Source organism: Folsomia candida, unplaced genomic scaffold (assembly GCF_002217175.1).
Source record: "Folsomia candida strain VU population unplaced genomic scaffold, ASM221717v1 Fcan01_Sc006, whole genome shotgun sequence".
In the NCBI taxonomy this organism is placed as follows: Eukaryota; Metazoa; Arthropoda; class Collembola; order Entomobryomorpha; family Isotomidae; genus Folsomia; species Folsomia candida.
In genome coordinates, this window is record NW_019091198.1 from 2,979,599 (window position 1) to 3,089,729 (window position 110,131).

General features: G+C 38.7%; 4 protein-coding genes across 5 annotated transcripts; 2 read left to right on the forward strand and 2 right to left on the reverse strand.

Annotated features, from left to right (window-relative positions):
* Window positions 1-3,657: 3,657 nt before the first annotated feature.
* LOC110850929 lies at window positions 3,658-95,735 on the reverse strand. Of its 2 annotated transcripts, none has more exons than XM_035852938.1 (14): window positions 95,120-95,735; window positions 94,828-94,964; window positions 81,885-82,346; window positions 29,486-29,633; window positions 25,178-25,266; window positions 23,658-24,044; window positions 22,083-22,409; window positions 17,732-18,489; window positions 17,445-17,597; window positions 16,981-17,115; window positions 16,171-16,692; window positions 11,779-11,928; window positions 11,457-11,664; window positions 3,658-5,375 (listed from the first exon to the last, which is right to left on the reverse strand). In XM_035852938.1, the coding sequence occupies exons 3-14, from the start codon at window positions 81,949-81,951 to the stop codon at window positions 4,780-4,782; spliced, it is 3,540 nt and encodes a 1,179-aa protein (XP_035708831.1). In that variant the 5' UTR covers window positions 81,952-82,346; window positions 94,828-94,964; window positions 95,120-95,735; the 3' UTR covers window positions 3,658-4,779. The 2 variants fall into 2 exon arrangements, with proteins under 2 accessions (XP_035708831.1, XP_035708830.1); XM_035852937.1 differs by having other exon boundaries at window positions 3,658-5,378.
* Window positions 95,736-100,379: 4,644 nt separating this feature from the next.
* LOC110850601 (UDP-xylose and UDP-N-acetylglucosamine transporter) lies at window positions 100,380-103,160 on the forward strand. The gene is made up of 8 exons (XM_022098039.2): window positions 100,380-100,746; window positions 100,844-100,957; window positions 101,047-101,149; window positions 101,225-101,359; window positions 101,434-101,491; window positions 101,568-101,677; window positions 101,756-101,901; window positions 101,997-103,160. Exons 1-8 carry the CDS (start codon window positions 100,670-100,672, stop codon window positions 102,232-102,234), a joined length of 981 nt encoding a protein of 326 aa, XP_021953731.1. The 5' UTR covers window positions 100,380-100,669; the 3' UTR covers window positions 102,235-103,160.
* Window positions 103,161-103,293: 133 nt separating this feature from the next.
* Window positions 103,294-105,719, forward strand: LOC110850600 (AP-1 complex subunit mu-1). Its single transcript, XM_022098038.2, has 8 exons — window positions 103,294-103,674; window positions 103,753-103,977; window positions 104,078-104,208; window positions 104,284-104,428; window positions 104,514-104,704; window positions 104,801-104,879; window positions 104,962-105,318; window positions 105,391-105,719. The coding sequence occupies exons 1-8, from the start codon at window positions 103,633-103,635 to the stop codon at window positions 105,487-105,489; spliced, it is 1,269 nt and encodes a 422-aa protein (XP_021953730.1). The 5' UTR covers window positions 103,294-103,632; the 3' UTR covers window positions 105,490-105,719.
* A 95-nt stretch (window positions 105,720-105,814) lies between these two features.
* On the reverse strand, window positions 105,815-107,319 carry LOC110850602 (MICOS complex subunit Mic19). The gene is made up of 6 exons (XM_022098040.2): window positions 107,161-107,319; window positions 106,915-107,050; window positions 106,743-106,809; window positions 106,438-106,649; window positions 106,161-106,364; window positions 105,815-106,072 (listed from the first exon to the last, which is right to left on the reverse strand). Exons 2-6 carry the CDS (start codon window positions 106,978-106,980, stop codon window positions 106,055-106,057), a joined length of 567 nt encoding a protein of 188 aa, XP_021953732.1. The 5' UTR covers window positions 106,981-107,050; window positions 107,161-107,319; the 3' UTR covers window positions 105,815-106,054.
* Window positions 107,320-110,131: the final 2,812 nt, after the last annotated feature.

Below are 110,131 nucleotides of genomic sequence, written 5' to 3' on the forward strand. Positions count from 1 at the left end.
AAGGTTTTTTTTTACTTTGAGTGAAAGCAACACAATTATTGCTGCAAAATTCTCTTCGGACGAGAAAAGTATGTAGTAACGTAATGAAGGCTCTTATCGCATCTGTGCAAATTGCAATCAAGAGTGACCATGAACATTGGGAGTTGCATGATGGTTGTTTTGATGTGTCTTGGTTGAGTGGACACTTGTCTGGCTGGCTTTCTCCCCTCTGGCCAGAGGTTAATAAATACACGGACATCCGAGAATGGGAGAAATAAAAGGAATGCAACCGGGAGGGAGGAAGGTTGGAAGTAATGAACGAAGCAAAATGAATTATGACCAAAGTTTGATGCTAGAAAGCAATTAAGAACACACATGTGATAATGATGGATGACCTGGACACTGAACCTGAACAAATGTAATGGACCCGCAGCCAATATCAAATCGGATTATGTGTGACAAGGAAAAGAGGTTGCATTCTAGGTTTTGCAGTTTTTTTCAGAAAAAGCTAAAATATTAGTGATTTTATTATTGCTAATATTTTATTACGGATGAAAATTGGCAATTAGAGAGTACGTATTGAAATTTAGAAAAATAAGACATGTTTTTTTATATCGGATGTGTAATGTAATCGTGAGACGTATGTACAGCCAATCCATCATCTTACTAAATGCTGTCCTGTTTATTACAGTAAGCTGTCCTGATTATAACCGCACTGTAGTTCTTAACCCTTTCATACTTCGAACTAATTCGTACTTGATTTAATTACTGGTGTGACTGACCGGCCAGAAGTTGTACATTATCGACCAATCCGGTAGAAAGTCAAGCAGCATCCTGCCGCGACAGAAATTTTCTACAATGACATGACCATAAGACCGATAATACGGGAGGACGGGACCCCTCTTTAGAAAACAGTAAAAATTATTTAAGATTATGACAGATTATTTAAGATTAAAATTATTTAAGATTATCAGGAACCATAAAAATGCCATAATTATTTTGAGGAATTTAGCTGACTAAAATTTATTAAAGTCAGTTGCATGAGACACAAACAGTGTAGTAAGTAAAATTTGTTACTACACTTTGTGAAGGAATTTCGACACCCGCGGCCAATGCATCTCTAAATCTCTATTGTTCAAGTATTTTCCATATTCATGAATTTATGTCACTGCGATGCAATGTACAAATACATCACAAACACTGATATACATCATTATTAACATATTCTTATACGTGCTTACCAGAGTTTATTACATTATTACATAACTGATCAGTAAAAGCATTCCATCTCCGCCTAGAACTTTTCAAAGTTGTAAAGCTGTAATTCAACTTCACAACTTGCGATGCAGACAGACGGTTGTTAATAATTTAATTTCAGATTTCAAGCAAGTTGCGTAAGATTCAAGATTGGGTTTTCCCTTTGATAGGGCAGCGCTATATTTAGTTCGACTTTCTAAGAGAAAATATGAATACTTCATAATAATGCAGGCACCAAGTAACTCTACGAACGGACACTTCTACCAGTTCTATAGCACTGGAATAAGAATGGGATATTTTATTAACTTGAATATCTCGTCACAAGCATAAACCACAAACAGCAATCCATGTTCCAACTGCTTGTCAACGTCCCTCCGTCATTATTCGTACACTGTATTGCTGCTGAAATATTGACACAGTGAGATTAAAGAGACCTAATCATAATTGCATTAGTGATGGTGGTCTCGATGGTGAGGAAATAGTGCTGGTCGTGGCGAGAGTAAGGTTGCTGGAGGAAGAAGAAGTAGTGTTGACAGGTGCAATTTCTCATAAGATATTTCATTTCATACTTTGTACTCACCTTGGTCTTTCCGGCAGAAACACATTTCTCGAACAACAATGCATAGGAGGAGAAATGACATGGAGTGTAGAAAAGTGGATGGAATGTCGGTCGCCTCCTTTACAAATCAGTGAGCCTCCTCTCTGTGAGCCACTCCGCATTTCATCAAGCCAAACCATCAGCACTCCAATAGTTGACCATTGTCCAGTGGGATTTTCAATCCATCTTGTTGTATTGCTTTCCCAACCAATCATCCATCCCCGGTTTGAGTTTGACATTTTGATGTGCTCCACAAGTTATTCGTGGTGATAGAATTCCTAAAAATGTGCAAATAAGGCTAACCTCCTGCTACTAGTCCTTCGCTTAAGAAAACCATATTACCAGGGGCCGTCACACTTCATGTACGTACGTACATTCGTATGTAAATATGTACATGCATACGAGATGATGTCACATGTCACGACAAGCATTCGCCCGATCTCTCTCCATCCATCTCCTTATCCCGAGGCAAATTCAATTAAATTTGACCTTTCACCTTGAGCAAGATCTGTCAAAAATGAAAATCACCGAAAGATTATTGTGTACGAGGAGAAATTGGTGGGGATGATGACACTGGACACAAAGACGTTGTTGCTCGTATCTTTTCCCTCCAAGTAAGTATGTGCAGCTTACTTAAAAGTGATCAAATGGAGCATGCTTCTTAATCCTCTCAAGCACATTCATAGCACACAAAAGTTCCGAAGTAAGCGGATTGTCAATATGCAAAGGCTCGAGCATAATTTTCATTTCAAATTTGCAAAACCTTATACGTATCCGCTATATCGCCCGTTCGGATGAGTAGCACTTCATCATATTTTGCGGATGCGGTAGAAAGTGGCAGTTGGTTGGTGGGTAGGTTGGCGAAGAGTAAGTATATAAGTGAAAGCGTGGTCGGTGAAAGTGGAGAAATATTTATGGAAATTTGTCCAATCAGGATGAAGTGGTTTGGTGGTTCATGTCCATGGCTGAGCCAGAGGTCCGTATTGTTTCCATGCAAATGCGACTAAATTGGATCCTCTATTTCGCCCCACAAAATTCCCTTCAATTTTCAACACTTTCATCACCATCACGACGCCACCAACCACGCTGATCACGGTGCTTCCAAGGTTCACCAAAATTCTTCAGAAAAGCCGCCGCCGCATCCAACTTTTAAAATCATTCCATTTTACTTGTCTCTCTGAGAGAAAGTCGAGACTTTTTTACGATCTGTTGCGGTATGCGCGCCCTGGATGGGTGGTGATCCACATTGACTCTGGTTATCATCAGTGCAAGAACATGATTCAAATTGTTGACCCACATTTTTGTCTGATCCGTTATGCAGTATATTAATTTGAGCCGTAATAAAAAATATGAAAAATATTCAAGGCCAAATTTCTACGAGTTTTTATACCAAGACGTGTTTTTGTTTTTACTTTCACTCTCCTAGAGTAATTTTGAGCTGGTGGATGGAAAGAAGGAAATGAAGTGGAGAAAGTTTTCTGCCGACGGAATGAAATGAGACTTTTTATATGAGAAACCCTGAAACGGGTGTTGCAATTGGCGAATTTTTACGTTATCAACCATTCCATGTCTGTCTGCCTGTCTTCTTTTGTTTGGTGCAAAGTGAATTTTATTCCAGATTGAATATTTCAACTTGGATGGATGGATGAGGTGAATAATATTGAGGAATTTTTTCATTTCACCCAGTTTGACAGTGCAAAATTAAGCTATGTGGAGACTTGTAAGCATAAAATGTATCTTCATACTACGTAGTGCAAGGAATTAGTTTTTTTCTGCAAAAACTGAATTCGATCAATATCTAAACAAAAAAGTCTAAATAGTAATCAATTTTTAAATATTTATTTATTTTCAACTTTCACAAATTTCTCAAATTAAAATTCACTTAAATTATTATTCTGTGTAAGTTATCGTTACAGTTATTTTAAAGGTTACATAAATTACTTGATGGTTGGTGTATATATTTTTATTACATATCTGGTAAATTAATTACTTGCATGATGGTGGGGAATTAATTCATCTGCGGTCATTAGCTTGAGACAGCAGCAACTGCAGAATGTATGTAAAGGGGTCAAGGTCTACAGTTACTTGTAGGAAAGGTTGTGATTGATCATATGCAGAACGACTATTGATTTATATATCCAGAAAATTATACGATAACTTGTCACACCATTTTTAATATTTTTTGTTTCTTAAATTCAAATTAAGTTCGTAGCTCGATAAGCTGTAGAAAGAGGCTTATCGCGTTTGAATGTAGAATACGATTAATGTTGATTAATTGATCAAACATATTTATGTAGCTGTATAGAAATATGATATACATTTTGTGTGAATACATGAGTATGTACGTTATGTATGTAGTATTTATATAGCTTATCAAGTTTTACTCTTATTATATAGTTACATGTATGAGATAGATACAACAGAGTAGATGTCGAAGGAGGAAGGGGTGCTCCAGGGCAGCAGTAAATATATTACTACAAAAGTTTTTCGTATATCTTATTTAAGGAATGAACGAATTCAGAAAAGTATCTACGACTTAATCACAAACGAAAATATTTCAAAATCTTACAACTCAATACTACATACATCTTCTTATACTAAATTTTACAATTGCTACATAGTGAAAGGAATTCAAAGTCATTACTAAATATTTCATTTCATCATGAAATTGTTAACCATACATATTTACAAATATCGTTACACATATATACATAATACGCCGTACCCAATAGAAAGTTTACGGCGACCTCAAAAATATGAAATTTCTCCGACTTCTCAAATCTTACCATAGTTGTTGTCGTTGGGAATCCCATTACCAAGAAAGAGAGACAACCTTCTCATTATATGTATTTATGTTTTCATGTATCGTTTCCTTGCCCAGTTGTATACATACAAATCCGCATTTCCCCAACAAGCAGTCTGTCTCTACATATATCGTTCTAAACTTACACTTGTTTCCCATCGAATCTCCTCAAATTCTGCAACCTCCGATGATGCGACTTAACACTTCCCGTGGCACTTTGTCTCTTTGGTTTCTTCTGCGAAGAAGTCGTTGCTGCTGCCGAACTACTTGTGAGAAATTGAGAGTTAAAAATGCTCCTCCGTGATCTGGAGGTGGCCGTGGTGGGATCTTTCATTCTTTTATTTCCAATAAACTTCTCCCCCGTCGCCGTGTGACCACCACCGTTCTCGTTCTCGTGTGGCATTATGGAAATGCGATTTTTTCCCGTGTGGAAATCATTTTTCTCCTTCGACGCCGCTGTCTTCGAACCCTTTGCCTTTGACTCGATCCGTCTTTGTACGATTTTTCCGGACAATGTTTTTTCCTCTTGGTAAACTGTGGCGGGCATTGTTGGTGAAGGGTTTAACTGAGCTTGGACTTTGGCTCGGAGGACAAATTGGGATCCTGGAGCAGCTCCTGGAAGTCCGTAAATTATGCCCTGGAATACGAGAGCATTTTCCTCACTGTCGTCCTCCTTTGCGCTGTTGTCATTGTCATCTTCCTTCGAAGACGCGGGTGCCAAGAGCTCGTCGTCCTCTTCTGCTGAAAGAGATGAATAGATTACACGATTTCAATAAGATTTATATTATAGGAACATTGGTAAGTGAGCGAGTGAGTTGAAAATAAGATGAAGAAGGATCACAAAGTAATTCACAACTTTCCTTCCTGACTCGGGTGGATGGATAGCAGTCCTAATAATTTAGAAAATTATCCTGCTGAATACAAGACGTATTGATATTGAACGAGCGACATCACATGGACCATCATCATCCATCGTTATATGTCGAACTCAATGATCCACATGACAATGACAACCACAATGGCGCTGAAGAAGTGGAGTAACTTTTGCAGACAATGGATCAATAGTGACAATCAATGCTGAAGGATGGCATTATGAGAAATTTTTAAACCTGAAAAATGTGACATTCCAGGGATGTGCACAAACTTTGGGAAGTATTACGTGAACATTATTTCATACGATGTGGCCCTTTGTTACACAACAGTTTGGTCACAGGACTCTGGATATTCCTCTCCCATTGGTGGATCACATAGCAGAAGAAAGTGCTCTCACACGTTTGCTATCTGGGTTACACGGCTGAGTTGCTTCAGTCACCATGTCACTTGATTTTACCCCTCGTTTACATCCCATCAAATGTGAAGACAACAAATTTCCTTTGCTCTGTCAACCATTAATACCCTAACAAAGCCTGCACATGTGGAAAGAAGGCTATGAACTGCTTGATCGTACTAGCTCCAACCAAAGTTGTACTTTTACTTTTCGCATTATCTCCATTAAGCCAACAACGCTCATGGGCTTTCACCTCCGTATAAATAATTTCACATTTCAATCCAGTATCGCCAGTTGCACCTACGAAAAAAACGCACAAAAATGGGTTCATATTCGTCTGATCCAGTTGTGGTAAAAGTTTGCATGAAGACTGAAAATGTGCTTAATAGAAATAGAAAGCTAGTGAAAGGTTACCGAAAGGAACTATTGTGTAACTCATTCAGGTATCGATTCCTAAAAAGCTGGACCAAGTAGAGAACATATTTACTGTAAAAGTCTGGAAACCAGGCGTGCAAAACACCATAATTTGCTGGGTTAGAGAGATTGGTCAAGCTAATGAGCAATGTGCACATGTGTCTGTATGCATGAGCAAAGTTACCGGATGATGATTGGATCCTGGAAACCTGAAACTTCTTCACGTTCACTTTACAAATCATACAAAATTGCCTCGACAACTCACGGCTTCCTTCACAATGGACTCCTATTGACACGAGTATATATCCAACAATGGGTCCATGAACGTTCTTTGCTATCAAATGTTGATACTTTCAACTTTATTTCATCGTTTTTCACCTGCTGACAAAAGTTATTCAAACAAATCTCGACATTTCCACTTGACGGGAATTCTATTTCGCGAGGATAGCAATGGAAGAATGTACGAACATGTAGTAAATAGTACGTGCATGGAGTAGTACGTCGTCCAGGATAGAGTTATCCATCCATTTCAAATAATTATAGAGAGCTAACAACAAAGTTGATACAAATCTCAGCCTCCTACTTTTGAAATGTGCTATAGCACATTTTCATCCTATTAAACCCATCGGCATTGACGTTACTTTGGTTTATGGAAACCTCAAAGCGGTGGTTATGTTAAGTGGCTGTACATTTTAGATAAATGAGGCGAGAGAAAAAAGAAGGGTGTGGTTCGTGTGCGATAGCAGCAGCCCTCATTATTTTGATGTACTTACACATAATCAAAATGTAGTCAAAAAAGAAAATACTTTTTGTAGTATATGCCTACTTTTCTGGTGAAAACACGTGGTAGCTCACTTATGCCTATGCATCTGTCCGAGTGCGTAACATGCTCATAGCACTGGACACACAGACTCCCGGTCATGGTTCCTGTCACAAGTTTGGGAAATACAGGCCACTTCTATTCACAGAAAGTTCTTGAACCTCTCTCAGTCTGCCAACTAGCCGGAGCAAACGCATGAAGCAAACATGTACAATGGAACGATTTGGAAAGGCTTGAACTACAAACTAGAGAGAAATGTGTTTTACACCAGGATAGTAATGTCAAACGTCATAAAAGTTTAATGTGCCAATCAACCAGATCAGTTTATCAATCCCATTTTACATCCAGGGGTGAGCACTCATAAACATTTTACGTGGCACGAGGGACATATGTGACAGTCGTGGTTGGAAGGAGACAGCACTTTGGAGTATGTTCAAGTCAGAAAGTGAAACGTGTAAAAGTATTTTGGATAAGAACATGACTCTGAACAGATAAAGTATTTGTATCTTTCACCATCACCCAATAGCAATGCTGTGCATACATGCGTCATTCGTATACATGTACAAACATCGGGCTCAGGTTGTAACTAATTGGTCTGCAAATTTTTCTTGTCACCAACGTGTGTTTTATAACAGAAACATTTTCAAGTAGTGGATTGAAATATTTCATGCAGATGAGAAAAAGGATGGATTAAATGTGACCAGGAAAGAAAAGTTTTAAAACTTTGGAAAAGGATAACCTACAATTTCTTATGCCAACATTTATTGGATTAACCATCCTACACTTGTCAAAAAGTTTACGCCTTAGTTTAGGTTATACAAGTTGTAGAGTTTAAAATTTTGACCACTTTGTCAGAATGTCATTGATACCATCACATATGTCATGTCAAAGAGTTTCCTTCCTTGCTCACTCACAGGGATTTCGTGTACTTTTAGAAATGTAGAAATTTTATGTAACGGAGACCACTGACTGGCACACTGACTTAAAAAATTTATATGTATGCCAGGAAGTAACTTTTACTTGCGCATTTATGGTGTTAGATAAAACGAACGTATTATTGATTACTTCAAACTATGGCAATCAGTCACCAGAACCAGAAAGAGACGGTTTGATAGGCCGCTTCGGTATAAAAAAGTTTTGTACCGTTGCTGTACAAAACATCAACACATACGAAATTCGTTGTGAACTGTCTCTATTAGGAAACTAGTTTCAGAAAAGTCAACTTTTTCGTAAGTACATCGGTATAAAAAAACTCTAATTCTGGAGAATTTTCATTGGGCTGGACTTAAAGAATAAACAAATTAAAATAGAGTTTACAGATAACGCGGGCCCAGTGGCAACTGACCATTCCCTTTTTATGGACAGTTTTATAGCGAAAAGGGTAGTTTCCTCTGGTGGGGACTGAGGTGGTGGCGAACAAAAAATCAACTTTTGATCCCACCCCTGTAAGAAGATGTGTATGGCGTGGGAGCCGCTAATATGTTGGAGGAGGTGACAGTTCCCAATCTGATTGAGTCAAACTGACTTCTTTATGGACTTTCTCCACTAATTCACGCTCTTACTCGCTGCCACCACGAATTCCAAACCCCTGGGGGACCTCATGGCAGTAGGCAAGAAAGAAAGAGAGCGTGAATTACGTCACACTTTCTACATCTTTACGAAATAAAACAATATTAAGCAAAACTGACCTCGGTTGGGGGGCGAATAGGGGTCAAAATCATAAAGAGGCACTTAGCTCGACCCCAGATTATTGTTTTGTTCTACTTTCGGGATAAAGGATCCTAGTACTACGCATTCATGTCTCTGGGATAATGTTGTTCGAGAGAGTTTGTATTTAGACAGAAGAAATTATTAAAAATTACGAAATTACTTAATTAGGTTTGCGAGAGGCTTCCAATTTTTGTCAAGCCAGCAAAGTTCCTCGTGAAGGAATGAAATGAGAAACTATATGATCTGAAAATCTTTGGGAAAGTTTCCCAATGTAAACTCTGGGAGAGTTCGCCTTTGAAATGCACATATGTATGCCATGGCTGCTGCAGTGTTGCAGACTTTTTTGGACCCGTTCCGAACGAGGGTTCTGTCGATAATGAAATAGTTGCCGCATTCAACATTGAACAAATTAATGCTGAAGAAGGTCAAAAGTTTCTCTTGCTAGTTGAATGAGGTTGTTGCACGTATTCTACAGATTTTGTAGGCTGACCAACTTTTGTCCTCTACAAAAGCGAGAAACGCAAAGTGGGCAAATTCTCAAACACTATAATTCTTACCGACTGCACTAAACATTTGAAGCCATACTTACTTATAATTAGTGATAAATAGTGCAAGAAAAAGTTCAAAAGCGGTATTAATTCGGAGAACCACCTTGCGAACCTCGAGGAGGTGCGGAGTACGTACAGGGCAAAAAAATGAGGTTGGGTTTGTAATCAGCTACAAGCATAGCAATCTCTCCAGCTAACTTTCCCTCAATTCTGCACTCCTGACCCGATTGGCTTTGTTCTTGTAAACTAACTCAACTACTGCCCTCGTGCCAGAGACTTCCTGGACTTGACCATTGCAAATAGCAATAAAGCTACACGTATATCTATACGCGGAAGTAGACTAGAGTACAAAACTCGAGAAAATTGTCAATCCGTGCCAAATCCTTGACTTAACTCAATCGAGACAACGGTGCATGGTAAAGGCGTTTTGGAGTCTTGATTAATTAATTTTTCCAGTTTAGAACTTTCCTCTCTCTCTATAGCCCGTTGTGCCTGCTTTCCTTGTTTAGCTGTTTGTTAGTGTTGTGCACACTGAAGAAGTTTTAATCTGGAAATTGGCTGGAAAAAAGAAACTTATTTCTTGTAGAACTGCAATCCTTTTCTCTACATTCGTGCAGAAATATATTTACTGACGCTGTCAATTCATAATTCTACTGGAGTCGAATTTTCCCCAGTAAAAACCAAGAAAAGTCAAGAACTGCGTTTTCTTCCAATTTATGGAAAATATATGTGCATATTCAATCCCAACATAATTGATACATTGCAGGGGGTTAAGAACAACTCGACGTCAATCTCATTACCATAAAGCGAAATTTATTATTGAAAACGTCACCCGAATTATATCATCAAACTTCCAGTCTGATAAAGATCTATTATTGAGCTTATTAGCGAATACGAATTTGCATAAACTACAGTATGAAACGAACCAAACCGTATGATCTTTATCAAAACTTGGCAATATGTCACTGACTGACTGGGGGTCTGATGCTGTAATAAATATATCCGGATGCTAAGAGAGCGGCTCACTTATAAACGTCTCGTTGTGTAGCATCGAGTTAGGGAAAAGCTGACTCAACTTCAATTCAATTTAGGACAGCGTCATTAAATTTTATTGATTCCATATCTTGGAACTACTTCTCTCTCTCTCTCTCTCGAGTAGTAAATGTGCGACAAAGACTGCAAGAATATCATCACGAGGGTTTTATACGCATTTATTTTACGGGACATTACACACCTTGCTTCTTAAAAATTGCAAATCCAGTGGGGAACCATTTATTAAATATGCAGACGAAAATGAGGGTGAACTAGGTCTGTCGTGTTCCTCTTTAATTTAGCTATGCTGATCACGACGTACTCTTGTACATGTAATCGACCTACTTCTTCTTCTCCTAGCTATGATAGATTAATATATTTTTCAGGAAGTCTTGTTTTTAAAGAAGACCAGGTTGTGATATGTTCACGGAGAAAGCTGATGAAACAAGGTTGAAGGAAATCAGTGTCATTCTTTTGAAATGAATATACGTATAGACGACGACTGTATAGAGGAGGCGACGAGGAGGAAGGTGAGGCAGTGGCATAGGTGCGTTTCTGAGATAGAGTCAATATTGAAAGAATAAACTGCTAAATAAGCCAGAAGTAGCTGCAAAGAGACGGAGATACATGTCCAGATTTGCAGATAAATGAAAGTGATAAAAACTAATGAGAAAAGTCCTACAACAACCATTCTCACTAAAACGCTCTCTAGAATTTACTATAGCGAAGAAAGAGCCAAAAGAAGGATCTCGAATGGAACTGTTCATACTTGACACGGAGAGAGAAGGACGACCGCAACTTTATATCCTCCACCACCACCACAAACATCCTTCAAATCCCGCATTCAAGAAAAACTTTCAAGTGAAATGTACAGCAGAGGACAAAACTTTGATCATTTTTAAACTGAAATAAGTATCACGCGGATCCAACAGACCAGAAAATTTAGGTTATATTATGACGACATCCAGCTATTTACATGTATGTGCAGATATCTAATAATACAAATAATGATGCCAATGATTCATTACCGTTTGAGAAATTCCGGTCTGACCGATGGTGTAAATTTAGAGGACACAGGTTGAGCGAAGGGGACTCGATGGTGCACAGATCTCCCTTCCTGCCTCCGGACAACTTTTTGCAGAACACACGAAATCCCACTTTCTCTGACAGTTGGTTACAGCTCGCAATGTTTTTGCCCATTTTCACCAAGCGGATGTCTCCCACAGATATGGAGTCCTGTTTATTAGCGTATAAATAAACTGTACTTTTAAGCTGCTCGTCCTTGGGTATCTATCCATCTCATGGTGAAAGTGAGAGTGAAAATAATGATAAAATCTATTTTTCTTTTACCTGGTCAGCAATTTCGTTCCCTTCCACCTGCTCAATGGTGAGTTTGAACTGAGTGGGTTGATGTAGGTACACTTTGACAGTGTATGACTTCCACTCCCCTTGAGGAATTTCTCGCGGCCCTTCCACACCCACTCGAACTCCGTGAACTCGCTGTAACAACAAGAACCAGCAATTATTACCATTACGTGGACACGAAGGGCTTGAGAGGGAGAAGGTAAATTAATGGAACTTATACAGAAAATGTAGCCCATCCTCTTGGGAGACACCACTTGTGTCAATTTAACAACAAAGCACTACGTTTCTCGCTTTGATGCCAATGAAGTAATAACAGTTGAGCTTTATACTGATAATAAATATGGCCAAATAATTATGCACCTTAATGAATACATATCAACTGATCTTACACAGCAGCAGCAGCATAGTTAACACAGAATTATGTTTGTACATCAATTGACGTGAAGCACAAAGGAAAGTCAGCAGTTTCAAGTAGCAGGAGAACTCGTACCTAAAATGTGTATATTAATCAAATAATCTACATTTCCTTTACACCAACTTACGCCACCAAACCAGACCAAACTCCTACTTACTTTGTCGTCACGTAAAAACTCGTAATTACAGCCAAACAACTCAATTAAGAAAGAAATACAGTGACATGCAATTTGTCCCGGAAATGTCAAGTGAGCTATTGCCCGTGGCGATTAATATCAAGCGAAACGGAGCCATGTACGAGTAATCTTTGCATTCCATCATCATTCGCATTAATAGACTCGCTCCCTGCCCGTTTTTTAAGTCTTTACATACTTTTTGCTCTCTTGTTTGTTTCATGTGAGGCTGTGGTTCAACTTTTTTCTCCTCTTGACGGTGTGACTAGAGTGAAAACAAGGGAAAGTCAGTCCTACAAGCAAGTCGTAACCACATGGTGCACACAATGTTGTACAACTTGTTCAGAGATTGGCGTGTGGATTGTGGACCAAGACTGCGAATAGGTTTGTTCTTCCAGTTGGGATTCGAGTACTCAAAGTGGACTAAGTTGCGTGAGAAAGTTTGGTTTCACATTCTCTCATTGTATTATTCTTCACACGTTCTCCCGAATAAAAGTGTGGGACGGATGATCGACGAGGTGTGTTCATGGAATACCTGGTCTAGCCCGGCATGATCTGCTCGTTGGGTAGGAAAAAATGAAAATTATGGTGTCGTCTGACATGGACGGTCCTCTCCCATGAAGAAAAGCGTGAGACTAAGACGTTGTATTCCCAATCGAATGTCGCTTTCTCTCACCTTCCTCCTCAGAGTCATGCATGCATGCGAGACGTTTTCTCCCTCTCTATCCAAACGGAACAACTTTATTGGGAAATTGGAACTTTTCCTCCATTTATGCTCCATTCATTTTTTATTCAATCCTGTCACTCGAGTTTTATTTTCTGGGATTACTGTTGGAAAAACCACGCGGAGAGGGTGAGCCCCATGTTTGCAGATTTCTTGTGAAGGGTGACAACGTCCCCGCTTATTGATGGAAATTGTAATGTTTCTCAGTAGACTTGGGGCTGCCGTGAGCTACGTATTTTCAATGTATAGTCAGTCGGAATAGAACAGTATCATGGATTTACGATGAATTAAGGATGCATACGGAGGTGTACAAGAAAAAACAAAAACCTATTTCCGCATGGCTCGAGGAAACCAAAATCTTTACGAGATAACTACCTCAGTTTGAAATTTAAGAGAAAAGAGACGTGTCTGAGTAAAGAATGAGCAAATTTGGCGTCCTATTTTTTCGTACGTTCATATGGCTAAAATTCTATCCCAAGTCTCCCTTTATACATGCCCATAAAGCAATTGCTCCTCAATTATACAACAGCCATATACGCAACAAATAATCCGTATCGAATTGAACCGTTCTTGTACTGGGTCCATTTAACAAGCGATAAAGTAATAATCTAGATTTCTGCGAACATTAATACTTTTTATGTATGTGAAACTTATGTGAGGTCGTCAAATAGCAGGAAACCTTGCTCTAAATGGCCGGGTCGGCTGAATAAAAAAATTACGTACAATATGTGTTTGGCTGTCAACCAAAAATTTACGAGGGTTTGTCCACTCTTATCTCTCAACTTGTTTATTATTCCCTGCACCACGGAGACGTACTTTCCTCGCTCCTGTCCAGGCAGCTTTTATACGGATGGTTATAATAATTGTTACGCTCTTGGTAATACCAAATTATTACTTCCTCCAGCTCCTCGTCGTCGTTCTTAAAGAGAACTCATACAGGGTCATAGCGTAGCAATGCTCCCTTCTTTCAGTGGCTACCCACTAAAGAATATAGCTACTGCTTGCTGTTATGATATGGAGCGTTCAAACCCCAAACTCATCCTATCATCACGGCCCATCTTGTTCTAGGAAGGAAGCAAGGTAAGCTAGCTTGAAAATCAAAGTTGGGTTGGTTAAGTTAAGCTAACATGATAACCTGTAAACTGGAATTTTATATTTGACCGAGAGTTAGTTACTCGTTTTCGTTGGAAAGTTAGCCATTCTGCCAAAAACAGTAGGGTACAACAAAGCTACGAGACTTCAATCTCTAGCCCGACTTGCGACCAGTCTTTTCGAATGAAACATTTCAATACTGTTAGAAGTGAAAATTAGCAGCAATAAAATGTTTATAGATTAGTTGCAAAACTCTTTACTGGCTGATAGGCAGGCAGGCAATGTTATTAACCCAATGAAATTGTTGTTTTTGTGCAGCCAACGCTAACCCAAACTTTTTATTACTCAGTCGGTGTATAAAGTGACGAAAGAAAAACTTGTCCTCCTTTGTAGTGTGGGTTTCAGGAAAATCTATTATATACGCATAAACCGACGACATGGCGAAGAAACTGCTTTCTGCATTGATTGAACCCCTGATAAAGAGCCTATTGCACATGAAATTTGTTATGCCCAAAGTATATTAATGGTCTCGCTCAGCTGCCGTGAATTTCAAAGACCGACTACGTAGTAGATGTGCATGCTTTTTAATTAGCCCCCATTCATTATATGACCCCAGACATTTTTTTCTATTTATTGCATGTATACTTTTAGTTAGTAATGTCCGTTAACTCGTAAATTGTAACACGCATCTGCAAGTTATTGTTTTCTCATTAAATCAAAGTCTAGATTCACAATTAATGAACGTCGTACAATGTCATCCAAATTGACATTTTCCGTAACATTGTTCGAAATCGGATATTATATTAAGCCACAAATCCTGTTGTTTTCATGCATGCATACAAAACAGCGTGAAAGCAGTTTTTTTTAGTATATGGACTAAATTTGAATTTCATATTCAATGCGTAAATTAACTCACACATGTCTCGTAAAGTTTTTATTTCGGGCGAGTGAACTATAGGCACACCGATTGGGAATCAATTCAACGGAAAAACTATGGAACACTGAGCAAGTTGGCCGAATAAATTGGCCCAAACAGAAGAACGTGCTGGCAAAAGGGAGAGAAGACGAAGGCGGTTTCAGCAGTGATATGACATGTTTTGCTGCCTTCCTGTCCTGCGTTGCCTTCCTTGGTACAATTTTGAGCTGGAGGAGAAAGAAGGCGACGAGGTGCATAAAGTGAAATGAGGTGTGGATTAGACACCTTTCTTCCAGGGCAAAGTCTTGAGCACGAGATGATGTGTCAATGTGTGTGTGGTATTCAAGACAGACAAAACCACAGCCAACCATTGAAAGGAATAAGAATATCGTCGAGTTGAACAAGTTTGGAATATCAAAAGTTCAATTTGCACTTTCACTCGCTAACTCGAATTTCGCACTTTCTCCAGTTTAGATTCCGCTCAAGACATGTTGAAATAAATTCAATGGCCCATAAAGTGACTTGATCGAATCTCCAAGTGCTGATGCCTACTGTCTGTTGCTGCTTTCTGCCGCAGAATAAAGATGAAGGGGCTCCGGCGAATTCTCAAGCTAACTTTTTCCGTATTCATCTTTCCGATGGAACGGACTACGGCAATTTAACCATTGGCAGCTAATATTTACGGGATAGATTAACAATTTAAAGAATGAAACCCTGCTTGTAAGTACGTTCAAAAAAGCCACCATTGAAATAGAGATCAAATAAACATCACTAATCTTTTAGGCTCCGTAATTTTAGTACGGCTTCTGCAGAATGAGTTGAACTTATGTAAAAAAAACTTCGGAATACCCTGGATTTGTACATGTAACGATTTCATACGTTTTCTTTTTGTATACAATCACGATGCTCTGATGATGTAATCTACTCGAAACTCTAACACAATAGCAAACTTACCCAAATTTGCGAGAACATTAATCATTTGTTTGTGAAATTTCCTCAAACTTTGCAGATCGTCAAATGTGCATGTTTAACAAAAAAAGTAAAAAGGAGAGGCTTACATTTAGGAGGCGATTTCCCGTCGTTGTCACCATATTCAAATTCTTGTCAGCCCAATGTCCGGAAGCGGATCCATTTGGGAGAGTGTCAGCCGAGGCAGAAGAGTTGACGAAAAGGGTGAAAAGACGCTGCTGTGAGATTTTCTCGGCAGTGTTTGATTGATAGGGCTGCTGATGGGGTGCTTCTCCATTTTTGGGAGGAGGCGGAGGCGGGAATGTGAGATGGGCGCGGATGGGGAGCAGGTACGTATTAAAATCTTTTGTCATTTTTCCTAATGGGCTGACATTTGTCCGTTGGTTGTGACCCTGGTAGCGACTGCTGCTCCTGCTACCACCCTTTGATAATGATGATGAGGTTGGTAATGATGAAAGTTGTAATAAAGGAGCCCGACGTGACACATTTGAATAACTCGCACCACCAACAGGAACTATGTCAAAGTCTATTGTGATCCCTTTGTTGTTACTCTGATGCTCATTTTTTCCCTCACGACTCACTCCCTTCCAGTGCCAGAGTGCACTGTCGTACTGCAAATGGGAACCGAAATTCAGTCATACTTTATTAATACTTTATCTTATCCTTGCCACAAATCATCTCATTTATTCCATCTGTGCAACGCAACTCCCTCTCAACTTATTACTTATTAAGATGCGCTCCAGACAACCCGATCTGCTCGAGTCGATCATGCTTTTATGTGTTATCAATATATCAAAATTGAGACTAGAATTCCCCAGAAATCTTTCGCAGGTGAAATAGCACGATGGGTTTAAAAAATCAGAGAACCTTTTTTTCTAATAAAGAATTTGCTCACTTACCAAGGAGACGTTCTTAGAAGGCTTAAGGATCGGAGCCAAGTTTGTGTGATCTTTGTCAAAGGAGATGTCCGACCCAATAGAGCTGACATGTGCTGAAAGGATGGCAAATCTGGGAACTTCCTTCGTGCTCAGGATCTTTAGGGATCAAAATCAAAACCCGATTATCATCTCGATCCCACTTATTTGTACGATATGCTATATGTATGGACGAGATGATGCTGCATTATTAATCCAGTCAAGCTAGGTCAAAGAAAGTCGCCGACTTTCCTTGGTTGTTTTTTGGTCAATCTTGTTTTTTTAGTTTTCAAGGAAATTGTAGATTGCGTGGATTTAAGTAGAGAAATAAGACGTTATATATTACAAATTAAGTAGATACTAAAATTGGGTGGCGTGTTGCATAAAAAATGAAAGATGTCTTTTACAATTAAAAATCATACAATTGCAAAAAGGAAAAGGAAACCAACCTCGACATCAAAGTCGACTGAGTTCACAGAAGATGGAACTTGGATAACCAGTTGCATTTTAATTTTGTCGCCGAGACCCATCTTTCCACTGGTGAAAGTATCAGAAACCCGGGACAAAGTGAGTTGAAAGTCTTCCGGGACCGTTAGCAATGTCTAAAATAATGAGAGAAAGAGAGAGCACACATAATTTTGAAAGTTTTGAAAAACGTGGCTGCACCACAAGCAAAAGATCACAAACAGTAGGTAAACATTTGATGCATTCATGTAACTGCAGCTTTTATCCATACCTGGCGTTTCCAACGATGAAGAAATGTTTCCTCTCCGAAAAAAGCTGGTGGCATCGCGGGTTGAGGAGAACGTCGAACCACTTCCTCTGCACTCTCATCATCATCGTCGTCGTCATCATCATCATCATTAGAAGGGGGCTGATCCTTTTGACCAGCCATATTAACGTCATCCTTGTCACTGTCCGGATCATCATCACGACTTCTCCCACCATCCTTGTTGCCCTTATGATGTTTTTTCTGATAATCGCCAAACTTATAATGAGGTCTGTCACCCCTGAGCGCGTATGGGAGTTTGGTCTTGGAGTTTCTAATATTAATCCGTCGTAAAGTTTGTTTTGATTTAGAACTGTCTCGTTGTCCAAGGAGAGAGATCTCTTTGTTGTCCTCTTCTTGAAAGAGAACTTGTTCGTTTCCTTCTTTGGAATTGGATTCAGAGTAAACTTCCGTTGAAGATTTTGAGAACAAGTATCCGGACGAGAATGGCGATGCGTCCTCCGATTTTAACTCATTTTGAACCATTAGCTGCCCGAGACCCCCTCCTCCAGCCTGGTGACGTGAAGAGGAAGAGTGTTGCGTCTCTGTTTCAGACGACGGTGTAGCTGGAGTGGTCGTAGTCGCGGAAAACAAGGTCGGTTCGAGGAGCATGTTGTTAATTCCATCAAGAAGACCGTCCTCCATGGAGGAAGGGGGTCTCACAAAGAGAGTCGCGACCACTTCGTCCTTCCAGGGCTTGTATCCACTGCTGTTCACGGGCAGAGCTAAGCAAAAGAGGGAGTGAAAAAGTGAAATTTCAAAATAGTTGTTGGCATTTACAAACGAGTGTAATGAACACATTTCTTGGATTCTTTCATCAATGTTTACACGAATCCGTTTGCACACAAACTGCGAGGACGTTAACTACTTTCTCGGAAAAATAATTTACAGCAGACACAAACACAAGAGACATGACAGAAAAACAAACAAAGGCTGATGACTCAAGATTTTGTTACAATTGAACACTTTCTCCTTCATCCATCCAAAAACTAGACTCACACCACCATCATCAGCACCACTTTAGTCAGCCTTTCACTTTCCTACATGGATGGAGTGTGCTCATGGACCGACTTTCTCTTCGCCTCAACTAACCACCACCATCACTCAACAACAAACCAAACCTTATTGCCAGCTCACTCACTCACTACTATTTCTTCCTCGGATAAATATCGTATCGACGTCGGGAGTGGGTAGATTTCTTGGGAAATTGGATATTGTAGGCATACATCATACTACAAAAATACTTGAGACTAAAAGCATCACAAGTCTCAGGAGGAGAGCTTCACCACCTGCCCCTCTCAGATCTTGATGTGCTTTGGATATGTGGTAGGGTCCCATGAGTGTACTATAACCCTGAAGTGGTTTGACTCCATGGGCACATTTGCGCCCGCCACACCCACTCAAAGGAATGAAAACCACAAAAGTTACCAAATTCAAAAATCCACCAAAAATCCAATTTTGATTGGATTTTGATAAAATTTACATTTTTGTAATCCCAGATACTTGCTTGATCATATCCAGTAGCAATCTCAACTTTTTTGAAATTTTCGAAATTTTCGGGCATTTTCGGGCTGATGAATTATTTGAAAAAATTCAAAATTTCAAAAAAGTTGAGATTGCTACTGGATATGATCAAGCAAGTATCTGGGATCACAAAAATGTAAATTTGACCAAAATCCGAGCAAAATTGGATTTTTGGCTAGGGTTTGAACAAGTGAACACAGGGCTTTTTTCGTGTTTTTGGCGCCTTTGAGTGGGTGTGGCGGGCGTAACTGTGGCCATGGAGTCAAACCACTTTAGGGTTTTAGTACACTCATGGGACCCTACCACATATCCAAAGCACATCTAGATCTGAGAGGGGCAGGTGGTGAAGCTCCCCTCCTCAGTTTGGTGTATATGTTTGATTGCTTGGATAGGTAGTCCTGCCTGCAAAACCACTTCATTTTCAAAACAAATAGTGCTTATTCTAGTCCTTGAAGCGTTGAAATGGAGAAAGTAAAAGGATTGTTGAAAGGTTTGTTTCTCTCCAAAACTCTCTTTATTTACAGCAGTGTCAACTGTTCCATTTGTTGGGTAACCAAATCTTCAGAAGCAGCGACACGACTGTGTGAGAAATATTTTTAACATTCTGTGATTTCAAGTGGAAAGCTATAAAGTTTTTGAGTTTCTTCGTCTCAAATCGTACTGACAATGAGATGGATGTACGTATTCCCGTAAATAGTTAGCCAGTAAAATACTATTTTGTACCATGCTCACACAATTTCATGAGAACTGTAACACAGTAACAGACCTCATTCGTACATGTCACAGCACCAAACTATGCGATTGTACTATGGCGTCCAAAATACCTCGTAACGTGTTCAAGGTGTGGAGCTACCTCACTTTGGTGAAAAGTAATCGTGAACAAAAGCATTGTGCTCATAATTGGACCCATTCTTTTGGTGACATAATTCTTTCAGGGAACATTCCATGGGAAAAATGACCCGCGGTCGGAGAACACCACAACCATCAGCGAAGGCTCTCCCGGGGCAGATACTTCTAAACGTAATAATACGGAAATGACAAAGAGACCCATATTCGACTTTAATCCTCCTCATAAAATCATTTTGATTCAGCAAAAGTTATGACATTATATCATCCGCGATCCGCTGCGCTCCCTCAACTCTACCGCACATTATCAGAACATAAAGTAATTCTGGAAGGGCCATTTGACCAATGCGTGGTAAATTTATCTGCTTTTAAAAACGTATAAAATTTTCAAATCGCTTCGACTTTTGTGGCAGGGAAACTGTTCAAATTTTTCTTTTTTTCTCTCTCTCCGTTCCATCGCTACCGTCATAATTATGTGAGAAATATATGTACTCCAAAGTCGGTCTTCTTGTGTCATGGATTTCTCTACTGAAACAAGAAGAACGGCTACTCATTAATGTTAAAATATTCCAAAAAGATTTTCTGGGCAATTTGTAATCGGATCATGGGACACAAAGTAGCGTCACATGGGATGCAAAATTTTATCTTGACATGCATGTATGAAGGAATCTAATGCATTCATTCACGGTGGCGGCGTGGGTTGATACGCATATGAGAGGGCGATGCGATGCTTGGCATCTCCCCAAAATCTGAGAAAAAAAGGATTAACGGCGGAGGTATTTTATTTCGGTATCTTTTTAGTATACTTAAGAATTCGGATTTGTTGGCATTGTTCTTTGTTGGTTTGGTTCCTAACGTTCGTGGGCATAAAAACATTCAGAATTTATTTCGTGACCCACCGACTGAACCTCGGAGCACTATTGCCAAGAACAAGTCTCTAGAATACCATGCACGTAGATATGCACTCATATAGAACGTATTTATATGTACATAGTTCTTCCCCTGCTTCCGATGACGACGTTTCAAGAGTTGCAACAAACTTTTCTCGTTAATCCTTTGGTGAACAATTAGAGTAATAAAATCGTACGAGTTATTACGCCACTACTCGTCGTGATACAAAAAGGAAACGCATTGTTACTCTATCTCCTCGCTTCCTGCGACTTCCTTCGTTTGTTTGTATGGAATATGTATATGTATGTCCAGCCAACTAACTACTCGGTTCATTTTGTGTCCAATCTTTTTCATAGGTACGAATGCACTTACAAATATTTGTATGTTTATTATGAGAAATGTACATATAACTTTAGTTGGATGCAGAAACTTGGGATTGACTAATTATGAAAGCAATTAACTAAGAAAATATATTATGTAAGTAGCCATAAAATTAGCAGGCGACCCAAGTTGTCCTGATTTATCACAACTTTTTCCATTAACTGTTTTATTTTAATCATTAATAGCACGAGCTCTCTATTCGCCATCCATTCTGATTCGAGAAGCAATAAAATTAAAAGATTTCTCTCATTCTGAAGCTTAAATGAAGCAAATGCAAATGAAGATCTTCCCCCGCTTTCCATATCTTCCACATCCACTTCTTTCTCTTTGCCGCTTTTACCCCGAGTGGGCTGGCAAAGCCTTAAATACTAAGTAATTTAGTGGGAGCACGTGGTCACTTAAGATTCTGAGGATGCGGTCACATCCAACTAATCCACCACCATCAAGTCATCTGGGAACGGGGTGAAAGTGAAGGAAATGCAGGAAAATTCTCTGCTGCTGCGTTCGTCGCTCGTGGGTTTTATATTTTTGCATCGGACAACTTTCTCTCATGCATGATGCCCTCATTTTTTTAGACAGGGAAACTAACTGCTAAAAAATTTCAAATTGGTGACTTTTACCGAAAATCAATATAATGAGGGGCAGAAGAAAGTTGCTCCAAAGTACGAAGACTTACCAGAAACTTGAAGAGTGATAAAGTAGTGTTTGCTTGGCTGCAGTTTGAAGCCTTGGCGTAGAAAAACATCTCCAGTCTCCTCATCCGCCCAAAAGAGATTGTTGCCAGGGTGGTTGTGACTCTGATTTCGACATTCCTTGCTTGTCGTCAACGGCGACGAGTCGTCTCCTTTCCCACCACCGCCACTACCTTTGGCCCCTGCTGCATCCTCATCTGCCAGCCCATCCTCAAACGAGGGTGGATGGTCCAAAGATTTTTCGGGGAAGGTGGTCGTTGCTCCGACCACCTTGTAGCGAGGGGTTGCACACGGGCAAGTGGCAGCTGGACCTGCATAATTAAATTAGTAAATCATAACCTTATAGACGTGGCTTTGAGTGAAATCTGTTGACTTCTGGTGGTCATTATTAAAGAGAAAATAATTGATAAAAAGTTAAGGCTGATCAAATAATTTGTGCATCCGCTCTAGGGGTTCCAGTCCCGGGATTTTTCGGGATTTTATTCCCGGGAATTCCCGGGAAACGGGATCCCGAAATCCCGGGATTTGAAGAACTGAAATCCCGGGATTTCGGGATTTTCAATTCGTCATTCAGAGCTGAAAATTACTTATAATTTACAATTTTAATAGCAATTTTACATTATTTTCGGTTATATGATGATTGGTAAGAAAAGTTTCGATGACGTAACCATACAAATTGATCCTGGACTCGAAAATCGAAATGTTTAACAATATGGTTAGCCACATTTTTCTAACCCGTATACATATGTACATATATTTATACATATCTAAATTATATAATTCAAAATGAAATTTATAGTTCAAGATCGAGCTTCAAATTCCCAATTTCGATGTTAGATTTTAACTTGAACTAAGCAAGATTATAATCATAAAATCTGAAATCAGTTATGCTCAAAAATGCTATTATGTTAGAAGTGAGTTCGAATTTTAGCCGATGAATTTAAAGCTAAATTTAATGCGTTTTGCACGAAGTGGTTCATATATTTGATCTTGAAATTTTTGAATTGCTAAACTTCATATCCAACCGAAGTTTTTGAATAATGGTTCGCAATTTAGGCCAAATAATATAAGTACGTCAATTTGGGCATTTCGGGTTAACATTCTTGGTTAATTATTTAAGATTTCTGGAATGAAATTGTCAAACTTTTGCATATCACATATCACCTCGAAAGGGCGAAAATTGGGCTACGCCGAAATACACCGAGATTTAACATTTTCAATAGCAGGCAAAACCATATAATCGCTAATTTGTATTGCTACCATATTTATTTTGAGTTGACCAGAAAATAGCATACTTTATAATAATATTCATGCATGCACAGAGCCCGAAAACACATAAAGAGATATGTAAGTATTATAAATACGCTCAGGCGCTGTACTTTTATAGTCATGTACCTTTTTGTATACCCAAATTTGACTAATTTGAAGTTATAAGGTGATATTTGAATTTCGGGAAAAAATCCCGGGATTTCCCGGGATTTCTCACGGCCAAAACCGGGAATCCCGATTCCCGGGATTTCCAAAATCGTCCGGGATTGGGACCCCTAATCCGCTCTTACCGATTTGGCCCAACTGGCATGTAAGGCCCAGATCATCGTCTGCTGACTCTATCCTGAAGAGGGGCAATGGGTTCTGGTGGCTGTGGAACTGTGGGTAGAATTGGGGTTGGTAGTGCTGCGTGCTGGTGGTGGCGGCTGTGGTGCTGCCCCCCTTCGTCCAGGAGTTTGTAGGGGGGAGAGAAGGTGAGGGGGCAGGGTCCACGAAATCTGCTGAGGATGAGGATGAGGACGAGTAGGCGAATTGTGGGTAAACAGGGTCAAATGCTGGGTCAAGGAACGTAGAGTAGCCACTTCCTCCAGAGTTTGAACCTCCATTGGAAGCAGGCGAAGATGCTTCCACAATGAAAAATGGCTCTTCTGCCAAAAACCGGGGAGCAAATCTGTCGACTGGTGCAAAAATCATTAATTACTTTAGCGTACAAGTTGGTTTTCAACCCGGCACTTCATACTTTTTTTGTTCTGTGACGTGTATTCGTGGTGTTATGCTGCCATTCACGACTCGTGAAAGGAGCACTTTTTCTTTTGAAGTTCTCAACAGTTTAAGGTTCGACTATGTTTTCTGACGTGTTTTACTTTTTGTGTTTCATAAGAGCAAATGCAATTCTTTTCTTCCCCCGAGGAGAAAGGTGTCTAACTGCCAACCGAGGGGAATATATGTACTTAGCAGTTACGCAAACACCACCAGCAAGGCTAAATTTTAAGTGGTTTAGGAAGCTCAGTCCTGCAAATGACTCGGTTTTGTTCGCCCAACAGCAGTATTAAATTAATCCATGATCTGATAATGGTGCATTGGGTAATGGTGATGATGCAGAATGACGCCGTTTTGCTGCCGTTGAGCTGTGGTAGCGATGACGATGATAAAACTAAGGCTTTGCTTTCACCACCTCTCAACTAGGACGCCTTCGACGGGGAGCAGCATGAGAATCAGGTCTGTCTCGGGAAATAATTAATAACAACACAACACAGCTCACCCACCACACCACGGATGGCATGGCTTGCTTCCCATGCACCACGAAGAGTAATCCTATGATCATAATTGCATTGTGTGGCATTATTGGATTGAATATTGAGTAAATCAATCACCGTCTGGCTGTGATTATAATCTCAGAACTCTCCATTATTGCATTACAAAGCATATTGCTTAAGGTTGACAGCCAGATCATCCATGCAGCGGATGTGAGGCAGAGTGGGAGAAAGTGAGAGGTGATATTTTTCAGTCTAATGCATTACATATATCTTCATCACTCACCCTGAGTGAAATTCCGATGCTACTTTTAGACCAATTTTCACTACTATACGATACGATCCGTGAGGTTTGAAAACATTTTAGCCCGATGGCTGATTACATAGTTATGCTCGATCGCCTGTTCGAATTTCATGATTCTGAGCTATTTCAAGGGCCTCTTGCAACCTCTCTCTCTCTTCTTTGGGTGAGATTCCGACGCTTGGATAAGGGCACGCGGATTGGTCGTGGACATAAATTTACGCAATAACATGTTTCGGCCTTGAACTCTGCTTACCATATTCTTGACACGTCGGACCGCTCCAGCACGGGTTACAGATGCAGTTACCGTCCTCGCCGCACCACCCGTTTTTGCACTCATCGCCCCTGGAACAAAGGAGAAGGAATTAGCAAACGCTTTGCTTTTGTTGGGAAAAGAGTATCACAAAATTAATCTCGTCGTCACCAACCACGAGCCACAGATTAATTAAGACGGACATGGCTTCCTACTCACTCGCTCTCCCCACTTCATGCATGGTTCTCATTAATGGAATAATCCGTCCTTGTTTCCACGTGTCAAACAATGTTCTAAACAAATGTATCCAGCCATCCATCTCTGTTGTTGTTCAGACGGGAACAGCAGTCTCTCGGTTGCAACTCCACCCACTTGTTTTATAACAGTTACATAATTCTGGGCACGTCGGGACAGGAACATATTCAATTTTCACGGTTTATGTAACATTTCTTGCCTCAACAATGAGGCAACAACGTAATAAAATTAATTCTAACCACCAGTTTATTTAGAGCAGGAGGATAAGACACGCATATTCTTAACGCAATTTCTCAGGTATTTATACTAATTTTTCAATTCAACGTAACCTTGCTATGCATACATCAAAGGCAGATTTTATTCAAGCAAATGTCTGTAATTTACTTGACATCAAGTTTTTTATAGGTGGACAACTCGTGTACGTCGTTATCAGTGGTGGTGGAAGGAATGAAGATATTGATTAAAATGAGAGAATGAAATTAAATAAAGGATGTACAGGACGACATGCACGTGTTAGAGAACTTTATGTGGAACACATGTCACCATTTGGCACTTATAATTTAGTAAGAACCTAGAAAAGCATTACTTTCGACGTTTTGACACTGATATGATCATATAGTAGTCGTCGCAGTCGTCGTCGTCGTCGCGGCGGCCGTGGTACGTAGATGTCAAAGTCTCGAATCAGAAGAGCTGGTCGGGATGTCCCACTTGTTCCCCAATGGCCCCTCACCAGACAACCAATTACGTAATATAATGAGACAAAACTTGGTGTATCCTGCTGTGCTGGTGGTTTAGTTGGTAACAACAGGGTTTACCACATCTAAATTTTACCGCATCTCTACGGGTAGCCAGGCCTATTTTGTAGACATTAGAGTCATTTTTAACCGTTTAAGTACTTTGCTCTGTTTTGTCACCAGACAGATATGACAAAATACGATTTTAGTCGATTACTCTGCAAGAACTTTATTTGTTATGACAAAACTTTGCATCTTCATTGAATGGCTCTCCAATTGGGAGGATATTGTGTGCGGAAACCCTGGTGAAAAAAATCCGACTTCAATCCAACTGACACTCAGTCTGACAATTGGCAGGACTTCTCACTCAACATCTCAACTTTCTCCAACCCAATCTCTCGCACGAAACTTTCTCAGCTCTTCATATTCCTACTGCTTGATTCTCCCCTTTTGCGCCCAGGCTGCCAAACCTCGTCATGTTTTCCGCCTCTCCTCTCTCCTTCTTAGCGAAGTATGTATATACGCGCAGATATATATGTCTATGTATACGTGGAGCTTATGTGTTTTTATGGTGAAAGCAGTTGGCACGATACAAAATGAGTTTAGACTGAGGCATACGTGCAGTCCTGGAACTCTAAGCGGTGTCGAAACTTTGTCAAAAGAAAAGACAAGCACATCTGTAGATCAAATCAGGGTAAAATGTTTAAGAAAAGGAATAATGGAGCAAAATTAGTAGGATTAAATTAGCCGAATTTCAACACTATAGAAGTATATCTTGCGTGCGTGAAAGATCGAATTTTAGATTACGGTGCGACTTTGGAATTAAACCTCTGAACTGAACTTTTACTTCGCGAGGGTCAAGTGTATCTGCACCGGGAGAATGGTAGACGTAAAATGCTATCAAGTTTATAATCTCAAACTACAAAGTCTACGGCTACATTTCTGCCACGTGTTCCTTTGTCCATACCAAGAAAAAAAACCTCAAGCTCCAACTAAATTCCTTTCGCCCTTCCAGGTTGATGACTTATTTCACGAAGAGAAAACCCAATCATTGGGATAATCTTCATTGATGCGAAACATGAAAACAATCTTGACAACAACAAAAAGGCTAAAAACAGATGTTGACGTTGTTTCCTAATACATCCGGATATGTTTGCAGTTAGGACGAGTGATATGTGTTTTTGGTGGGCACCGAGCTGCACAGCTAGACACCGCAGGAGAAACTGAATATTTATCAATAGGATTCTCCTTTGAGTTGGTGGTAGCATAATGGAGGGTGAAGGGTAGTGATAGCACGAAGAGGATATATTTAATATCTGCAATCTTAGCTAGACACACCACCACTCTCACTTACTTTCTCCGAACGGAATCTCATCGCTCTGCTCAGCATGGGCACCTCATCTGCCCACTCGGCGAGACTAGCAACAGCAAAAACAAGCCCATGTTTAGCTTTGTGTTGATGTCATTCTGTCAACAATTAATCTTGAGATTAGGGTCAAGAACTGTGCTGCGTACTTTCTCCGTTAGCTATTTTCCACTCTCTGTCTCTCTCTTTCGGACGAGACTTGACATTTATTTACATGTCTGCAACGTAAATAGTGCCGTTTTAATATGTGTGCTTTCTTATTTATTCAATATGTGTGTGGATGCTTATGCTAAGAATTAATTTGGAAAATTTCTCGGGATAATTACCAAAGTGCTTATTTGGTTAATATGCGCGCATACTTGGATGCAAGACGAGAATGTGAAGAAAGATGATGAAAGAACAAGGACAAAGGTTCTGAAGTTGTAAGTTTGTTAAAAAAATGGGGCATATTTCGACTCAAGGTTTGTAGACAAAAGTTTTGCGGAACATGATGATTAGACTTTTGGTTAAATTGAAGGTTGGTTGATGATGTGAATGTGAAGGGCAAAAGTTTGTGTAGCAAAAATTATCAGCGGACTGCAAGCTCTCTTTTATAGCAACAACTTTTCAAGTTTCGGGACATAATAAGTAAGTGACGGGGGATGTACGAGTATAGCAATCAGCGCGTGGGTGACTTGACTGACACGACTGCTTCCGCTCTAATTTTGGCGAGGCCAACTTCACATTTTTCCTTGTTTTAAACGAGTCAAAAATCTCTCAGGAAATTGCATTTCAAACTTTTCACAGCTTTCAACATACATTTTCGTTCATGGTGGGACATCAGATCGCAGAGTTGAGTTAGTTGTGGTAGTTTGTTCTAGATATACATATGCATGGTGACTCACAAGCCATGCTTTTAAGTCGTGTATGTCAGGCCTCTGGGTATAATCTTTGACGAATCTTCCAGTTCTTTGTCATTTTGGGACTTTGTACAGAGTCGAGACTGTCAATGAATTACGTGATTTGCTTACAAAACCTGATTTCATTATTGCTGCGAAAATTAGCGAAATCTCCTTGTAACTTTTAACTTCATTAAGCTATGTAAAACTATAGTCGCAAATATTTTCAGTCTAATCATTCCAACGGAAGCTGCAGTGGTGGGATTGAATTTCTAAAAAAACCAGTGCAGTGATTTATTTAGTCATCCCAACCTCCTAAAAAAGTAGATCATTGGTTGGAAAAGCATCCAGCAGCCGTCTTTGTGTGCAGACATGCGTCACACTGTCATTAAAATAATGGTTCATCCACTTTTCCCATTTTTGCAATTTCCTCTCCGATAAAGACAACATAGAGCATCGGCTAAGCTATGAAAACAAGACGCTAATCGAGGTACGATATCTTCAAGTCGAGTTGTACCAAGGAAATTCTTGCTCCTCACACTCACTCCGTCCCTTCAAAAGAGTAAGTTCGCTGGGAAGAAGGAGGATAAAACGGACAAGTTTTGAGTCCCCGTCTTCTTCTCAGTTATGATTTCATAATTGTCAAGTGTGGAATAATAGGTGCTCGACTTATTATTATGTTGTTGGCGGCCGAGAAGTGAGATGAATTTGATATTTCCAACCTAAATATGACGCCGGGTGAGTGGCTCTTAAATGAGAGTGGTGTAGTTTCTCTGGCGCACATAAGTGTGGCACATAAGAGGGTGAGTGAAAGTGGTTCGTGGGAAATGTAAACTCTACTTTCGCCACCTGAGAAAAATTGACAACTTTTCCATCCCATTTTCTGGAGCAAATATTATCCCCAATTTTTTCCCCCTTCCTCCCTGACAATTCCGGACCTTACATAACAAATCAATTTCCACTCATTTTTTTTCTGATGCTCACTTTCCAAATGTCAAATTCCTATAAACATGCATGCGTAGGGATTTGTGGCCGCGACACGAAACTATTTTCAGACCGAGAGAATAAATTGACTTACTTGGAATCAATATCCGGATTGAGATTATTATTCGATGAGTCGAAAGAGTCGTGCGGACTTGAGGGAAATGCAGCGTCTGGGTTGAAAAACTGCGGATCCACGAGATATTGTGGTGGCTGTGGGTTGCTGCAACTCGCACTCAGCAGTCCTAAATACATGGAGAAAGTGAGTAATTAATTGACAATTTCTATTATTAAGGGTTTTATAATATACATTACACAGTACAGATCGTGAACTTGGCCATGTCATCCATCTTCTCCTCCTCCACCACGACCTGCCCCTATCCTACCCTTGTTCCTCACTGGGACGCAATATGAACTCGTCGGATTGATCAATTATGTTAAAAGCTTTTAAAGTTGGATGGATAGATTACATAAGTTTGTTATGCTCCCAGATTCCAAATTTCCAACCTAACCTAACTTCTCTATGGACACTTTGGGGATTCATAATATGGACAAATTTTGGGAATCCCGTGCAAAAAATCTTGATGTTATTAGCCATACCAGATTTATCGATTCACTTGAAACAATAAGTTACACAAGTTTTTATGAAATGATTTCATTATAATTTATTCAAAAGTGAAGGCAATAGAAAATTTGTTCATGTAATCAATAGTTGCGAAAGTGATTCTTTCAACACAAAAATTTCATGATGTACAAATTTCAGTTTTTGAATATAATTTTAATAATTTGTATTCATTGCGTCACAAATCGTGAGAAGATTTGGTTGCGTTTTTGGAACTTTCTGTGGTGCAACTGCTGCAACAACGTCAAAAACTTCCCATCCAATTTCACCCAGTTTAATCACCCCAATATGAAACGACTCTCATACATACGTGCATTCGTAGGTATCTGCGTTGTCTTGTTGTATGCTAGAAAGTGAATGAATAATAAATGACAACAAACACTGGAACTTCTGCATTGATTCCATTCCTTCACGTATCTGTCTGTTTGTCGGATTCATTTTGTTATGCAATTTTGCAATCTGATTTTCAATTTGCACAAGCTCGGAAAATTAAGTAAAGGCAGCAGGAGGTGCACAGCAGGGCGCCTGATTGAACCAAGTTATCTCTTTGTTGTTAAATGAACATTCAATTTTCCGCGCCGTTTAAACCTGAAATATTTGATCCCGCATTCTGACTCCATTTCCTTCATATTTGATTATGCCTTGTGCCAAATATGAAATATGTTATGTGAACGTTTCCTGTTCAATTTTGTAATCAAGGAAATATTAAAGTCGCACCAGATTCGCAAAAAAATCCAACGGAGTGACGAATCAACATTCAATGGACGAATGAATAATAAGCAAATTCATGTATTGAAAAATGTCTGGAAAAATACAATAAAAATTAAGTGAATCACATTTTTCGAGCAGATTCCGGACGGGGCGAAGTATGTACATATGTAGGTTGCTTGGAGGCTGAAAAGATTGATATTGTGCGCCATGGAACCTGCAGAAAGACCACTTCATGTCGGATTCACATCTTGGATTTCATGCCAAACATACTTACATCCCTTCACAACTCCCATGAACGAGTACAGCACTTCAAACTCAAATACCTTCAGCCGTCGCGAATTGTTACTTGACGACGACGACAACTTGATAACCCTTGATATTGGCGATGAGTTGTACTTTTGCTGTCTCACTCAATTGAGGTGAAGTCTTTAACACTACAGTGCAAAATATGTGTCCTACGTGAGACTGTCTCGGTGAGGACACATAGTCATACTTTTTTGTATGTATTTCTCTTGTAGGAAAACTTAAGGATGCGCGTGAAAGTCGATATATCGCAACATATCGATTAGTAATGGTAACATTTTTACAAATAAGTACATAAATGCAGCATGACAGCAAGGTCATAGTAATATTAGTAATAAGGACTGCGTTATGCATTACATGATGCACAATTTATGTCATACTTTATCATATTTACTATATGCTTCAAATGGAGGACATGCAAACACATTCAAAAAAATCTACCGTTCGATAACTTGACATTGCAATATCATTTTTCTCTACTGCAGCAGAGAAGTTTTTAAGTGAAGGTACCTGGCTACAAAAAACTTTGTAGATTTTGATGCAAATTTTCTCCCACCGTGTGGCCACGGATGCATCCGCCACTGCACTGGCTTTCTTTTTCTGCATGCATGGGCCTCATTTCCCAACTTTCTCCTTAAAAGCGAATTGCATGACGTGACACTCGATTTAACATTTTAGACGCTGCATCGTGATAAATTAGACAAGTTATGATGATCTTTTTCTTCGTTGTTCTAAAAGTTTGCAGAGAAAAATTTTGTCAGTCGGAGAACAACATTATTTGATGAAGCGATTCATTTAGGAGTTGATGGCACGATTGTCGAAAGATCATGGTCATGATATTTCGAGTAGCTAAAAACTGATGAGACAGAAAAGGACACAGGGAATGATGGAATTTTTACGCGATTGTCTCAACTTATCATGAGCATTCTCATCAGTAACCTATCGACTGAATGGCTAATGTTACTAACTGGACACCCTCCTCTCCATGTCCATTCAGTTGGCAGTGTGTACACATTTCAAAGCTGGACAATAATAACTACATAGGTTCCCAGTTAAACAAACATGTCTTGTCTCCTCTCATTACATGAGCAGTGAAATTATTGTGACATTTTTGCGACACAGGATTTGATCGAGCACAAACACGCTTATGTAAGCAAGACAGTTGTATCGATCTCTAGAAAAACGTCATTGATATCGCCGATTGTTCCACAACGTTATCAAACACATATGCAATTACATGTCAATGTTGAGCAAAAGAGTGGGTGGAGGCGGACAAAGTAACATATAAATAGGTATTTTTGTTTGTTCTCTATTTTCCAGGCTTGAATAGGAACAACTTTGTGGTCAGAACAGTCGCTCAGTCGTCCATCCTCCTGACAGGGTTGACATATTCCACAGAGATTTGCCTCGTGGGGACTGTTTACCGATTTGTTATAAATATAAATAAATACCGACCGTGAATGCTATAAACTGTCACAAAGGACTGCATCGGGTAACTTATGCACTATTGCGGTCCTCTTATTTCCATGTTATACATCCATGAATAGATAAAAGAGGACAAGTTTTAGACAAACAATTTCAACTCGCACGTCATCCTGAGTTGGATGGAATAAAATAAATGGTAAATGATACAGTTACATAAACCTTTGTTTAAACAAATTATTACGTGCTCGGCGTGTCCCAAGTGAATGGTCAACTTTTTAAAACTGGAAACGACAACATCGTCATTATAACACATGTATGTATCAATCGTGCCTCATAAAATATTCAGCAATGTTATGGACAAGGTTTCATGTAAATATTTAAATAAGATACTCGTGACATGGGGAGGAACCTGGAGTTATGTTGGTTATTTTAAAAAAATGTTATAAAGTTCTATATGAACCACACTATCAACACTTTACAAAAAGTAACTCAAAACTCGACATCTCAAATGAAATATTTTGTTCAGATTTAGTTTAGTTTGCCTCTCAATAATGCTTATTTTTAGCCAAGAGAAAATCCAAAGACCTTTTAGTAGCATCAAAAAGAATATATTTATAAGGACACACTGTTCGAAATAAGTTGAACTTTTTTATTTTTCAAATTTGCTTACTCAATATCAATATTTAACCCAGGCTACGCAAAGATGTGAAAGCGTCATCGTCTGGTCTGAATAAAGTAGGGCAGATAAATTTACTTTTGTTGTTAGCGATGAAAGGAATGCAAAAGCCATCGAATCGGTCATGCAGCGCTGATTTGTTCCGATGGGATGATCCCAACCAATAGTAATCATGCATGAATTATCAGACCTCTTCCCATCCACGATCCTCTTACTCAATAATACCCGTGCCACTCACTTTCTCCAAGTGTGCACCCTGACAAGGAGATCACCAAATTTTACGATTATCAAACTTTTTTAACGGCCGCATTCAGTAAATAAATAAATCCTGAAACGCGAAAAACGCTACTACGAATGCATAACATTGGAAAAGTTACCTCTGCATAAAGAAATTGCATATGCATAATTCCACGCTTTCCAATCTCTTTCGACTTACTTCGACTCTAAGAAGGTTATTATTATAAATCTTAATAATCGCAAATTCTTAACCGTAATTTGCGGAATGCTACAAGTCCATAGAGTTAGACACGAGTCAGGGCTATAGAGTTAGAGCCACATACGTAGGCATATATGTACTTTTACATAAGATATTGTATATGTGAGTACAAATGGGAGGCGAGACTTGCAAAGAAAGCGAAATGTCTTTTCAGAAATTTTCCGTACTGAGTGAAATACATCATAAAACCCATTTTTGGAAATTTATAACTCTCTAGCGACTAAAGTGCAGCAATTCATGCCTTCACTTCACAGTTTATTACCCAGCCGGTAACTTATTCAAGATGATGTTTAGATGGAATGGAACAGGTTATCTTGTTCATGTCGAACTTGTTTATGCGATCGGGTGGGTTTAACATGCAGTTCACCTGCAATATTGCAACTTTTGAGGCTTATCGTCGCAGCAGTTATTCCTTTCTCCCATAAACAGCAGAAGCAATGATCAAGGTTTCTTTGTGTAATTCATAGCAAATGGTATCGATTCTACACTATTCTCGTAAATTTATGAAACAGAAATTATGATTAGGTACGTCATCCGATTCAGAGGAAGCATGAAACTAAAATTTTTAAGAGAATTGAAGCCATGAGCAGTAAACAATCCGTTATCGCTGCTATTCCTTAGAAGAAGGGCAAAGTTTTTTGGAGAGGCCGGAGGGCACTTACTATCTCTGGCTGGCTAGTCCTCTCCGTAGTCTCATCCCCACCAAGAACTCACATCCCCCTCCGCATTACGGGCATTATGTATTTATAACAAGACCTTAACGTGCCTACGTATAGTGAGGGAAGAGGAGGCCGCGGTGCATGAATCAAAATTTTCATAAGAGATAAGACTCCAGTCACAAGTCATATAAATTCCAGCTTACACAAAAAGAATATATTGGTTGTGAAATAGCCTCGTAACTTCTACTTTTCCGCCTTATTTTCCAACCAGAATGAATATGTGAGCAACATGCAGTCGGATCCCGTCAAACGCTTTTCCTACGCGGAGAGTCGCCCTTATTTGCACTTATGCTTCCTGTTGGGACTTTCTCCTTTATCCAGTGCAGTCAAGAGAAGCCAAGTGCTACGACCAACCAAGTAAGTTTGGCGGTGTATACTATAAGGTCATTTTTTTGTTTCTTGTGATTAATATACTCATTTCTTTTTGTCCAGTATCAAAATCCGGGTTAAAATGTAATAATTACAATATTTACTTATCACTCTGTAAGCTACTGTCATTTAGTCAGGGTCACTCATCCCAATTCCATTGTCATTTCAGCCCCAATTAATAATCTTGTAAAAATAACGATTAATCTGCCCACACCACTGTTTCTCTCAACCTTCGCATTCAGTCATTAATCGAGACCACATGCACCTGTTCCATAATCCTTGTCCTGGAGAATGTCAGCATGTTAAATTATATAGCGCATATTGACAAGCTTAATTGAAAAGACCCAGCACGATAAACATGTAATAAACTTCGTGTCTATAAAATGTATATCAGCAGTCTAGACACAAATTTTTGGATTATATGATATAACCCATTACACGGTTTTTGTTCAAATATTGTGACCGTGACCATTGTTCGTGGGAGTTTCATGCCCACGTGATGATGATTGACGAGATTCGAGACTAAAATCGCCTATTGGAAACACAAGCATTCAAAAACTCCACGTTGTGCACACACACTTTATTTACAACCATTTTAAACCCGTGTTGTTGAACCAAGCCAAGAATACATTCGCCTCGAGTCGTAACCCCGGAACACGGAAAGCAAAGGTGGAAATGAAACAAAGAATTTGACAACTGGGTAAAAAATCGCGATAAAATGTTGTAAGTTCCTCTTCTTGGAGGTGATAGAATGACGCCCTGTTTGTACTTGTGAGAAAAAAGACTCGTTAACGTTACTTTTCTCAGGGAGAAAATTGAGAGCTCAAACTTTTGCTTCGTTGCCTCGCTGTCTGGTGAAACTCACAGGAAGTGTACAAAAGGAGAAAGAAGAGAGCAGAGAAAGGTTCAAGGAACAATGAAAGAGTTCGTTCCTGGGGATCCACCACCATCAAAAACTCAGCCAAGGCACCACAATCAACAATATCTGCGATACGAAAATGAAAAGTGAGGAAACAAAAACAAAAAAAAAGTGTCCAAACTAAGTGGGCAAAAAGATGCGCGGATTGCAACGGGATAAAACGCTCCTGAATATTTTAAACAAGTGTTTACACAAAGAAGTAAAACTTTCGTGGAGGTCTATATAGCCTGCCCAACAACCAACACCCTGTTTTTTACAACCGCAATTTTTCACCTCTGTGATTCCAGTAATATAAAATATTTTTGGGTGAAGCAGTTTAAATGTTACTGCCTACATTTGTATGGCGAATTTAGAGCGACGACCTCACACCGTCGTCGTCGTTAGGCGGACGACGAAGTCTGAGTGGAGATAGAAAGCACTTCGCCACGGTGACAATTTAAGTGATGCCGATTCATCAGTCGGGCTACATGTGGGAGTGAAGGAGACAGAACCGCAGCTTAGAAAATCATATTTTATGGACTTAAAAGTCTTACTTAACAGCCCGCAACTTGCATAAGCCGTACCGACGCCTCCGATTACGCAATCTGATATTTAGAAAATATATGGATGGAAAAGTTGCCAGTAATTGATATGGGTCAAACTACCACCTGTAAGAAGTATAGCGTTTCCTTATTGGTTACATCTTGCTCCAATGTATGGATTGAAGTAGATAAATTAGCTCGTCATGTGGGAATCATGGTGAACTAAGGAAAAGGCCAAGAAGCTCTAGATGTCCGAAGAAGCCGACTGGTCAGACCTGTTATGTCAGTCGTGTCTGGGAAACAAGGGTTACAACAAGTGACGTGTAAAGAGCAAATTTGAGTTATCTTGCGTCATATTTCAATTCATAAAGAGAGACAGCAGCACCATGTCCATTACTGAGCAGGGAGGTACAATTTCCAGGTTTGCTGCAAAACCACCACCAACCATATACATTATCAGACAACATTCTCTACACGGAATTCTGCTCTTGTGAATTAGTTGTAACGGGAAAGTGAAACAAAAGAAGCCTGGAAGGGAGTTGTTCCGCCAAAGGAACAAACAGTACATAAATATTTCACTTAATTGCTGTCTAACTCTTAATATATTTGAGCTGTTTTGGGGCCTTTCGCTTATTAATAGTTGTGGTCGGTTGGACTGGACATGGAACAAACCCACTTTCACTTTCCCATGTACAATAGCCTACATTTCATCATGGTCCAAGTCATAAATTAATAAATTCATTGCTTAATGCTTTGCTTGCTTCTGGACACACACCTACTGGCCTCCTCCTGTCTGGCAAAGAGTGGCTGCGGTACAAATAAAATGTCGAAATGGAATTACTTTGGGATAATTGGCTTTATGCCTTACTTTATACTTGACCCTTGTCCTTTCTAGCATGTACTTTCTCTCTCTCTCTCTCTGATCAAACACCAGGTCTTCATGAAATTGTACAAAAAGCTCGCAACATATTATTTAGAAAATGGCCGTGGACCCTCCCTGTGTACATTGCGGAGTGGAGTGGGTGCTTATAATTTCAGAGAGAGATTTCAATTTTCAGCAGACTTATTTCCACTTGGCCGCGTTTTCATTAGGAATTAAAGGGATAGCTGGCAAGCAAATCTATCCATTGGGTATAAGGACATGAAATATTGCTACTTCACAAAATTTAGGATTACAGACAACTCCAAATTTTGCTCATTCAAAATGCTCAAAACCAATTAAACACACAAAAAGAGGTTCGCCGTATTAAGGAATTACGAAGTCTAGTGTTTTTTCCAATTCAGTGGAATTAACGCAAATTGTGAAAACAAACTGTTAGAATTACGCAATGACATAATCAACCAGTGCAAATATTTAAGCACGGTGCTTGTTTAATTGAAGTCCGGGCATTACAGCGTTGTTTTTACATAAAAGTCGATAGCGTGACGCGTCAGAACAATTTACATATTTATTTTTTTATTATTTATTTACACGTTTATCCTGTAGCCACTTGCTCGGTTTTCGTGGCTGGAATTTTGTAACTCGAAAAAGACATTACAGTGTGTCGAAAATCAGTAAACAAAGGGTACATATTTTATAAGGCTATGTATTTTAAGCTAGCCCTACATATAGCTTCACACATTCTATTTTTGCCACTATTTGTTTCATTCAACTGTGCTGGAGAAATATGTCAAAACCTTATTTTCATGGGCTGAGTCCTACCTAATTGTATTCTGTTTTGGACACCTCAAAGTCACCCGTGTACGCAAATCTAGCTCCTCTTAGACACAAGAAAAGTTGAAACCCGCAAAATTGATGCGATGCTATTTATACACACCTTCAAAATCTCGACTTGAGCTACATCCTCTCCCACACATACACAACAGTCAGAAGAAGAATCTAAACTAATTTCAACCAAAGTTGGACGGAATCAATGGAAGCAAGCCAAAGTCTAAAGTAATTTCACACCCCCGCACGAATAGATTTGCTTACCAACCTCTGCTCACGCATACAATGGCAGTGGTTGAGTTATTAGAGCATGGCTGAAATAAAAGTGCGATTTACAAACCGTGGTTGGGTTTGGCGTATACGAATTGCAATAGTTTCTAGGTTTGAGGCAAAGTAGGGGAAATAGCGGTGGGAGAAAGTCGTCACATGAGGCTTCTTGCAGAGAGAGCAATGTATGCCAGTGAGCCATTAGTCTTTGTGACATTTGTAATTTTGTCCTTTCAGACTCTCCCCATCAACCATTCGACGGACTTTTTACGCCGCTTCTTGCCTCAGACTTAATACTTCCGCAGTAGTGACCGAAAACTGAGGAGACGGAGACCATATTATTAGGCCCTTCCCTTTTATGACTATTTTTCACTGGTTGCTCACTCGCATTCACCTCAGCCCCGTTTCTTTATCAATATAATACACAAACTTTTGACACTGGTGCTGGTAAGATTCATTATGCTTTCAAGCAGAGATGCCAACTTTTCAAGGGACTCCTCGTGAAGAGAAAGACGTCGTGAAAAGTCCATTATCAAAATCAAAATGTTGTTGTTGTGGTCCGCCAAAAAAAATGCCAAGGAGAGTCAAGTCATCATCAAAGCTTTTCTTTTATGGCAAATGCAGGCAATGAGTTTATGAGAATTTTATATGGACGAAAAAAATTACGGACTCTTTTTTGATATTTTTCATCCTTCAGCGCATAAAATTTTTGGAGTTTAAGAGGTCGCAAATTAATTAATACGTGTAATAAAAGTTTTATTTAAAACACGACAAGCATGCTGAATGAGATACTTTTTGGGCCTAGACATGGTATTATTTTGACTTTAGGTTTCTTTGTACGAAAAGCACATTACATTTCTTGGAGACCAAAGAGTGTGTTTGTTTAATAATATATTTGTATTGTAGATTGTGCTAATTTTTTTACTGCTGATGGCAGCATGATTATTACATATTCTCGGATTGCTGTCCTTCAGTTGTGGGTTACGTGATAGAAAAAATAACAATAGTTGAACCACGGTTCAACTCGAGTGCATATGTGGGCTTTATTATTATTATTCTACTTAATAGACTAGCAGTTATTGATTTATGATTACACTGAACTCTTGAAAAATATAGCTAAATAGATGTGGACACTGAGCAATATTTTTCCGAGAAAAAGAAAGAACTCAAATGTCACCTGATACAATGGGAAACGGACCTTTCACGGGTCGCAGGTTTGTTTGAACATGAAATAACTATGTAGAACGTTTGTATAAAAAATTCTGTTTACTTCTTATTCTCATTCTCGACCATTATTGTAGATTGTACGTGTAGCGACAACAACATCAGATAAAAGAACTGTTCTGTTTTGGATTACATTTCGAGTTGAGGACACGCATTTCCCTGTGAAATTATTGTAATTGAATATTGGATTGTAATTTTGCAGGAATCTTTTCTTGCGCAATATGCTCTAAAGAAGGAACCCTGGCTGAAGGATTCATGCAGAGTGTGACTAACTTTGGTCCCAATTCGTGTACCCATTTATTTAATTGCAGGTGGAGGCTGAATATGTACATGAAGAGAATTTTGACTAGTTTTTGTACAACGTCCAGTTTGAACTTAATTTCTTTTCATCCGTTCCTCTTTTTTAGAATCAAGAGGATTCATACCCTTTTTCTTGAGAGTACATGGTCTTTTTTATACGGACAAGGACAGAATTGCATTACCCTTCATTGCATTACTATTACACTTTGCATTGGCATATCTTCCCTTCCTTGTCCTCTCATTTTGGACGGAAATGCTTTTTGGAGGAAAGTGGAAAGGGTAAAAATACTAACGCTTGCTGTCTTGTACCCTGCGCCAACTCGTCGCGATGCTATAGAATAGGACAGACAATGTCGTTAGATTAGATGAAATTTGGTTTCGTAAACTATTATTGCACATTCATTCCTCTGAAAAAATTCAGCAAATTCTAAATTCCAGGTCGCTGCATAATGTGCCAACGTCAAATTGCTTTGCATAAATAGAACAGACAACCTACCAACCTGCACAAATGTTAGAAAAAGAAAAATACTTGGAGCAAATGTCGGACGACGACAATTTTTTTTATAAAAATGGAAATTTCTACCAAAAGTATGTCATTGTGACTTAGGTTGCACGCTATACATGCATTATCAGAATTGTCTAGTCATTCTATTAGGAGAACTTTGCATATCCAGTTATTTGGCAGTTGTAATATCAACACATCTTCAAGTCAGCGTTAAGTTTTCTTTTTTGCACTCCCCGTAAAAGCATTAGAAAATAGGGGCGAAGGCGTTCGTTCGAGCTTTTCCTTTCTCCCTCTATGTGTGTGTGTGTGTGTGTGAGTAAACTGCGAAATTTCCCTCGGAGAAAGGATGCAGCCAAGAGTGAAATGAAATCTATGGGCAAATAAAATCCGAAAAATAGTCGCACTACTACTCCTACCACCACGCTACATCGGCAGTGTATCAACTTTTCATTCAATCCACTGCTACACAGATACTTCACATCTAACACGACCTCATTCAATGGATGTGATGGCTTTCAATACTCGCAATATAGCAATTTACTAGAAATCCCAAAGAGATTCATTTCTGGAACTAATGGACACAGAGTGAGCACTACTACACTTTCTTGCATCTCGTCGTCCCGCTCTTTTAAGCCCAACATTACCTTTCCTGGAGTTTTGCTGGACGGCAAAACATTCACTCTACTTTTGCCACTTTCCCCAACTGCAAAATAGACTCGGATGGGATGCATGGATGGGAAAGTAGGCTGGGTGTAACCACAAAGAAGAAGAAGAAGCGATGTTTACGTGGGTTGTTTATGCATTGTGCTCTCAGCGAGTAGACGAAGGCCGCGCCGGTCTTGGTCTTTGTGGGTGTGTGTTGGCTGGTTTATGTCGGAGTAAAAGTGAGGCGAGGGCTTTGACAGTTTCAAAATGACAATTTCCATATCAGATGACGAGAGACACTATAATGTCACATTATGCGGGCAATGTAATATCACTGCCTGCCACCAGTGTGTAGTAACGGGCTGAATAGCATTATTATTGCAGTTCAACTGCTGTAACATGTTCATTTCAAAGCGATAGGATTTGAAAATCCGGTGAAGCAAGAAGTCTCACACAAAGAGGTGAATGAATACTAAAGCACTTTAGCGCATGCGATTTAAAATGAAATTAAAAGGACTCGTCGCAAAGTGTACTTAGAGTGATGCTGGCTGATACATAGTAATTAATTTGCATGTAAAATATATGCATATACGGAGAAAGTAATTAGACTTGGCTGGGTGAATTTGTGATCTTGTTTGAATATAGATTTACTAAATTCAAAGTCTGGAAGCTTATCTTTAAATTTGAACTGGTTTTCACTGAATGCAGTGCCCGTGAAGAAAATATATTCTTTTTTGGGGGGCATGTTACGCAATTCTAGTCACTCTAATCTTAAGTTTGCCGTTGTGATATAATGAACGATCTAGAGGAGAAGACATATATATGCGTATTTATTAGGGGTAAAAATAGCATCGAAAAATAGGACCATCACTTTTTGACTATTATACTAAATCATACTTCGGACGTTTATTGTTCACCCAATTTTTGAATCATATTTTGACAAATCGCCCAAACACTTGTCCCAAAAAAGACGTTTATGTATATCTCGCTGTTCTGGAGTTTGGCTTATTCCTCGATCAAATGGAAATTGAGGTCTGGCCGAGAGGAGCGAGAAAACGACGTAGGAACGGGTCCAGGGGAAAAGAGGCGAGAGGAAATTGCAGCCAAAATGGGATGAGTCGTATCGTATCTCACTCTAGGATCTGATTCATTGCTGATTGCACCAGTTTGCACTTTTTTGCCAATTTTATCAAACTATTCAAACATTTCAAACAAAAGAGTTTGTCTCCTAACATTCCAGCTCTCGTGGAAAAGTGACCTATTTCCCTGCACGCGTTTCCCTCGCAAAATGAGTGGATAAAGAAATGAAAAGTCTTTTACATATATGCTCCTGCTACAAAATCTAGTCATGACTAATATTTAGATTCACTCGGGAATGAAACTAACAGATATCCCATCGCCTGAACGATAACAATGATAACTTGTTTGTATCATAATTACATTCAACTTTTCTCCTAATTCTATTTATTCATGTACAGAATTACCTTTGAATACAGCACAAATTGCAATATTTCAACTTCTTCGTCGTACGAGATTTCAAATCAACAACAAAATGTTCATTAGAAATTTTCAAGTTGATTCAACCAGAAATAATGGAGCACTACAGTGTTCACTCAATAGAGCAAATATTGCGATTCTACTCCCAGTTCCATTTCTACACAGCTGTCGCATTTCTCATAAAGTTTTCGACTTTGAGCACACAATTTCTATTTATTTCTTCGAATAGGAGTCAGTAAGTGGTAGCGTTGATTGGTGGTGCTCGGCACGGGAGTAGTCTGTCCCCTTGGGTTGATGACGACGTGATGATTGAGGGTGAATCTGTGCCCGGCTGACTGGAGGAGGGAGGCTGTCGTAAGGATACGAAAAACGTAGGTGGAGGAGGACGAGCATCGGCTTTGCAATTGATGCAATTTGAGTTGAGACATTGAAATTGAGAATAGCTCTTTGTCGCCCTATGCTGCGGAGAGAAAGTGGCTTCTTCGGCATTAGATTCAATCTCCTCTCTCTCTCTCCGGACGGTCATCATTTAGCAGTTATCATTCTCGTCCCGGATTTACACAGCCATTTCACAACGATGACACCACCACCACCATCACCACTCATATCACCTCTCGCTCTCCCTCCATCCTCCCCCGACTAACTTCTAAATCTGAGTGGTCGACATTTTTCCACAAAAATTCCATTTCCAACTCATCCTCAGATGTACACGAGATTATGGGAAAGTCTTATCATAATAATGTGCGTGTGTGCGTACTTCATCCTTGCGCTTCATTTTTTGCAGGGTTTAGAAATTTAATGCAACTTGAGTCAAGTCAATCAAGTGATTTTTTCGTCATCTTGCGCAAACTTGATTTGAAACTATTCAAGTTGAACAAAAAATATGAGAATGAATTGTAAAAAATTCGCTTTCACTTCGATGGGATCAAACCTCAAGTGGTGTCAATCGCATTTATGTCCACTGAATAATCTTATTCAGTTTGGTGAATATCGTGATCTTCAATTACTTATTGTTTCATGCTAGCAAAAATATTTCAACTTTTTAAATAATTAAATACTTAGGTACCATTCCAATCAATAGCCTGTAAATAATAAATATTGCTGAGCTGTAACTGTATAAAATATACGTATTTGTATGCCAAACATCAATTAACTTTTGAAATACTGGAGTTTTTCATGTTCTAAACCTCATGCTGATAATTGATCGAGTGCAGCATAAATTTGGTAAGAAATCAGTACGAGAGTTCTCAGGGTCGCAGGAAATATTTGGTGGTGGACTAGGCCAACCTAGTCGCATGTAGGATCAAGTAGCTGGAGAAAGTACAGCGTACTGCACCCCGTTCCTTTATCCGATGTCTCTCCGCGTCTGCACAAAAGTGAATGGAGTGAAGTACAAAGAGGAGAATCCAATAAGTCCACTGATCCTCCTCCCTTTTCCTTCCTTTTCCGCATCCTTGGCCGTTTTGTCCATATCATTTCATTTATAATGGGAAAATACCAAACCGTCAAGAAACCAAATCCTACATACAACATTCTTTTCTCAGTTGTGTTTTCTCTCTACTTCTCCGTCCAGAGAAAACTCGAGGGTTTTATAAGTACGTATTATTGCTTAAAGTTAAAAATTAAAATAATTGGAAAATATAAAACTTCAATTTTGACAGGACGATGCAGCTCCTGGATCATCTCAAAATCAAACAATTTAGCCCTTAGAATGAATGGAAACATGATCTAATACATTTTTTTCGAGGGTTTTAATTTTAATTAATTTTTTTTCAATACCCAGTACATATGTTCTTCAAGAACAACATGGATAATCTATGATTCTTCAAAAGTTGTTAACTCATTGTAAAGCAGATCGAGAGAGAAATGACGAATGGCTGCATGAGTTTGTTGGATTCAGAATTTCTCTGGGCTACCTTGGCTTTTACCTTGAATGACGGAGGGGGCCTATCAAATGTCATCCTTGTAAAATTATTTGTATTGCGAGAAATAAATTGTGTACCACTTTGGATGCAATAATTAAGACTGGGATTGTTAATGTCTTATTTTCAATTGCCTAATTTTAAGAATTGATACACCTAATAATGATTTTCCATACATGTATTTAGCTAATTGCATTTGTTGCTTTGTGCCCGTAAGGCAATTCAATATTTTATAAATATCTCAAAATATGGAATTTACGTGCTCTGGTTGTTAGTTAAATGATTCCGAACTTTTTTTAAATGTTTGCCGTTAGTTGATAGTTACTGCTACGCACATATTTCCAAAAATGTGCATAGTACACTATAGAATCAGCATCATCATTCTCAACATCTTGCACACTTGACTGAAGACAAGAGAAAAGAAAGAAAAAAGTGACGGATGTTTGTCTATCCGAGCTCTTTTTCCCTTTGTCATTTTCAGGTTGGTTTTTGTTCTCCGTCATCATGTTGGATTGTTGTTTCTTGGGATATTATTATTGGAATGGGAGGAGGAGATGAACAGAAGACGACGGAGCAGTGGAGAGAGGAATAATCTTGTTAAATGATAAATAAGGTATTCTTCGAGGCGTGAGATTTTGATGAATTCTATCTGATTATTGATAAAACCATCTCCGTGAGCAATAAGAAGAGACCGATTATTTTAGTTTCCGTCTTTTGTCAACTCTGTGTAAAAGTAGAAATAGCGACGAGTTATATACCATCTAATCTCTAAAGTATATAACGCACGGACTTTGTCGTTTCCGCTTGACATTTTTGTGCCTATAATTGAATTTGAGTGTATCTTCTTCCTTTGATAAAGGATAAAATGCAAATATTGTCATTTTAATTCAGGACTCTATCTGCTCGAGAATCCTTGAGCTTTAAAATAATCTTATTTAAACAAGTTTCTAATTTTATATCCGTATTTGCCGTCCTTCAGATCTTACAAGGCAACTTTAACGAATTCCTTTGTTACCAGTCCGTTTTTTAGGAGTGACTTTGAAATTTATTTGTTCTTGAGCTAGACTTTGCATGAAATGAGGACTAACGACAGTCTCCACATAGCAAAAACCTCACCTTGAGAATGCAGTCATCCACAATCAGTCTGAATTATTTTTTTCCGAGAACAAGGACTTTTCACACCTTCTTGGTTTTGGTTTCAGGCATGTGAGCCCGAACAAAGATTCGAATCTTTTGTCGAGATGGGTAGTAGGAGGTGTAGGAGGAGGAGGACGAGGAGGCAGGTAGTGCTGCTGGTGGTGGAGAGTAGATGATATAATACACTGAAATAAAATGGGATTTATTTCTGAAAAAACTCATCTTCACCTTTCACTCGGAGAAATGAAATTATGGCGGTCCCATAACTGCTTCATAGCTGGGATTGGCTTTTTTTGCAGCGTGTTGAAGGCTGAAATCCAGTTCTCTCCTCTCTACGAATTTTTATTTTTAGTTCTTTCTTTCCTTCCCTTTTTATTCTTATGCTAAGCGAATCATGATAAAAAGAGCATTGCATTGTTATGAGTAAATGGGTTTAGATTTGGATGGGGAAGGAATGGCGGGGAGAAAGTAGTGGGCGATGGGTGACTGGTCGACTGACTGCGAATTGGAGAAAATTGTATATATGTGAGACCGAAAATTACCAGTTGGATTCCACGCGGCCTCCCATTATTACTGAAATAATCCTATCAAATTATTCTTCGGTTCATTTCTTTTTATGCAGACGCAGACCATGTGTCAGCCAGTAGAGAGCGGGCTCGCTCTGCTCCCTTTCCTCGTATGCTTCACTTCTTCTCCGACTTTCTTTTCCGTGATAATGGGATTTTCCGTAATCTTTGAAGACGCAAGGATTGCATGTGTCGTCTTCCACAGTGGCATTTTTGCGGTTTCTCACTCAGTCCTACATACTTGCTCAAAATACCATTATGTGTGTGGAAATGAGCTTTTGACGGGGGGAGCTTTATTGAGACTCAAGGCTATTGAGGAGCTAACTTTGTTTTGATTTTAGATTATATTATCATGCATGATGCTAGTTATAGATGGCTGAATGTGACTGGTTACTGAATTTGTTTGCATTTTTTTCAATAATTTAGACGAAATGTGTAGCATGTAGTTTCCCAGGAGGGGGCAGGAGGAGGGCACGATGTTTCCGGAGATTATTTTGGTCAAGCTTTAAACATTCGGGAAGTATGAACTCTACGATTTCCTTTTATATGTATGTACTCGTACGTATGTACGTATTCATGTACCACACAACATGACTGATTCTGCCTGGTCCGGATGGAGTCGCTTAGAATTTGGACCACGTACACTGGAAACATAAAAGAGAAAGTTCATAGCCGAACTTGAACGTGCATGGTGGATGAAAATGCGGTGTGGGCGCATGAAAAATTCTTACTACGAGACAAGAGCACAAGAAATGTGTAAATTTCGTAATTAGGTGTTGAAATTGAAGCATATTTTTTATGGATGTTCTGATTTAGATCAAAAAAGAAATCCAGCTTTATTATTTCTGGTGGTTTTAAGTTCCATAAAAGTAGCATAAAACATGCATGATTTATAAAATAGGAGAAACAGAGAAATGCTGGAATATGTTAGCAATTTTGTTGATATTGGAATTCTTGGCCAAACGAGAGGTGCTCGCTTTCTGTGAAAGCCTCGTAGTTGGCTTTTTATTATTTGAATAAATGTAAAACCACATAATAAATAGGAGCCGAAGGAGTTTGGGTAGAGCAATCTTTCTCAATTTGTTTATTCGCTAGACCCAGATTTCAAAATATCTTATTTTTTTAGGAAAAGACGACAACGAAAAATTGGACCAACGAGGATGCAATATATTCAAAAGCAGGAAAGCAATAAAAGCGGTTCATCAGATTTCATCTCGGTGTCAAGCAAGTTGATGCACGAGTGTGAAAATGTTAATGCCTGCATTATCTCAGGTTTTTATAGAGATTTGAGGATTTTGCAGCCGAATTGGGAACCAGGGACAGACGGAAAGAACATTATTGCTTTTGGCAAAATCCTTCATTCACTTTTACAAAACTTGGCATTGTGTTCACGTACTGAATCCCAGATCCAACCAAACTTCAAAAAAGTTATTGTTCGACTTGACAGTGTTTGTAGTTTTTTGTTGTTTGTGGATGAGGGTTACTTGAGGGTTGCTCGATCTGTGACGCATTGACTGAGGTGGTCTTATTTATTGGACACTCTGTCAATTTTTTTGAGGCAGTTGCATTCTCCAGTTTAACAATCGGGGAGGATATTTCAGGTAAAAATACGGCTCGTGCAAATGAAGGAAAACGTACATATGTAGCTCTTCTCCATATTAAAAGTGGTGGTTACGTATTTAAGTTGGAGATCTATTTTCGGTCTAGCAAGTTATTTTTATGGGCCGTAGAAGTTTCTTTGATTGTGTGACTCTGTGAACCGTAAACATTAAACCTTGAGGCTAGTCGTCGTATGTACCTATCGAGAAAGTCCGTGGTGCTGAAGTGGTTGAAATAATTGCATTATTTTAGCCTATGTCATTTGCCTCCTCGCTGCTCTGCTCCTTCTCCCTCTCTTTAACGCATTGCCCGTATTGGTAAACCAGAAACGAGAGAAAGATCCGGCAGTGAAAATTGATTAAGAAATAAATTGCCCATTAAATTGGACCATTACAACATTAAGATATGTGCATGCCACGGAGCAGTAAATGATCAACGGACCACAATCTGTACAAATTAAATCTGCCAGCTAAATGAGATATTAGTAATATTGGACGTAATCGAGTGCACTAATATCAACTAAATTCTTAGTGAACTCATTTCAGATAACGACAAATTCTTAGTAGGCACGAGAGATGAGGTGGACGACCAGATCTCTCAGAAACGGCAATCATACAATCATCAAATATATTTAATAATATTAAGCAAACTTCCGTCTTCGTGGTTTGTTTGGATTAACAGCCCAACAAGGAAGGAAGAGAGACGAACCAAGTTATTAAACTCGTACTACATTATGTATTAAGTACGTATGTACTAAAGTATGTACGTAGTGGTTACACGATCTCTGGTGACATGGCGCAATTAAATGTCATGTCGAGGGCGAGAAAACCAATTCAATTAATACTGATTAATATAAAGGGCGACATGGAATACGCATTTGGAAAATGTTGAGGAAACATCATGTCACCCGAGAGAGAAGGAGAGATTGGTGTTTGTGTTTCTGTTATCCCAAAGTTCAGACTATTGTTGTTTTGTCTCTGCAGCATAATATTAATTTGGTGACATGTCATCTCCTCTCGCCACTCGGAGAGAGTTCAACTACTGAAATAACTTGGCGTATGCTTTCAGACATGCCAAACATCATGTTACTCGAGTCCTCTTTATTTCAACTCGGTTTCAATCTCTCATAATTACATCAATTTTGGCCAGGTAGGCAAACAATGCTCTTGTGGCTTCTCCACTTTGTTCTCCTGGACCCATTCGTAGCAACACAACCACCACCACCACTCAAGAACCACACACAGAATGAGAGTTAACATGGCAATCACTTCAATTTGTCGCTCGTGAAATCATATTAATGTTGTGCTTTCACTGCAAAATTGGACAAATTAATGGCACTGTGTATAATTTAGTAAACAATTTCTAAATATGTTTGCATGTTGCTTGACAGGGTCACTCGACTCGCTCGGATCTCTTGGGTGATTTCTCCTGTGATTGTCGCAATCAAATTTTTCCCGTTGGGAATTAGCAATGATTTACTTTCATCTCGGAACCATAATTACATTTCAAAGTTTTTTTCTCTCTTGCTGCGTACACGTTTGTGTGAGCTGGATGGCTAAATACACGTTCTTCGCACTAAATGAGAGTATATAAGTAGCGAAGTAGACTAAAGATGTGCAGAGAAAGCAAAAAAAAGTGAGGCAGGAGGTTCATTCTTAATTTCTTCGCCCCATATTTCCACCAGCAGCTCCAGATTTCTCTTGTTAAGTGTAATAGTTTCGTCCGTTCCGTGCCCCTCCTGTTGTTTTGTAACGCTTTTGGTTGGTTCTGCTGGTGGGAGAAAGTGGTTGGGCGGACTTGGTGCAATTTAAGCGGTTAATTGGAGGGTGATAAATTGTAAACTGTTCAGCTGGGTGCTAAGGAAAGTTCATTTGGCAGCATGAGCAGCACTGCAACGTGTTATGGTCCAACTTGACTTGGATTTTGGACACTTGTGAACTAAACAAGATAAACGAGCTGAGAAATACAACATTTACACGGATACCAAACCATAGCCTTAGTCTGCAACACATCTATCCATCTCTTTTTCTCAGTCACGCTCATTCTCGGCCTCTCTCTTAACAAATATATATAGATGTGGGGGTGCAGGAATGAAAGCATTTTCCTGTTTCCGGCACAACATAAAATTTTATTGGCTCCCCACATCTCAACCGTGGCCTAAGAAGACCACCTTACAATCTAATATTTAAGGTGTGCAAATCCAACGTGTGTTTCGAATCACAAAATCAAAGACACAACTTCACAAAATAACTGCCGACTTCTCCTCAGCACCGAAAACATTTGGGTTAAAAGTTTAAAACAAGCCTATTAATCTCTGACACGAGAATAAAAAAGCGCTGCACTCGTGTCTACTGCAGTACTAGGAATACATATAGATCATTAATATGAAAAAAACCCTTGCCACTTTCCAGAGACCAGTCCAATTCGAACGTGTGTCGACTAGTAAAAAAACCTTAGTGAATTTAATTACTTATCAGTTTTGAGCCTCCTTCTAGATAAATACGAAGGATTAATGCATAGAATTAATTTTTATTTATGAACGATCTTTCTTTATCAGAATGAAGTGTTTATGGCCGAGAGATGGTCAATATTTCACGCAAATAGGACTTGGTCAATCCATCATCTTGTAATTAAACGGCCCATTATGTCAACAATCCCCTTGACGTTTATTTATTTAAGAAAAATGCATTGCTCTTTCCCTGAAGGAAAAACACTTTCTCTCTCTGCCACCTTTTTACTCATCGTCTTCCTCCATTCTTCCCCTTACATTGTGTGTACACACGTGGGTGTGGACGTGGAAAGTGCGATTCATTCAAAGCCTTTTCCTCTCCTCTCTCCAACCATACGAGCAACTGAAGCAACTACCAGAGACAGCAATACAATTCTTTATTTCCTCTGAGAAACCACCACCTATCCCATTAACACGACTTCTCCTCCCATCCACAAGAAGGGAGTAAATTGGGGTGAATTCAATAGAAAAAAATATCTGAAGCTGTTCCGATATTGTTGTAGCCTTCAATCGAAAGCTTAGTCTCGTAATAAAAACAAACTTCCATTCCATCCTTGGCAGTAATAATTTGTGCGTAGAAACGTATATATCTTTTATCTATATTTGTATACATACATTGCTCGAGTACTATCTGAATTTTACCTCTTACTCATACTAATGCTGATCATCAGCAACTGTTACCCTTGATAAATTATGCAGGGGTCGTGGAGCAGCACAGTGCATTAAGCAATGCAAGTCTCAGTTTATTTATGCAACAAACTAGATTTATTACAGGTCCTGGTTTAGCTTCCATCATCATGCGGCGCATACATACACTCAGCTTCACACGGTAAGAAATCCTGCGTTGGGAACAATGATGCATGTGGCCTTATGCTTCCTCAGCGAGTCGCACAGACCGAAGGAAACGCAGCAGAGGAGTGAAAGTCCGAGCCTAAAGTTCACACGGAACAGGAGCAGATGGTGAAAGAAGGACGATGGTGTTCCCCAATTTTCTGGTGTTATTAGTCTCAGGTGAAATTTTATTCAACCCTTTTTTCTATTTCAGCCACCACCTTCTGTACCATACAAAGTTTCTACTTGGGAAGGAGGGTTGTTTTCCCACCAGCAATAAAGAATTTGAGATTTATTGGACCCTGGATCAATATGAGAGCAGGATGGGATGAATCTCAGAATTTCTCAAACCTTGTTTTTTTGACATGTTCATCACCTCTCCAGGCACACCACCACTTATTAGAGTTTAGTCAATAATGAAACCTATACTTTACGCGTGTCGTCATGTTGCCTCATTTGAAAATTGAAGGGATAAAGTTCCCAGACACGATTCAACATTCAATTAGCAGCGACACTCAAGCCACACAAAACATGACACAAACCCAAAAGTCTTACTACTTTATGTCGCAACAATAAATCCTTCGTTTTCAAATTTTTTCAGAAATTTAGCCCCAGAAACTTCATCTCTTTGCCAGAAAAGCGTGAAAATTACCAAACTTGCTGAATCTCTCTTTCCTGTGCGTGATACGAAAAGTGCATGAAAGTTTATTATACAACACAACTTTGTGTGTTGGTGCGTGGTGAATTTCATTCGTGCCACCTTTTGGGCCGTGTTATTCGTCGTCCTCTGATTTGTTAACGCAGAGCCATTTAAGAAACGAACCATGCCCGGTCGCATAATCGGTTTATATTTATGCAAATATATCCATGTTCAAAGTGAGAAGTGAGGAGTACTACAATGTAAAATACTTAATTAGCAGGACGCCAACTCCCCTTTACTTCCACCCAGCAGCTCTCACCACGTCTTAACATAATTCGTCTATTCGTACATGGAGAGAAACTGCTACCAACTAATAACCATACTTTATGCAATTAATACCACCACCCGTAAATTAAACTCAAAGACATCACCACTTTCTCCTTGATGGTATCACTCCTCGGCGAAAGAAAAACGCTGGCATGCAACGTGTTCCAGTGCGCAATTGGTAAGAAGATCTCGCCCAAATAAAGGCTGAAAAACAAGGGAGTGGGTACGTAAACGTAACAAAATCTACCTCACGCATCAGATAAGGAGGAAGTGAAGTCATGTAACGAGATGAAATGAGTTTGGGCGTTTATAAGTGATGCGTTAATGCGTATCATCACGTCCGCCAACGGATCAGCTTTCCCTCTCGTCAGACTTATAGCATTGGTTAGCTCTTCTTCTTGCTTGGGTTAGTTGATGTTGGTTCAGTCAGCCTAAACGTATGTTGGCTGGAAGAAAATTTAGATGAGAAGGACTAACTAACTGAGAAAAAGGAGAGAATCCTCCCAGCTCTCTCGGAAGAAGCAGCAGCAGCGGAGAAGGAGGAGAAAGATTGATGATGGATAAAATAAGGGGCAAGTCACTCTTAAACAGGAATCATTAGACATTCGAGGGAAATGCGTTCTCTTCACATTACTTATTTAGTCACAAGAAGAAGAAGATCTGCAACAAGACCGAAAAGACCATCAACTCGATCTAGTTTTGAACTCGAGCAAAAACAAATGGACGCGACGCATGTGGAAAGAAAAGCCTGGCTCATACGCTTCTCCTTATATAATTTTGCTTTGTACTCACTGACTCACTCACTAATTTATTATTACAAGGAGCCTCTGACAGGAAGAGAATTATGGAGAGTTTATTCACGTTTGGTTTGTTTTTTAAGTAAATTGATAACTTTATGAGAGCGTTGAAACACGCACAACAAAATTATACGTGTATTATTTAACGCGATAAACTGAACAAGGTACGAGTGGCTGGCTGGCTGCTGGGTTCACAAGGGGAAAAATTTGATTGTGGCGGTGGTGTGACCCCATGGTGGGTGTGTATGTCTGCCCTAAGTGTGTAATACTTTTTCTCGTGGAAAAAGTAAATGAGGAAGGAAATGGGCAGACGGATGCATCAAAAAAGCATCAGAGTGGAAACTTCATTCTTCTTTTCTCCGACCGAGTCTAATTCCAACTCTTTCCTCCTTTTGCCCCCAGTTGCACTTCTCATCAACAAACAAACTGAAAATATTTTCATCCTCTTTCATTTTATGCCTTTCTCTCCAACTTCTCCAACAACAAACAAGTCTCGAAACAGAAACTTTATTAAATTCAGTGTTGAATAACAAGTAGCGTTTTTTGTATTCCGAGGATAACAAAAGGCAGGGAAGAAATGCTTCCTGCTCGGAATGAGAGAAAAGGTTCATGGTCAATCGGGTGGTGAGGTGGTGACTGATATTATTTTCTTCTACGGAGATGGTTACAGACTGGCAATGAATGCTAACTTTACAAGTCAAATTGATGATTAGAATAACTCGACATTTAGACATTTAGACCTTGGTTTGAAGTCCTCTGTTGAAATAATTGCGAGAGATTTTATGTAGAATGGCAAGTATTTAGTTTGGTTAAGAGTAGTCGGGGTCGTCTGTAATTGCTATCCTAACACTTTGGACGGACGAGTAGCGAAATCCGCAGTCGGCTGAAATGTCTTAAAACAACGACAGTACGGGAAGAAATGGTGAGATTTCTACAAAATGTCGAAACCTCTGTTTTAGTGTCATTTGAGCACAGAAGTGAGGAATTAAAGCTGGTGTGAAACAAAAAAGAGGAAGGAACCAAGTAATGGGGCTTTTCACCAAATGGAGGTGGCACATATGTAGCAGTATCCTGGTCGTTCTGCCAATGCTTTTTACGTGGCCATTCAACACAGCCTATATAATCCGAGGACCAGCTCTTTACGTCAAGATGAACAAAAGTAGGTACGTTCAATGTTAAAAGTTTGAGAGTTTTTTAATATTTCGTAACACCTTAAATAAAATTGCTGTCTGAAAATTAGATGGCGAAAAATGAGCAGGTAATTCCCGCTGATTTCTGTCCATGGTGTGTTTGTGGGTCCAAGTCAAGGCGTCGCAGAGGACGGCTGCATCATTGCATTTATCCTAAAATCCTGCTGTGAAAAGTATAAAGGTTTTCTTGTGTGTGTGTGTGATTTGAGTTTGGTTTGTAAAGTTTAATCCGTGAAACTCGTCTCACTACTCGTGACGACTGTGAGAGTGACGGCCTATTCTCATTCCACGACATGGCTTGCTCTGCTGATTTTTGACTCTCTTCAGATTTTACTCTTGGGATTTACTTAAATTGTGGAATGGAAAAAAGCCGAGAGTTGAGAGTGGGAGTGATGTTTGATATGGCGAGGATGCAATTTGCAGGAAAAGCGAGTCAACTTTCACCAGCTTCTCAACAACAGAAGGCTTGGCAATGGGAAGACAGACTACTGGGACAGACGGAGCAGATTTCCATGTAATGGAGAAGAGCACAACAAATGTAACAAAGAAAGAGCCACACGATTTCGTCAGTCCTGATGCCGGGTCGTCTTCTACTTCTACAGAAATACTACTACAGAAATACTACTGTTGCGGTGGCTGCCTACTCGTCGTTGCCAAGAGATCAAAAGACAAGGAGACGAGAAAGTTGCAATTTTAGTCCCTGCGTACAAAGGAAGTGCAACTCTGATATGGCTGACTGTAGTAAAGTGTTCAAAAATGACGGATTTTGACGATTAATGAGAAACGTCCAAGAAATGAACTATAGAGGTTCATGTGCGTCTAGTCTACGCACATGAACCCCTAGTTCTTTCCAATTTTGACAAAACCATCTCTGGCTACCCAACGCGGTTACGAAATAAATAAGCTGACAACATGTCAACTTTCTCCCCCAAAAGTCACTGTCCACACTTTGTCATATGAAAAATAAACCTAGTGCGTGCTAGCCTTTTCACGCGATCAAAGTATTTGCATCCATGGCTTGAGTTATTTTGAGTCTGTCAGAATTGAATTTGTTTTTTACACTTTTAACCTTCAACTTGAAGCCTTTCTTGCATATTTCTCAAAATGTGACAAGTTTTCACTTCAAAATAATCGACACGTTGCAACTCGCTGTAGCAAACACCAGTTCCGTTTTCATGATTTTCCACCAGCCACCAGAACAAATAGTGTGGCCTGAAAGGCCAATAAAGACTTATCAATGTATCCAAATATTTGTCCAAGTTCTAAATAAGCAAGTCTAAAATAATGTCGCCTTTTAATCCCAATTTTAATCCGAATTTCAATTAAATTTAAATAAGTCAGAGATCATCGTCGTCGTCAATGAGAATAGCAGATGAGTTTAGTGAGGAGGACCACGTCGTTTAATCTGAAAACTTGAGTCCCATTGGTTTCCAAACTCTGAACTTTTCTCCTCCACTCTCTCCTCCTTGCTCTTTAAGGTAATGTGTGTATTTACGCAATTAGACTCGGTTGGTTGGTCAACTGCTGGCTTTCTCAATTTATTCAGGATGATTCTCCCTGCTTCAGAATAAACTGCCATTTCTCTGTACTGTTTGTTTTCTATCCATTTCAAAAGTCAATTTCTCCAGCAGTTTGAACTTTTGCTGTTTTAGTGCTGTCAGATTAAAAAACAAAGTTGGAGAGTCGTCGTCCTAGTCGTCGTTTCAAGAGTACTTGAGCAGCCAAACCTTGTTGCAAGTTTGATATGCTTGGCGTTAAATCCCGAAACAGGTTTTTCCAGCCTGAGAAAAAATGATGTTAGATTCTTTGGTCCATTAAGAATTCAAGTCAAATGTGAAGTCTAAAGTTTTGATGTCGCTCCTGCCGCCTCCTTCACTTCCCTTGTAAACTTGACCTCTGGAAAGGAGCCAGCATTATGTTGTTAGTTGGTTGGGTGGACGAGGAGAGGGGACTTTATAATCTAAACGAGAAGGAAACAAATCTAAAGTGTTCTTCCTTCGGAGTTTCATTATCGATTCGTTTAGCACAATTTGGTAACAAATGAGTCGGGGATTTCGATTTCAATCCTCTACTCAATCTCTTTTTATTTCTTGAACAACCTTCTTCACACAAAGCGGAGGAGGAAACAGACGAGTGAAAGGAAAAGAGAAAACTCTTGCCTGCCTTGTTCCCCAACGCTAAAATAACAAGGGCCACATACGGCAACAGCAGCAGTGGGAAGGACAACAGTAAGCAAATCCACACAACAACTACAACTTTCACTGACTGGTTGTACGTGTCTAAATAAATGTTGAAATTCTCAGACTTTTTTCTTCTTTCTCCAGTTAGTTGACTCCATCCGCGGCCTACCTAAATCTCTTTTCGTCCTCATCCTCTCTGTCCGAGGAGTCAAAGATTGCCCACTGCCGCAGTCGCCAAATGGGCCAACCAGCTCAGGCTTTATTATGTGGACCAGATTTTGATCGAGATTATCAAACACTAAATCCCCCTTATTTTTTGCCCTCACTCCACCAATACCTCATTTTTGTCCCTAATGTGCCTATAAACTGAATGATCGGGCGAGTTATCAATTTACAAAAATCTAATGAATTGAATCTCTTCATTGCCATGTCCGCTGGCTAAAAGGCAGCTTGAATACAAACCCGTGAAGGGAAACTAATCAGAACAAAGCCCAGCCGGCCAAGGATCTCTGTTGTCTTGAAAATAAAAGTATTTCGATATTTGCTGCCATTACTTCTCTCAGACACTGCACAGACCAACGTGTACAGCCAGCAGCTTAAGCCCAACTGTCTTGTCTGACATAAAATCGACATCCACCAAATCTGTGGATTATATATTGCATTGTGCTTCTCCTCTATCTCAGTGAATTTTTTCCCTCAAAATGTCCAAGCTTGATGATGAGGAGCTTTCCCCTTGTTTCACACAAACAATGTGCAGTCATCCCAAGGTTTAGTTTGTGGTGGGTGAGGCTTGTCAAGTTGCGTCTATCAAGTCAAGGAAGGAGGAATTTAACGGTTTTTTTGTGGGCCTGTTGTATTGTATTGAGTCGTTGCTGCATAAATAACACAATTTGTACATCATGTCAGAAAATTATTTCAACAGTTGGTCCTTCATAAATAAATGATAGAAATGTATGGATATATTACAATTTTTGATATTTTTCACGCTAGGTCAAATTTATTACTAAATTTCTGTAGAAATGGGACTAGAATGATTTGATTGAGAGCTTCGCACAAATCATGAGTATTAATATTCATTCTAATTTAAACAAAGTGACTGAAAAGGAACGGGACGCTATTCATTTTTAGCTTCAACTGCTTCCATTTCTACTTTTGACGGAATTCTGCAAAACTTTTGTTGCATTAGGTTTGCTTGGTTTGAAATTTGAAACTTTTCAAGTTGAGCAGAAATGTCACAAACTCAGTCAAGTAAAGTCTCTCTCCACTTCTGTCTCAATTTCTCTGCCTTTCTCTCCCCATGCTTTCTCTGATCCTGGCTCAATCAGTGGGTTTCAATTTGCAGAAGGACGAGGACATGGAACGATCTACTTATTTCAGACAGCGAGGAATTGTGCCAGGAGGATTGATGACATAATTACACGCGGCTGCTGTCACCACAGTGCACAAAAACATTAAAGTATTCAGAATTAGAGCTTACTGGAAACTTTGGAAATGATAATTTAATGAGATATATGGTTCTAGCGGGCTAGTCAACGTGATTTTACTACGTAATAAGTTATACCGTTTGTTGTATTCCTAGCCTTCGGAAAAGATGGAAATGCATAGTAATTAGATAATTAAAGTTCATTATTTCTTGTTACTGGGTTGAAGTGTTTTTATTGAATGAGTATTCAATAACACTTTTTTAACTACTTTTCTAAGTTCAGTGCAAATCTCATAAGAATCTTCTTCTTTCTTTTTAATATATAAAGCCAGTTCTTTCGTAAAGTTGTCAGCATAATTTAAATCATGGCTTAATTATAGCATGACTATAGTACGACGATTCCTCCGTTTTTAGATTACTTTTGTTTGAAATTCTCATAATATGCATTGATTTTAAATATATGTAATAATAAAGGATTACAATTCCCTAGATTTATTTGAGTCAGAAAAAAATCTCATAATATTTCCACCCGGCGCACGGCTTACCGATTTAATTTGATATTTTCGTGTTTATCATTTATTTTTATCATTGGCACAACCCATGTTGGCATTTCATTATTGATTGGGAATCTCGTTTTGCTTGGAATTCGGAGCAACAAATATTCCAAGTGTGAATCTCATTTCGGAAGAGAAGAGAAAATGTCCCCTCTGGATCGAACAAGTCTGGTGAACTAGTAACCTATTCACGGAAATGGGAGAAACGTGTAATTAATTGCAGAGTGACTAGGTTTCAGGCTTGAAGAGTAAGTCCCACAGATTGTAGACCTGGATTTGAACAAGCTCATTGTAAATTCTCTCTCTCCCTCTCTCCAAACAAACAACGGAGAGGTCCGTGTAACAATAAGCTAACTGAAACTGTGTGGTTGACGGTGTCGATTCCGGATGAGATGTTACTTTCCTCTTAGCTTGACTGTGTAACAAATTGGAACTAACTTCATATTTGTTTTCCAACTTTTTGACCAAAATGCGAACTCCTCTGTACATGTTTTCACTCTAGATTTGAACATTATTTTAAGTGAACAGGAACAATTTGATCGTGTACATATTAATCAAAAAGATTGACTATAAATTAATTTTCCATTAGGACAAAATTAGTATAAAATTGTTGTCGCCAATCCGATAAGTTGCGAACAAATATAACTTTCACTATGCTTATTTCTCCTACAAATGTGCAAGTAATAGTAAAATCGTAACACAAAACAGGACCACGACCACTAATCCAGTTCTCACATTTATTCAGCTCGCCCGGCTTACGGTATGAAGTTCATTCCTGTTTCAATATTTTACTTTCAACTGAAATCGACTCGTCGGTGGTCTAGTGTATCAGTAGAGGAATCAAGGATTCGGCCCTAAATCTAATACAAGACAGAAACTTCACAGTGTTAAACCCACTCGACAGTTTATTTTATTCTTTGTTCACTGTTTCCTCTTCTAAAAACCCGACCGTTCTGCTGCTCCCTACTCAATTCAATCCTTTTGGTATTTAATGCAAAACCAATCCACGACTGTAACGTGATAAAATGCAGTTGATACATGTGCCCACGGTGATAGCAGTATCACACTCAAACAGCATCTTTCTCCGAGAAATCATCTTACGAATCCGGCAAAAAAAGACAAGATTCCGTTATTCAGACTGTATGTCTGCTGGTATTGTGTGTGATTTGTGGTCATTTCATCCTTATCGTGCGAATTTGGGTCCAAGAAAGTAACATGAATTGCTATATCATGGAGAAAGCGTGGCTGAGGACTTGTACGTAGAGCTGAAGAAAGTGATACACACGCATATGCAGGGTTTAAGATAATAAATATTTATATGACACAATGGGTGCGGGAGGAATCTGGGCAGTGTAGTAGATGCAATAACACTGTTACCACCACCAGAGAGACTAAGCTGATATAATACAATGAAAATTTGCTCTCTCTAAAACTTAGAGGGGTCGAGAGCATTTATCTGCAAGAGATAAACCCATGGTGCCAAACCAACTTTCACCCTTGCTCGAGTACATGCAAACGCAGCAGATGTTTCTCGTCTGAATAAACTTTGCTTAGAATATTACAACGACTTCTTTCATATCGTCAACTTTACGCGCCGGGGATGAGGTCGAATTCTTGTCTGGATTGAATAAAAAGAAAGGTCCCACACCGTCCTCACTCTTCAGTAGTTTCAGTTTTAAATTGGTCTGTCACAGGCTTGACGGTACGGTAGCACATTCTTTTGTGAAAACTACAGGGGATATTTCAAAATTAGAATATAATCAGAAAATTTTAAGCGAGTAATTAATTGTGGTGTGACAATGACAAGTAGCTTTATTTTGTAAAGTGGAATTAATTCACATAAAAAACCTGGAATTGTATGTTACTTGATTCTAGACGGAATTAAGTTGATCGAATAACCCTGTGGTATAACCATACCAGTTGGAAATTCGTCATTCAAGGAAAATGTCATGGGCGAGTGTACATCAGAATGAAACTCAAGCCATAAAAGAAGTAAAAAATTCACATTTTGCCACACAGGCATTCACAAGTTTGCACACGATATAAACTATTTGCGTATTTTTTTGGCACTTTTCTTTTATAAATATTCATTTCGTAATTGTACCAATTTGGCGGATTATTGAATCAGATAAGGTACACAAGTTTTTTTGGAGCAAACCTGTCAATGGAAAGGTTTCAAAAATAGAAAACTTTTTTTTTACCTATATAACTACCATGGTACATACACCTACAACTCACAGTCACCTGCGTAAGCAGTATTGAAAAACAAGTCATAATAATGATGGAAGAATCGACAGCGTGTTATTAAGCTGTCTATTGGATGTAGTCACGAGACAATGTTCTCAAACTTTATTGTTTCTATTTACCTATCCAGAATAAAGTTGAGAGTGGTTGTTACTCGCATTTAATGAACTGCAGACAACAAAATGCTACAAAATGGAAAAAGACACGCAATACAGAAATTCAATTCGAATGATTACAAACTGGAATAAACATTGTTCTGCTTTCAAAAAATCCCGAATTTAACTCTTGCAAAGACTTGCAGACACTGTATCGAGGGGAAAAACCGGTGACAAAGAAGTCACCCATCACAATGTACTTATTTACGCAGTTTCAATTTCATCGAGAGCCATTTTATGGTGTGTGATAGGTGCCTTTTCCCCTAGTGAATATGAATTTAGTGTTTTGTAAGTGCCGAGCTCAGGTCAAATTAGTTACGCAAGTAAATAAGCAAAAATAGTGTTTTTATGTTAAGACACATCTTGTACGGTCAAAAAGTCTTATTATTTCTTGTCCAAAAATGACGTGCTATTCCACATGCAAGCTTCCAATCAGACTCTCGCACAAAGGGAACCTTTCATCACCCTGGTTTATTGCTAATGATACATTAGAACAGTTGTGTAACACACAAGTTAGGTCGTCCTGTCCTGTCATCAAACAGACCGGACCGGGCAGACCAGGGCTCACAATTCCTAGAATTAGTTCTCTTCAAGCACAACCAAATTTGGGCACGACTTTACTAAATAACATCATTATCCTGCATACCCACCTACATATTTTTACTCGCATGTCTGCCTTTTTCTTCTCCCAAGGTATTGAATTTGTCGGAGCAAATTGAAGATTGAAGAGATGTGTTCTCGTTTTGGTCACGACATTACATCGTTTGTCGTAATTTCATACATCGCATAAATCAATGTGTCACTGCCAGCTAGTTGGAGAATTTCTTCATAGTTCTATACTTTAATAATACTGCGATATGAATTTGATACCAAGTCTCCGTCTTGTTGGATAGACACCTGCTCGAATTTACTTATTTTGAGCTTCATAATACGGCCAGCTTAATTCGAAACAATCTCGGCTTTAGTTACAACATAAGAGATGGGCTTGGCTAATATCGTTTGACGATGACGACGACGACAACGAAACGACGAAGGACAACAATAAGCGGATTTAGTGTAGTGCTTTGTTCTCACAACAGCTTAGTTCAGTCAGTGAGAGTCTAACTTGGGTTGTGATACTGATTAAACCTATTCGTGGTGACGGAGAAATATTTCAAAGGTCTTTCTCTCACAAAGAAGTCATTTATTAGCATGGTTGCTGCGACCTCTTCAATAAATTAAATAATAATTTGATCCCGGGAATAAGGATGATATCGTCCAAATCTAGAAATAGAACAGCTTTGAATGTATGCCATAGTCTATCCTATGTATTTCGCAAATTCCATTGTTTTATGATACTTGATACTCCAAAACCCAAACAGGTGATGAGAAGAACTCGTAATATGTAAGTCATCCTACGTCGTCCGCCCTTTATCCGCCACATTTCTCAGCCCTGGAAATAGTATTGGTCCAGAAAAGCTGATTGCGAAAAGCTTCGATGCAAACTCAAGTGGATCAGTCTAATTCAAGTGATGTTCTTCTTAAATTGTAGCAGCAGCAGCATTGGACGATTGGTAGCCAAGCCAATCAACTTTGCTAGTGAGCTGGGATGAGACTTGGAAAGCTGCAAGAAACGCTATCCTTCTACACGTAATCAGTTTTGACTTGGAGGAGGAAATAAGAAAACAACGCGTCCATTTAATAGCTGCTGATATCGACTTGGTTTCTGTTTGTTGCTGCAAAAGTAGATCTCTCGTTCTATTTATAATTCAAGTCTGGATTTTTAATTTCACTCGGGCATGCAGTTGAATGAAGCACAATAAGTGAAGCACATGTATGTTTACATGTACACGAGAGACGGTTGCGTAATAAAATTCTAATTTTTTTATAAATTTTTAATTTGGTCTGTCAATTTCAATAAAACTGTCCAAGACGAAAACCAGTTGCTATGCTATCCGCCTACAGTAGTATTTACTCCTACAACTGTAGGTTTTTTCACAGATTTTCTCATTTTTCTTACTCGGAGATCAAAAGATTTTGGCAATCACGGGGCATTTCAATTTTCAATTTTGATTAAGCTGAACCACACGAGATGAAATTGATTTTGAGGATTTGCTGAGCTGAGGGGAATACTTTGCGACGAAAGACCACTCTCACTCTCTGCTATAAAAAGAAAATATGAAGGATTTGGTGGGTAAGTTTACGAATATTGTGGCTGATCAGGTTGGCCAGTCTGGAGTCTGTTCATAATAAATAACTTTCTCGCCACATCAATTATGTAAGGCTTAGCTGGAGAACAATGTAAAAATTAATTACCTTTTTTCTTCGTGATTAAATATGTGTCTAGAATATGAAACGTTAAGAAATATAATGCTTTTCAGCTGTCTTGTTCACTAAAACTTTTAAACTTTCCTACATAAAATTCATAAGACGTAAACAAATCCCACCATCAACACCAACCGCCGCCGTACCTGCTGCAGTGCGGACATGAGAGGATGATTAATTGAACAAATTGATACACAGAGAACCCACAGCTTTTTCAGTCTTGTCGTCAAAGTGTACATACTTTCTCCACTTTCTCTCCTCTCACTTTTTCCACTTTCTCTTCTCAGTAATTTGCACGATACTAATTACCGAGTTTTTAAACTCTAGTGAAAGTGTGGACTAGTTTTGCTTTCAAGTTCCAAATTGGCTAATAAATATTAACATGCATAAACGAGTGGCCGAACGTAAGGAGGAAACGTTGTTGCCCTGAAAAAAAATTGAAATACGTCTCCGACCGCCTTTCCACTCCACCATCAATTTGGTGAACGGGTGGAGTTTTGTTGTTTCTATTTCAAATCCCTTCTGTCTGTTTTGTTGGTTAAAAAAGAGGGAAAGCGAGCGAGGTGGACGAGGAAAGGTGAGTGTGCGAAAAGAGAGAAACTCGGTTTAAGAGAGCATTGACTATTGATGAATTGAATTTGGAAGTCCTCTCCAAAGGCCCAACACAGCCATAAATCCTCCCATTACGTTCCAAATTCTCCGCCAAGACAACCAACTGTCCACTTCTGAGTGGCAGGGGAAGGGAAGGAATGATTTTATCATGTTAATGTGTTGTTTTATGGGTTATCTTTTGCAACCGGTGGTGGCAGTGGAACTCGTGGAGGGAGGAAGGAGGAGGAGGAGAAGGAGGAAGCAATACAAATAAAAGTCTACACATAAAAAATGGCACCAGAAGAAACAATGGTGTGTAACCGTAACCGTATTCCTGTGTTTGGTGTTTTGTTCCGTTTCACTTTAAAGAGAAACGTGTTGAGCTCACGGATTTCGACTCTACGTTTTTTTTAGGGAATCCTTTCACTGGTTTTGTAGTTGGGTTCAGAACACAAATACAATTCGCCAAATGCTGGAAGAAGGAACACAACAAGTTTTTTTCAAGGTAGTGCTTAAATTTATTGGTATGAGTAAACTAAAAATATGAAATATTCATAGCTATGAAAACTGTTAAACTAATTGGGTCACAAATTCGGATACAGAATATCAGTTTCAGTCTCAAACCACAATCTCACAATCTTCCCCAGTTTTTCCAGATATGTGTTAAAATCATAGTTTAGAATCCTCACCCAGTTATTCCTACAAACATCTTGGAAAACATCTTTCCATCATGTTCAAGGATTATTATTACACCAATTGCAAAGCTAGATGGCACATATTTGGTTGCAAGACTACAATTTAAATTCCACAATCATCATTCAAGCCGCAACAAAATGTTGCAAATGTTGCCCCTGTAATTGAATCTCAACCTCATTTAATGGTGAGAAAGGAGTACCTTTGTTGAATTGGATGATGCTGGAGCAGCAGAACGAGAATTACATGCTTTCTCTGAATGCAAAGGTGGAAAATGTGATGTAACGAAATAACTATCGACTCACTTCACGATCAACATCAACATAACATGAACGACGCCCTTTGAAATCACGAGTTGAGAAGCATTGGATGAATGGCAAATTGAATCTGGATGCTCAATTCGTCGAATGTATCTCTTGTTGTTATAGCACACACGCATAAGTACCCAGCAACCATACAACACGATACAATTGCACATTTTCCCATCATCCCAAGATTGCCTAGGACCGACCTTGTTCAAGGTTCTTTGCACGTCTGACCCAAATCGACTAGGACTACGAATACCACCACCACCACCACCGAAGAAGAAGCAGCAGCAACAGCAGAAGCACGCTCATCGAAGAATCCCTCCTTCATGCTCTCTTTCTCTCGTCTCGTGGATATAATAAAGGTGCACATAATTTCGAAAACATTTCACATTTCACATGAAGAGAAACTCATGAGAGAGTCGGAGAGATGCTTAAAGTCATAGTTACCATTTACTAGCGAAACATGAAAGATTAAGTCAAATTTGTTATCATTTCTTGCCCCAATATAGGTTGCCTCTGGATATGGCCAAACCTGGAGCAAATATCCGACAAAATCACAACCCATTAAACATTCTATTTGAAGTGAAAACACACACCGAGGCAACACAATCCACCTTCATCAGTCCACTCGACTTCAAGCAAACATTGCAAACAGATTCACATTAGCTTTGTGCTCAGACTGGCTCAATGTTCTACATACGAGGAAGGAACGATTGGTTTGGTTAAGAATGTGGGCGATTTTCCTGCAAACATGTAAGATCAATCCTTTCATCAAAACTGTGTACTCATCCATGAATTAAATGGAAACTAGCTTTTCCAATCCCAATAACTTATCATTTTATGTAAACTACGTATTTCCATTCATGGCATCAAAGTTCATCGCAAACAAATTTATCGAAATGAATGAGGACGATTCCTTAATTTGTGTTTGGATTATCAGACCATAATAATACTGTAATCTGTTCAACAACTGACTGACAGAGTGAATTACAGTACAATCACCAAAGGAATTGATACAAACCATATTATTCTACCACCTTGTCATTATTTTGCCCAATTCTTTTCTCAATTAACCTTATTCAATTTGTTATAAAGGACAGGAAGTTGCAAACAAAATGTATCAATAATGGTAATAAGATAGCATTATACGTAGGCACATATAATTGTGTTATCGGGTAGCGAGCGTTATCAGTAAATTGCGTATAAAATGTAAATGTTACAATAGAAAATGCGTGGGTTTAACATAGAAATTGGAGACTTCAATATCGATATTTCCAGCAGAATATACAGGTATCATTCAAAACTGGCAATTTCCAAGTTACATCCTTAGAATCGTAATTTTGTGAATGACAAGCCCCTTAAATTGACTCTGGAACTTTTTTGTAAACAACAGACTTCTCCCTTTCAATTGACATTGATCCGATTAAAATGGAGCGCATTACACCGTTTCATCTTCTCCACCCTCCACAAAACAATTCAAGTTCAATCTGATAGTTGTGAAATAAAATGAAAATATTTCTACCCAAGTTTGGAGAGATTTTTCAAAGCGTTTGTCTCCAAGTCATCATAGAATTTGTGTATTGAGTAAGCAAGACAAAGTCGAATGAGAAAGAGTGCTGTTCAGAGAAACTTGAATGATTTTTTGCTTTGTAACCCTCCACCGTTTCCGCTGCAACGAAATTTCCCCGACACAAAAGAATCAAATCAAATCCTAGTCCAGGGTTTTCAATTGTCTCATCAAGTTTGCCCTTTGGTACTTCAATTTACAACACTATTGCTGCTACTGTGGGCTGGAGGCAAAAATACAGATTTCTTCAGCGCCAATGTTTACACGTGTCGCAGTAATGTCGCATTTGTCATAAGCACTGAGGAGGAAAGCTTCACTACCTGACATTCTCAGGTTTTGATGCCCTTTGGATATGTTGTATGTAGTATCCCATGAATGAACAAGAATCTCCAAATGGTTTAACTCCATGGTCAAATCATTTAGAAAAGTTTTAAAAATTCTCCTGACCATGTCTATTTCCTGACCTTTGAAAAAATCAAAATTTTCAGAAAGTAGAGTTTAATATTGGAGATGAGAAAGCCTGTGTCTGGGAGTAAAATGGTGCAAGAATTTTCAAAATCCGAGTAAAATTGGATTTTTGGTGAGGGTAAGTGTTTCTTTGTACGCGTTTTTAATTAGAATCCTCTGTTTACATGAACGAGAGAAGTTCAAGACTATTTATGACGCATACAACGGATTCCAGAAAAGAGTTCGTACCTAATCTTGTCATTCTATAATAGTTTTACGTTGACGAGTTTTTGAGTGGGTAAAAATTTACAATTGCCATATAAAAAGTCATAAGTTCAAAAAAACAAAAAGTTAAATTTAGATACGTTACTTCTGAAGATAAAATGTGTATATCTCACATGTCTAACAAAGTAGTTACTATGAAGAGATCAATCCAATCCAATCGAATCCATAGCATATCCTATTTCCGAATAATCTTCATTGATTTATCAGTTCAACAAAAGTGAGATATGATTGCCCGTAATTTGAGTCGAAGAATTTCTGATTTTCTCCATCCCCATTGCATGCATGTGATCTCTGCACTTTCCAAGTAGCCGGTGCAATCCTCAAATGGATACAAGTCAAACGAAAAAAAGTTTCCCGTTCGTCATTGATTGAATGTGTGGGATTGATCCTTTTGAGACTTTTGTATGAAAGATTCAGAAATTCATTCTTTAGAAATTCATATAATCCCATTTTGACTGAATGTCCACTGCATATTCTCGTGAAACACTGCATCTGTCACGAGAAATATAACGACAGAGAAGGAGAAAGTTGTTTCTACTTCTTCCTCTTCACGTACTCCGCTACTCTCGGCCGAGAAATGGTCAGCAGTCAATGTCCAGCCAGACGCATGGATGGAGGCAATAGCAACAGCTCAGGAGACCAAAAAGGCAAGAATTCTCCAGGACATGGAGTGAGCCGACTGAATAAATAAGTTGGAACTCTTCTTCTTTTTCCGTCTCTTTCTCAATTTTCTTGTCCAGCTCTGTCCAACTTCATTTCTTCTCCTTTTGACAATCAATCTAAATCCATGATGCTGCGCTTCATTCGACCAAAAAAGTTCATCTACTCCTTCACCCGAGTGAAATTGCAATTGGACGATCTCTTTTATTTACCAATAAACCCACCCATCTAAATTCAAATTAATTCTCCTCAATCTTTATTGCATGCTACCTAATATGGCAACTATGACGATTCTGCGTCTTATAGCTTATCTCTTCACCAATCAAGACGCGTCTATAGCTCTCCAAGAAGTTAGCCTAGTGAAGCAAGCAGGATAAAAAAATATTCATTCGAAATCACAGCTTTTTTTCAAAGTGTGTCACAACACGCAATACAGAATTGTTGTTTATGTGCCCTTTTCCAGTCAAATTCCATGCGGGGAGAGAAGATGGGCGTGAGTGGGGCGAAAGAAGGACTGAGACAAATTGAGTCGGTCGACAGAAATAAATAGTGAAATCATTTCCAGGTCTAAGGGCGAATTGAGTGAGACTACTGTCTGTCGATTGGAGGAGGAGGGACTCCACTTGGCACGTATGGCAAGCCTGGTTTTATTCAGGGTTACGATAATAACATGACATCCCTTGCCAACAATTCGGTTTGTATTTCTCCATCATGAGTTTTCACCAACTCTTTCATTCGCGGATGAGAGAGAACCCTGTACCTTGCTGCCTTGGCCCACTACTTCCCGGTTTATAGCAACATTAAGCAATTCACTCACTCAAACAAAACAGATTCAAACTATCATTCCACGTTGAACGGATAGCGATTAACTTGAGGAGAGAACAGAGATTGAGAGTGGGTTCGAGACCACCACCACCACTTCCAACTTTAATACATCACGCCATGTTGGTGCACGAGTGGGAGCAGCAATATTGGAACTTTCTCTCTCACTAACCACACCAACCAATGTCAGCGGCAGATGAAAATGACAACGACAAATAGTCAATCGAATGGAGAAGTGGTCTCGTCGTCCTTTGGCGAAGACCTGCATTCTTTCATCATCGAGAGCTCGGGTTAAGCATCTTATGTAAGCGGAAGGGTAAAGGAAATGGGTGAAGGTGTTGGGGAGGGGAAAGTTCTTTTATAATTGATCCTGCCTATGTTCCTACTTGTTACCTTTATGTTTGCTTAGATACAAATGCAATAAATGTGTCCCTAGAAAAATAAATCCTGAGTTGCATCTCACACAATTGAAATTTAAAATATTTTCCAAGAGAAAGTTGATATTCCATCCATCCAACATTCCTTTCCAACAACAATGCACCCAGCACCACATTCATTTCGCCCGTTTGTGTGTACAAGGACTCAAAGTACACATTATGAGAGAGAGAACAAGTTGCAGATGGTCGTGGTGGAATGAGGCAGGAGATCATTTGTAAAAGAGTCATCAAACGAGAGAAAATAGCTGGAGGAAAGCTGTTTCCTCTTCGTCTATACCACTGCCTACGAGGACGAGGGACTGCCACCGCATGTCATGTACTCGGCTGCCTCTCTTTACGAGAACTCTGATTTCTTCCACCCACACCGGATTCTCTTCACGAGGAGTAAAGAATTACAGAAATGAACTTAAACAAGTATTTGGACGTCTAAAGTACGTGGTGGTGGGGGCTTCAGTTTAGCAAAATATTGCGGTGCACGACTGAGGATGAGGAGATATATGTATGACATTTGATCTTCAATGTGCTCCATTGGCAATGAAAGTTTGACTAATTTTGTATACTTTTTCCTCGGCCCAGAGTAAAAATCGAGAGAAAATCTGTGTGGGCGCATTAATTTTTCTTCTCTCTCTTATAAATAAGTAGGTACATACTCGTACTCGTTGTGACATCAAAAAAATCCCCATTACATAATGAGACCCATTGAATTATTTATTTACTACATCCGGCTTATACTTTGTTGACAAAGCTTTTTGTGCGTGATGGTGTAGCAACCAGGCCGGGAATCTTGTAGGAGTTAAATGTAACACGCTTTTAAATCAAAATGAATTCAAATTGCCTACTATGAGGCCTTACAGAATATAATAATCTGGTTACAAAATAACATGATTTAGTTCTATATACACAGGAAATGGAATGAGCTCTTCTCGTCGTACGGTAATTGCTGAATTTTACTATTTCCTGACACAGGCAAATAGATAGCAATGGATCTCTTGAGTCTATTTGTTCATGAATATTGACACATGTCATTCAAGATTTTCTATTAATCTGCGAAAGAGGTACTCGTGAAATGCCAATTTTTATCAAAGGTTGAGATGGGACCTTCAATTTAAAGTTTTGTGAGCCCTCACATTTCTAAATTTGTTCTCCAAGTACGTGTACACATGGCCTCTCAGAAATTGTCAATATAAGGCTGAGAGGGAAAGAAGCAAGCGGGTAGGGATGCAGCAGCCCAAGACAACATGCAGCGCGTGCATTTGGAGGAATGGGCCGAGATCAAACAAAGAATGTAAACTTTGGTTTGCTTGGTTTCAAGACGAGCTGATTAGTTTCTGGTTGCTTTGAATGTGGAGGATCAAAACCCTCGGGATATGGATTTCAATTGTCTCCACTGAAGACGGAACATCATCCTCTCCGTCTTCTTCCGTAGCAAAAGTACTTATGCTCACAAGTGGTGGTGGTGGTGCTGGTGGGAAATGTTTGGATTGCGAGGCTGAATTCGCTGGATATGAAAATCAACCAAACGGAAGGAAGCGAGGCAATTGAGACAATAAAAATCATTCCCTGCATCACATCCTTATTTTTCGGAGGGTGCGTTACTGCCTGTCTCGCACACGACACCGCCACCAACCTTGAATTGTTCCCTTTTAGAATCACTTTCACCGGAAATTTCAAGACATTTCCCAAATTCTGAGGTTGCCAGAGATAGTACGAGTGCATTTTCAACAAGGGTTTCAAATTTTGGCAGGGACTTTCACCAGCACAAAATTTTATTGTCAACTTGTGCTATCAAGTTGGACAAAATCTTTACACCACACGCACATCCTCCGTCTCTTCCGACCTCCTCCTTCTCTCTCCCTACATACGTATTTATGTAAACGAGGGATGGAGCCTTCAAAATAAATTATCTAGCCGATCCAACGACGATGAGGACGAATGGCATTGTAAAGGCGCATGAAACTCATTGTTTTCATAATAAATTCCAGGAAATGTGGAATTGTGTTTTGGAAAGATGCAGATTGAAAAGAGAAGTTCCTGCGGCGGAGGTGGCAGGAATTGCAAGTTGGAAATTGTCGTCGAAACTGAGCGCAAAACATTTCAGAGAAATTGGTTGCTTTTGTTTAATTTTGTACTGAATTAATACCTAGGAAGAGCTACCTACGAGGGGTTTCCTTTTTACCCATCCCAGGTTGTCCGAGATGAAAGGCCAAATCTACGTCAAACTGTGTTTAAAGTTTCTACATGTGCACGTGCGCACGTTGTATAAGCAAATTAGCCTCGTTTTAATTACGCAGAAGAATTAACGTTTATAAACAATAACAAGGTATAAATAACATTAAATACTGGGTGACAGTGTTTACAACAAAAACATCCCTCGCTCCTGGCTACGTGTACCAATACCTACTGTTCAACTCAATTATTGCAAGAAATTAGCATAAGCTTGTGTGCTTGTGACGTTATCTAAAAGGACAATAATGCGGTCGAGGAGGACGTGTTGTTGCACAAGAGCATCATGAAGTATTCAGTTTGATCAAAAAACAATAATTGAGTGGATTCATTGAGGCGCACTTACATGATTTCATTTTGAGGATATTGCAAAGTTTATTTTTGCAAAACGTGTCAAGCATATTTATTTAAGAAATATCCCGTTTCCATTTTACAAACCACTGAGCCGGAAATTTCATCAGATCCGTAAAGGAGGTCAAATACTCGATAAAAGCAAAAATGGCAGAACTCTGACACATGCTGTTGCATTCATACTCAAAATCCTGCAGTATTCAAGTGCAACACGTTTTTATATTGAAAATATTTCCCATCCTGACCAATCAACGTCTTCGCCAACATATTAATTGTTCTCAATAAAGACACAATAAACCTAAATTGTTTTTTCTTCTTCTTGTGAATAATAAACCAGGGCCTCGTTTCAATTTTCAGCCACTAGAGCCAAAAAATTGCTAAGAAAGCATATGAAATGAATTAACTTTTTTATTCGTATTTCCCTTGTGGATATGCATGCTTAATTTCGACGAAACTAAAAAATGCTCTCATCTTGATAACTCTCTCGGATATCCGGAACAATCCAGAGAAAGCAGGCACTGGAAAATGTGTGTAGTCAGCATTTTTAGTCACAATCTTCAAGTCGTTTCGTTTTCGCTGGGATGCGCACAGAGAAAATATTTCGAAATTTCCGACAATGTACATGATTAATTTCCTCGAGTAAAAAAATTGGAAGAATTTTATTGTTATCTAATACGTACGGAACATGTTTCTCATTTTTGCCGAAATTCACAGATATCCGTAATGCATTAGTCTAATGTTTAGTATATATTTTCTACTTGGTGATTGATGCTCTCCACTTATCCATGCATATATCCATGTATATGTTTATAACCAGCCATCACCACCGCTGTTCTGCAGGATACTGCGTATTACTGCCCTGTTTTTAAAAAATTATACAATACTGCGATAAATCAATCCCTAAAATAAGTAAGTTAGCAGTTCACCAGCTATATTTAAGTTTGAAATATCGTCCAAGCTGACACTTTATAATAATAGTGTTGTGTACGAAAGGTAACTGTTTGTACTTGGTCGCACCGGTGGCAGCGGACAAGATGGTCAAAACTAAAGACGGCCAGAGGTTGACATGGGCGGTCAACTTGGCTGCTAACCTATTTACTTGACACAAGTTTTCAGCGAAATACTGGGCTAAATTATAACATCAAATTCCTTGGCAAAGTTACCCAAACTCTTGAAAACAACGGGACCAACAAACCATGAAAACTTAACTTTCTCTCAGATTTTGCAATGTTGAGCGAAGGAAATTATTTCAGGAAACTAATTTTAACAAAGTTTTGTAAACATGAGACAAATTAAGTGCATACAAAGTGGATGACTTTCACCTATTAGTGGACCCAAACTTCTATTGCTGTAAGAACCTTTCTTTAATGGAGAGGCATTTATTTTTCACCCACTTTATCAATATTCATATCCTTAAATACCTGCATAATTGCGCCTTGCTCACCTTGTCCTATTCTGCATGCTTCCGGTAAGCATGTTTGCAAATGAAATGTCGTTTGTCTAAATCTGTTTAAAATATCAGTTTCCTGTAGAATGCCATGCATTTTTAAACACCGACATTGGAATATTATGTCGCAATGTCGTCCAACTCAGATATTCGAAATTATTAGACTTTAAACAGCCCTGAGGAAAATATCACTATAAATAATCGGTAAACTTTTCTCTGGATTCTTCTCACTTTGAAGAAATGGACCAATTTTGTCCCATTGTTTCCCAGCAGTGAGCCAGAAGAGATAAAATTAGACTTTGTGCGAGAAAGTGAAACAACAGAGGAAGAAGAAAGCTGACGACTGCAGTTCACAGTGTCTCGGTATAAATGTCATAATGACGAGTTCTAGGTATACTGCAGAGAAACTTTGCCTTTGTATAAATAAAGAAATAGTTTGAAAGAGTAAATTGTGCAAAATCTTTACACGACTTTTGCCTCAATGAGTTTAAGGAAGTCGCAAAAGTTTTGCCAAAGTTGGATAAGTTGGCTAGAAAGGTTCAATTTGTTGTTGGTCATGGAATTCTCGTGGAATAAAGACTGACGCAACGCGCTATTCGGTATACTCGATTCATGTCATTAAATTTTCAATACTTTTGAACTCAATGCAGACATGGAGACAATGTCCGATGAGCCGATAAGACCTCAGTCGTAGTTACCCTTCCATTTTTAACTGTGTTCCTCTTTAATTTGTGACTCTACAATTTTAGTTGCTGCAGATGTATGCATATTATTCCCTCCAAGTATTCATAGCTGGACAATTTGTTAGGTAGTTTCATTCTAACAACGGATTGTTGCATGACTGGAGGCACATACATAAGTTACTTGAACTATATTGACACAGTGACACGTGCTCCATATGCATGATTTACAAATCCCAATCCTAAAAGGGCTTTACGGCAAAGTAAATGTTTTCAAATAGTTATAAGCTGGAAAGTAACCTCGACCAGCATTAATAAGTAGAGGACATAAAAAAATTTAGTGATAGGACGACATCGACGATAAAAACAGGTTTTTCTCAGTACAAAATTCAGTTATTGTCGGCAACCGAGTTTTCTCCTTTTTTTCTTTGAACTGTTTCTTGGACTGGTTTATTTGAACAACAAACTTTACAGTTCAATATAATATTATGCATGGATGGAAGCAACCCTTCAACGCTGTTTGTTTAAGGCTTGTAGAAAAATTTTGGAATTTAAATCAAATCAAATGTTGCAAAATCTACTAGAGCAATGGGACACATAAACCGCAGGAAATAGGCAACTTACCAAATACCGCTGCACCAACAAGAGCTGAAAAACTAGAAATGGACTGGACACTGAAAAATTTACTAAACAAACAAATCGACATTGACGACAGCAAGTTTCTGTTATCGACCAACTATGCCTTCCAAGCCTTGAGCTTATCTTTATAGATTTTATCGACAAAGAAAATTCAATGAAACGTGCGCTCGTTTTAATTAGTCGACATAAATAAAAGCCAAGGTTTTGCTATGTGAAATGGTTCATTATTTATAACCCGTCAAGAACATTCGATTCACTAATTACTCTAGAGCTATCCATTCGAAACATAATTTCCACGGGTGTGGTAATTAAGTGAATTTCCACGTTTATAAAAACCCCATCAATTAACCGTGTGTAGATCATTATCAAGAATTTTGTGAAATTCTTCTCCATTGTTTTCTTGCAGTTGCTCAACACAAAGTAAATATTTCCGATTCCCTAAAGAAAACCGTAAACCTGAAGAACAACACGCACAAAAAATGCGTGAGTCGATGAACCCGATCAACAACTTTTTTTCTTTACTAGGAGTGAATAGAATAGAAAATATTGGTGGCAAGTTCTGGCATCCCATTTTCGGAAGCTACTTTCACACGCTCTTACTTTGTGGTAAATAAGAGTGTCTCGAAATTTGGCTTCATGTTTTGCATTATCCTTCCTGCCCGTAGCAGCTGCCTCCAATGACACTACTGATGAATGATCAGTTGTGAGATTGCTGCATCGCTGGTTGGTGGTACGAATAGCTGCGTACGGTGAAAGCTGGGCCGTTGGTGAGAGGGAAGATGTGTGGAAGAAACTTCGTAAATCAAAAAGTTTCGCAATCGATTGACTTTCAACTTTCTCAAAATGCAGAATGCTACTGTTGCTGCTGCTTCCAGTGCTGAACCTGAGATGAGGTCGGATCGGTTTCCCTTTGGTTATCATTCTTTTTCGTCTTTAGCTTCCCCCGTTGCTCTTCCCTGCCTGATACACTCTCGGGAATGCAAGTTTTTCCAAGTGGAAGATTGGATTCGGTCAGGGCTGGTGGAGAAGCAAGAATGTTGTGTATCAAATAACTCTGCTCGACGTCGGTATGCATATTTCTTTCCCTCCGCACAGTCCGCTCCGTTGATGTGGTGTAATCGCCATTTACCAAGAATGGGTTCGACCCTTCCTTCTTTTGCTTCCTGTCACTTTTCGAAATTGAAATGGACATTGGTCAAAATCAAATTCCGGATGGACCGCGAGTCAATAATTCTCAGATTAGTTTGCATTCCTTCTCAGATATTTGCTCAACGAGATACACTGATTTCCAGTTTTGGAATACTTATGAATACCCGACAGATGGAAATAAGCCATTCATACCATTGTTATTGTTGGATCTGTGCAGGACTAGATTTAAAAAGAAGGACCGTCTCCAAAATATGTGGAAGATAGCGAGCTAATAATAGGGAGTGAGGATTTAGTATAAGTTCGACCTGGGAAAAAATCTGTCTTCACTTTAGCTTTCACCACTCGAGAGAGTGAAAGGCTGAAAAGTTTGACAAATGTGCGTACGTCAGAGTAATAAAGGTCACGCTCAACAATTAAACGTCAACAACCGACTGCCAGAGTATTATTTTTTCAACGCAATGAACGCGACGGGAAGGGGAAATTTTATTGATTTAAAAGAATGGGCACGAAAAATGCATCCCATGTTAAAAATAGATTCACGATTTACTTGTGGAAGCTAAAACTTTAGAGATTTTGCCTGAAGGTGATTCGATGCGGCTAACAAAACAGCGTTTTACACATGCACACACATCCGTCCGTCCGTATTCTCTCCACTTCACTGTTGACAAGTTTTTTTTAGTTTGGTTTGCGCGTGAAGAAAAGTTTTCAAGATTCAATGAAGATTGAGGTGCACAGTTTTGTTGACCTAAAAAGTTGTATGGATTCCATTCCAAAAGTAGTGTGGCGGATTTGGAATTCTGACTGTTTTCTCCAACGCGCTATTGACGGAGGCACCGCACTGTTTGTTCTTGAGCGAATGAGTGAGTAGATGTGGTTATAGAGCGACAAAGTTAAGTTAAACGCTATGCTTTCACCCTTTGTGGCCAAGCAAGAATGCAAAGTTGAAAACCAAGTTTCTAAATAGTAATCAGCAGCCAGCACCTCGACTGCGTTTGAGAAATTGGACACTAACGCAACATAAACGCAATATCATGCCGTATGCATAAATCTGTATGGCGTTAGTGCAGTATATCATGGCTCTGAGATTGTAATTGAAACGCAATCTCCCTCTTTTCCTCCTTTATGAACATGGTGGATAGATTGTGTCTCCTTATGTAAATAAAATCCAGCCTGCACTACGTATAAAGGACCAAAAAGAGAGGAAGAAGGGAGGCAATAACAGACAAAAGTGCATAACGTAATATGCTCACCTTTCACCGTTTCGCAAAAAAATGAGGATTTACTGACTTCATCCCACGCGTAGATATAGGAAGCCAGGCAGCAAAACAAGCAAGCAGGGCGCACGAGAAGACTGCTTTGATCCTTAGCAAGTGCTCAGTTTCACCACTGACACAGATGCATGTATAAGTAATGGTGTTGGATCTTGGCAGTGGCGTTGGTTCGTGGTACGTGGTGCGAGATTCGCAGTGGAGATGATGGATTTACATCCCTTCTTTGTTATACCTGCCAACCGTTTTACTTTTACTCCATCCATCCATCTATTCACTAACTTTCAACACTTTCTCTCTTCCCAACAGGAAGGAGGAGAAGAAGGCACGCATGCATAGCAAACCCCGCGCTCGTCTAATAGCGATATGGTGTTGTGTGGACCGGGACGACGGGAAGCAAGTCTGCCCGCGGCCAAGTTAAGTTTCGTGAAGGCGAACCTCTGTACGAGAGCACTCTAATAACGACGAGGGAATGGGATACACAATTAAATTTTATAAGTTTCAGTCAGAGGTGTGCCACGGAAATTGTGCGGGGTACGGGGTGAGCCACCGCAATTATTAGGTACGTTATTCTAATCATTTTTACAAGGTTGGATACTTGGAGGGTTGACGTTGTGGTAAATTTTAAGAAATTAGAATCTAGTGTTTCCCAACTTATGAATTTTTAATGTCACCAAGAGTTCCTGGGTAACCAAGCACTTCAAGAAGATGCGACATCCAGGTGTGTTGCCCTTGTGAAGGGTGCATATATTTGTTTGTTTATTTATTTATTTATTACAACGAAACACCCCAGGTAACTGGGTCATTAAGTTTTAAGGATAAGACAGTGTCAACATAAATACAGTGCTAGATGCGTAAGATATTGGGTTAAAAATATCGATAATCCTCGCGTTGCTTATCAATAAAATGCCTCTCCTGTTTTTTAAAAAGATACTGGTATTTTGATGCATTACCGGGAACAGTAAGTTCACACAGTTGGAAGGTCATTCATCATTCATCACCTAAATAAATAACTTGACTGAACATGTCTCGTGTAGCTCTGCAATAGCTACGCATCGCATTTAGCAACACGTTATGATATATGTTAATGCAAATGGGAGGTAGTTTATCTCTCTCCTTTTTCACTCACACTTTTTCCCAGGTGTTTCCCTCCCCGTGTCGCAGTTCTGCTGAGCTCCTAGTCAGATAAGGCACTCCTACATACACATGTCTGGATGCAGCATATGTATGTATACCAAGTTAGAAATTTGGCTAATACCGGGTAGACAATTTTGCAGCAGAGTAAATGAAATGTCGTCTGTAGTAATATTTCGAGCTGCTCACCTCCAGTGATTTAAGAAGGAAGGAGAAAGTGGAGCCATTTATAGCATAAAATTCCCCGTCTCTCTCCTGCATAGACTAACCACACAAGAAGTCTGTGCTGCTGCTCTTCTTCGTCCCGGTGACTTTGCCTGGTCAGGTTTTGGATGTTGCAGGGTTACTTGGACGGGAGAAAGTAGGTGGTAGGCAGCCGATGGTGGTGGTGGAAGTGGCTTACAAGTAGATTTACCTCCAGCTTTAACGCTCCGTTGCCGTCTTCCCGTACTTGGTGTGACACGATGAATAAAATATTTCCTTGCCAGCTTTCACCTCAACTCCTCACTTCTCACCTTGGGGACTCGAAATATTCTTGTACTTCAATGACGAGGAAAGTGACTTCACCAAATTCAAAGCACATTCCCCATTACATAATATCATTACATGAATGCTCTACTGCATGTCGAATCCTCAACCGAGTCCTGTATTGGGAGAATTGGCAGTTGTGAAGCCTCCAGGCTGAGGTGAAAAAGTTGATGGGAAAGTTGTTAACATTTTCCCATACGAAACCTCGTCGTGTATGTGCACACATAAGGTGGGAATACATTCGAGGGAGGAAGGAAACTCTTAAATTTTTATATCGGCACTGGCCACGGGTTCGAAGTAACTTGATTTCTTCAAAAGTGAGGACGATGAATCTGAGCGGTTAAACTGGCAAGAGGCACTTTCGCAAAGGCAGGTGAATGCATTTCTCTACCCGCTATGGCCCAGTGTCAGAAATCTTCCTACCTCCATTCTCGCTGCAATGTATCGATTCAATAACCGTGAATGAGCCGTGAATGAACAATGTCTCAATGTTTCTCAAGAGAGATACAGCAGATGTCTGACGAAAATAGGCTCTCAGCTAAAGTTTCGGTTTTCCTCTGCAGTTTGTGGTGCAGTTTGCATGTTCCTTTCGTTTAGAAATAGGAGATGTGTGTGTAGCTTATGGAGAGAAATTTGGATTTGGGATTCAACACCTCCTTGTTGAAGGCCACGAAGTTACAACTTTTTTTGTCTTTGTTACTATAAATGGTTCTGAAAAGTTTGAATGGATGGAACTATTGAGGGTGCTGAGGATGGGACAGAAATGTGTGGTGAAGTGAGACACGATGCACCACTTGATCATCATTGATTGTCAAAGGTATTTATTTATAAGCTCAATTAAATTTGAAATAAATGGGTTTCTCATGTTCACTTAAAATTTGGTAAAAAGTCAGCCTCTTTTTTTATATTCCCATCCATTTCGTGTAGTGTTCTTTCATGGAAATTTATTAACGCTTTTGCCTCTCTCTCTCTCTCTTCGGGAGAGGTTTCTAGAGGCAAAAAGGGAGAAAGGCGTGTAGTGGAAGCAGTAGTTGTAGCAATAAACTGGTTCTGCTACCACTGTTCTTTAAGGACTAGAATTCCATGTAGGTCATCAATTTACAAAATAAATTTTACTCCTTTACCCTTTGATAAGCTGTAGGGTTAAGTTTAGACATTATTATGGGGAAATGGGGACCCCTCACTATTTGCACGCCCTTGGTTGGCTGGTTGTGATTCCAGTTCACATTTTATTTTATTTCATCCTCCTCGAGACTCAGACTTTTGACTATTCTCCTTATTATTATCATTCACTGACAGCCTATTTGCATAGAAAATTGTGGGCAGAATGTTCAATGTTCATGTAAATTGAGGAATAAAGTAGAATAAAATACACCAAAATTTCTCTAATGTAAAATAAAAGTATAGACCGCAGTGCAAATCCGTGTTCGTAACGTTACGCTAGCACAGAGGCCCAAAAAAGACAGCATCTTCTTCATTGGATAGGCGTCTTTTTCTTATCATGCTGCTTTCTTTCCGCATACTGGATTATTAAGTATATTGCGTGCGATTTCTGTGCATCGTGAACGTTTCTTTAGTTTCTTCGAGCTTCCTCTTGGTCATTCCCAATAGGGCAACAATTTATAGATGAGCAAAAAAGGAACCAGATTCATGCTAAAAAGTCGGAAAATACTGTCACACATTACTCTACTTTTTTGCAATCATCAATTCCTAACTGTGGATGTGGATCTGACTTTGGCATTTTTCTCTTCCTCCTTACAACAACATATTGCTGTTTCACAGAAAATTTTCTCTAAAAACTATACGTAACATGTTGTTGTGGTTGTTGTTCGAATTCGTCAAGTTTGTTCAAAGTTAAAACCAACCCAAACCCACGGAAAGAACCGCATGGAAAGTATACACAGAAAATGTAATAAAAACTAAAAGATTCCAACGAATCTTCTCCTTCAGCTCTCAGCCTAAGAATATGTATTGGATCGTAAAAGAGAAAGTTTGTGATAACCTTGAAATTAGGAACGGTACACTTCACAAAGCAACTTTTTAAATGGAAGGCTAAGATATTCGCTTCTGCATGAGGAACGAGCATCCTTTTCACCTACATTCTTACATATTGGATCCTATTCTACCGCATTTTTCTTCGAGCAGAAAGTCGGTTGGGTGAGGTATAGCCAAATTGTAAACTCATTGACCCATTGCTAGCGGTAGTAAAAAGTTTTTGAGGAGGGGATAAACCAAGTTATAATTATTTCAGATTTTCTCTCCCTCTCACCATCGTCGCCCATTCAGGCGTCTCACTCCTCGGTAAGCTCAGGTGCACTATTCGCCACCGTCACCGAAGTTTGACCAACTTTCTCTTTTACTTTTAACTCATTCCATTGCTACAAAGGAGACTTGCAAAACGTGGGGTTATACATGTAATATTTTTGCAAATCTACCAATGGAAACAAAAGTTTGCAAGATGTCTGCGAATTTATGGCCTCATTTGCTATCTTCTACGGAAAATGGATTAAAGCTCTTGCTTGTCATATGCTTTGGACACAAATAATGTGGTGGTTGCATTTCCCGCATTGACATTGTGAAACTACGAGTCTGCTCACAATGGAACTTGGTATGACTGAGTAATGTTATGCACACTCCTTTAGAAAATTAGTGCAAATTCGGTCCGGGCTCAGAAAACTGCCGATGTTGCAGATTTTCCACCCAGCTCGAATTCAAGTAAGCGGAGCCTAAGTTAGTTTTCTTGCGGACGTGGATGGAAAGAAATAGGACGACGACGAAGACGACGAAGACGACGACGGTAGGGGTGAGTTTGTTCTTGAGACCCAGTTCTGTACTTCTTGTGTCGGGAGGAGGAGGAGGACGTCGTAGTAAAAGTTTGGAAATAAGTTGAGGAATCCTCATCATCCTCCCTTGACGACCATCATGCTAATGAATGAATGCAAAGCATTGCAACGAAACCGTATGCGTCGCCCAACTTAACCAGTCTTTATTCTATAATCGGTCCCAGATGGGACAATTATCGAGCAGAGTTTTAATACTGCCACCGGTTCATATGCAAATCAATCCGTTAATCACAACTATTTTTAATAGTCCGTCTCTCCGGCCTGAAGCGTTTTGGGAACATTTCCTTTTTAATTACCGAAATAGCCATTGCTCAATTCATAAAAATGGCCATTATTTTCTCTGTAATAAAGTTGATAAGCTGAATGGTTGAATACGACGTCATATAGTTGATTGGGATGCACACCGCTTTTAAAAAGAGAGCAGTTTGCTTTGCACAACTCCTAAAAGCGATTCATTTTTATTACCTCGTGACTCAAATTTTCCTGGGGACAATGCTCCTGGGCGTAGGTGGACTTTTCACGTAATTTGAATAGTGGCATATTACGTAATTTATTAGATGCATATTTCTGTTCATGAAAGTATGCATGATGAAAATGCTTACTCGCATGTGTGTCCATAAGAGAGTTTTCAAAATGGTCAATTTTATAGAGTGACACATCAAGCAAATTAAATTAAGCCTGCTCAGTTTGACAATTAGTACGAATAAAAATGGAAAATAGAGCGCTTTCTCCCAAAAAGCGTGCAATTTCTCAGACATTTCTTTCTCTTTACCCCAAAAAGACTTACATTATCGTTATTTTTCTAACATGAAACTCTACGAATGGGTGAGTTTAGCAGGAGGAGGTTGCAAGATTCCAGAAATGTTTGCTAGTCCTTGTTGCAAAATATTTAGTCTACTTTTTTAGCCTTGATGGGCAGTGGAGGAGGAGGAGATGTGAATGGGCGTCCTCAAAAAGTGTCCAAGTTCAACATGTCATGAAATGATTAGAGTGGAACAAGTTCTGAGCGTGTGTTCCACCCAGGAAGAAATATATAAATGGGCCGAGATGGAACTCTAATAATAATATGATCCACACCGTCGCAACGTGGTGGTGCATGTGATGGAGGAAAGAAGACATTTGAAAATTTGAATTCGAACCTGGGAGGCATAGAAGCAAGATGGCGAGGACACTTTTCTCCATTTTATCCTCAGATTCAAAAGCCATTTGGTTTCCCCAAGATTATCTAAATGGCTTTTTCTCAGCTTAACTTCGGGTTACTTTTCCCTCACGCTCTGGAGATTGCAGATAAGGATGGGAGGACGTTAACCAACTCTCCTGTTGCACTAATAGTTTAATAGCTTCGGGTTATGGTTATGGCAATAGGCTGACTTCACTACTGCTCTCGATTCCCAGTTTAGAATCTGGCCAACAAGAAGCAGAAGCAGCAGTCGAGGAGTTGCTTGTTCTTCCAAAGAGAGTAGCAGTAGTTGTAGTGGTAGTTAATTCCCCCTGAATTATTTCGTACGTTCTGATGAAGCCGTGGTGGTGATGGTGGTTGTGCGACGTGGAGAAAGTTGGACACCACGCTTGTCCTGGGTTAAAGGTGTTGGAGTAGTGATCTGAAATAGGAAGACAGAAAATAGCATTAATACTCCGTTAACGTCCGTGCATAATAAACTAATAAGACGTTCCCAAATATTAAATGGCACTTTTGACACAGTTACCACATTTCGTAATTACAGTTTGGCAAAGTTTTCATTTTCATATCCAGATGGGTTATAGCGAAATGGAGCGAAATTGCTCAAGGAGAGCTCAAGCCTAGTGAAAATAGAGGCAAGTAATAACAAAGTAGTTTTTGTGTAATATGTTGTAATGCTTGTATAATAATTCCAGACTTTGAGTTAAGCTGGCGAAATAGTTAGTTTTTAGTTGTTCGATATTTAATTCCATTTCCTGAAGACTGAGAAATAAATGCATAAGCCAAGCCCGTAGCAGCAGCAGGTATGCTCTGCATGCTGATAAGAGTTGCCCTTTTTGCTAAGAGAGCGCGAGAGAATTATACTAATGGTTTACTTGCAAGAACCTCAATATTCAGGAATATTATTAAAAGCTTTCTCCACATTCTAGTTGATGTACAGTATGTAACTTATTTAATGCTACGATTTTTAATTTCAAATTCAACTTCAATTTTCTCGAGAACAGGCTGATATTTCAAAATTGTTTTCACACCAATTATTCACCATATATTGGACTACATTGATGCAAATTTTCAAAGTAATGGAGATAAAACTGTTAAATCGGCAAATATTTTAATATCAAAATATTGCGAATTGCACGTTACATAATTAATGCTACGGGGGTATTAGCGGTTCAATATTTCGTCAGACCCCAATAACTGATTGAAATCGTTTGGTAATCTAATCCACAAACCCTTCGGTTACGCTACGGTCGATGTTTGTTAACTTTTCTGTGATGACGGGTGTGCCGGGGAGCCGTGCTTGTCAGTTTTAATGTTGTCACCAGACGCTGCAGAATTTTTGGGTTATGATCGATCGAGTTGAGGTCAAGAAATTTGAAATTCAGTCCAAAACCTTTGTATCATTGTCCTTGATGCATTTTGAGATGATTTTTGTAATATTTGTCTAATATGCGACGTTTCTGAAAATAAATCTCTGACCAAAGTCTGTCTTTGTTGAGAATTGGCCAATATTTATTTGTAACAAATCAAGGTAAACCTCTTTGGTCATGATCCCAGCGACGCACGTCAATGTTACTACACTGAGGCAACATAAACTGCCCCAAAACTTTATCTCCCTGCAAGATTTCGAAAGTTTCACATCAGGATTTGGCGGTACAAATAGCCCTGATTTCCTTATCTCTGCTATGTTTAATAGCTTGTCTCAGAAATCAATTTCTTAAGACTTATTTGGGCTCCTTCCGCACTCTTATCGTTCCATCTGAGCTAAAAAGTTGAATTAGGGTCTAATCTGAGAACAAAAATTGTTTCCGGTAGCCATGGGATCATCTTCTCTTTACATTTCCCACGCAAAGCGTTTCTTGTGATTATTCGCTAAGGTGTATTGTGTGGAATTTGGAATTTCCCCAGATATTCCTGCGAATACCAGCCTGTGTCTAATCATTCATAGTTGTACAGCAGTAAAACGGTCACTTTGAACATCTTTCGCAATTTCTGGCGCGGACAGACAAGCATCATTGTCACTGTTTTTACAATCGTCGCGTGCGGGTGTGGTGTTTTACCGGGTTTACGACCCTGACGGTTACAATTCGCTACAGGTCCTGTAGTTTCCGTTTCTCCGGTGAGCCTTGGAACAGATCCTGCGTGTATTTTAAATTGTATCCAAAGTTTCCTTAAAGTTAGGCGTTATTAATGGAGGGAGGTCACTTTCCCAATACTTTGATATTGAGAACGGTGTCCTTTGTTATTTATTTATTTTAATTCGGCAGATTATTTTCATTTGTAGCAGAAATACTACAGAATTGTTTATCCGTTCGAAATTCTGCTCTGTATTTAGGAAAGACTGCAAATTTGTACCGGATGTGTATCGTAGCATTAATTATGTAACGTGCCATTCGCAATATTTTGACATTAAAATATTTGTGTATTCTACAGTTTTATCTCCATCCCTCTGAAAATTGGCCTCAATGTAGTCCAATATATGGTGAAGAATTGGTATGAAAACAATTTTGAAATATCAACCTGTTCTTGGGAAAATTGAAGTTGAATTTGAAATTAAAAATCGTAGCATTAAATAAGTTACATACTGTATGTACACTAGGGGACAATATTGAGTAAATTGGAAGAATGATTTCATTCAAACATGGAAATCTCAAAAACTATAGTATGGAAATGAATAATTTCTTTTGCATAATGTGTAGGATTTAAGTAACTATAAAACCAAAGATCAATTAAGGTACTGAGTATAACCGCTTTTTTGAAAATATGCCCGAATCGTGAAGAAAAAAATATGGAAGGGTCAAAATTGAGTAAATTTTTCAGACTTTTACTATTATTTTCTAAAGAAAGATATCAATTTGAATTTTTTTGCGATTAATATCTAGTTGGACCTCCTTTAGCTTCAATCACGGCAATGCAGCGGCTTCTCATCGAGTTGACGAGCGTTGTTGTTACTTCCGGTGGAGTAGTTTCCCATACTTCGGAAAGCCGCCTTTTTACCTCGTTTTTGTTCGAAATAGGCGTTTTTCGAATTTCCCGCTCAATGTGATCGCAGAGGTGCTCAATTGGATTCAAATCGGGACTTTGTGGTGGCCAGTCCAGCACCGTTATCTTCTGGGTCTTGAAAAACGCCCAAGTCGACTTAGCGGTGTGCTTGGGATCCTTATCTTGTTGGAAGATAAAACGCCTGCCAAGTTTCAGTTTTGCTGCCGAACTTTTGACATTCCTGTCGATTATGCCCTGGTAAACATGTTGATTCATGGTCGTTTCGACAAATTCCATTTTTCCAGGACCTGAAGAGCTGAAACAACCCCACACCATGGCGCTTCCTCCACCATGCTTGACAGTGGGGTTCAAATTCTTCATTTTCAGAGCTTCCTTTTTCTTCCTCCACACTTTGATCCGACCATCCGACCCAAAAATGTTGAATTTGCTTTCGTCGGACCATAAAACTTTGTCCCAGAAAGCTTGGTCCTTGTTGAGATGCTCCTTGGCAAACTTCAGTCGTTTCTTCATGTTCGTCTTGGAAATGAAGGGCTTTCTCTTCGCTCGAAAATTTTTGTATCCATTCGAATTTAGGATTCTTCTGATAGTCTTAGGACTGGTCTTCTTTCCTGTGGCAGTTTCAGTAGCATTCGAAATATCCACGGCGCTGGATCTCGGATTTATTTTCACAAACTTCACGATTGAACGTTTCTCTCGGTCCGTGAAAGTCTGCTTTCTTCCCCTACCTGCCTTGTTGGCAATGCTGTTTGACTTTTTATAGCGGTCAATGATCTTCCAAACAGTTGTGTACTTGATTTTTAAAATTTCTGATATTTCTTTTAAAGTTTTTGACCCATTTTCGTCTCCTTCCCATGCGTCAATGATGCGCGCCCTTTCTGCCACCGTGGTCTCAGTCCTGACCTTTGACATCCTAATTGGAAGAATAAAAATGTTCACAAGTTGTATCTACACCATAATGACCATACTTGATAGAAAGATTTGCTTACCTTATCAAGTTATAACGACAAAATTAAAAAATCTACTCAATTTTGTCTATCCCGTATTTTTTTCTTTACAAATCGCGCATTTTTTCAAGACAGGATATATACCCATTACATGTATTTATGTTTGACTTCGTAGCTGATTAAATTCTACACATTATGCAAAAACAATTATTCATTTCCATCCATTAGTTTTTGAGATTTCCATGTTTGAATGAAATCATTCTTCCAATTTACTCAATATTGTCCCCTAGTGTATGTATGTGCACATGTATGTACGGTCACCGGATGATTTCAGGTTAGGTTACTCTGGCCGAAAATGAAATGCAAATCGTTCGAATTCGCATTTGTAATGGTTGACTGACAAGGCTTTCCTATTTTTGGATGACATGTGGGTCACATCCAACTATTCCAACGTACGTACGTATGATACCTATTCTTATGGAGATTACGTAATTGTGCATTTACGCATTTTTCAGAGCAAACCCTGTTTCTTGTGAAAAATTGGGTAATTTAGTTGGCTTTTAACGGAGTCAATGCAGCTTCCACCATGTACTCGGGATACGGATTGGATTGAACGGATTCATGGAAGAGCCCATACAAACAAGAGTAGTTATGAAGAATGGAGGAGCCGAGTTGGAGAAAGCAGCAGCAGGTAAATTCTCATGTTTTTGCAAAGGATTATACATTACGTAATGCATTGTCGATGCTGGAGTTGTGTTCTGGTGACATGGTTTGGTTTCCGACCACCGGATTTAGCATCATAGTCAGAATCAATTTATGGCAATTGTTAAGAAACTGGATGTCAGTAATTCACCGAACCAAGAAGGAATATTGACAGCCCATTTGTCTCTCCAAGTCCAGAGAGTCTCAACTCAACCCTCATTCAGCTTAGGCTCCTTAATGGGGGAAAGTGTGATAAAGAGCAAATTCTAAAAACCGAGTACTCAACTTTTTATCCTGACAAATGCTCTCAGACTTTCACACATACGAACACACACACACGCTCACTCACGCAGCAACGACGCGCACTCTTCCATTCGCACATTGGACACAACTCTCTCTCGCTGTCTCTCTCGAAAGGAAAGTCTAACCACAAACGCACACACAAATTTGTGATTTATGGGTGTAGAATTATCCAGGTAAAATTGGATGACTTTTGCTGTTTTTTTTCATTTCTTCCTTTTTGATAATTTCTAACTGTTATGTAAATTACGAATCCGTCCGTCCTGTAGGCACATTTGGAAGTAAAAATATACAGATCTACTTAAAAATTGCCAATTCATTTCACATCTAGCAGGTGAAAGCCAGCCCTAAATGCTATTTTATTCTATGCTGTCAGTAATATTGGCTTGGTGGCAAGGTGAGCGTGGAAAAAGTCGAAAGTCTAAGCACATAAAGGAATACTCGATTCCACAGTTGTAGAATTTGATGTAATTAGTATTCAAGTTTTAGCAAATTTTCTCCTAAATCGTGATCATTACTCACTCACTCAATTTCACTTTGCCTCGTTGGTGGTTCATGAGCTGGGAGAAAACTTGGTCATTTGCTACTCGAGGAGTAAGTTACCTTCTATCCGATCAACTACTAAATATTCGCTTCGGCATTCATTGCCCACGCGTTTTTCGTAATCAGTTCTCTCTCCGACTTCCAAGTAACTCCTGAACGCATCCATTCCACTTTTCGGTATAAATCACTCCTTGGAAGCACTTTTTAATTGCGAGCTAATTTCACATGAATCGAAGGAGCACATTAGCTCAACTTGGAATTTTAGTTTGATTCGTAGCAAGAGGGAAGGAAGGAGGCTTTCTAAGGAATGAGAAACAATGTTCCCTTTTCTTGGAATGCATTTAAAAAAGAGAGGAAATTAGGAAGGCGAAGGAATGGCATTGCGGTGAAGATGAAGGTTTCCTCCATTCGGAGGTCGGAGTGCTTCCTTTCTCTGCTTTCTCTCCTCTGTATTCCTCCTGCTACTTTGGAAATTGGAATTGCCTACGTCTTTGGCACAGTGATGTTTAGTTCGTCATTCTGAAAACCACCAGCCACCGCAAATTATTTTTTTCAAGCAAAGCAGGCAAACCTGGTCTTTTGCAAGCATTCACCTGAATGTGAAATTATTTCTAATTATTTTGAGAGTTTTCGCATCCGGAAGCAATTTATCATTGCAGAAATATACCAATCTCACATTGGGAGGCTAATTATTTCCAAATCGACATTTCGAAGCATCCAGAAAATAATTTTTGATCTCGTTTTGGTTTTGCAAACCGAAATAAATTTCATTTCGTCCTCTTGAAAAGTCCCCGCTCCCATTTAGTCGAGAGAGAAAGGGAGAAATTTTTAATTGAACCTGAGGCAAGATTTATTACATTTTTGTCAGCCTGGAATGAGTCGACAATCAGAAGTGGGGTTTGCTTGGTGGTGTTGAGCTGAACGCGTAATAATAGTGTAGAGCTTGATTAATTTGCTCTTATCTCGAGTCCAATCACGAATTGTAGTCGCACATACGTACGTATTTTCATAGCGAGAATGGTGACGTAACGTATACACATAATTTTAAAGTTAAAAATTATAATGTAACCCGAAAAGCAAAAAAATAGGTATGACACAATGTGTTCCTTTCATGAGCGGAATGCATATATTTACCACGACCAGTTACATACATACAATCCACATTTGTGGAATAGATTCAGATTGTCATTTCCCTTGAGAGAGAAAGTACGAACGAATACCCACCCAGTGAGAATTTCTACTCAAATCTCTGCTAAATTACTAATATTCTCCCTCCTGCACCCTCCTCCTCTCTGGTTTGTCCTTCCCTCCCATACATGCACCACGTACAATTGTGATCACGGGTGTCGTGTCGTGTCGCCGTGTGCGTATATTATTTCACTCCTCTGATATATGTTTGCTTAAACAGGATCCTTTGCAATGTGTAGCGTTCAGGACTCATATATGTCCAAACTTTGTCCATTTTCGCAGATCCTCTCCCACCTCGGGAACGAACGAGGGTAGATACCACCACCACCAGAACGACGACTGACTAGTCTTAAATTTCTGAATTGCTTTGTCTCCTCCACAAAACGACTAACTGGTTGGTGGACCTTGGACTCGTCTGGCTATGCAGTCGTCGTACGGGGAAGGCAGGGAATGGAATTTGGAGACCTGTGTACTCAGCAGGTCTCCATGTTCTCATTCATTATGAACCTTTATTATTGTCCTCCTCTCTCATCTCACCAACGGACCACACACAACACACAATTACTTATGGCCACGAGCACCACTTCAGTTCCTTTCCAACAGGACGTTATTATAATCCTCGGCCACTCCCCCTCCCAAAATTCATTCAATCCACCTGGACCAGGACGGGTTTTGAGCAGCAGGATCCCTTCCCTTTGGACTTTAAAGTGGAGAAAGTTTGGATTCTCGGGGAAATTAATGTCCAATGAAATGGCATCGTTATTCTTGCTAAATTCTTTACATTATGGGAACCCGAGAAATCTGATATTTTCATGCCAAATGGAGGTGTGATGCAATGATATAATTTAATTCCAGACGACTTTCTCTATGTCTCTAAATCCCAAATTTTACATTCCTGACCAGTTTTGAATATTTTAAATGCTAAACCACGTATTATTATCTATTATCCAAGTCTTCTACCATTATCACTACACTATTCTGCCCAGTATCTAACGTGGCAGCGAGTAATAAATAATTCATCGTCAATGATGACCAAATAGTTGCACGGTTTGCAAAAACAAATCAGACTTTAAATCTACGTAGAAAAATTTAGGTATTATAAATACTATCGCATACTCTTCTTACTTATTTAATTTTGGATTGCTAGCATTTGCTTCGTATCATTTTTATCGGATAATTGATCCTTTTCGTAAACAGTTTTACCCAGAATTGCAATACGTTCGTGGTTTAATTTTACATTTGACTCTTTTTATTACTACTACTGCTTTTTATTATGAATTCAACGTGTGCTGTGCTATTTGTTTTGTTCAACAATACTGCGAAATTTCAATCGTTGAATCGATCAGCCAACAAGAACACTTTAGTTTCTTGGTTTCGTCACTGCTGCTGCTGACCGTACATATACAACAACAGCAACAGTAATAAAGTACTTATAATGGTTCGTATAAGAATTGTATTTTGTATTCTAATGTGCACTCGGACAAATGGTTCGACCTGGGAATGTTAATAAATATAATGTAGACGGGAATGCTGGCCACGAGAGGTACGTAATCGAAAGATCGAAACTAATTCCATTATCTTATCGATATTTTTTGCTGAAGGTAGCTAAATTTAGAGATATTGTACAAGGTTTGAATTTGGACATCATCATTCAACCAATTGCTCTTTGAACCGGGGAGAGACACGCCTGTCCATATGCAAACGTATAATATCTGATGCACGGGATGGACATTTGCTTATTCGCCTCGATTTTACCAGCGAAACGTATCATAAATACAGAGTTCCGGTCGAATCGAATAATGGCTAATTCGATTTGATTCGAGTAATTCAAGTCGAAATTTCGAATCAAAGTCTTTGGTTTCGAATCAAATTAAAAGTGAAAGTCTACATCGATTCGACTCGACTCGACTCGAATAATAGCTTAGTTCGCTTCGAATCGAATTCGAAATTTGATAATTCGAATCGAATTCGGCAATTCGAATCGAATTCGGCAATTCGAATCGAATTCGACAATTCGCCAATTCGAATCGAGTATATTCGATTCTATCGGAACACTGCACACATAAACATTTTAGTTATTTAGCAATACACAACTCCTCCATTCGTACCTAATACTTACATTGATACATTTCCTGTCAAAGGTTTCCATACCTTACAAACCTACAGGGTTAAGTGGAAAATGGCAAAATTAATGGAGATGATTGACTTGTTTTAGTTTTGGAATTCATGAATGGTCATAAAGACAGCTTTTTAGAATGGAGTAATTTAACAGGATAAATTTTCATTCTTCTGCCGCGTGGCGTAGACTTTTTCTTGCCACAAGTTCTAAAGGGTTTTCCCGTTTTGCAAATTATTGTGTGTGTCCCAAGTCAAGTATTTGCTAAATGAGATTGTACTTAGGGAAAGTGGGCATGCCCGTTCCATTAATATTAATCATGCTCATCCCTGTTGTTACTACGACGAGTACATTACGTTGTTCTCATTCCTTTGTACACTCATTTTCTCAAAAGTCTGCCCATTTTGCCTTTTCATTTGTAAATACCATCGTGGTGGCTGACACACATACCGAAGTTGGTGCTGCACAATGTTGCTCTCATGTGGATATTTCTTTGTGCTCTGCTTTTCTGCTTTATTTCACCTTTTCGTCCTCTTCGAATAATGAGTTAGAGAAAACATGGGTCTCATGTCGGATTAATATTGCAGAATTTTATTATGTAACAATTATGTCGTGTCCGGAGCGTACTTTCTCATAAGTTGTCCTAGTTAATTGCACCCTTGAATAGAATATAATGATATTCCGAAATCATATTGATTTCGAAACCGCGAATCCAACCATACCATTTTCCTACCATTATTAAATATTGGCGAGGAATGCAGTTCGCCAACTACTGTAATTATATGGAAAAATATGCAGGTGATTGCACATAGATTGGTACTCGTAACCCATGATTCTCACCGCATTCTAATTTTCAATATCAATTATTTATTCTTTCCTTGTACCCTTTACATAAACATGTGTTTCCCCTAACGAACTATCACATGCAGACGTGCAGTTAGTTGCATGCATACAAGTGCATTTGGTGGCCTGCCACCCTTACGCTATTATTACGGAATCGACGTGCTCCTCATATCAATACACCAAAGATTTAGCCCAACAAAGGTGAAACACAATACTACGAACTTTGTTAATGCTTACATAACACTAAGAAAAGTAGTTGAGCAGCATAAAAGAACTATTAACTTAAACGAGAACAAACTTGGTGATTATGCAACAGAATTTTTATCAAAATCGCCTCCAGTCAATTGAGTTTGAATGTTTGATCAGGAAAGCGTAACTTATTAGCAGTGTAAACATAAACGGATGAAATACGTACTTTCACTTCTCTAAATTAACAAGGTGTTCCGATCTGACGTAATAATTTGTTGTATTTTCAGACTATTTAATTATTCCACCCTTTGAATTAACCTGGCTCGAGCATGAATATCTTCTGGTCATGACGCCATCCAAAAATACATTATGACAGCCCCATCATTAAACAAATAAATTGAGTTTCACCGCCGAATTGACGCTGAAACGAGGCAAGTAATAAAAAAGAATATTCACCCAAATCCTTGCGAATAGTGAGGCCGTGAACCACACATTTTGCGTGGACGTTATGCTGGGAGAAAGGCATAAATATAGTGGGAACCAGATACGACCCTCATTTACTTTCACTTCTCGGCAGCCTGAGACAGTGATGCACTATACTCGTGCACTATACATACGAAACTGCCGTGTGCATGTAGTTGTCGTCGTATGAACACCCGTAGCAGCAGCACGGCGTGTTGTGTGTGTATATTATAGACAGCAATCCACCAAACGTTCTCCTGTCCTAGTGAAACGATACACTTTAAATGAATAAAGAATGAGCACACTAAATTCTAATATGACTCCTGCTGCACATAACTTAGGCTTAAGTGGCTTTTAAACTGGAGAGGAATAATCTATGTCCTCCTTTATATTAATACTTCTTTCTTACGTATATCCTCCTCCTGCCGTCGTCTCAACGTTGCTATGATTTCTCCATACTTGGGGGGAAGATCATTAACTATACGGAATAATAATGTTGTCTATGGAATATTGTTTCAGCGTTAGATTATGTTGCAGTGTTTTCTTGGGAGAATTGTTCTCGGGATGTGAGTAGTATTCTGCTGATAGTTTAACCTCATTATCGTAGGAGTAAAAGCAACCTCTACATAACTCTGTGAAAATTTCACTTTTCTCTCGTGATGAATTTACCATCAACTGCTACACATGATGATGTAAATAATGCTAATTTATATTAGTCGGTTGGTTGCTTGGTTGGATGGATGGTTGGTTAGGTGGGTTGGGCGGTGGGTCGGCTTGATTGAATAAAAGTAACCACCATAAACCACCTTGTGCAATCTGCGAGTGTGATTGCAAAATTTTGGGCTGCCAAAATGGTGAAAACGCAAAGAATGATGGTGTACAAATGTGGATCTGGAGAATGAGTGAATGGATGGATGGATGGATGGAGAAAGTTGAAAGGAAGAGTGGAATGCAGCCTTTAGTTAGTTAACTTATGGGGCGAGTTAGTGGGAGTGCGAAGAATTTAACGAATTCCCCATTCAATTATCACTTCCCAGTTCAATTAGCAAGTCAACGAAGAACTAATCCGTCATCTTACTGCCACTCCTCCACGTCCAACTTCCTAGAATTCATTCGGGGCGTTTTGATTTGACTTTCTCCCTGACAGATCTATACCCCAAAATTCGTCATATACCCCAAAACCTCCACTACCTTCACAAATATACGTTTCTATTGATCTTCCTCATAATTATTTATCCACTTCTCTCGAGGTCAAAGCGGGGGCATTCCAGTTCCGTTCTTGGAAGAAGGTGGGTGAGAGAAAGTTGGTCTCCATTCACCCCGAGGCAGATTTGTCCTTCTGCTCTACATACGCAGCAAGGTAAATTCTGGCGTTGTATGGCTGGTATCATTTACGACGTTATTACCACACGATAACAAGTGCGAATAAAATTTCATTATCGCCCATAATATCTTAATCTCGTCGTGGAGTAAGGTGTGCAAGTGGAGTGGGGGCGTTTCGTTTTTATTGTTTTTTTGTGCATGTAGCCTTTCCGTTTTGAGGTTTCAAGGTTGGAGGGGAGAATGAGGAAGGCACAGCAGTGTCGTTCGTTCCTTGGAGGTGGGAAGCCATGAGAAGTGTACGAAACGAATGAATGAATTTATGCATGACCTCGCTTGAGATTCTGATCGTTTCAGATTTGTACATATTCGTCTTAAAGACCCACGAGATTCAACCCTGTATTTTACGTTCTTTGCCCTGAAATGTGTCGGAAATGTCAGAAAATTGTAAAATATTAATGTATTTAAATATTTAAATGCCCGAATATTCGCCGCTAGAAACAATTCTGCTGGACTGGAGCATGAATAGAGTTTGGATGGATGGGAAATTTGGGCCAGCAGCATTTTAATTCAGTCTCATGCCATGGCAAATATGTAGCTGCTGTTGGATTTGCTCAACTTTCCCGTTGCTGCTGTGTAGCGTGTTGGTCGGAGAAAATGAAAAATGCCTTTAGTAGTCGCACTAGTAACAAACGGAGCATTGTGTTCTTGCCCCAACAACACAAACTGGAATAATCTGTCAGATTGCGTGTTCCTCCATTTGTATATTTGTACAAAATAAATGCAAGCATGCATTATTACCAGTCCTATCGTGTTTGTGTGTCAAGCTAAAAAATGGTGTTTAGTAGTTGTTGTACATTGCGCTATTTTGCCAAATTGTTGGTGTAATTCGCCTATACTTTACTGAATATTACCACCACCACTGCTGCTGCTATTCGTGTTTCGTTGCAAGTTTTTTTGCAAATAATACGTGTATGAAATTCAATGCACAGAATAGCGAAGAATAGAATAACTGTATTTGTAATTGAGTATTGACACAAAAAATGTGTCATTCGTTTACATACAACTTTGTCGTAAGAAGTCGTGAGTAATACATAAGTGTCCATTGAGGCTCGAGTGTTTTTTATTCAATTACCCCAGTACACGTATAATTTCCGTATTACATAATACATACTTATGCAACCATTATCTTGTGTCCACTTTGAATGCAAATGATGTAAATGCTTCATAATTTATTAATATCGGCGATATTTGTTACATTCTGATTGTAATTAGTTTTTAAAAAAACTCACCAATTTTATGCTTCCCAATTGACAAACTGCTTCACGATTGTGTTTTAGACGATCGGAAGAACCAAGTCCAAGCCAAGGAAAGTGTACAGTTCGTAAATAATGTACTCCTCTGGACGATGGGTGACGATGTAACTAGTCTAAAATTTGCCAAAGGCCAACAGAAATAGAGTAAATTTCACGTTTCCCAAAACCGTGCAAAAATAAGCTTAACAAATCATAGACTAAACAACACGTTGCAAAATGCGATGCAATGTAACTTTTAGAAGTAATTAGTACAAATGTTTCTAATTACCAGCGAAATAGGGTCCGAACGGTGTAATTAGAGGAAAATTGCGAATAAACGTGTACTCGTAACAACAACACTTTCTCTTCGCAGTGTTTGTTTAGAGCTGGAAATAAGTCTTGAAATTCAAACTATGCTACAGCCACTTTCAATAAATAAAGGTTCGCAATCCCCAGTAGGTCGTCGACGTATGTGTAACGCAGCGATGGTATGCTGCACCGCCTCGTCTCACTTGTCTCAAATTTCGCAAAGACGGATTGAAGTATGTCACGCGAGGAAATCGAACCTTGATGTTGATTTGTGGGAAATAATTCCATTTATTCAATATCAAAATTCAAGAGTCGAAACCAACTTGGTTAATTTGTCCGTCTCACTTTCACTCACTTTCACCACTTGTACTCAGACCACCCCAGTTTTCAGGCTGAAACTAAATCTTTTTTTTAGATTGAGAGAAAATTACGGCACAAATTGTGTAGTTGGATTGTTGTAAAAGAATACGATGAGAAAATGAGGATTTTGTTAACAATATGACAAAAAATCAAGATGACGAAAATCTAGGAAATGAATAAGTTTGGATTTGTATGTCAGTTTTTGCGTTAGCAGAACAGATCCGACCCGGTTTGGTGTGCAGTTAGCACTCAACTGAGGCTCGAAATATCTCTCAGCTCACTTTTGTACCAGTTGGGACGATGAAAGTCTGCTCGGGGTGACTTGCTTGGTGCAGGGAAAGAGGAGAAAAAGGGAAATTTCAGACTGCTTTCACTTTCCATGCCGACGTGAGTCCACGCACTTACACACTCGAATCAAGTTAATCTTGAACTTTAAACTAATAAAAAATTTAGTCAGCCTTAGAAATTGTCTAGGATTCATTGCAACGAAGGTCATTCGTGCTGCCATTAAATTATAACCATGCTGAATACATTAATCAGCAATACAGTCGTGGATATATATATAGGGTCGAAAACCTGAGGAATTTGCATTAGTTTCGAGATGAATATGCCGTTAGTAAGTGTGCTTCACTACCTACGAATTTCAATGAGGACGTCAAACATTCGCAGACTCGAGTTATATTAAAAAATAAGTGGTTTTGTTCGCGAGAAAGTAAATACATATGAACATTATTGCAATGACCTTCTTTCCTCCGTAATTTCATACACAACTGAATTCCGAGGACGAGAGCAAACTCTTCTTCTCGCACTACAATCAATGAGAAAATTGACATTAACATTCAAAATTGGTTCTCTTGTTGTTTGGCATTTGTAAGCACGTAAGCTGCCAAGAATTCTAAGAAAGTGAAAGTTTGAGTTGAGAGAGGAACGGGTGAAGATACGCTCGCTCGCTGGCTTCCTTGGAGTAAACTGTCCAAATTTGAATTTAACGAGACGATGCGATAGGAATCGCAATCGGTTCAAGTCGCAACTAAATTTCATAATACAACGTGGTTTCCTTTGATACAAAACTTTCAATTGCATTAATTCTCATTGTGAGTGAGAGAGAGAGTAATGTCGTAAATACAAAGTTTATTGTGCCCCTTGGTATTCTTTTATACGCGTATCATCATCGGCATCATCAATAGTAAAAGTATTCCATGCACCCGATATCTTTTTCAAGTAATGCATACATATGTAAACGCATACGTACGTACATACAGCACACCATAATAATCGTAAAATACTCATCAAAATGAATGACAAATGATTATTTCTGTTTCTTCGCCAAGTTAAAACTCTTTCGGTATGGAGGAGGTTCAAGCTTATGGTCCGTTTTTTTGCAGTTTTTCTCCAAATTTAGAACTAGCATGTTTATTGCAGCATTAGTATTTGTTGCTTGTTAAGTTGGTTGGTTAGTTGGCAGGCCGATTTGCGTGTGAATGGTTAGGTTCAAACACTATTCATATATGTTTATCTGCACAAGTATTACTTTCATGGCGAATTAGCAAGTTGTCCAAGGCTAAAAATTCATACATTAAGCTGCATGCCACTTGTAAATATTTTCACCTGAGTGGATTGTCGGATATTTTAGAATTATTTTAGACTAGGAATGAGCGAATTAAGATCAAACTTAAGTGTGTGAATCATCGAAGTTTTTGCACACACATACACAAATATGTACTCAAAGCATAACCGCACACCCGCTGTGATGGTCATAAAAATGTCGGGCTCTTCTGCTAGGGTACACATATATGTATGTATATATGTAAGTATGCACTGGGTATCAAGTAATGCACAGCTTGTTCACAATTTATGGGTGGATATCACCCTCAAAATTCCGCAGGATATAATGCCATAAATATTTACATTATGCCTAATAAAATTGTGGAATTTTTAGAATGCAGAAGGAATTACTTGGCAATAAGAGTCTGAAATGTAGATCGATATACTTTGAAACTGTTTTAAGGAAAGGCTGCATGAGGTTGAAATTTTATCGTGTAACGATCGCCCTCGAGTTCATCAGTCAATCAATATATATTAAGAGAGCCTTCTACCTACTCCTACGAATACCTAGTCAAAGTGAGCGTGATTTCAATAAATCACCATTGAATTGATTATACGGCTTAAGAAAGTGCCCACTAATTTAATGTTTAAAGTCAAGGAAAGTTTTAAATTTTCTATTCACACAACTCACTGCGTGGTTGGAGTAAGTACCTCCATTTGAATCCCACCCTCTCTCTTTGGAACAGTTCTCGGCTAATTCGTCCCAATCCAAACAATATTCACTCACTTCATCAGACATCTTAATCAATGGCTTCAAATTCTTTTCCAAAATTGGAATTTCCACATTCTATTAAATTTTGAGGGTACAACCGAATTTGCCTAATCCGTCAACCCTTTCTCGCTTCACATCAAGTTGTTGATTACGGACAACTCTCATCTCTTCACACCCTCCCTCCCAAAACTGAACCCACGGAGGACGGTTTTGCATTTGAATTACGGCGAGCGACTGTGATATAGTGTAAAATCAGCCTATTTTAACTTTGATTTGGTTCGAGTGACAGGAAAAATCTCCTCATTGAATCCTGTCAATTGAACCCTCCTCGTTTTGGTCCCCTTCAATCTTTCATTATTGGGAGAAGGAGTATAAAAAAATGCGTAATTGAATTATGTGAACTAAACATCATAATCTACTTAAAAAACTGAGGATTACACATGTGTTCCGTCCAGACGTATAAAAATATTCTCCATATTTTATCTACATAAATAGGTTTGAGGAGAATTTGAATATCGGGAGTTTAAAATTTACCTAGCTCTGGTCTTCGCCTGACTGAATACTATTCAGTGAATAGTACGCTGCATGCACAATGCAAAACGTAATGTAATGCGATCCTAAACCAAATCATGAAATCAGATCGATGCCAAATAGTGAAAAGAGAGAATATTAACAAGAATTTGATTTTTGTCCTCGTACAGAACTTGGCATTGTATTGCATGCAAGGGAGCACAATCATCAGTGATTCTCAATTTTTCCTCACGAGAGAGAGGGTGAAACGTGAAATCATGAAGCCAAACATGTTCAGAAATCATTCAGAAGACGAGGATCAGTCGAAAGGGTCTTGTTCAGATTTGGAGAGAATCACATAGTCGAAATTGCGATGGGTTCCTTATTCGCTTTGGAGTGGGATATTTTGTGGAAAAATATCTGGTTAGGCGTAGGAGTGGAGGGTGCTGACTGTCTCTACATAGATGAACCTAATCAATAAGATGACAATAGGATCGTGGTATTTTTCTTAAAGTCAAGTTGGAGGAGATCAAGATCAAGGAATTGATCCCGATCCGATTATGTGGTGGTTGAGGATGAATTCTTATCCACAAGTTTTCCACCCATTTCCACAATTTCCTGGATTCAAGTGGTCCTTGAGGCAATGTCGTATACGTATTTTACACGCACCTACATACTACTAACTACACAAGACCATTCCACATGCATTTGCTGCTACGTGTGACACAAATTAATTAGTTTACAAAGCAATTTATGTGGTGAAATTACATAATTTTATGGGTAATGAATTAAAAATACATTACTGAAAGTGTTATTTTTAGAACTTTTGCATCTTTTACTCTGGAAATTACGAATCAGCCACTACAACACGATATTTACGAGACCATATCCTTTAACTACGTATTTGTTCTTCCAACTGTAACAATGAGTCGCTTCATGAGTCCGGTTACTAGCGGGCGTGAAATGATGAGAAAGCAGTAAGAAATCTTACCTTTCTATTTACCAATGTTTAAAACATTTTCACAGAAATGTTGATAATAACAAAAAGCAAACAAACACGGTACGAGGGATAATGCAGTCATAAATAAGTGGCACTCGCAAAGTCCAGCAGCATGTCTCATAAATAATGTGATTTTGAGATGGAAATGCTATTGAGACTGATAATGTCCTTTCCTCAATAGACTATTGCTCACTGACGAAAATCCCATGTCATAATTTCTCATAAGAGAAATCCGCCAGACTTTGTACATATTTATCTCGCAGTGCAACAATGATATCCTCCCAAAATTCGAAGAACAAACCAATGACACGTCCTTATCTAACTGGATCAGCCTTGCATCCGATTTCCCAACGAGTATAAAACAGATTGAAAAGCTTTCCTGCTGCTGGTGTAATATTACGCGACATGAAATCGGTAGTAATATCCCTAAATCCGAGAGATATTATCTCAACAGGAATCCGCAGCTTTGATTCTCCGCCATTATTCTAAACTACTTAGGCGAAACAACCCAATAAAATAATATAATGCAATTCATTCTTAGGTAAACCTTGTTTATACCGTAGCAGAATGTTAGTGGGCATGATGATCCTCTGTAAAGTAAAATTTCTTAATTAACCTGCCTTGTTCCTCTTAAAATGACCAAACCCCAACCGATCTCATGACGCGGAACGGTACACAGGACAGGAATTCATGCTTGACTTCATTACTTTATTATTCGAGCAGTTTACTGGAACTGGTCAACCATCCAAAACAGGGGTCGGAAGGTAATGGGGCGATAGTAAAACAATAAAAAGCTCTTTTCTCACTTTGTCCTAATTGGTGAGAGTTTCTCATACGAATGAAAATAAAGGGTTAATTTCCTTAAAAAACTTCGTAATAAATAGATGCATGAAATAGTGGAGGAACTGCAGCGACTAATTAGAGATGGGAATGATAAGCTTACTATTAGAGATAAAATTGCTAAAAATGTGTGACGAGATTTGTAGGTGATTTTCAGACGATGAAATTCTGACATGGGGCGAATAGGGTTCAAAATTCTTCCAACACGACAAGCGCCACTCTGCTGATTTCTCTTTTGCAGTCACGAGTTGAGTTTTATCAAGTCACAAGTTCACTTATCTCTTGGTTTATAATTAGTTAGTTTGATAATCAATTATCTTAGTTTTCTAAATACTTAAACTTAGGCTTGTCGTTGTTCTTAATACAAGCGGAAATATTCAATACTTGTAGTTTTTCCCGTGCACTGGGGAATAAAATTGTTCCGAGTTTCTGCGCGTGAGGCTAATTATTAAAAAGAAAAACTCACAAAATTTAGAGTTTCAAGTTAACAACGATTCGATAAGATGAAGGCAGCTTTAGCAATTGCGGGGGTGATGTTGGGATGCTGTGTAAATGTAATATTTCTGGAATTGTTGGTCAAGTAAGGGGATGCAAAATATATACATCTTAATTATGTATTGCTTAATTATAGGATACCAGTTTACGGATTGAAGTATATTATGATCTTGTTTGTTTAGAGAGGACCCTGGTTCTGGAAACTTGATAAATTTTTGTCAGTTTGTTATAATTTCAATTGAGGGATTCTTCTTCACTTTGAGATGTGGAACAAAGAAGATTGCTGTTCCGCTGAGGTAATATAAAAGATGATAACAGTAGAATTTGATAGGATAGACACTATGTCATGTGAATAATTAAAAAAATACTTTGTGTATTAATCTAGAGAATACTTGGTTTTGGTGGTTCTCTTCTTTGTTGTCAGTACAGCAAATAATATGGCCTTTGCTTTCAACATTTCAATGACGCTGCATTTGATATTCCGATCGGTACCTTTGGCATATACTACAAATGAAAAGCATGTTATTAAAAAGCTGATTTTAATTTTGGTTTTCAAAATTTAGGGATCTCTTATGGCTAACATGATCCTAGGGATGATAATCATGGGAAAAAGATACACCATAACGAAATATCTATCAATAACAATGATCTCGGTTGGAATTTGTATATGCACGATCGCATCTAGTAAAGATATGGAGGTAATTCGAATGTCCACAAAGTTAAATTTTAATATAATACCGTTATGATACTTTATTTTGTGCTTACCTTGCAGAATAAAAGCACGACTCCAATCGAAGGTGGATTCTCAGACTACTTTTGGTGGGTTGTTGGTAAGGAGTTGTAATCAATGATGCGTTAACTGTATTCCATTTATTTGGAATATGTTATTAATAATATGTATTTTAGGGATCACAATCCTTACTTTTGCCTTGTTCACATCTGCTCGTATGGGATTATTCCAAGAAGTTCTCTACAAAAAATATGGAAAGCATCCCCGAGAAGCCTTGTTCTTCACGGTACTTAGTATTACTCGTGATATTAATAAAATTTGAGCACATAAAAATTGTATTGTTTTTGTAATTCTCAAAAATTAGCATTTTCTACCATTACCTGGATTTGCCCTCCTAATCACAGACTTGATTACACATGTTGGTATTGCCAATAAATCTGCTCCTCTGGATTATTTCGGATTCGCCATCCCGTGTATATGGGTTTACATTGCTGGCAACGTATTGACACAGTAAACGTATAATTTATTAACGTAACAACAGTTATCAGGAGGACTATTTAATGAAGTTATGTAGTAAGCTATAACTTTGTTTTAAATTTTTTCAGGGCCGTTTGCATAAACTCGGTCTATGTGTTGACAACTGAATGCACTTCGCTTACTGTGACACTTGTCGTAACCCTTCGAAAATTTATCAGTTTAGTCATCTCAATCTTTTACTTTGGAAACCCCTTCACTGTTGCCCATTGGCTTGGAACCATTCTCGTATTTGCTGGAACGATATTGTATTCTGACATTCCGGGATTGATTCAACAATCAAAGAAATCAGCAAAGAAAGTGGACTAGTTGCTAAAAAAATCTAGTTCTTTCTTGATGTTTATACTTGTTATCGTTAAGTATTAGTTTGACATGGAATTTGAAGCATTACATAGTCATTCACTAGCAATATAAAATTGATAAGATATCTCTCGATAAACGTGTTGCTATAATAATTGAAGAATATTATAGTTCCGTCATTCTACCGCACCCAATATTCCGAATATTACATTTTAGCTCAATTCAGTGATATTACATCTACTCATTCCTTTCAGTTTCAATCACTAATGAATTAATGAATACCAAAGATGCAAATTTCAATATTTTTTAACGAGTGAAATAACTACATATTATGCTGGATATCACTTTATCAAAACAATAGTTTACGAAATCTTTCTGAAATTTATATAGAGGGTATTCACAGTTGTCTTCGTATCCTATGAATCGTTGTTAAATAGCTTACGAAGAAAAAAAGAACCTTCGTAAAAATTGAAAGCTTATTAATGCGATTTTTAATGACAGAATCTTACGACGTTTACAAAATCTCATAACCGTCGTAACTTATTTTACGATAGGAAGGATACTACGTAAGGATACGAAATAACCATGAATGCTCTCAGAATTTTATTCACAATGACATCTCAAATTAAATTAATAATTGCTGGAATATATACGTCTCCTTAATTCACATTTTATTTTGTACCTCTATTACTGTGATACTTCAAAAATTTGAGAAAATTCTGTAAAACACAATTCAACTTATGCCGTGCCAAATTGTTTCCAAATATCATTTATATACCAAAATTTTCATCGACTGCTATTTTATGTTTTATGATATCAAAATCAAGATGGTATAACTTTGTTAAATTGTTACATGCATAGAATTTTAAGCAGGGTTGACCCTACAATTCGTAAATAAACTGTGTATAACCTGTTATAAATGTTTGCAAGTTAAAGTTGTGAAAAGTATATCGTTTGCTTTTAATTAAACTTTAATAGTTTTTCATGAAATTGAGGGAAGACTAAAAGCTGCGGGCGAATTACAGGTTGTAATGTTGAGGAGCAGGTGAATCATTTCATGTTGTGTTGGCTAGTGGAATCAAATATGCAACAGAAGGTGGAACGGTCGGTGAGGTGAGGACTAGAAAAAAGTGCCGATTATTAGTGCAGAATTAATTTTAATTAATTCCAAGCCCATTAGCAAATTAGACTCGACGACATCACCGCAATTCTACATCTACTACTGATTTTTTCAGTATATAAATAATGTCTATATAGACTTGATTGATTTCACTTCAGTGGCTTTAGTTTGAGGTGTTTTCTTGTTAATTCAGTGTCAATTGTCTGGAAAAGTTTCGTGTCACCTCGTTAACTGTCAACTATTTAGTTTGTTAATCTATTATTTATCTACATTCCAATCGAGACAAAATGTCGTCTTCCGCAATCTTTATTTTGGACGTAAAGGGCAAGGTAAGTAGTCTGACAATTAAGTAAAACTGAACTACTTAATTCGTAGTTTACTTAGTTAATTAATTTGTCTGCACTTAGGTCCTGATCTCGCGAAACTACAGGGGTGACATCGATATGGGTGTCATTGACAAGTTTATGCCGTTGCTGATGGACAAGGAAGAGGAAGGGAATTTGACACCAATTTTGCAAACGAATGAAGCAACGTTTGGCTATATCAAGCACAACAATTTATATATCGTTTCCATTAGTAAAATGAATGCCAATATTGCTCTTGTTTTTGCTTTTTTACATAAATTGGTCCAGGTAAGAAAATTGGACTAATCTATGCATTTATACATCATTGTTTTAGATGTGATTGTGAATGACGTGATGATGGACTGAATTCAATATACTCACTTTCTAGGTTATGATCGAGTATTTTAAAGAACTGGAAGAAGAAAGTATTCGGGACAATTTCGTCATTATTTATGAACTGATGGACGAACTGTTGGATTTCGGTTACCCTCAGACTACTGATAGTAAAATCCTTCAAGAGTACGTTTAGTTATTATTGAACAATAATTTGAAAGTTCTATATGTGATTTTTTTATTTACTCGTGACTTGTTTAGATTTATAACTCAAGAAGGCCATAAACTTGAGGTTGCTCCACGTCCCCCAATGGCAGTTACCAATGCAGTTTCTTGGAGATCGGAAGGCATCAAATATAGAAAAAATGAAGTATTTCTTGATGTAATCGAGTCTGTGAATTTGCTTGTGAGTAACGATTAAAATACATTTATCAGTATTTTAACAAGTGAACCTGATGAATGAAAGCCGGTATGCTATGCCTACATTTCAGGCTAATGCAAATGGCCACATATTGCGAAGTGAAATTGTTGGTGCTATCAAAATGCGAGTTTATTTGTCCGGGATGCCGGAATTACGCCTTGGACTTAACGACAAGGTTTTATTCGAAAGCACAGGGCGAGGAAAGTCAAAATCTGTGGAATTGGAGGATGTAAAATTTCACCAATGTGTTCGTTTATCAAGGCAAGATATTAGGATTTCCATTGTAGAATTTGGAATTCAGCATGAATCATGTCATATTTTGGGTCATTTTTAAGAAGGATAATGCCTTTTTTCTAGGTTTGAAGTGGATCGTACAATTTCTTTTATTCCCCCCGATGGAGAATTTGAACTAATGTCGTATCGACTCAACACACATGTAAGTTTGCTCATATTTAATAATATTGTCCTTTGTCTTGGCAGTTGGCACTATGCAATAAATGACCAAATTTTTATTCCAGGTGAAACCGCTCATTTGGATCGAGTCAGTTATTGAACGACATGCCCACAGTCGTGTAGAATACATGGTTAAAGCAAAGTCGCAATTCAAACGAAGATCCACGGCAAACAATGTCGAAATTATCATTCCAGTGCCGGGTGATGCCGACTCACCCAAGTTTAAGACGGGAATAGGCTCTGTGAAATATGCTCCAGAACAAAGTGCCATCATCTGGACAATCAAATCATTTCCTGGGGGCAAAGAGTACTTGATGAGAGCACACTTTGGTCTTCCGTCTGTGGTAGGAGAGGATAACGAGGGCAAGCCTCCTATCCAAGTTAGATTTGAAATCCCATATTTCACCACTTCTGGAATTCAGGTACATTCGCAATGTTACTGCATATTTTATGAAAAAAGGTTTGTTAAATGACTAGAATTTGCTCAATAACAGGTCAGGTATCTGAAAATTATTGAAAAGAGTGGCTATCAAGCTTTACCATGGGTTCGCTACATCACTCAAAACGGTGATTATCAGCTTCGGACGAATTGACTTGTCGAAATAATTGCAACAACAACCTGTAACAATTGAATGAACCAAGTGTTAACTTATAAGTTTTAAAATGTATAATGAACTAAATTATTAATGTTTTATCTTCTTATGCATCACAATATCTGTTTACCTATAAAGAAATCACAAGTTATAGATATTATTTATACAAATGAATCATAGAATGGAGTGTATAAAGTCAATAAACGTGTATTTTGAGACGTTTCATGAAACAATATGGAAGAAACTGACCATTAATGTCATCAAAGTTCTATAAAATACTGTTACAACTGAATGCCATGCAAGAATCCGTTAATGCAGTAATAGATTAACTTTCAATCACTTTATTACATCCCATACCAAGGTCTTGTAGTTTTTTGATTTACACTCAGGAACATCGGTCCTAAAGTAAATTAACTCACAACTAACTATCGGCTAACCTAACAAAAAACTACAGTTGTATCATAATCATAAAATGACTCGTCTCGCTGTACAGTTATGAGGTGGCAATTACATTCGAACTGACTTTTGCCCTGTTCTCTCGCTGTTTGGACATCTGTAATTAATTTTACGCAGCTGAGGGTTTCTGGAATTCCAAATAATATTATTTGTAGTGCATATCAATACCAACTTGAATTTTAAATATCTAGTATTCAACACATATTTGTATATACCTGGGTTGAACTCTCCACACAGAGTGCGAATTCTCTGACCACGTCAGAACACTTTAAGGCTTGATTATTATTTTGCCGATAACATTCAGCGACTTTAATAGTGTGATCCTGACACACAGGTTGTTTGGGATTGGGTACTAATTTATCCAACTTATCCAATTCTTTGTTAAACTCCCCTTCCGCTGCAAATGCGGCAGCAATGTACTGAAATTCAAAATAATGATTCAATTGCCATCAAAACTTTGTCAAATTTGTCATTCTTTTAATTTAGACTTACCCTAGATTCCAAATCTTTTAATTTTGAAGTCCAAAACTCGTCATTCTTCCGAAGTTCAAAGTCCTTTTGCTGTCTCACTTCGTATGCACTAACAGTCTCAACGACAGGAAAGCCCTTCGATCCCACGTTTAAAATTCCATGTTGAGGTATTTGTGACGACGACTGTTGTACTTGTGCTTGAGGTGGTCTTTGATGCTCAGCTTCTGCCCTTCCTGGAAATATTAGTATTAATTTGTAAGTATTTATTTACATATTCAACGCATTAAACAGTTTTTATTAATTAAAGATAAGAAGCTGGTACATACCTTGTGGTTCACTGGCAGGATTTTGTCCATATCTTGTCGTCATACGTTTTGCGACATCTTCTGTTATCTGAACCACCAAATAGATGCAAATCAAACTTTATTTATACATTGCTCGAATTTTGCTATTTGTATTTCGAACAAAAAGGACATAAACATTCGAACATAAACTTACTTGAATGATCTTTCCTGGTGGTTCAGGATTTCTAACGGAAAGTCCTCGACTGGAGGTGGCACCCATCACGATTTTAAATTAATCAACAAGGTTCTTTTTATCTGAGTATTTGCTGAATTTTTCAAAACTACGACACCTACAATTTCACATAATCAATTGTTTGTTAATAATCTGATAACAATAATTAAAAAAGTGACCAGTGCATAAAGTAGTGCATAATACAAGTCAAGGTTGTCTTCTTCTTACCGTAATAATAAATCCAAGAAGTGTTAAAAGTTGCAAAAAACTTAACAGCAATTAAACCAAACTCCTCAGCTCAGGGTTGAGTTCAGTATTTCAGTTGAAGCCGGCCGCTGTGGCACAACGTGTCTTCTTCCAAAGTCGATAATATTGCAAACTCTGAGCTTTCCCCGAAATGTAGACACGCCTGATTGAAACTCTCACTCCCTCGTTGCTTTATCAGGTTTTCTCCAAAAATCCCACCTTATCAATGAGCCTTAACTTAAGGCCCTTAAGCCCCCAGAAGCCAGGTGGGCCAAATATAGTTCGTTACCGTTCAAATTAAAATACATTTTGACGGGAAAAATTTTAATAATTTTTGTTTTTGATTTTGCCCGTCAAAATTTATAGCAATTCGAACTTTATTTTATGGTAACAGTCCTCAGCACACATTATGCAAACAAAACAACATTCAATTCTCAGGTTTCAATTTTTGGGCCCGGTATGGGTCCAAATTCACGGCTTCGTACTGATTCCCTAGCAGTCATGTTACGAAATCTACAATAGGCATACACATTGGTTTGTCAAGCCACTTTAAGATGAAATAGAATTGCATGCTACATTTGAAACAACAATGAATTTTACGCAAATAGTTTATTGTATCTAAGGTATAGACATGGATATTAAAAAAACAAAGTTAACAAGATTCCAATTGCACTTAAGTTCAATCTAAGCTATCTTCAATCGGTATTTTGCGTAAATTTTCCATAACTTGTGTGAGCCAACTCAGTAACGTCTCGCAATCGTTGTTAACTTTATCACACATTTTCTTCGTATGCCTGTCCAATTCAAGACAGCTTTCATCCGCGATCTTACGCATACTCAATTCGAAGTCCAGCACCACTTTTTCTAAAGATGTTACGGAAACGGGTTCACTGTCCAACTTCATCTTCGGCATCAAGTGTTCTGAAATTACATCATTAAAATTTATTGGTCAAACCTAACCTAAACATAGACTATTAAAAAATGTCAAAAACTAAAATACCAATATCCTCCACATTCTTCTTTTGCTCACCGCTTGTTACACCTTGCGCCTTAGACATCGTAATCCTACAATCAACCTACGAATACAAAATAATAACAATAAGTAACGTCTTTATCAAAAAACTTTTCCACTCAACCGAGACAAGCAGAGTCGCCCTCTACCTACTCTTAACTACACGGATCGCCGTACTTTCAATAAAGAACAAAATAAAATAAATAAAAAGGTCAAAATCACGCGAGACCTGATTTCTTACCTTCAACGAAACTCTTTGATAACCGTGACTTCCTTTCTGTCCCGTCTGAACTCTCGGAGCAAAAAAAACTCGTCGGAAATTAATTTTATTTTTGTGACTGCTGGAGAGAGGGACGTTCAGAGAACTTCAGAGAACCGAGTGAGAAACCTGACTGCGCTTCAGCCTCTACTTTACCGGCACTTTTATAGAAGAGAGCCAGCCAGCCCAACCAGCAGAAGTCGGCTATAGCATTGACACGCAGCCCACGCATACGAGCCTCGTTTTTGCATGGAAATGCATTTCACAATTTTGTCAACTTTAGTACAAGGTGTTTTGCACACCTTAAAATTATTATTTTTTATACATTTAATTTTGGAGAGAATTAGATGTGTTATAGCTCAAAACGATGACGATTCTCGAAATACTAGCATTGAAATACTGAATACTATCTGTAAATACTGAAATACTAAATACTGAATTTTCGTCTGAACTAGCATGTATAGAAGAATGGAATGCTTGTTGGGGTAATTGAATACATGAGCCTACAAAACTTTCAGTCGCAAAGTATTTTTGTGTAGTTTCTTTAATTACTACAAACTCCGCAGATTTTACAAAGAAACGCAGAAGGAATGTTCTCAAACAATTTACCATTGACCTACATTGAATGTTTACGAACCTAACGTGACCTAATATTTAGTAGCGTTATTTCAATGATTCTTCAAAATCATTTTTTACTTGACGTTGCAAATCGGATTAAACATGCTTACAGTCATTTCAGACATGCATGGAAAATGATGATAAAATGGAAACATGGATATGTCGTAAAAATTGTTGGGCGACACAATCAATGCATAAATCAATAATACAAGTTTATTTATCTTCAAATAATGTTACAACCGAATGTGCCCAAGGAATAAACAAATCACTCCAGAATCATATACATAACACTCCAGGGATGGCCAAAATACACTAAAGATTCTAAGTTCCTGTCAGTTAATAATATGTACTGATTTTCTAAAAATTAAAATGGACAGATGATTGATTCATTTTTAACATATTTACCATTGAGGTTTAAAATTGGTTGTGGCGATAATCAGTAAAAGCACCATTATCTTTGAATATGTTTATGGCAAATAATAAGTAAACTACCCCCAACTCAAAATCTAATGGCATTTAAAAATACTATGCTTAAAATTTGATAAAACTAAAAGATACAAAATCTTGCATTTTGTGGATACCTATTTTGGCCATCCCTGAATAATACTCATACGTTTGAAACTTTACATGGCGTTGGATGACTTGATGATATATACTTTTGTAATTACTTCGAGAGAAAGTTTTCCAAGAAGACAACTCTCTGCCGCCTACACACAAAGATGATACTCAGCTTTGTGGGGAAAGTCAATGTGAATAATTGTTTCAGATTTTATTAATCGACCTTTGTAGCCTTTTGAGTGAATTAGGTCACAACTTAGCTTCACCCATGACTTTTTATTTTTGAAGTGCAATTACTTTTGACTTATTGTTGCGTTTACAACTGTGGAGCAAGATATGTGTGCTCTTTGAAAAGTTTTTGTTTATGTGTTAAAAAGTTAATACAAAGCTACATACATAACGAACACGCTATTTTAGTAATTCATAATAATAACTGCTAACTTCAGTCGGATGTATTTGATCAACTCGGGACTAACATTCTCAGAACAATTTATTAATTGATTGAC

What these genes read in the sequence shown, in the direction of transcription:
- LOC110850601 (XM_022098039.2), top strand. Translation starts at nt 100,670, where the DNA reads ATGAAGGCAGCTTTAGCAATTGCGGGGGTGATGTTGGGATGCTGTGTA. An exon ending in AAGATTGCTGTTCCGCTGAG is followed by an intron (nt 100,958 to 101,046) that starts GTAATATAAAAG and finishes GTATTAATCTAG; the next exon opens with AGAATACTTGGTTTTGGTGG. An exon ending in TGCATTTGATATTCCGATCG is followed by an intron (nt 101,150 to 101,224) that starts GTACCTTTGGCA and finishes TTCAAAATTTAG; the next exon opens with GGATCTCTTATGGCTAACAT.
- LOC110850600 (XM_022098038.2), top strand. Translation starts at nt 103,633, where the DNA reads ATGTCGTCTTCCGCAATCTTTATTTTGGACGTAAAGGGCAAG. An exon ending in TTTTGGACGTAAAGGGCAAG is followed by an intron (nt 103,675 to 103,752) that starts GTAAGTAGTCTG and finishes GTCTGCACTTAG; the next exon opens with GTCCTGATCTCGCGAAACTA. An exon ending in GATAGTAAAATCCTTCAAGA is followed by an intron (nt 104,209 to 104,283) that starts GTACGTTTAGTT and finishes TGACTTGTTTAG; the next exon opens with ATTTATAACTCAAGAAGGCC.
- LOC110850602 (XM_022098040.2), bottom strand. Translation starts at nt 106,980, where the DNA reads ATGGGTGCCACCTCCAGTCGAGGACTTTCCGTTAGAAATCCTGAACCA. An exon ending in CACCAGGAAAGATCATTCAA is followed by an intron (nt 106,810 to 106,914) that starts GTAAGTTTATGT and finishes TTGGTGGTTCAG; the next exon opens with ATAACAGAAGATGTCGCAAA. An exon ending in TCCTGCCAGTGAACCACAAG is followed by an intron (nt 106,650 to 106,742) that starts GTATGTACCAGC and finishes TAATATTTCCAG; the next exon opens with GAAGGGCAGAAGCTGAGCAT.
- LOC110850929 (XM_035852937.1), bottom strand. Translation starts at nt 81,951, where the DNA reads ATGGCTTTTGAATCTGAGGATAAAATGGAGAAAAGTGTCCTCGCCATC. An exon ending in GGAACGAAATTGCTGACCAG is followed by an intron (nt 11,665 to 11,778) that starts GTAAAAGAAAAA and finishes GCTAATAAACAG; the next exon opens with GACTCCATATCTGTGGGAGA. An exon ending in AGACCGGAATTTCTCAAACG is followed by an intron (nt 5,379 to 11,456) that starts GTAATGAATCAT and finishes CATCTCTTTCAG; the next exon opens with CAGAAGAGGACGACGAGCTC.